The sequence below is a fragment of the Sarcophilus harrisii genome, chromosome 5, assembly GCF_902635505.1.
Source record: "Sarcophilus harrisii chromosome 5, mSarHar1.11, whole genome shotgun sequence".
In the NCBI taxonomy this organism is placed as follows: domain Eukaryota; kingdom Metazoa; phylum Chordata; class Mammalia; order Dasyuromorphia; family Dasyuridae; genus Sarcophilus; species Sarcophilus harrisii.
The window spans coordinates 176,789,747-176,907,877 of record NC_045430.1 but is presented as its reverse complement, the minus strand read 5'-3'; the positions used below and the strand labels follow the sequence as shown (position 1 = coordinate 176,907,877).

The window sequence follows — 118,131 nt, the reverse complement described above, 5'->3', positions numbered from 1 at the left end:
GGCAATAAAAGTCTGAACTAAAGTGGAAAGAAGGAATTGGATTAGAGAACAGGTGTAGAGGTAGAAAAGATCTGGCAACTGTGACTGACTATGTGAAGTGAGAATGAGTGAAATCAAGATGTCAATGTTACAAACCTGAGAAATTAAAAACATGGTGGTTCCCTTCACAAAAGAATTTTGGCAATTTGCCTTTCCCTTTTATTTCTGTATGCTTCCTCCCCCTTTACCTCATATCTCAGCTATTGCCCTCTTAAATTCTCTTATTCTCTGTCCATACTTCTCAATTTCCCGCCTCCTGTTTTGAATCCTCATTTGTTTTCAACAAAACTAAGAATATTTGTTTTTAGGGGTTTTCTAGGGTTTTTCTTTTTTGCAGTAGTGGAGGAGGTAATAACTGGGAAGATAAAAGTATAAAATAACAAAAAAAAGAAAAGAAAGACAGTCATCAAAGCATCTTTTATAAAAAAGAAATGGAAAAAAAAGGAAGGTCAGAAGCAACCATAGACAGGCATGACAGCTTTGAAATCTATTGTTTAAATTTATTATGTATTTAAAAGAAAAAGTAAGTTGTTCATAATAGATATCTGTAGTTTTGTGTATAGTCTTTTTTGTTCTATTATATATACAGAAATGCTCATCTTATTTTATGTTAACTTCAGAATAAAAACAGAATTTACCAAAAAATGGATGAAGAATCATGGTAGGGATTTAAAGAGAATTACTTAGTAATTGCTATATGATTAAAATTAAAACCATTAAACATAATTATTTACAAAATAAGTTTATTTCTTCCCCTTTCTGAAACCTACTCTTTCTTCTATCTCTCCTTTTCCCCTGATCTTCAGACCTCTATCTTCCTATGCATTCTAACTAGGGAAAGAATGAAAACAAGAGAAAATTACTAGGGGCCCAGAACAGAGACTTCAATTACAGGATGACCACCTAATTCTGATTTTCATCTTTCAGTCTTATAGCTGGAACCCTGGAAGTTGATTGTACTGGTAGAAAGTTCGAATTCTTTGTCATTTCTCCCCACTATCCATAATGCAATTCTATGTAGAGAACAAAATATTAATAATTATATATTTGAAGTGGTAGGTAGAATAAGGAGAAGAACTTGAATGAATTATTCCCTTTTGTGTTTAATTCATGTAGTTCTCTCTTAAAAGTGCATAGTCTAAGATCAGTCAGAGAGAAGTGAATCAAGCCCTAAGTTTCCCAATTTTCCCAATTTACTGTCTTTTTAGTGTCAAAATTGTTATATGTTTATTGGTGTTTCCATATATATAATATACCTTAGGTGACTTTAATATAACTAACTTTTCATTTAAATTTTGAACTGTGCAACTCTGAGTTGGACAGCTTGGTCTCTTTTAGGCTTTGGAACAATTCCCTCTCTCCTCCCCCATTTCCTGTGCTTTTCCTGAGACAATTACAGTTAAGTCCTGCAGTTTATTAGCTAATTCAAGAGGGCAAAGAGATGTAATAGAAAGATTATTGATTTGGAATCAGGCAGCCCTAATGCAGATCTATATACTTGAGCTTTTTCAATCCATTTTATCATCTTGAAGAAAAGGGCCATAAAGACATCTGCCATACCTGCCTCATGAAGTTGCTGACATAACAATATATGTAAAACAAAAATTTACCTATCTCCCTTTTTTTTTTTCCCCAAGATATCTGGCAGAAATTAGATGGTCTGTATTGACTGGAATGTGATGCTATCAGGAGGCAGGATTCCTGCATTAGGTGGGAGGTTAGAGCAGATGGCCTTTAAAATCTCTCCCAGTTTGGGGATTTTATAAACCATTTTTTATTCCTTTCCACATGTTTAATTTTTCTGGGTTCAATTCAATTCAACAAATATTTATTAAGTGCCTATTATATGCAAGACACTATGTTAGGCACTGGGATACATCAAAGACAAAAACAAAAAAGCCCCTGCCCTATTCGAGCTCACGCTCTACCAAAGGTACATAACATGTACCCAGATAAATATCATATGCACAATAATTGAGAGAGAGAGTGAGAGTGAGGAGAGACAGATAGACAGACAGAAAGTGCATGAACTGCACTAATGGGGACGGAATAGGGATAGGTTTGTATGTAGCACCTGAAGTGTGGTTTGCAGGAAGCTAAGGATTCTAGAAGTTGGAAGTGAGAGGGACTGAATTCCAAATATGACAAGCTATATCTGCTTTGTTTGCTTTCCTATCACAACGCCCATATTAAGAAGGCCTTTATGACTTCTTAATTGTCCAGACTGCTTTTCCTTAGTTTTCTCATTAAAAACAAAGCATCAGAGTAGTTGTGTAGCTTGGCCATTTTAGTATCATTCGTTCGATTTCCATGATAATTTTTAAGAGTCTACATTGATATTCTTAGTTTTGTACTCCTTTGGGGCAGCTTTGAAATTCATCTTTTCCATTGCTGTTGAGTTCATTTCCATTGTTGTCATTTTCTTTTGAGCATTAATTAACTCTAGAGTCCATGTTTAGTTATTGCTTCTGCTGTCACCTGTCTTTTCTGCCTTCTGGTTACCAGTTGCTGTCGTTGTTGACTGAAATTGCAGTTTTCTGTTATTATTAGCTTCTGCTGTTCCTAGACATCCCTGCTGGGTAACCCTGAGTCCCTCCATGGCCATCAGCCACCTTTTTGGACAGTTTCAGACTGCCTTTCCTCTTGTCAGCCATCTGATTGTTCTGCCAACCATCTCTTTTTTCTGCTGCTGTTGAATACTTTCTGCTGCAAAATCCATTGTATGATCATGGCCGTACCCCCTAATTTAGGACCAAAAAACATAGAATAAAGTGTGCATAATATGCAAATAAATATAGTAACTTTAGCAATTGAATTCTTGTTCTGGAAACTGGAGTATGTAAATAAAAAAGGAGCTAATCCTTTGAATGGATATAAAACAGAGCCCATTTATGATGATCTGTTCTTGTCACAACTAAAAAACCCTATGTTTAGTCTTTCTTACCATGAAAATTTTATTATTATAGGGTGACGTAAGGAAAACAGTGCCCACATTGGAATCAGAAGTTCTGGGTTTGAGTCTTGACTTTGATTTTACTAACAGCACTTTAACCTGTCTTTCAGGCTTGACTTCATGTTTTTTTAAAAAAAAGGATAATATACTTTATTATATTATAAATTATAATATAAACCTATCCTTTATAAGTTTACTGTGAGGAAAGTGCTTTATAAACCTTAACGTTCTAGATCAGAGATGAGGAACATATAAGGCCCTCAAAATCATTTGCTCAGGCAACCATAGATGATAATGAGTCAAAAACCAAAGGTAATCCATCCTCCAATTGATAAATGGTCAGTCAAAGGATATGAACAGACAATTCTCAGACAAAGAAATTGAAACTATTTCTAGCCATATCAAAATATGCTCCAAGTAATTATTAATTAGAGAAATGCAAATTAAGACAACTCTGAGATACTACTACACACCTGTCAGATTGGCTAGAATGACAGAGAAAGATAATGCGGAATGTTGGAGGGGATGTGGGAAAACAGGGACACTGATACATTGTTGGTGGAATTATGAACACATCCAGCCATTCTGGAGAGCAATTTGGAAGTATGCTCAAAAAGTTATCAAACTGTGCATATATGTGTATATGTATATGTGTTATGTGTATAACCCCAAAGAAATACTAACGAAGGGAAAGGGACCTGTATGTGCCAAAATGTTTGTGGCAGCCCTGTTTGTAGTGGCTAGAAACTGGAAAATGAATGAATGCCCATCAACTGGAGAATGGTTGAGTAAATTGTGGTATATGAATGTTATGGAATATTATTGTTCTGTAATAAATGACCAGCAGCTTCCAAGATGGCGACAACGAAGGAGCCTTTGAGCGGTAGCGACTCAGCGGGCCCAAGCACACTCCAAGGGCACTTGGGCATCCCCGAGGCTGTGTTCGTGGAAGATGTAGATGCTTTTATGAAACAGCCTGGAAATGAGACTGTAGATAATGTACTCAAGAAATTGGATGAGCAGTATCAGAAGTATAAGTTTATGGAACTTAACCTTACTCAGAAGAAAAAAAGGCTAAAAAATCAAATTCCTGAAATCAAACAAACATTACACATTTTAAAATACATGCAGAAGAAAAAAGAGACCAAAGAGCCCCTAGAGACTAGATTCTTACTGGCTGATAACCTCTACTGTAAAGCTTCAGTTCCTCCAACTGATAAAGTCTGCCTGTGGTTAGGGGCCAATGTGATGCTCGAGTATGACATTGATGAAGCTCAGGCCCTCTTGGAGAAAAACCATTACACTGCCATCAGCAATCTGGAATCACTTGAGGAAGACCTGGACTTTCTTCGGGATCAGTTTACCACCACAGAAGTCAATATGGCCCGGGTTTACAACTGGGATGTCAAGAGAAGAAACCGAGATGAGCCTGGCCCTTCTAATGTGTAATGTCCCCACCCTTGGTCATGGGGCTTGGTAATCCCAATGTTTGACTTGGGAATAAATGCTTTTCAGACAAAAAAAAAAAAAAAAGAAAGAAATGACCAGCAGGATGAGTACAGAGAGGATTGGCGATCCTACATGAACTGATGCTAAGTGAAATGAGCAGAACCAGGAAATCATTATATACCTCAACAACGATACTGTATGAGGATGTATTCTGATGGAAGTGGATTTCTTCGACAAAGAGATCTAACTCAGTTTCAATTGATCAAGGATGGACAGAAGCAGCTACACCAAAGAAAGAACACTGGGAAATGAATGTAAACTGTTTGCATTTTTGTTTTTCTTCCCAGGTTATTTTTACCTTCTGAATCCAATTCTCCCTGTGCAACAAGAGAACTGTTCGGTTCTGCACACATATATTATATCTAGGATATACTGTAACCTATTTAACATGTATAGGACTGCTTGCCATCTGGGGGAGGGGGTGGAAGGAAGGAGGGGAAAAATTGGAACAGAAGTGAGTGCAAGGGATAATGTTGTAAAAAAATTACCCTGGCATGGGTTCTATAAATAAAAAGTTATTAAGTAAAAAAAAAAACAAAAAACCCACACGTAATGAGACAAAAACTAGTTACAACAGCTCAAGTTCTAGAAGTAAATAACTTTTTAGGGCAGCAAATGATGTTATAAATGTCCAAATGATCCTAGGCAGAAAAAAGAAGTTCTCTACCACCTCTGTTCTAGATGACTATGATTTGTAGTAGGAAATAAGCATTCTCCTAATACTGCATCATTCACCACATTTTAAGGCAACCCAAGATATAATATTGATACATAAGTAAAAAAAAAATGTGACTCTGAAGTCTGAGACATGAGAATACTTTGTCTCTTTTATACGATATTGAATTGCTTTTTTAAAAAAAGCAATCCATTTATGCAAAGTATCTGGCTCTACCATTGGTGCCACATTTCCCAGAGGAGCATAGATATAGAGCCAGAAGGAGCTACTTAGAGATCATGAAGTCTAACCTCCCATTTGTCAAATGATGAAACTAAAGCTCATAGGGCTCAAGTGATTTGGCCAAAGTAACTCAGATAAGAGCAAAATCAGAATTCAAATTAGGGTCAAAGGATCCCAGATGTAGATCTGAAAAAGGCCTCAAAGCTATATTGGGTTCAATCTCCCATTTTACAGATGGAGAAATCAAGACACCCAGAAATGATAAGTGACTTGTCTATAGTCAGAGAGATAGTAAACTTCAGAAAGATCTGATCCAGACCCTCTGACTCCAAAACCATCATTCTTTCTATTGAATTATAGTCTTCTTATTTTGAATCATTAAGAGCCATGGCCTTAAATTGAAATGACCAGATTTCAAAAAGGATCATTGAGACCTAGTCTGAACCAAGAAGACCATATGTTTTACCCAGGAACTCTCTACTTCTCAGATTCAAACAACAGATAATTCAACAAACATTTATTATATAACTACTCAATAAACCCTTGTCCAATAATGAAATAATGAACAAGATATTATTTAGTAAGAAGAGGAGGGAGAAGGGGGGCTGAAGCCATAAGCATCCTGCCTCTCCTTCCCCCCCCAATCAGCTCAGATATACTATTCTTTTCCCTAATTCTCATCCAAACTAACTTCAAACCTTGATATGACTCTCCATGTATCACTATCATTATTGTTTTTTCATCCATCTCTGTGATTCCACTGATGTGGGGAAACTCCCTCCACTTGTGCTGATCAACAACTCATCAACGCCTGAACATGTTTCCCATAGGGAAGTTAAGAGTACCCATTGAAGTAAATGAGACAATAGATTCTGTCCCCATCCCTCCTGTGGAACACTTGGGAAACTACTTCTGTGAAACCTCAAAGTGTCTCTCTAGGAATTCCAGAGGACTCCAGGTTCTCAGCAACGACACCAAGTGAAATATTTAGCAAGGAAGGTTAGGAATACTTGTTATGGGTTCTAAGACTTCAGCACTTGCTTCCTGTGACCAGATATCAGAAGAGAAACCCAAGGTATCATATAGGCCTTTAAAAATTTCACTATAGGAAAAAAAAACCAAACCTCAAATCCAAATCTCACTATAAATGCCCAAAGAGCAATAAAAACCCTTTGACCCAGCAATACCACAATTACATTTGTATCCCAAAGAGATTTTTAAAAAAGGGAACTTATATGTACAAAAATATTTAATATAGCAGCTCTTTTTGTGATGGTCAACAATTGGAAATTGAAGAGATGTCCATAATTGGGGACTGTCTGAACAAGTTATGGTACACGATTGTGATGGAATACTATTCTATAAGAAATGAGAAGCAGGATGTTTTCAGAAAAACCTAGGAAGACTTATATGAACTGACACAAAGTAAAATGAGCAGAACCAGAAAACATTGTACACAGTAACAACAATATCGTATGGTGATTGATTGTAAATGACTTACCTATTCTCAGCAATACAAGGATTCAAGACAATTCCCAAGAAATTGTGATGAAGAATACTATCCACCTCCAGAGAAAGAACTGATAAGCATTTAAATGCAGATTGAAGCTTACCGTATTTTGCTTTTGTGTGTATTTTTTGTGGTCTGTATTTTCTTTGACAACACAACTAATATAGAAGTATGTTTTACATGACTGTATATGTTTCACTTATATCAAATTGCTTGCCTTCTTGATGAAGGAGAAGTGGAGGAGGGAAGGTAGAAAATTTGGAACTCAAAATTTAAAAAAAGTTAACAATTGTTTTTACATATAATTAGAAAAAAAACCAAAATATTTAAAACTAAAAAAACAAAAAACACCAGTCTCACTATAGCAGAACAATTTTAGTCTAGATATCTTACCTAAGGCTTTGGACCAAAGCAACAAGTAGAGGCTGCTAGGGTGCTAAGGAGAGACAGTGGCTGTGGCCCAGAGGGATTTTCTCTTTCCCACATACTGTGAGAGAAAGAGTCTCTCAAGCATACATCTCCTTCATTTCTTCGATTGCTTTCTTGGGAGGAAAATTCTTGTTCTAGATATTAAAAAACAAAATTCAATGAATTTTATTTTTAGGTTAGATCATTCAACCATACAGGTTATGTCTAACTCTGTATACTTATGTCTATGTATACAGTTATGTCTCTCAGTGGCTTGCAAAACTCCCTCTTCTATTTCCTTTTTAAAAAATTATTTATGCTATAGAAATTACTTATTAATTTAATTAACTAAATTTACTTTGAAACTGTTTGCTATTTTCTATAGAGATTCTTGCTCCTCGTTACAAAGAGCTAGCTGAGCACTCGAGTTTGTGACTCTTGCAGTTTGGTTTTCCAAGAGCAAAGTCTATGACCCAAGGAAATAGTAGAATCATAGGATTTAGACCTGGGAAACACCTGAAAAATCATGTCCAACCACCTTATTCCTATTACAGATGGAGCTGTTATGTGTGGGACACTGAATAAGAATGAAAAATAAAGAGGTCAGTTGCAAAGCAGGAGAGCCAATGATATTTTAAGATGGTTTGACTGACATCAGTCAACCATAACTGAGGGTTATGATCCCAGGGATCCTGGCTTATCTGATGATCCTAAAAGCCATTCTCAAAATATCATGATGATCATGTTTAAGATGTATTCTTGTTATACTAAACCCTGATGTTAAATGTATCAATCATGATGATTTTTTTCATACAGATTTGTGATTGATTCCATTCATATAGAGAAATTTCCCTATGAAAACTCCCTTCCCCAATGCAGATTGACACTTCATATGACATAGAGAGTTGTTTGAGGGACTGGAGTTTAAATGACTTGCCCATAGTCATACAACTAGTATATCAAAGGCAGAATCTGAACTCAAGTCCAACTCTCTCAGTTATCACTACCTATGACATGATGCCTCTACATAGAGAAGTCCTTTATGAAGACAAAAAAAAAAAAAAAAATCTGACGATCTCAGCTCTATATAGCTTATAAATAAATGGATGTTAGAGAAATACTTCCAGACCTCTTACTCTGTAGTTACCTCTAAATATTTAAATTTGCCTCTCAATATATTCAGAACAAAGGCCTGTATGCTTGCTTATGTAGAGAGGAGGTTTATATATAGTTCAACCAATATAGATTAGCAACTATTCTAGGAGTTAGAGGAATGCAAAAATGGATAAGACCTCAAGTTGAGGTCTAGCAGTAGGAGAGATAACATATCTATACAAGTAGCTATAATACAAAGTACTACTAGAGATGCAAAGGATGAGAGATTACTTCTGACTAATGCAATGTTTTAGGAAGATTTTATGAGAAAGGTGACCCCTACATTTCGTTTTTAAGGACAAGGATGATTTCAAGTAGGAAGATATCCTGTGATTGAATCCCAACCATAGGAAAGAACAGAAATAGCCAAGTCTAGAGGACAGTATGATGAGATAAGGCTGGAAAAGTAGGATGGAACCAGATTATGAAGTGCCTTAAATATTCTTTAAGAATTTTGAGGACAGCTAAGATGGCAGAGTAAAGGCAAGAAACTTGCCCAACCTCTCTCCCCTGAACTGCTCCAAATTCTTTTAAATAAAGGAAGGTCAGCAGAAAAGGTTTGGGCAACCAGAGTAAGACTCCAGTGTGCAAGCCCAGCTCTGGCCCCAGCTTCTATTGGGACCCCAGCATTAGCAAGGTGAGACCTCTGAATCAGCAGCAGTGCTGGAGGCTTCTGGACCTCTCAGCCTGCGGATACCAGGGAGGATTCAGAAGGTCAGTGGAGAGGGTCTGTGGTAAAGGGGTGGGAGTCTGGTATGCGGTCATAGTGCAGTCCTGGTCAGTGGAGCCCCAGAAAGCTAGATCTTACAGTCACAATGGGACACACTTAACAGCTCCAGAAGAAAAAAATACTTGTGGTAAGATTCCTAGAAGGATCTCTGAAAACAGCTGCACAAAATCCCTGAAGTTTGGGACAGTGCATTCTCTACCTGGAAACAGAATCCTGCTTTAACAAAGAGTTATAAGCAGAGGAATAGGCAAGGAAAATGAGGAGACAACAAAAAAAAGTTTTGACAATTGAAATTTATTATGATGACAAAGAAGATCAAACACATACTCAGAAGATAACAAAGTCAAAATTTCTATATCTAAAGCCTCCAAGAAAAATAAAAATTGGTTTTCTTGTGCAACAAAAGAACTGTATGGATCTGCACACATATATTGTATTTAAGATATACTTTAACATGTTTAATATGTGTGAGACTGCCTGTCATCTAGGGGAGGGGTTAGAGGGAGGGAAGGGAAAAGTTGGAACAGAAGTGAGTGCAAGAGACAATGTTGTAAAAATTGCCCGTGCATATGTTCTGTCAATAAAAAGCTATAATTAAAAAAGAAAAAATAAAAATTAGGCTCAGGCCATGGAAGAGCTCAAAAGGGACTCTGATAATCATATAAGAGATATAGAGGAAAAATTAGGGAAAGAACTGAAAGAGGTGCACAAGGAAATGCAAAAAGCGATGAGAAAAATGCCTTAAAAAGTAAAATTGGCCAATTGAGAAACAAGGTACAAAAGCTCACTGAGGAAAATAATTCCTTAAAAAATAGAATTGAGCAAATGGAAACTAATGATCTCATGAGAAATCAAGATTCAATAAAGCAAAACCAAAAAAATAGAAAAAAATGTGAAATATCTCATTGAAAAAAAAACCAACTAACCTGGAAAATAGATCCAGGAGAGATCATTTAAAAATTGTAATCAAAGTCGTGATCAAAAAAGAGCCTGGATATTAGCTTTCAAAAAATTATCAAGGGAAATTGTCCTGATATTGTAGAACCAGTGGGGAAAATAGAATTAAAAGAATCTACTGATTATCTCCTGAGACTCCAAAATGAAAACTGGGAATATAGCCAAATTCCATAACTCCCAGGGTTAAGGGGGAAATATTACAAGCATTCAGGGAAAAAAAAAATTCAAGTATAGTTGAGTCACAGTCAGGATAACACAAGATTTAGCAGCTTTTATATTAAAACACTGGAGGGCTTGAATATGATATTCCAGAGAGCAATGGAGCTAGGATTGCAACCAAGAATCACCTGCTCAGCAAAACTGAATATAATCTTTCAGAGGAAAAGCTAGTCATTCAACAAAACAGAGGATTTTCAAGGACTCTTGATGAAAAGCCCAGAGCTGACTAGAAATTTTGATTTTCAAATATAGGACTCAGGAGAAGCATAAGGAGGCAATCAGGAAAGTAATATAAGAAACTTAATAAGATTTATCTATTTATATTCCTACATGGGAGGATGATGCTTTCAACATTAAAACTTTCTCATTATTATGGCAGTTAGAAGGAGTATATATAGATAGCACAGATATGAGTTAAATATGAAGGGATAATATCTTTTTTAAAAAATATGAAAATAAGAACTGAAGGGAATGTGCTGGGAGAAAGGGACAGGAAGAAGTAGAATGGTGCAAATTATCTGCTGTTAAAAAAAACTTTTACAGTGAAGGGGAAGAGGGGGAGGAGAGGGGAAACAAGTGAACCTTACTCTCATAAAAATTGGCTCAAATAGGAAATAACAAATACTCAGTAACTTATCTTGCAAGAACATAGGAGAATGGGATGTGGAAAGGGGGTGATAAAAGAGAGGGCATATTGGGGGAAGGAATACCTCATTATTAGCAAAACACTTTTGAGGAGGGACAGAGTAAAAGAAGAGAGAATAAATGGGGGGGGGGAATACAATTAGCAATAGTAATTGGAAAAAGAATTTCAAAGCAAGTTTCCCTGATAAGACCTCATTTCTCAAATATAGAGAGAAGTAAGTCAAAGTTATAAAAAATAAGAGCCATTCCCCAATTGATAAATGATCAAAAGATGTGATTTATGCCCAAAAGGCTGCAAATTCATCCATATGAATATCCTTTGACCTAACAATACTACTATCAGGCATGAATGCCAAAAGAGATTTGGAAAACAAACAAACAAACAAAACTTAAAAAAAAAAAAAAAGGAAAATGAACTACACTTACCAAAAAAAAAAAAAAAAGTCATAACGGTTCTTATGACAAAAAAAAAAATCAGAAATTGAGGGGATGCTCATCAATTGAGGAATGGCTCAATAAATTGTGGTGTGTATTTGTGATAGAATATTATTGTTCTATGGGAAATAATGAGCAGGATGCTCTCAGAAAAAAAAAAAAACCCTGGAAAGTCCTCTATGAACTCAAGAAAAGTGAAATATACCACATACAAAATAAAAGCAATGTTCTAAGATGACCAATTGTAAATGGCTTTACTATTCTTAGTGCATTCATCCACAACTACTCTGAAGGATATATGATGAAAAATCCTATACATACACAGAGAAGGAACTGATTGTTATCTGAATACAGATGGGAGCATTCTGTATTTGTCTCTCACACCTTTTAACTTATTTTTTCTTGAGGGTTTTTATTTTCATTAGAGTGGAAGATCCATGTTTTCTTTTACAACTTGACATTTATGGAAATGTTTTGCATAACTTCACATATGGTTTCTTAATTGTGGGTAGGAACAGGGAGAAAACCTAGAACTCAAAAATCTTAAAAATAAATGTAAAAAGAAATTGTTTTGAATATAATTGGAGAAAATATTAAATACATTTTCTTTTTTTTTCTTTCTTTCTTTTTTTTAATTTAATAGCCTTTTATTTACAGGATATATACATGGGTAACTTTACAGCATTAACAATTGCCAAACCTCTTGTTCCAATTTTTCACCTCTTACCCCCCCACCCCCTCCCCTAGATGGCAGGATGACCAGTAGATGTTAAATATATTAAAATATAAATTAGATACACAATAAGTATACATGACCAAAACGTAAATACATTTTATTTTAAAAAGAATTTTGAGCAGGGCAATCATAATCAGAGGTGTACATTAAGTATTATTCCCCTGGCAGTGCTATATAAGATAGCTCTCTGTGAGTAAGAAATTTATGTAGCATTCTTAGCAGGGAATAATAAGGAGTCAAACTTCAGGAATGGCATCACTGGAAGTGGGCTATAGAAATTGAGAACTTAGTTTCTTCATTTGTAAAATGAGACTGGAGGGACAGCTAGATGGTGCAATGGAATCAAGCCTGGAATTAGAGAGACGAGTTCAAATTCAACCTCAGATACAACACTTACTAGCTGTGTGGCAAGTTACTTAATCCCAACTGCCTCGGTTAAAAAAAAAAAAATTAGAGTTGGACGAGATGGCCTCTCAAGTCTCTTGTAGCTCTAAACCTGTGATTCTGTGATAAATGCGAGTAAACCTACAAAGGTAGAATGGGCAGGGCTTGACAACTGATTGGAGAAGAGGTACAACAAAAAAGGAAGAGATGATGTTGACTCTGTAGTTTCCAGTCAGTGAAAACAGCAAACTAGAGAAGTTAGGGAAAGAAATAAGTTTCAGGATACAGATGGTAGACTCTGTTTTAAATGTGGACTTGAGATATTGGGAGACTTGGAATATATTCTAGCCTTTCAGGCCCAGAGCTGATGTCCTCACTGAAGTTAGAGAATTGGAAATCATAAAGCTGAGTTGAAAGAATGAGGATAGATGACCTCATTGAGGGAGAGAATGTATGTTAAGAAGGTGAGATGAGTAACTCAGAAACTTGGGGAAGCCTACATATAAGAGATGGGAGAAGGGAAACAAAAGAAGAAGAAGCCAAAAAGGTGGAAAGGGAGTCTGAAAACCAATGTCACAAAAGTCTAGAAAAGAACTGATCAAATGATGTCATATGCTTGGAAAAGTCAGAGAAGAAAGATGGAAACTTAGCAAAGGCCATTGGGTTTGATGATTCAGAAATTACTCTTAACCTTAGAAAAGTGTCATGTGAGAGGAATGTAGGATAAAAGCCAGATTGCAGAGGGCTGAGGACTAAGTAGAAGCAGTTAAATATATACACAGAAGTCTATATCAGGGGTCCTCAAACTACATCCCCCCGGCCAGATGCAACAGCTGAGGACAATTATCCTCCTCACCCAAGGCTATGAAGTTTCTTTATTTAAAGGCCCACAAAACAAAAGTTTTTGGTTTTACTATAGTCTGGCCCTCCAACAGTCTGAGGGACAATGAACTGGCCCCCTATTTAAAAAGTTTAAGGATCCCTGCGATACTTTTGGAATGGAAGTAATGTTGGCCTCTGAAAGGTTATGCCAAAAGAATACAAAGCTTTATCAACTTGAAAAGCTTTGATTAGGGGCCAGGATCATGTACCTAGCTAAATTTGTATTTTTTTTTCAATTCTAAACTTAAATATCAAAAAAAGAAAAAGAAGAAAAAAAAAGCATTTCCATACACATAGGGGAACAAAAAGAGGATTGTCTATAAAAGCGATATTCCATGCCACTTTTTGTTTAAAAATTATTCTGCAGTTTCCTTTTAAAACTGTACTGCTTTACTTGTCCTCACTTTCTAACATCCCTCTGTTCTCTTCTGGCATTTGGGTTAACTAAGTTTAGAGATATTCCAATCTAGGTTGCTCTTGGAAAAATGGATTTTTGGGAGTGTGGGTGTGGGTGTGGGTAGGAGAGCCACACCAAGTTTCCAAGACAATATACCAATTCATAGTGGAATTGTGATCTTTCATTAGACCTAGAACTAGGATGGGGTTGTCTGGCATCATACAGACAAGTATCTCCTGCCCCTCCCCAAGCTTCCATCTCCTCCCTCCTTGCTAGGTTTCTAACATCCCCCAAGACAATAAAGAGGCCTGAAGTACTGAGGTGAACCATCAGATTAGCCTGATAGGCAGCCAAGTATTTGAATTACAGCTTTGAGGGAGTTTTGTGAAGGTACAGGTAGATTATGGTAAATTGTGACTTCCTTTTTCCCTACCTCCATTCCCACCTTGCCACCCTGTTTTGAAGACCAGGTATATTTGATTGCGCTCAGCTGCAAAAGGTATTTGAGTGTATCTGTCCCTGTATGAGGGGCCAGACAGAGAAGGGAAAAGATTGAAAAGACTTATTTTACCAGAAATGGTTATGTTTTTTTCTTAGAAACTTTAGATGTTAACGAGGTTATAGTTTACTTTTAGTTTCACTTGAATAAATTTCTTTATCTGTCAGGTTTTGTTTATGTAGGTTATAAATATTTATCATATTAGAAATAAAAACTCAAAGGGTTTCAGAAACCCCCAGGATTCTATGGACCATACTTTGAGAATCACTGGGTTTAGATTAGTCAATTCTCTGAGGTGGAAAGGAATTATAATTTCAGTATCCAACTGAGTAAATACTAGAGTCATTGTGATAAGTTATTTTAAAAGGAAGAAGACGACCTCCACATATAAAATATGTATTTTTAGCATCTCTTTTTGAGGTAGCAAAGAACTGAAAACCAAGTGATACATATCTATTGAGAAATGGCTAAACAAGGGATGATAAAGGAATGTAATGTAATATAATTACACTGTGAGAAATGATGACATGGATACTTCTGAGAAAACTGAGAAGATCTGTATGAACTAATAAAGTAATAAAGTAAAGCAAGCAGAGCCAAGATAACAACTGATATAACATTATGAAGAAAAAACAACTTTGAGAGATTTGAGAACTTTAATCAATGCAATGTCTAACTACATTATTCCAGAGCACTGATGATGAAGCATGTTACCTAGAGATGTAGGAGGGGAGGAAAGGAGAAAGAGGGGGAAAGATACATATTTTTGGATATAGTTAATGTGGAAATTTGTTTTGCTTAATTATTTGGTATGCTATTGTTTTTCTTTTCTTCTTTCCGCTTCTCCCCCTTGGCCAATGAGAAGATAGTGCTGGGGAAGAAGGAGGAAAAAGGAAGGAGGAAGAAGAGGAAGAAGGAGAAGAGGAGAAAAGAAAGCCAGTCATTTAGGATTTTTTTTTTTAATGAAGAGAAGAAAATATAAGGAAGGCAAAAAAAAGAATAGACCTGCAGAATATCTTTGAAAGTCCAAGGTTGAACTTTTTAAAAAAGAAAAGTAAAATAAATTGTACATAATAGAGATCTATAGGTTCATGTATAATTATATTTTTATTTTCTATGTATATAGGTAAATATTAATTTTATTTAGTGCTTAAGCTCAGAATAAAAATAAAAGTTTTACTATATCCCAAACAGATTTTAAGAGGGAAAGGATTAATATATTTAAAAAGTACTTATAGCTTTTTTATTATAGCAAAAAAAATTGTAAACTGAGGAGATGCTCATTAATTGAGTTCTGATTATATAAATATGATGGAATAATTTTGTGCTCTAAGAAATTATAAGTGGCATGATTTCAGAAAATCTTGGAAAGATTTGTATGAACTGAAATGAACAGAACCAAAAGAGCAATTTATATAATAACAACAATATTGTAAAAATAATCATATCTGAAAAACTTTGGAATTTTCAATACAATGACTGATCATAATTCTAAAGGACTCATAATGAAACATGCTACCTACATTTAGATAGAAAAGTGACAGACTTAGACTAAGGTAGAAACATACTGTCTTTTCGTTCATTTCTTTTTTATGGACATGGCTAATGCAGGAATTTGTTTTGAATAACCATACATATTTGTAATTTTTCTTTTTTTTTATTTTTCTTGCCTTCTCAGTGGGTAAGACAGGATTATTTTTAAAGGTAATTTTAAAAAATCTTATGTGGGAGCTAATCCATTCCCCTAGATTTTAAATGGTAACTAGTAAATATATAAAAAGAGTATATGTATATATATATATATATATATATATATATATATATATATATATATATAAGTAAATATATAAATATATAAAAGAAGGAGGTACATTCTGAGCACTTTCAATTTGCAGGGAACTGGTGGTGTTCATTATTCCAGTGACACTCCAATGTTCATGGAAGTAACTGGCTGCTCCTCTAGTGCCATATCCCAGTGGAGAATTATAGTTCCCTATTTGATGTGTCTTTGTTTCTCCTTCAAGGTTCAATCATGTACCCTCTTCTCTTTTTAATCTATACTGTCTCCCTGGGTGATTTGGTCCTCATAGGTTAAATTATCATCTCTATACAGATGATTTCCAGCTCTATAAATCCAGACTAAATCTCCATTCTATAGTCCTGCATTAACAACTCCTTTTTGGATTTTGAGTTGGAAGTCCCATAAGGATCTCAAACTCAGTATTTCAAAAGAGAACTTGTTACTTTTCCCACTTTCTGTCTCACCCCCATTATCAATTTATTTTTTCTTCTCTTTCTTGTATTCCTAAATAGTGCCTCTTCTTGTGAGATTACACCTTTCAGTGTACATATCTAGTATATACTTAGATGTCTATATGCTGTCTTCCTATCAGAATATGAGTTCCTTGAAGGCAGGACTGTGATTTTTTCCCTTTCTTTCTATTTCCAATATTTAGCACAGTGTATGACATGTTATAAATACTGAATACTTATTGTGTCCATGAATGTCATCTACATACAAAGGTTTTCCTCTACACATAGCAAATAAAGTGATCTTTGTGCTAAGGTCTTTTGACTTGATAGAGCCCAAAATCTTGGATATAGAATCAGAGGACTGACGTTCAAATCTTAGGCTTATCTCTTATTTGATGTATGATCTTGGACAATTCACTTAATGTTTTTGAGCCTCAGTTTTCTCTCTTATAAGCTAAGAAAAAATTGATCTGGGGGCAGAGATGGGTGGATGCATAGTGAGTTGAGAAGATGCTATGTTGGCACTTTTTTTTTATCTTTGTACTATATCATATGCTTATTCTAGGCTTGTCTCCAGTGATTAAATCTAGGTGGAGACAAGGTCTGGAGGCATTCCTGACACAACAGAAGGACAAGATCTAAATTGGTGGCAATTATTAGGTGGACCTCAATCCCTGAAATACCGTATTTGGGACTTCCTTAAGTAAAGCCAACCCCATAAATCAAGGTTGTCAGAGAATTAAATTATCTTTTTGGTTTCTAGCTGATGATTCCAGGGCTTGATTCTTTATCTTTAATGACTTATTGAAATCAGGAGAATACAAAGGAGAGTGAGGGGTTAAAGAACACTCCAAATCCTTAAACCTGAAAGATTAATCACTGAATCCTTGACAAAATTCTTAAAAGTCAGGAAGGGAAGCTACTTGGTAGATTTTCAAAGCAGAAAGAGAGAAGGGAGGCGGGGGAGGAGGGAAGGGAGAGGGACAGGGAGAGGAAAAGGGAAAGGAAGAGAGGGAGGGAAAGACAGAGGGAGAGAGGAAGAAAGGGAGAGGAAGAGAAGGAGAGAGAAAAGGAGAGAGACAGAGAATCAAGAGATACAGAGAGGAGTGTGTCACGCATTCTGCTTTACCTGAGTTGCTTGTCCAAACATTTCTGATGACTTCTGTGATGCTGACATCATTGGTTCTGATGATCCAGAAAATATTGGCAGGATCAAGAAAAAAGACAAAAGGAAAAGGAAAAAGCATTGAAATCTTATTTCAAGCCTGGCTTCCAATAGTGTTCTTCCAAGTGCAAATGTCTTAGACACAGATATAAATGGAAATAGCTATATTGGTGAATATGACCTACTTAAAAATGACAAGAAAAGTGAGAAAGCCAGGGGAGAGGGACAGAAAAAACTAAGTTCTGTCTTTGCTGAGAAGGGAGTGGGTACTTCTCCATCTGTTCACATTCCATGGAAGTGGAAGAATTTATTCATTTTTTCTGTTGTAAATTGCATATATCCCAAATGTAAAAACAGTCTTGATTGCCATCAAGTTAGTGCCTACCTCTCCATGGAAAGAAAACAACAACATAGGATTTCAGTGAAGTTAAATTTTTTAAATACAATTTTTTATTCATGTTTTGTTGATGCTTTTTGAATCACATCATTTCTAGATATACTTACTTCCCTTCTTACTCATTTGATAAGTCTGTCTTTAGGAGAAAGTGAATAATGAAGCAAAACTAATCGATATAGTAAGGTTCTGTACCTAGAATTCTCACCTTTCCAGGAAAAAGAAGGAAATTCATTTCCTTGTTTTTTCTCTGGGATTGAAATTGTTCATTATATTAATTTTTAAGACTATTTAATCTATATTATGTAGCCACATTAATATTGTTTTAGATGCATATCCACATATGCGTAAATGTAAATGTATGTGTGTATATAGATATATGTAGTGTGCGTATGTGTGGGGGGGTGAGTATGTATGTATGTATATATATAAATGTACCTGTGCTTAACTGTAGCCTGCTTGGGAAAGGTGTGGGGGGGAGGGGGGGAGGTGGAATGAAAGAGGGAAAAAAAAGAATAAAGTAAAAAGTATACAGCAGAGAACAAAATAAAAACCTACAAGGAAGCAAAGATGGACACATGAATATAATCTATTCTATCATTATATATGCTTTCTTGAAATGGAAATTTATTGTTATATATTTTGAATCCTCCCTGATGTTCTTCTGGACATGTGACAAATTTTTTCTCTCTTTTCTTTCGGTTTTTCTATTTTGCTTTTTTTTATTTCATATTTAGTTTTAAATAAATAAGTTTATAAAAATTCAGAGTTATCTATTTAGTTTTTAAACACCAATTAAAATTTCAAAGATGGGAGACCATGGACATGGAATGTTATATATGCTTTGGATCTATTGGTTTTTTGTATTTTTGTTTGTTTGTTTTTTTGGGGGAGGGGTTAAAATGTTTTCTCCTCCTTTCTTTTTAAAATTTCTTTTATAAGAGATAACTAAATTGGGTAATAGAAAGGATAGAGTTAGGATTTTTAAATCATTGTGACATAACTACAAAAAATGTCAATTAAGAATTTACATAAAATTTTAAGTTAAAGAAAAAAGCTCTATTAGCCTATTTATACCAAAATATACTAGTTCTTTGAGTGGTTCAAAAGAATTGGAAATTAAAGGAATGCTCATCACTTGGGGAATGGCTAAACAAGTTGTGGTATATGATTATGATGTTATTATTGTGCTATAAGAAATGATGAGCAGGATGATTTCAGAAAGACTTGGAAAGACTTACATGAACTGATGCAAAGTAAAATCAACAGAACTAGGAGAACATTGTACATAGTAACAGATCAAACCTAAGTCTTTTAGTTCTAAGCTTAATGCTTTTTCCACTATGCCAGAATAACAGATAAAGAAAAAACATAGGTCTTTTTAAATTTCTTTCACATGACTAATGTGCAGATATATTTTACAAGATTACACATGTTTAATTTATATCAATGATTACCTTCTCAGAGGGGAGAGAAGGGAGGAAGAGAATTTGAAGCTCAAAATTTAAAAAAAAAAAAAAACTTTGTTAAAATTTTTTTAAAAGAGTCCTTGAGGAAATGATTTGAAAAACAAAGTTTAATTTAGTTTAATATTTTCCCCAGTTACATGTAAAATAATGTTTAATATTTGTTTTGAAAACTTTGAGTTCTAGATTCTCTCCTTCCTCCCCCCCATCAAACTGACTCAAGTCTCTGGAGCTTTAAGTTGAATTGCCCATTGCAAGACCAGAAAAAGGTGATTCACAGAGAACAAGGACATATTGACATATCACGGGGAGGAGTTGGAATTGACCTCAGTAGTCCTGTGGAGCTACTGTCTGCCTTAATGTCAGAAAAGAATGACAGGTGTGATGCACTTACTTAGCTGCTTTCTTGTGCTTCCTTAAGTTTGCTCTATTCTTTGAAGAGGCTTCAGATACCCCCTGGGCCATAAGGAGAGCCAGGCTCTCACTTGGTCCAGCAGGTAGTGGTATGTTAATTTCAACCTGGAAAGAAAGAAATTATATAGTAAAGTTGCTAGGCTTACACTCTCTTTGGTTTGAAAGGGACCCCTGTTGCCTCTTTGCCATATTATGGAGCCCCCAGTCATGAGGAAATACTATTTCCCTAGTTAATTACTATGGAGCCCAAAATATGCTCCATGAAGTGGCTGTGCTAGTGGTTCATTTGGAATTTGGAGACCCTATTTATTTCTCACACTTCAGGCCTGGATTCCTACCTGTTAAATATATTGTTTCCACTGGATTCTTTTTATTGTATTAGATAAAGTGTTATCCTTTCTGTTCATGTGAGTAGAATGATTTCTATTTCTCTAAGGGAAAAAACCAACTCCATATTTAGATGAATCTCAGTTGTACAAAGAGATTTCTTCAGTTGTATAGTGACTCGATAGACCACCTACATTAGATCCTTACATTTGTAACCATCAAAAACAAACAACAAAAATTGGGAAAGGCTGTGTGCAAGCTGAGCAATCTAAACAGTTCTCCCCTGCAATGGTCTCTCTCTAGAGGGCTAGAATGAATGACCTCTGAGCTCCTTGCAACCTCTATTTCCTTGATCCTATGATTTGATTCTTGCTAGTTTGAAGATTAGGACCCTAGAGATCCCACTTACTGTTTCTGGGGCATTTCCAGCAAGTTTGCCTGGAGCCTTAGGCACCAGGCAGTGGGTCACATGAATTCTCGGGTCTTTTGTAGTAATGGACAGTCCCCTTTCCAGAATATACAGCAGGCGGACCCAGAACTGGAACACAACCGCAGGGTGGTCCAAGTGGAGTTTTAGGTAGTAAATTTTTTCAGCGACTGTCCGGACCCTGAGGATTCTCTGGGACCAGTCATAAACTTGGAGTTCCACAAACTTCAGTGGGAGAATTCTGGGGATACAAGAGAAGAAGCAAAATGAAAACCGTTCCACAGTAGAATTTATCCTTTTTGATAGGACCATATCCCCAATCAGCAGAATCAGTAGCATAATAGGGAATTTCTCCATGAAATCCCATAAAGCGATCCTGTAAAAGACAACTGTAGGTAATAAAAGGGCAAAAATGGGTAAGGGGAATGAAGGGAAATAGTTTAAAAGGGGGGAATGAAGGGAGAAGGGAAAGGGAAAAAGAAAATGTGGGAGGTAAAAGAGAGGGAAGAAAATATGAGAAGAGAAAAAGGGGAAAGAAGAGTGAAAAACAAAAAAAAAAATCTGAGGGAGAGATAGATGAATAGACAGACATAGGTAGATAAGATAATTAATAAAGAGAGAAATCAGGAAAACGAGGGTTCTGGGGCATAAGCAGTATCAGGTCAAGGTTGGCTAGGAAGGCTCAGGACCAGGAATTTAGTTAAGCAGGAAAGTCTGCAGATAACACAGTTTTGGGCAGACAAATCTAGGCAATTATATAGATTTAGCTAAATCCACAGGGTCCAGACTCTAGAAATTAAGGGTCAATATGGATAACACACAGGGTTGGTGAAGTTTGATGCTAGATTAGAGGCTCTCCACTTTCTGTCACATTTTATGTAGCTTGCTAGGAGCTCCAATGCCACAAATTTAATTGTAGCCAGAATGTTACAGATTTCCTGGGGGAAGAGGGAGAATCCAGGACTCCAGAAAAGCAGGGACAGTCATGTTAGGATTATCTTACAGGAAGGAAACCAAAAGAGAAAAATAGAAAAAAAAGTAATATTAGACTTTTTCACTGTTATTATCTCCTCCACATCCCTCTTACCAAACAAAATAGTTGGGATCCAGTAAAGGTCATTCCTCCCACCTCTCAATCCCAAATAGTTCCTCCTCACTAATGAGATGCAGAGGCATGGACTGATGAATATGGGAGTAGAATATGGGAGTAATTCAACTCATTCAATCCATACTTAAACCCACTTTCTTCTAATTTCCTGCTTCCTCTTGTTTTTCTGGCTTTCTTCAGGTCTCCATTAAACCTTTATTATCTGCTAGAAGACTTCTTGGTTTAGCTTAATGATTATACCTTCCTTCTGCAATTACTCCAATTTAACCTATATATATAAAACTTGTTTGTTCATAACTGTATACTGTCTTCCTCATTAGACTGTGATTTCCTTGAAAACAGATACTGTCTTTGACCTTTCTTTATACTCCTAGCATTTAAAACAATGAACAATTTTATTTTAAGGTAAATTTTAGGACTGGAAAGAAAGATTAGAATTTGTCTAAGTTAGCCCCCTCATCTTACCAATGAGTAAATAAACTTAGAGGCACTTACTCAAAGTCCATTTCATTTCCATTACATCTCATGATAAGGAAAGAAAAATTTCTTATAATAGAAGTCAGTCTCTAATTCCTATATTATTTTCTCTCTCTCTCCAGGTGGTCTGTCTTCACACTCCTGGTCCTTTTCATCATTCACCAAGTCTTTTTTCCCCCCTTACCTTGTAAAATGAGGGAATTTGACTATATGATTTCTAGATTGTCTTAAAATTCTGACATTGTAAGTCTAACTTATTGGACCAGAAATCACTACAGCTTTTGAGGATTCTCTATGTTTTTTCTTTATCTGTGTTTCTGGCATGGTGGAAAAAGCATTAGGCTTAGAGCTAAAAGACTTAGGTTCAAATTCTAGTGTGGCCAAGTCCTGATCAATATCTTGGAGGATCACTTAAAGGTCCCAGAGACCTGAGTTTTCCCAAGTATAAACTGAAAAATTTTGATTTTTAATGTCTTTCCCAGATCTAACATTCTATGACTGCAATTCAATTTTAAGGCATACTTCCTCTCAGGCACTCAATGGTATCCCCTTTCATTCTTTCACCCTCATTAATTTTCTTACCTTTTGAGGGTGATAGTTGGTGCTTCTGTTGGACTGATCCATTTTGGAGATTGCCCTTTGGGCCACTTAACTTTGGCCATCAGAAGGATGTTGGGAAGAGGCAAGCAAGCCACTGATGAGGTCACACCAAGAGCCATAGTTGTAGATGCATCATAGATATTTTTCCAATTCTTGAACTTTGAGACCTGAAAAGCAGCCCCAAAGACATGGATCTAGACATGTAATAAGAAGGGGTAGAAGGTACTTTCAACCATGTTGGTTGAAATCAATTGAGAGTCATTTTTCAGCTGACTTGTAGATAGTCCGTACTGTTAACTCCTCAAGAAAATTTCAGTCCCAAAGTGTTTCTTCAACCATCTAACCTACTTCTGACTTTCTTATAATAATTGTTTAATTTGTCTATAAGAAAAAGAGTTCTTAATCGGTTTTGTGTCATGGATCCCTTTAACAGTCTGGTAAAGCCTAAGAATTTTTTCTTTGAATCGTATTTTTAAATGCTTAAAATGAAATAGAGGATTACACAAAGAAAACCAAACTCGTGTGAAAATAAAGATATATTCCACCCCCCCCCATCCAAATGGGATACCACGGACCCCAGATTAAGACTCTTGAAAACCTGGTTTAGACTATTCAAAGCTAGGTACATGGTTCTTTTAACTGCAGGACTCATCATTTTTATGAAATTTCATATTCAATCTGAAATATCAAGTTCCAGTCTGATCATCCCCCAGTGTGCAATGACCACTGATCTCTACCTGAAAGTTCACACTCAGTGCCTTATATAGTGGAACTGTTGTGGATGACACCATTATCCTGTATATACCAACAAAGGGGGACTTGGGATCTAACCTCTTGAGTTTTGGGGGAGTTCTCAGTCCCTTTTTTCCCAGGTATTCCAAGCCTCACATAAGTGTTTTAGGTAGCTCCTAGATATAATATTTGAGAGACGGGAAAAGAATTTGTTTGAATTGTTAGATAAGGATACCTGGATGAAGTTGCTTTCAAAGACAGCTGAGTTGGGAAACAAGTTAAACTCTGGAGAATGAAGCAGTTTGCAAAGTAGCCCCTCTTCTACCCCAAGTCCCACTCCAGGATCTGGTTCTTTAACTGCAGGTGGGAGGCCCCTAATGACCATTGTTGCATCAGGGGAATGGTAGGCTTGATAGTATCTTGGGATATCCAGTGTCTTCTTTGACGTCCACTGGGGTCTTTCACTTAAAGGAGTTGATGGTAACATGTTTCTCTGTAGAGTCAAGGGGCCAATTGTAAGTTCCTGATCTGACACTCCCTCTTCCACTTGTCTAGAGTTTGCTCATCAAGGCCCAGGAAATTCTGTCAGCTCACAATGGATGACATCACGAAGATAGTGAGTATAGTGTAGGGGGAAAGAGTACTGATGGACTTAGTAGTCAAAAAACCTGTATTCAAGTCAAAATCTGGAAGCTGATGGACAGTGTGACCATGGTCAATTCATTTAATCTCTCTGAACCTCAGTTTCTTCATCTGTAAAATGGGACTTAAAATATTTATAATAACAATCTGAGAGTCATGAATAAAATACTTTGTGAATCTTAACATTCTATATAATTATGAGCTATTGTGATAATTAAAAACCTTGCTGCTTTCATAAGAGAGATAAAGAAGGAGGTTCTTTCTTCCCTTTATACTATTTTCTAATTTATCTGAATTTTAAATGCTTTAGACTTACTTTAAATGTGAGCAGAATTGACCTTCCTACACAGGATATTGTGGACAATGTAGTGAGCCACTGTTCAACACTGCAAGACAAAATCCACCAATCACTGAGGCAGGGATAGATCATTATACTGGAGTAGTGAGTTCACAATTTATTGGTCATCCCTACTTTGACAATAGCCAGGAAAAGTGGCCCTCAATATGCCAGCTAGCCCTCAGAAACAGCACTATCTTAGGTAACATCCACCAAAACAAAAACAGAACCAAAACTGATGATTTTCCTCCAGTCTTTGCCCCTCTCTATGATATATGCACACAGGCATAATTTCATCCAAATTCTCCCATTCCTCAGATCTCCATGCCTGCAAACATTCATACATATTGATGTTTGGGCAACACTGACCCATATGCTGGCACATCAGAAGGAAGGTAAGATTTTGAAATCTATGACCAGCATGTCACCTAAATTAGGAACACAACAGAAAGAAAAGCTTAAGAAGAGCACAGACTGATACTGGAAGCAGTATGATGCTTGGGTTCACTATCAGGAACTCCAGCAAGGGAATAAAGTCCAACTATGAAGTCTGATATCACTAGAAAATGCAGGGTAGCAAATAATCACAGAGGTTATGCCATACCAATTTGTTGGTAGACTAGATCAATCTATGTTAATCTATGTAATCCCAGAGAAAAACTGTAATTTGCTTTTCTCTAAGTACGATCATATAAAAACAATGCATTGTTGCTATTTGTTGCCTAGAGGACAACTAATTGGGCTCCTTTGGCAAGCAGGAGAGTTGGTGTGCATATCCCACTAAAGCCCTGTTGAAGAAAACACATATAGTCAATTGTATTCCAGATTAAAATTCTGATGAAGCAGAGAACAACAAAAAAGTTTTTTTTTTCCTCCAAGGAACATGATGACCCTGTAATGCCAGAGAAACTGAGGCAAGATAGAGATTAGAGAGTTTTTAATATTTTATTTATTGAAGAGTTTAATTGATTGACTAGATAGGACTCTTGTCTCAAAGTATCTAGTAGTGAATGTGAGTTCTCAGTGGCATATATACACACATGGCTCAGCTACAGGAGTAAACCAAAGCAGGGGCAGAGTCAGAACCTTGAGCGTGGGAACGGACTATCAATTTGGTTCTGACAGGGTGGTGGGAGACATCGGACATTCTGATAAATTGGGATAAAGAAGAACAATGACAGGATAAGGGGTAAGACCATAAATTCTTGAGGACAGAAGGAGTTAGGAGCCAGGAAGTTTGAACTGCCCCTTATCTTGAGTCTCACATTGACAATTTATAACCTTAGATCAAGTGGTCCTCAATCTTAATGAACTAGAGGGGGAGGGAGGGTGGGGGAAGGAGTGTTTGCAACTAAGGGGATTGAGGCAGAACAGTTAAACTGAGGCAGAACAATTTAGGGAAACTGAGGCAGAACCAATTAGAGAAACTGAGTCAGGACAATTAAAGAGAACTGTGACACAACAACAGCTGCCCATTGGCAGTCTATTCTTCTCTCCTTTTTTCCACACTTTTTGTGTGTGTTGCCTTCCACCCTTAATGTGCAGAGGGCAGGAACTGCCTGTTTTTTTTTCTTACTTGTATCACTAGAGCTTAGCACAGTAGCACTGCTGAGACATCATAGAATCTTAATAAATGGTTATTAAATTGGATTGAATTGATTGATAAATATCTAGAAAAGGAGGCAAGGATTACAAAGAGCCAATGTGGCAAACTGGTCATGTTAAACCAAGCTCATTTCCATTTTTTTTTTGACAAGATTATTAATGTTGTAGTAAATGAGGGAACTAGGTCTTGGGATAACAATATAAGAACAACAAGGGATGGAGAGAACCACAGTTGTTCTGAATCTGTGAAATTTCAGTGTGAATTAGCATATGAATCAGTAATGAGACATTGTTGAGGTTGGAAAAGACTGGTTTCGTGAGGTATCTCAAAAGAATTTGTAGGCTTGAACCCATCTCCTAGTCAAGGGGCAAAGTTTTATTGCAATAGTAGTTGTAATGCCATTACAAAGTGGACTTGAATAAGCAGAGAAACAGAAGCAAGAAGAGACTTTTATCTAGCTTTTATTATTGATATGCTAATCCTATGACTCATAGGTAGGAAGGAATTTGGTTCTCATAGTCTAAATTATTACTGACCAGATTATCAGTCAGCAATGGAGGAATGGTTTTATTCACTATTGTCTCAGGAGTTTGATCTGTGGAAGTTTCCTGAGTCCAGAAGCTATCTGACTAAGGAGTGGTGAGAATCAGACATACTGGGCGTGGGAGTTTCCTGAGGCAGAAAATCTAGAATCGCTGACTTATTGCCAGAATAGAAGCCCCCCCAAAATCCGGGGACCACAAAATCATATTATCAATATGGCAGCCAAAAAGGCTCATGTAATTTTTGGATTATTTTATGAGTGGCCAAATCTTTCAGGAGGAGAAAGGTAGTAATTCTACTGGATTTTGCCCTCACCAAATGTTAGCTGGAATATCGTGTTCATTCCTGGGCCACCAGAGTTTAAAAAGGACATTGATAAACTGGAGATTGCCCAGAGGAGGACAATAAGGATGGTCACAATTCTTGCATCCATAATAAATTATCCATTGAAAGAATTAAGTTATTTTTAGCTTGGAGAAGAGAAGACTCAGGGAGCATCTGATAATTGTCTTCAAATTTCTAAAGGGCTGCCATATTGAAGATGAAATAGATTTATTCTGTTTAGCCCTAGAAAGCAGAATTAAGAGCCAGGTATGGAAACTACAAAGAAGCAAATTTAGAATAGATGTTAGGAAAAATTTCCTAACAAATAGAGATGGGCAAAAGTGGAATAGTTTGCCTCAGGGGGTGGAGGGTTCCCTTTTCTGTGAAGGTCTTTAAGCAGAGACTGAACAATTGCTTCTTGGGTGTGTTGGAGTGGAGATTTCTTGGATGTATGGGTTAGACAAGAGGCATACTGAAGTTCTTTCTGGCTTTTCAGTTCTGTGAATAAAAAACTGGGTTTGAGTATTTTTTTACCATTTGAGAACATAGAAATCTATCAGAATGGACTCAGTAACCTTCTCACTGATAGAGAGCCCAAGAGGAAAGACATTCCCTATGGCCCAGTTTCTTAAATGTGGGTTGCAATTTATTATCAGCAAGTATTTGATTTGTATACTTATTCTACATACTTATATGCTTGGTGTCACGTAAAAATTTCTTGGGCAAAAAGGGGCCATGAGTGAAAAAAGTTTAATCCTTGCTTTATGGCACTTAATCCCTTCAAGACAGTAAGCAGCTCCAATCACTTTTAATCATCCATAGACATAAACATCCATTCTGTTTTTCAGTTTATATTAATCATGGCATCAGATTTCTTCCAGATTGAATGTTCAAGTACTTGTTTTTCGTGACATAATTATTCTATCCCAGTGAGAAAGGAAAAGAAAAAACACTTTTAAAAAAAGGAAATCAGGATTAAATGGCTTACACAGGATCAAACAATTAATAAATGTCTGAGGAAGGATTTGAATACTCTGGTCATCCTGACTCCAGGGCTGGTGCTTGATACACTGAGCCCCACCTAGCTATCCCTTTAAAAAGACACATTTAGAAAGCATCAGCCAGAGATAAAAATGCTTTCATCTCATTCCCCAATATAGTCCCAATGATTTCCAAGCCTAAGGTTTGCCTTTCCCTTTGTCCCCAAGAGTTCTTAAAAATATCCAAGAAGTTAGAGAGGGCTCCTAACTTCTTAAACACTTCTGCTTGTCTTGTGCACTATTCTAGTGAGTTGTTTCTAAGGAAACAAGTAGATTTCAATAAAAAATTCCAGCCTGAAGTGAAGCTTCAAAGAATCCCTTTCTTGATCCCATCTCTCATAAATAGTATCTTCTCATGACTTTGCTCCAAAGTCTGTGTTCCTCAGGGAGGACTTCAACCAGCTCCACACTGGCAGCCCAAGCTCTAGAGTTCTAAGGGTTACCAAGGACTGGTTCTTTGGCAAGCCTTCACTGACTCTATTAATAATCTATTAAATATTTACAAATATTATCATTATTTATATGTATTTAAACATTTATAAATATTATTATTAATAATAGATACTTAGCTTGTATATAGTATTTTATGGTTTGCAAAAGGTCAAAATATACATCTACTATCTCATCTGATCCTTAAAACAGCACAGGGAGATAGGTTTTATATTATTATTCTCATTTTAAAGATGAAGAAATTCATACAAAAGATAAGTGACTTGCCCAGCTCCTAAGTGTCTAAGGCAGGATTCATACTCAGGTCTTCTTGATTCCAACTCTAGCACTCTATGCACTGTACCATCTAACTACTTCATATTATCTGTAAGACATTGTGCTAGTTACTGAGGATAGGTCAGGGGCTAATAACCTTCTGTTATGTTATGGATGCATTTTATATTCTAATGAAGTTTATGGACCTCTTTTCAGAATAATATTTAAATGCATAAAGTAAAATTCCTAGGATTACAAAGGAAGTCAATTATGTTGAAATAGTTAGCAAAATATTTCTTTAAAAAAGTTCACAGAAAAAAGAATAAAATAAAAAGTACACAGCAGAAAACAAAAGAAAACCTACAAGGAAGCCAAGGAAAGATGGACAAGTATGAACATAATGTCTTCTATTATTATATGCTTTTTTGAAATAGAAATTTATTGTTACATATTTTGAGTCCTCTCTGATGTTCTGCTGGGCACATGATTTTTTTTTTCTTTTTCTGTCTTTTTTCTATCTTGTATTTAAGATTTAAATAAATAAATAGATTTTTAAAAAATAAAAATATCAAAATTCATAGAAAAGCAGCTTATAGAAGGATGTATAGATTAATGGGAGTAGGATAAGTTGTGCAGATTAATGGAGGGGGAAAGGTGTGTAGATTAAAAGGAAAGGGATAAAGAATGAGAGAAAGGGTAGGGTAGGATAAGATGGGATACAGAAGTGTGTATAAATTAATAGGAGTAAGGTAAAGAGGGGAGGGAAGTGGAGAAGAGTGATCCTTAATCAGGGTGGGGAGGCCAAGTTAACTGGTAGAAGTAAAATAGAAGAGTTAGTAAGGATAGGAAATAAAAGATATACACAAATATAATAGCAATTATCAGGAGTAGAATTTATTAGAAAAAAAAGTAGGAATAATAATGTCAGCCATATTAATATTGTATTAGATGTATTTGTATATATAGATATTATGTGTATGTATATTAGTTGTTCTTTGTTCTCAAAGAGTACCAAAATGACATCATTGTTAGAGTCAAGTTAGTGTGTCCAGTTGTGACTGATCAGACCAATAAGAGCTCGGATTGCTCTGCCACAGGTTGGCCCTGTGAACATTGGGGAGGTTTCTCTAATTTTTCACATCTCATGTTTCTTTTGAGTTTATTTCATTCTGTTTTGCTCACAGAGCAGAGCACCTTCTCTGATGAGGGCACACTGGACTGGTCCTGTGACATTGTCTCCTATGTCATACAATTGATTCTAAAGTCCTTAAGAGAAACCTTGAGAGTGTCCTTGTATCACTTTTGCTGGCCAACTTGTGAGCACTTGCCTTGAGTGAGTTCTCCATAAAATTTTTTTTGGCCAGAGTACATTTGGCTTTAAAACAATATAGCCAGCCCAGTGGAGTTACACTCTGCAGTAGAGTTGGAATACTTGGCAGTTGAGTTTGAGAAAGGACCTCAGAGTTTGATATCTTATCCTGCCAGGTGATCTTCATAATCTTCCTAAGACAAGTCAAATGGAAGCAATCCAGTTTCCTGGCATGGTGCTGGTATATTGTCCAGGTTTCACAGACTTACAATAATGGGGGCAGCACAGTGACTCTGTAGACCTTCAGTTTTGTGGTCAATCTAATACTTCTCTTCCACACTTTTCTTCAGATCCTTCCAAATACTGAGCTAGCTCTGGCAATGCATGTGTCACCTTATTATCAATGTGTACATCCCAGGAAAGTACACTGCCAAGGTCAGTGGACTTATCCCACAGCATTCAAAACTTCTCTGTTTGCTTTAACTGGTGATTCCCTATATGGATGGCCTGGTGCTGTCTAATAGAATACCTGTATTTTTTTGGTATGAATTCTTAGACCAAAATTAGTACAGATAGCAGAGAATCGGTCCATATTTGTTGCATCTCAACTTTGGAGCCTGCATTAAGTACACAAACATCTGCAAATATATATATATATATATAATGTATATCATGTATCAACACTTCCTCCACTTTAGTTTTGACTTGTAGCCTTTTCAAGTTGAATAATTTACTATCAGTGAGGTAGCTGACTTTGATGCCATGTTTATCCTCATTAAAGGCATTTGACAACATGGCTGAAAACATCATGTTATTTTATTTTGTCATTTTTTTCCTTTTTTGATTTGGTTTTTCTTGTGCAGTAAGATAATTGTATAAACATGTATGTATATATTGGATTCAACATATATTTTTACCATGTTTAACATATATTGGACTACTTGCTACCTAGGGGATGGGGTGAGGGAGAATGTGGGAATAATTGGAACACAAAGTTTTGCAAGGGTTAATGTTGAAAAATTATCCATGCATATCTTTTGAAAATTAAAAATCTTTAATTAAAAAAAACACTTGGAAAAAAAAGAAAATAAACAGACCCATTTGTTATTTCTTTTTTTTTTTTTAATGTGGCCAATATGTTTATTTCTTTGTTTCACTACATTTCCCTTTTTTTTTTTACTTAACATATTTTATTTTTTCCAATTATAATTAAAGATAGTTTTCAACATTCAAAAAAAAAAAAAAAAAACATCATGCTAATAAACATGGGAGCAAGCACACAGCCTTGTTTCGCTCCATTGGTGACTGGGAAAGCTTGAGAGCATTGTACATTGTCCAAGATATGGCCAAGCATGTCATCAGGAAAATGATGCACTACACTGATATATGAATATATGGGGGTACATATTTATGTGTGTGAGTGTATGTGTGTGTGTATGTATATATACATAAATATATCTGGGGGGGTGGAGGAGAGAAGAAAGGGGAAAAAAGAATAAAGTAAAAAGTGCACAGCAGAGAACAAAAAAAAAAGTTACAAGGAAGCAAAGAAAAGATGGGCAGTTGTGAATACAATGTCTTTTATTATAAATTCTTTTTTGAAATGAAAATTTATTGTTACACATTTTGAATCCTCCCTTATGTTCTGCTGTGCATATGACAATGTTTTGGGTTTTTTTTTTCCCTCTATTTTGTATTTGTTTTAAATAAATGAATACATTTATTTTTTTAAAAGTTCACAGAAAGAACTGATGGAGTCTGAATAGCATGCTATTTTCACTGTTTTTTCTTTTTATTCCCCTTTTTTTCTGTTTCTTCTTTCACAACATGGAAATGTTTTACATGATTGCACATGAATCACCTATGTCAGACTGCTTGCCATCTTGAAAAGAGGGGAAGGAAGGGGATGAGGCAGAAAAATGTGAATGAATATTTAAAATTTTCTCTACATATGTTTACAGACCCTAGGTTAAGAACCCATGTCACATAGCAGATTTGACAAGGCTAAACTCAAAATTTTTTTGTTGAGTTTTTATATGTATTTGGAAAACTAAATACTGTTGGTAAAAGAAAAAAATAAAAATGCAGACATGGAAAAAAATTCAACCAAAAAAACATGGAATAATTCAGCTTGGCTCAAGAATGCATGCAATCACAACAAAGGAACTTGTTTCCCATAATTCCATGGGCTGAGCCAAATGTACAAAAGAGGATAACTTGATCAAAGAGAAGAATGATCAAAGTTTTGATGTTTTTAGAGGAAATTCTGAGCATGAGCTAAAATAAGTAAAAACTATTGAAAAGATTTCAAGATATAATTTGGAATCTGGAATTTTGGTAATAGACATAAGAGAGCCTCACTCTCTGATGGCAGTCTTAGTCAGAATGTCCATATAAGTTCCTATAGAAGGTAAAGCCCACAAGAGGGGAAAGTTTTCTTGACTATTATTGACTTGAGAATAAGTCCTTCCATACACATTTCCTCTAAACTAAGACTTTAAAAAAGGGCTATTTCAGGCTGGTGTACCTCCTTTCCCATTCAGGACCTAGCCCACATCATGATCCCTTGAAAGCTTCTAACCTCATAGAAGCATATTGCCATTCAGCATCCATTTCAAATCATAGCTCACAAGCTCCAACAGATTTTTAAAAACTTGCTATCCAGAATTTTAATAGACTTGGGATGGAAAGTGCCACCCGCATCCAGAGAGGGAATTATGGAGACTGAATATGGATCAAAATGTGGTATTTTCATCTTTTCTTTTGTGGTTTGTTTTCATTTTTTTTCTTTCCCTTTTTATGTAATTTTTCTTAAGCAGTATGACAAATGTGGAAATATGTTTAGATGAATTGCACATGTTTAGCCTATATCAGATTGCTTGGTGTCTGGTAGGGAGGGAGATAGGGAGGGAGGGGGTAGGGAGAAAGGGAGAAAAATTTGGAACACAAGGTTTTGCACAGATGAATGTTGAAAACTTTGTGTGTATTTAGAAAAATCAAGTACTACTGAAAAAAATAGCTAGCCAAAGAACATATTAGTTCAAAACAGAAGATATTTAATTCAATAGCATGGCAAAATCAAGAATGAGATATCATCCCATACCTATTGACCACTGCTGGAACACATGTGGCCAGGTAATACTTTGGGGAAAGGGACAGGCACACATATGCAACATACAAGGCTGGGGAATATACATGGATGAGACAACTTGGTGATGCTCCCTGCTGGAACAGTTCTCTTCCTCCAGTACTGCTGCTGGCCATTGTCCTTCATTCTCAAAGAGTACTAAAATGACATCACTAACTACATTAAGGTCAAGGTACAGTGTATCCAACTGTGGCTGATCAGATTAATATGAGCTTGGTCTGCCACAGGTTGGATACAAATAATTCATATGAACCTTTGAAGTAGAGATATTTCTAAATTTGCACATCTCATGTTCTTTTGAGTTTCTGCAATTCTGCTTTGCTCATAGAGTACAGCACTTTCTTTGATGTAGATACACTATTCTGAGTAGTCCTATGCTAATGTCTCCCATGTCTCATGATCAATTCCAAAGTTTTTCAGAGAGACCTGAAGAGTATCCTTGTATCACTTTTTCTGACCTCCACATGGGCACTTCTTCATGTGAATTCTCTGTAAAATAGTTTTTTTAGGCAAATATACATTTGGCATTTGAACAGTGTGGCCAACCCACTGAAGTCTTGCTCTCTGCAATAGGGTTTGGATGTTTGGCAGTTTACCTTGAGAAAGGGATTCAGTGTCAGGAACATTATCTTGCCAGGTAATTGGAATCTTCCTAAGACAATTCAAATGAAAATGATTTGATTTCCTGGCATGATGCTGGTAGATTGTCTAGATTCCATGAGCTTAGAGCAATGAGGTCAGCATACTGGCTCTATAGATTTTCAGTTTGGTAGGCAACCTAATCCTTCTCTCCCATCCTTTCCTTCAGAGTCTTCCAAACTGCTCCTTCTTTTTAGGGAGAGGTGTTCTGGCACGTAGTTGAGAGCTGCTGTCTTTGCAGAGCTGTTTTGGGAGGTGTATTTTTTATTTATTTATTTATTTTTGCTGAGTTGCTGTTGTCTGTTGTCATCTACTAGTCTTCTAGTAGCTAAGCTCTATAGGGTGGGATCTATTCTACTTGGAGCTCATAGTCCCAAGACTCTTATGACTTTGATCCCTGCGTGACTCACCCAGCCTGCTGACTTGGAGAAACTCTTGAGTTTGTTTTTTTATAATTACATTTTATTTCTTTTAATCAGCAAAGATTGTTTTCTTTCTCACCTACCCCATTTTTCCATCACTGCCCAATTTAAAAAACAAACAAACCCTGTTACAAACATGTATAGTCAAGCAAAATAATTTTCTGTGTTGGCCATGCCCCACAAAAATATATCTCACTCAGCATGCTTGATTCTTTCATCTTTCTATAATGAGGTGGTTAGGATGTTTCATCCTTAGTCATCTGGAATCGTAGTTGGTCATTACACTGATCAGAGTTCTTAAGCCTTTCAAAGTTGTCTTTACAACATTGTTGTTATTGTATAAATTGTTGTTTCATGCAACTCTTCAGAGTTTTCTCTGAAACCATTCCCCTCTTCACTATTTCTTATAGCATAATAATACTAAATCATCTCATATAATTGTAACTTTCTCAGCCAATCCCTAACTGATGTTTCAATCCCTTCCTCAGTTTCAATTCATTACCACTGCACAAAGAACTATGAATATTTTTGTACATCTTTATTTAGAGCTTTTTTGTATTCCTACCCTCCTCCCCATCTAGGACTAATCATTCCCTTAATCTATTTTCCTTCTAATTCACCTTTCCCTTTTCCTTCCTATTTTCCTGTTGAGTGAAATGTATCCAATTGTGTATATATGTACATCCTTCCTTCCTTTGACCTATTCAGATGAGAATGAGGTAGATTTGTGCCAGCTATTTCTCCTACCTCTTCTTGTTCATATAGACTTTTATTTTCATATTCCAATTATGTTCAATAATTTATCCTACTCTTCCTCTCTCAATATGCTTTTCTCCTTCCTTTCCATTCTTCCATATTCTTCCATAACAGAACTACCCCGATGCCTTTTATCTAATTAGACTCTGTGAATTCTGATAATGATAGGGTTTAGAGGGATATATTTCATTTCCCCATATTAGAATGTGAGTAATTATCTTTGTTTAATCCCTTATGATTATTTGTGTTTTCCTATTTATGTTTCTCTTGACTCTTGTGTTTGAACTTCAGAGTTTCTGTGCAGTTCTGTGCAGGGAATTCTTAGAAGCCTTCTAATTCATTGTCCCTCTGTAGGTTTTCCTCATTTTTGCTGGTAAGTTATTTATGGTTGTAACCCTATATTTTTTGCCTTATGGAATATTGTATTTGCAAGTTCTCTGCTCTTTTATAGTAGTCTGAGGGAATTAAGGAGATTAGGACATTAATTGAGGAAAGTGAATGAACCATCGGGACTTCATCTAATGATCTGATTCTGGAGCTAATTCAGTTCCCTTTCTATTCAATTATGAATTTATTCCAATTTCTATCTTCTGAAAAAATCCTTATGTAATGGTGGGAATAGTGAAAAAACTTTATTGTAATGTTTTGAACTAACCCTGTGTGGCTGGGAAGCTGGAACACCTCTATCTGCTGCATACTTAGACCTTTAACTAAGGATGACATTATACTACCTAGAAACCCAGTTAAAGATTAATCCAAAGATTAATACAAGTTTTCTCATAATTTTACAGCTCAAGCAACTCAGATGTCTTCTCTGAAAACTGACTCTATTCTGATCATCAATTGTTTCCATGTTCCTCTAATTGAATTCAGAAATTTGGGAAAGTAGAGACCTCTTTTTCTGATTTTGGAGAACTGTACCTGTTCATTTTACCTCTCCCAACTTGGAAAGTCCCTAAACTTTTTTCTAATTAGAAATCAGATAATCTAATATTGTATTGTTTTCTTTTAATTAACTTTAACAATTAGCAATTTGATTAATCATTTTTAATGTATAAAAATCTTATTTCCCACTGTATTCAGGATCCAGCCCTAAAATGAGGAAAGACTTAGTCCCAATTTGTTAGGCAATTGTCATGCATTGCTTAATAAGTCAAAATGCTCAGGTGGATGCTAAATCATGTGGAATGCTTATTGTGACTCCCCAATTTGAATTATTTCTATCTTTAACATTTTTAATTTAACATGGAAATTCTGGATTTTGACTACATGTTTGTAGCAGGGTTTTTCTTCCTTCTTTAAATTGGACAGTGATGGATGAATGGGGTAGGAGGGAGAAAATACAATTTTTGCTGATTAAAAAAATTAGTTAAAAAAAAAGTTCAAGAGTTCCTCCAAGTCAGCTACCTGAGTGTGTCAGGCTACAATCTCTATCACAAAAGAGCTTTGGGGTTATGAGCTCCAAATTAGATATCTGCCCTCTAGAGTTTAGCAATTAGAAGACCATGAGATGGCAGCAGAGAGCAACCACCTTGTAAAACACACACCTTCCCGCCCACCTCTGCAAACAGTAAATAGCAACTTTGTGAAAATAAGTAATATATATATATATATATATTTAGATTTGCCAATCAAGATTTAGGCTAGTTTATGTCTTAGATCTGTTGGAAGAATTGGAGAAGGAGTGGAAACTCAGTGTAGTTCTTCCTGCTGCTCTACCATCTTGGCTCTCTGGTTAGCTTTAGAGGTTTAAGATCTGTCTTTTGAATTGCTTTTTCTATTTATTAACATCCTGTTCTCAGGGCAAGGGATTGGAAATTGAGAGTATGCCCATAAACTGGTGAATGGCTGAATTGATTGTGGTATGTGATTATGAAGGAATATTATCATTCTATGGAAAATGATGAGCAGGGTACTATCAGAAAAATCTGAAAAGTCTTCATGAGTTCAAAGTGAAATGTTCTGTGTACATATTAACAAAGTTAGAAGATGATCAATTGTGACTGACTTTGCTATTCTCAGAAATACAATGATCCAAGACTACTCTGAAGGACTTATGAATTGAAAAATGCTATCCATACCCAGAGCAAGAACTGATTGAGTCTGAATACAAACTGAAGCATACTTTAAATTTTTTTTTTTTTTATTGAGGGTTAGCAGGAGTAATAGATATCTATGGGTTTTTTTTGTTTTTCTTTTTTTGCAACATGACTTTTATGGAAATGTTTTGTATAACTTCATATGAGCCTTCTCAATGTAGGGGGGTAGGTGGGTGGTGGGGAAAAACTGAAATTAAAAACTTTAAAAACAAATGCAAAAAATGTTTTACATGTACCTGGGAAGATAAAAATATTAGAATATCTTAAAAAAAAAAAAAAAACCTGCCTTCACAACATAGTATTTTTCACTCTTTTTCACTCTTTGCTTGCATTTTATTTTTGTTTCCCCCCCCCTTTTTTTGTGTGTGGCATGATAATTATATAAATATGTATCTCTACCATCTAGGGGAGGGCATGGGAAAAGGGGAGGAAAATTGAAACACAGAGTTTTGCAAGGGCTAATGTTGAAGAATTGTCCACGCATATGTTTTTTGGGGAAAAAAGCTTTAATAAAAAAAGAAGCAAAACAAAAACCTGATTTTCCCCTGTCATTTTTAGGTGTCAGTGTCCATTAAATCATATACCACAAAATGAAGCAATAAATATAGCAATATATATTTTTGTACAAATAGGTTCTTTTCTCTCTAAAAAAAAAAAAAAAAAAAACAAAAACAAAAACAAAAAACCAAAAAAAAAAAAAAAACCTCTTTAGGGTAAAGATCCCAGGGCACCAGCTACAGTCTTTGGAGGGCAAAGTGTCCTGATGTCTGGACTGAAAGCACCATGAAGGTGGGGCCTGAGTTCAGGAACCTGATCCCTGTGAGACACATCATTTCCTACAGCCTGTCTCAGTTTGAGCAGAGAACCTTCCTCAACTACTTCACCAAGAGCATCCCAAATGATGTGCTTCAATGGACACAGAACCTCATTCTGCAATTTGCCACTCCCATCCCCTATTTATAGGCTTTTACTTCTTCTATACCTGGGTAACTTAGAAGTTTGAGAAGTCAAAGAGGAAGAGGCCAATTGACTTTGAAGAAAACAAATAAGCTTTCCTATTAAGAAATTTGTCTTCATATGGAGTTACTTCTAGTTTTCCCCTTGTCAACTAGAACAAATCTAAACACTTTTCCTAATGACAGTGTTTGATCCTCTCTAATTCTTCTCTTCTCCAAGCTACACACCCCCAATTTCTTTAACTGATAGAGGGATTCTGATAGAAGGATCTTAAGTCTTTTCACATCCTGGTAACTCTCTTCTGTATGTTCAACCTATTAAAGTCTTTCATTAGCTAGTGGCATAGTGGATAGAGTGCTGGGTCTGAAGTAAGAATGATTTGAGTTGGCTTCTGACCTGAGACAGATTCTTCCCAATCTTGTACTGAAATTAACTTTATTTTTTTATTTTTTTTATTTAATAGCCTTTTATTTACAGGATGTATACATGGGTAACTTTACAGCATTAACAATTGCCAAACCTCTTGTTCCAATTTTTCACCTCTTACTCCCCCACCCCCTCCCCTAGATGACAGGATGACCAGTAGATGTTAAATATATTAAAATATAAATTAGATACACAGTAAGTATACATGACCAAAACGTTATTTTGCTGTACAAAACGGATCAGACTCTGAAATATTGTACAATTAGCTTGTGAAGGAAATCAAAAATGCAGGTGTGCGTAAATATAGGGATTGGGAATTCAATGTAATGGTTTTTAGTCATCTCCCAGAGTTCTTTTTCTGGGCATAGCTAGTTCAGTTCATTACTGCTCCATTAGAAATGATTTGGTTGATCTCGTTGCTGAGGATGGCCTGGTCCATCAGAACTGGTCATCATATAGTATTGTTGTTGAAGTATATAATGATCTCCTGGTCCTGCTCATTTCACTCAGCATCAGTTCGTGTAACTCTCTCCAGGCCTTTCTGAAATTATCCTGTTGGTCATTTCTTACAGAACAGTAATATTCCATAATATTCATATACCACAATTTATTCAGCCATTCTCCAACTGATGGACATCCATTCAGTGAAATTAACTTTTAAAAAGCATAAGATCCATGTGTAGGAATTTGCACTTGTCCCCATATAATTCAATTTTATTAGATTAGGTTCCATGTTCTAATCTGCAAAGATCTTTTTGGATCTGAAATCCATCATCCATTGTACTTGATAAATTTGTAAACTTAATAAAACATACTATCTGGGCCTTTATCCAAGTCATTTGTAAAATTGACCTATAGCACACATAATTCTTGTGTGACCCTGGGCATTTAACTGCTGCTTACTTCAGTTTCCTTGATTGTAAATCAAGGATAATAATAGCACCTACCTGTTGTTGAGATGATAAAATGAGATAATGTTTGTAAAAGTGCTTAATACACTGTTTGACACATGATTCAGTTTTTTTTTCAGCCATGTCTGATTCTCATGACCCATCTGGAATTTTTTTGGCAAAGATATTGCAGGGATTTGCCATTTCCTTCCCCAGTTCATTTTATAGAAGAGGAAACTGAGGCAAGCAAGTGATTTATTCAGGGTCACACAGCTAGGAAACATCTGAAGCTGGATTTGAACTCAGGAAGATGAATCTCTATCTACTTTGCCTGTTAGCTGTTCCTGACACACAGTAGATGCCTATTAAATTCTTATTTCTTTTCTTCTTTCATAAAACATGGTATAGAATACAATATTCCAGAAGTGTTCTTACCAGGATACTTCTCATGCAGGGGATTCTCATTTGCCTTGTCCTGGATATTCTGTAGTTCTTAATGAAATCTAAGTTTATATTAGCTTTTTTTGTTATATAGTTGTATATAGCATGTTATATAGTTTCCTCATATTGACTCATATCCATGAAAATTTTCTGATCTTTTTAGACCAACTGTTGTCTAGCCATCCTCCCCCACCTTGTACTTATGAAGTTGACTCTTAAAAGAAAAAAAACAAATTTAAGTGTGAGATTTTGCATTTGTCCCTATATAATTTGGATTTTTGAGGTTGACTCAGTGTTCCAATTTGTGAAGGTCTTTATGGATGTAGACTCTATCATTCTATGTATTTGATAAATATGGTAAATTTGATAGGTGTGTATCTGTATTTTTATCCAACTCATTTGTAAAATTGATAAACAGCATATCACTGGGAAATGACTATACAAATTATGGTATGTAAATGCAATAGAATATTATTATTCCTTAAAACTATAGACAACTATGTGAAATAATGCTCTGAATCACTAATAATAAGGAAAATACAAATTAAAACAAACCTAAGTTTTTACCTCACACCATGCAAATTTGTAAAGTTGAGGAAAAAGGGAAGCACAACAGTCTTGGTTCCTTGGTGGTCAGCTCTTCTGATTTGGGGAACCAGTGGAAGAAGAGTGTATAAAGAGAGTTTGAAGATGTAATAAACTTCACATTTCACAAACTGAAAAAAAAAATCTCTTTGGGATACAGACCTTGTAGCAATAATGGTGAATCAAAGGATGTTGTAGAGTTTTATAGTCAATTCTTTAGATATAGTTTGAAAGTGCTCTCATGAATGGTTGAATCAGTTCACAAGTCCACCAACAATGCATTAATGTCTCAATTTTCCCACATCTCCATTATTTGTTATTTTCCCTTCTATCATATTAGTCAATCTCAAAGCAGCTAGATGACTCAGTGTATAAAGCACCTGGAGTCAAGAGGATCAGATTTAAATCTAGCTCCAGATGCTGAATCATTGCTGGCTATGTGATCCTGAGCAAGTCACTTAACCCTAATTGCCTCTCAAAAAGCCAAATAATTTGCATTTCTCTAATCAATTGTTATGTAAAGCATTTTTATGTGACAATTATTATTTCAATAAAAACTTATGTTTTACAAGACCCTACTATGTGTAATGCTTTAGGTTTTGAGGATACACAGACAAAAATGAAAACTGCTTTAGTAAATTCCAGTTACATTTGATAATTGTGCCAAATGCCCCTCAGCTGATTACCTGGGGAGAACAAACTCTCCACTGGAAAGAGACACAATAACAGGGATCAATGGAGCACTTGTTCCTCACAAGTTCCTGTCCATTTCCTTATTATGCTCCAGCAGTGACCTGGGCTTCTTGAAGGTTGTGCCAGTTAAATCACTGTAATGCTCCTGGTATGCTCTCCCAAGCTGGAAAATCTGAGAATGAAGAAGTCTGTCATTATCAGGCTAGCCACCTAGTAAGGAGTTTTGTTGACTGTTAGAATGAAAGGACAAAAGAACCATTCTCCTTGACATCAAAAGGTAGAATTAGATCTTTTCCCATAGAGCTGGGCATATGTTCTTTGTCTCCTTGAGGACAGATAGATGTGCTCTGGGCTTTCACTGAAGAGACTGTTTGACCAGACTCTCCTGGTTGATTCTTCAGTCCCCCTAAAGTTATGGATACCAAGGAGAATAGAGAGATTCTTCAGTTTGCTTTTTTGTTCCCTAGGTTTTATTTATGGTAAGAGTAGTGATTCTGATAATGATTTCATCCTGTTACAACTCATTTATTACTTTTGATTTTAAATTTGTGTAAGGAATTTATGGCTAAGGACTCAACTATCCTTGGCAGATAAAGCCCTCTGGGAGATATAGTCCCTGGAAGAAAGTCCCTAAGCCCTCAGATAGTTGTAAGCCACTCCCCTGTCCTTAATTGTTGAACTTCTCTCTTTGAAGAACTTAACTCTGAAGTATTTGCCCTTTTCAGGCCCTGTGCTTCCCTAACATAATTATTTGTCCCAGGAATCCATTAGCTATAACCTCTAAGCATATATATTCATCAGTTCAATTAATCTTTAATAAAACCTTTTAAATTTAAATATTTAATTTAATCTCATTTTTCCAGTTTTTCTTTGCTCAAGATTAGAAGGGAAGCAACAAACTGGGAAAACATTTTCACAGTTAAAGGTACTGATAAAGTCCTCATTTCCAAAATATATAGAGAATTGACTAATTTATAAGAAATCAAACCATTCTCCAATTGATAAATGGTCAAAGGATATGAACAGACAATTTTTAGATGATGAAATTGAAACTATTTCCACTCATATGAAAGAGTGTCCCGAATCACTATTGATCAGAGAAATGCAAATTTAAGACAATCTGAGATACCACTACACACCTGTCAGATTGGCTAAGATGAACAGGAAAAAATGATGAATGTTGGAGGGGATACGGGAAAACTGGGACACTGATGAATTGTTGGTGGAGTTATGAACGAATTCAACCATTCTGGAAAGCAATCTGGAATTTTGCCCAAAAAGTTAAGAAACTGTGCATAGCCTTTGATCCAGCAGTGTTACTACTGGGCTTATATCCCAAAGAGATACTAAAGAAGGGAAAGGGACCTGTATGTGCACGAATGTTTGTGGTGGCCCTGATTGTAGTGGCTAGAAACTGGAAAATAAATGGATGCCCATCAATTGGAGACTGGTTGAATAAATTGTGCTATATGAATATTATGGAATATTATTGTTCTGTAAGAAATGACCAGCAGGATGAATACAGAGAGGCTTGGAAAGACTTACATGAACTGATGCTAAGTGAAATGAGCAGAATCAGGAGATCATTATATACTTCAACAACGATACTGTATGAGGATGTATTCTGAAGGAAGGGGATTTCTTCAACAAAGAGAAGATCTAACTCAGTTTCAATCGATCAATGATGGACAGAAGCAGCTACACCCAAAGAAAGAATACTGGGAAATGAATGTAAACTGTTTGCATTTTTGTTTTTCTTCCCGGGTGATTTTTACCTTCTGAACCCATTTCTTCCTGTGCAACAAGAAAACTGTTTGGTTCTGCACACAAATATTGTATCTAGGATATACTGTGACATATTTAACATGTATAGGACTGCTTGCCATCTTGGGGATGGAGTGGAGGGAGGGAGGGAAAAAGTCGAAACAGAAGTGAGTGCAAGGGATAATGTTGTAAAGAATTTTTTTTCAAAATAAAAAAAGTTTTTCTTTGCTTATTATATTTTAACATTTTTATACAACTCACAGTTTTGCATATAACTCATTTATTTTTTGTATGTTGAAATATACATGTTTGATGTTCATTAAATTCACAATTTTTAAAGAATGGAAAAATGAAAGCCCCAGAACAACAACAGTATGGCTTTTCCGTTTTCTTCTCAGTTTTTATAGGTATACTTTCATATTAATCCAGTATTCATTCTTTTTCTTCTCATGGGATTCTGGTTTTGGATGCTTTAGAATTCATTTCATATAGTTGTTGGATGTATTTTTGCTAGCAAACTGTCTTTTCTGACTGGTTGCACCTGTCTGTGTTTTGGTTCTTTGCTTTAGTATGACCTCTATAAACAATTGTTGCAGCAATCCTATACAGAAGGCTTTTCTTTAGGAAAGCATTGTTATCACAGGGATGGATTGATCAAGGCTTTGATTTAGGGTATTGAAACTTAGAAGACTTTGGTAGGGTGGATACTGCTTCTGCAAGGTGCTGGTTGATGAACCACTTAGCAAAAGCAATCAGTTAAAATGGGAAGTTATTAGATGACTTTTCTCCATCCATGAGGAAAGCCACCCAAAGTTAGCTCCTTGTTTTTTTGGCTTGCTGGGCCCCGCCACCTTTCTACCAGTGACCTTGCAGGACAGCAGAGTTTCTGCCCACAATGCTGGATGTGCCCAAGTTTCTATCCCTCTACACACAGGTACACAGGTCAGTATCATTGCCCCTTCCCACCTCTCAAACTGCATTCGTCTTTAAATTATCTCCTGAGGAAACATTATGTGACTCTTTTCTTATAGAGATGGGGGCCTGATGAGTGAAATGTCAGTTTTCATTACTGTCTCTTAGGGTTTTCTCAACTGCTCTTCTTTGTTACCAGAGGATTGAGAAATGTCCTTTTGTGATAAAAACCTAAAGGCATCAAAAAGACATTTTTAGAAGGAAAAAAAATATTGATTTGAAGGTATCTTTCAGGCTGCTTATCCCGAGTACCAAAATTGATTATGGTTTTGCAGACAAGTTTAAGGAAGAATCAGTTTAACTAAGAAGTGTGTCTGACTAATGCCATTACAGTACTACTCCAAGGAACTAGGCTTTCACAACTGATTGATTAAGGGGCTTTTTTTGGTTTGGGAGATGATAGCATGGACAGAGGGTTGACCTTGCAATCACTGTGACTGTTCAAGTCTTGTCTCTGACACATGCTGTCTGTGTGACTGAGGACATCATTTAACATCTCAGTGCTTTCTAGTAACATTCTAGCAATATGTTATCTATGGGAGCATTCATGTCTTTATGTCTGTAAAGTTCATAATGAAAGAAAGGAAATTAACACACACACACACACACAAAAAAAAAAAATATATATATATATATATATATATAAGCTTATACACAAGTTGATCTGCATTGCTTACAGTTTCCACAGCAGCGGATGCCCAAATTGACAATTTTATGTGCTTACCTTCACCAGGCATGACCATGACCATAGTAGGAAGGGTTATATGTGCTTTGTCCAACATGAGCTTAGCAACACACATTTGGGAGACAACTGTGGAATATTGCATAGTTGTCAAACATAGTCATTACCAGTTAGCTTTCCTTTACTGATTTTCTTTGTTAAAAGGGAGGATTCTGTGGAAATGGAGTATATCAGGAAATGTTAAACTTTAAAAATATAGTAATATTTTTAAATATTGTTAAAGATATGCTGGGATCTAAAACTGTATTATAAAGTAGCTATCATCAAAACCATTTGGTACTGGCTAAGAAACAGAGCAGTTGATCAATGGAATAGGTTAGGTTTACAGAACAAAATAGTCAATGACTATAGCAATCTAGTATTTGACAACCCCAAGGACCTCTAATTTGGGGTTAAGAATTCACTATTTGACAAAAACTGCTGGGAAAATTGGAAACTAATATTGCAGAAAGTAGGCATAGACCCACACCTAACACTGTATACCAAGATAAGGTAGAAATGGGTTCATGATCTAGATATAAAGAATGATATTATAAAGAAATTAGAAGAACATAGGATAATAGGAGGAATTTGTGACCAAAGAAGAACCAGAGATCATTATTGATCACAAAATAGATAATTTTGATTATATTAAGTTTAAAAGTTTTTGTACAAACAAAACTAATGCAGACAAGATTATAAGGGAAGCAATAAAGTGGGAAAACATTTTTACATTCAAAGGTTCTGATAAAGGCCTCATTTCTAAAATATATAGAGAATTGATTCAAATTTATAATAGTTCAAGCCATTCTCCAATTGATAAATGGTCAAAGGATATGAACAATTTTCAGATGAATTTGAAACCATTTGTAGCCATATGAAAAGGTCCTCCAAATCACTATTAGTTGTGTTGAATTAGTTACATTAGAGAATTGCAAATTAAGACAACTCAGAGATACTACTACATACCTATCAGATTAGCTAAGATGACAGGAAACGATAATGAACAATATTGAGGGGATGTGGGAAAACTGGGACACAGTTGGTGGAATTGTGAATACATTCAGCCATTCTGGAGAACAATTTGGAACTATGCCCAAAGAGTTATCAAACTGTGCATACTCTTTGACCCATCAGTGTTTCTACTGGCATTATATCCCAAAGAGATTTTAAAAGAGGGAAAGGGACCCTATAGGAGTCCTGGCAAAATGCAACGAGGAAGTAAAAAGGCCTTAGTGCTTGAGGCACCTGGATACAATCAGTAGCTAGCAGGGACCATCTCCTGAGCAGGAAAGCTAGTCGCATTGAGAACACGTCAGTGGGAGAGGAGAACATCTCCTTCTCTTATTGGCTGTGTGTGACCTCATAGAACCAATATAAGTAGTGGGGACCAGGAAGTAAGGGAAGTGTAGAGGAGTGCTGAGAGAGAGCAGGATGTGAGGGGGTGGAATAAAGACTTGAGCTTCCAAGCAGCTGTGTTCCGGTGCTCTGTTGAAAAAGAATCACTACTCAAATTAATCAGTGGCTGAAGATGTCCGAAGGGCTGGGATTAAGTAAGACTGGCAATCAATAACCTATGAGGGGAGGTTATAGACCCACATGTGCACAAGTGTTTGTGGCAGCCCTTTTTGTAGTGGCAAGAAACTGGAAATTGAGTGGGTGCCCATCAGTTGGAGAATGGCTGAGTAAATTATATGTGAATGCTGAGGAATACTATTGTTCTGTAAGAAACGACCAGCAGGATGCTTTCAGAGAAACCTGGAGAGACTTACATGAACTGATGCTGAGTAAAATAAACAGAACCAGGAGATCATTATACATGGCAACAAGACTATACAACGATCAACTCTGATGGATGAGGCTCTCTTCAACAATGAAAGGATTCGACCGGTTCCACTTGTTCAGTGATGAAGAGAGCCATCTACACTCAGAGAGAGAACACTGGGAAATGAGTGTGGACCACAACATAGCATTCTCACTCTCTCTGTTTGCTTGCATTGTTTTCTTTTGCAGTTTTTTTTCTTCCTTCTTGATCTGATTTTTCTTGTGCAGCAAGATAACTGTATAAATATGTATACATATATTGAATTTAACATCTATTTTTAACATATTTAATGTGTTGGACTACCTGCCATCTAGGGAAAATTTAGAATAAAAGGTTTTGCAAGAGTGAATGTTGAAAAAATTACCCATACATATGTTTTGTAAATAAAAAGCTTTAATCAAAAAGAAAGAAGAAAAGCAGGATATAAAAAAGTAAAGATATGCTGGGGAAGTAGGTAGAATCCATATCCTGAGGAAGAGAGGATGTATTGATGTTTACTGGGTTCTATATGCTACCATCATGTCAACCCTGCCAATGTCCAGATTTTCCTGACTCCAAGCCTGGTGCTCTATCCATTGTACCATGTAACTGCCCCAGCTTGGTTAGACCTGGATTCAAATCCTGTCTCTGACACTTACTATTCTCTCTGTGACCTTGGGCAAATCATTTAAATTTCCATTTCTTTTTTGGTAAATTGAGGGTTTGGGTAGTAAATGGACTCTTAGGTCTTTTCTGGTTCCTATGTTCATTCTGATTCCAACTCTCCAATTTACTGAAACATTCACAGAATCCTGAAGGTAGATCCTGCCTACTTCCCCCCAAATAGTTAATGTTTCCTTTACTAGAAAGTGCTCTCTAATTGCTTAGGAGTTAGAAGTACCCGAGTTCTTCTGCATCATTTTGTTGATATTAGGTAATATCATATAACCTCAGTGCCCACTAGGATGGGAAATGGAGAATCAGCTTAGCTGGTATAACTCAGGCAGTCTGAGATAAGATCTGATCATAAATACTCATCATTTCTCATTTCTCCAGTTGTGGATGAATGAATAAAGCATTTACTAAGCACTTGTCATGAATGAAGTACTGTGCTAAGAGCTGGAGTTACATAAAGAAAAATAAGATAGTGCCTGTTCTCAAGGAACTCACTTTCTAATCTCTTTCAGATAACACACATAGAAAGTCCATAGATGATAGCCACAAAATGGATATTATCGCCTCTTCTCTACTGACATTTCCACAGAGAGAATTACAGTGTTATTAGTTTCTGAGGCTGAACCATTTAACAGTGCCAAGGTCTTGGATGTTAAGAATGTTGTTTTCTTGGTCCTTCAGTAGCTGTAACTATAGCACCTGCAGAAGCAATTTTCAGAATATTATCTCCATAAATGTTGCTTCCCAAGATGATGGCTAAGAGTACTGAACTGGAAGCATTGATATTCCCAAGACTTTTGTATTCAGGATCCTGAGCTGTCTCCAACAGGGTCTGAGAAGAAATAATGGTCAAGGTAGTGATGGTTTAACTTGCTTGATACATGCAGTTTCTCCTCTCTTTCAGATTGAATTGCCGCTTCAGCTGGACTGAATGCCTTGGATGGCAGTTGACAGTTGGCTCCTTCAAGACAAGAGAACCTCTCCAATGATACGTGTGACGAATGGACTGGGAGCAAAGGATGGGGATGGGAGTAGGGTTAGTTGCTACTGATTCAGGAGCTCTTGTGCTTATCTATTTATTGGTTGTAGTTGATCAGCACTTGTTGCTAATCATAATAAGGAAGATGCGTCCCTCTCCCCCCAATATTGGCTGTAGAGACTGGACTAGAAGTAGATATAGTGGTTTAGGGAGTACTGCTATATTTCCAAGATGCTTAAAGCTCAAAGTGTTGGGATAAAATCCACTGGTGTCTCAAGGCAGATGTTGATCAAAGTGATTTGCTTGCCTGGCACATATTGTCTTCTGTCTCTCCCTTGGGCTGCCATATTACTTCAACTAAGTAGGTTTCTCCAGTCTGTTAGGACTATATTATCTATGCTGGGTGGTAGGATGTGATTGAAGGGAGGAAATAGGTCTTGGATAGTATATGAATCACAATCATAGATCAACTAGTTTTCTATAAACAACTCCTCTCTTTAACCACTATGATGATGGCACAAGGAGATAACCATAGGAACATAGATCTTGAATTAGAATCTTAAACATTGAGTTCAACACCCTTGTTTTTAATATGAGGAAACTAGACCCAGAGAGGTTATTTGCCTAAAGTCACATATCTGTATGCACAGGGACTAGGGATTCAAACTCAGATACTTTAACTCCAAATCCAATGACCTAAGAAACCGGGACAAAGCACAGTAGGTACTATATAACTTTACTATTGTTTTAGCCTCAATAGATTTATCCTCCACACACATATCACTGACTCTGCCCACAACATTCCTTCTTACCACCACATCCACTGTTTATAATTAAATGCTCTTTGGCCAGAAAGCTTAGGCTGATTCCCCCAATAGACATGTGGTCAAATGATATGAATAAATCAAGTCTCAGAAGAATTGCCAAGTATTCACAACAACATGAAAGAATGTTATAAATCTCTAAGAATAAGAGAAATGCAAATGTAAAAACCTCTAAGGTATCATTCATACCCAATAATTTCTCAAGGATAATTTTTTAAAACTGAATAGTCAATGCTAGGGAATTGTGCAAAGATACACATACTAATTTTTCCTCCCTGACTAATATAGAGGGAAGACATGCTATGTGTAATTCTCTGGGTGGAGAGAATGCTTGGGAATTTCCCTATCAGGGATGATACATGGCCTCTTTGCCTTTTTGAATTTGTTTTTTTCTCATCCTTAGCAGAAGGAATATTGAAGACCTGTGTGATCTTGTAAGATCAAAGGCCAGGAGAAATGAGCCACCAGAGTCTCAGAGGTGAGAGCCCATGGAAGATTTTGTCTAGTCAGGTGAAATATAAAGTCTCAAGCAACCTACTTGGATCCAGCATAGAAATGGACTGCAAGCAGCTAAGAGAGAATTACAGTGATATCTCTTATATTATGTTTGGAAGTGAACTTAGTGGGCAAATGCTTTGTAGTAACTAATTTAAGGCTAATTTAAGACTCTTTCACCAGAGACTGAAGTGCCATATTTATCTTGGGAGAAATGATATGAATTTTTTGATTTATCTTTTCAGTGAGCATCTCTTTATAAAAAACAAATAAGATGGCTATACTCATACAATGTTGGGTTCTTCCAAGAACCTCCATTTTGAGGAAATATCCCAAAACCCAGTTATCTTTCACTCCCCCCGGCTCTGCTTCTGACTCTTCATGCTTCACCACCATATTACCCACCTTCCCAAGCCCTTCCCATCCATGGCCTGGCCTTTTCAGCTTCTTTTTATGATAGTCTTTCCCCAATAAAATGTAAGCTATTTAATAAATACTTGTTCAACTGACTGAATAGAGCTATGAAATCTTACAATCATTCTGGAATTCTGCAAAAAAAAATGACTAAAATTCATATCCTTTTGATTCAGAGATTTCACTATTGGCATGTACCTAAAGGAGAGATCAATAACTTAAAAAAAAAAAAAATTCACCAAAACATTTATAGCCGTTCTTTTTGTTGTGGCAAAAAACTGGAAGCAAAGTATATGGTAAATGATGAAAGAATAATTGAACAAATTGTGGTACATGATTAAATAAAGTACTATTGTGCTGTAAGAAACAAGAAACATGATGAAAACAGAAAACTATATGGGAACATTTATATGAACTGATATAGGGAAATATGCAGAACTAGGCAAATTATATACACAATGTCTACAACAATGTGAATGAAAAGAACAACAATCAAACAATCAAAACTGCTTGCTGACAAAGTATAAAGACCCAAGTTTGGTCCCAAAAAGGAATATGAGAAGACCCTTTCCCTGGTTCTTTGCAGAATTAAGAGACCGTGGGTGTGGAATACTGTGTCATCAGACTTTTTTTGATATTTTAGTTTTTTAGAACTTTTTCTCACTGTCTTCCTCTTTTAAAAAGTCTTTATTATAAAGATGACTCTCTGGGATACAATTGTTGGGAGGAGGTGGAATGGGAAATATAGTAGAAACAAAAGATATGCATAAAAGTTTTTTTTTTAAGTATGACTTGATCTGTTTCCCAAAGAAATCATAAAAAAAGGGAAAAGGATATCCACATGTACAAAAATGTTTGTGGCAGCCCTTTTTGTAGTGGCAAGGAACTGGAAACTTGAGTGTATGCCCATCAATTGGGGAAAGGTTGAATAAGTTATGATCTATGAATGTTAGGGAATATTATTGTTCCATAATAATCATCAGCAGGATAATTTCAGAGAGGCTTGGTGAGACTTAAATGAACGGATGCTAAGTAAAGTAGAACCAAGAGAACATTGTACACAACAAGAAGAAGATTATGTGATGATCAACTTTAATGGATGTGGCTCTTTTCAACAATGAGAGGATTCAGGCCAATTCCAATAGATTTGTGATGGAGAGAATCATTTGCATCTAGAAAGAGTATTGTGAGGACTGAATGTGGATCACAACATAATATTTTCACCTTTTTTATTTGCTTGCTTTTTTCTCTTTTTTCCCTTTTTGATCTAATTTTTCTTGTGAAGCATTCTAAATGTGTTAATATGTATAGAAGAATTACACATGTTTTACACAAGGATTATTTGCTCTCTAAGAGAGGGGGTAGGGGAAAGAGAGAGAGAAAAATTTGTAACACAAGGTTTTGCAAGGATGAATGTTGAAAACTATCTTTGCATGTATTTTGAAAATAAAAAACTATTATGAAGTCCAAAATAAATAAAAGTATGACTTGGTCCAACTAAGAGATACTTCAGTAATCTTCCCATTTTCTGATCTCCTTAAACACCCTAACAATCATACAACTAATATTCTTGAAATCAACCACTATTAAATGCTATTGTTTTTCACAGCCCTGGTAAATGAGGAACATTCTCAAGGACTTCCCTGATACCAAAATTCAAGGAAGAGACCAAGTCTTTTCCACCATTACCTATTGTTAATTCTTTACATTTCCCTGCTATACTGAAAACTGGGCATAGTCAAATCACTTGGGTCTCTCAGACAAGTAGGAGTCAACACACTCCTTTGCCTCAGATGATGGAATGTTCTAAGCATCTCCTTAAGGATACATATTATTCTCCTGGCTTCAATTCTCCTAAGTAAGCACAGAAGGAGAAAGATCAAGAATTCTTACTTCTCTATGGTCTTATGAAAAAATGCTGTAAATCTCTACTGATCAGAGAAATACAAATTAAAACAACTCTGTGGTACCACTTTACATTTATCAGATTGGCTAAGATAATGAAAAAGATAATTATAAATATTGGAGATGATGATGTGGGGAAAACTGGGACATATGCACTGTTGGTAGAGTTGTGAACTGATTCAGGCATTATGGAGAGAAATTTGGAACTATGTCCAAAGGGCTATAAAACTATGACCTAGCAAGTGCCACTACTGGGTTTGTATCCCAAAGAAATCCAAAAAGAGAGAAAAGGACACACATGTGCAAAAATGTTAGTAGCAGCTCTTTTTTTGCGGTGGTAAAGAATTGGAAAATGAATGGATGCCCATCAATTGGGGAATGGCTGAATGAGTTATGTATATGAAATTAATGGAATATTATTATTCTATAAAAATTGATGAACAAGCTGATTTTTAGAAAGGCCTGGAAAGATTTATATAAACTGATGCTGAATGAAACAAGCAGAACCAGGAATACATTGTACACAATAACAGCAAGAATGGGCAATGATTAATTATGAAATACTTGGCTCTTCTCAGTAGTTCTGTGGTCCAAAGCAATCCTAATAGATTTTGGACAGAAAATGCCATCTGCTTCCAGAAAAGGAACAATGGAGATTGAATGTAAATCAACATATGCTATGTTCACTTTTTTGTTGTTTTTTTTCTCTTGTGGTTTTTCCCTTTTGTTCTGATTTTTCTTTCCCAACATGATTCATAAAGAAATGTGTATTTAAAAAGTTAATATACATGTATAACCGGAAAAATAAAATGATTAAATATGGTATATGGAAGTAATGGAATATACTATTCTATAAAAAATGACGAATAAGCTAATTTCAGAAAAACCTGGAAAGACTTATATGAACTGATGTCAAGCCGAACCAGGGTAACATTGTATACAGCAATAGCAATACTGTGTAATGATCAACTATTATAGACTTAGCTCTTCTCAGCAATGTGGTGAATCCAAGACAGTTTGATAGACTTGGAAAAGAAAATGGCATGTGCATCCAGAGAAAGAATTATGGAGACCAAATGTGGACTGAAGCATACTATTTATACCTTTTTTCTTTTGTTTTTTTCTTTCTTGTGGTTTTCCCCTTTTGTTCTGATTCTTCTTTCCCAACATGTCTCAAAAGGAAATATATTAAAAATGTATAACCTATATCAGATTGTTGGCTTAACATAGGGAGAGGAAAGGGAAAAGAGGGAAAGAGAAAAAAAACTGGAACTCAAAATCTTACAAAAATCAATGTTGAAAAACATTTTTACATGTAATTGAAAAAAATATATGATTAAACTAAATTTAGAAAATAATAATCCTCATGTCTAGGTAAACACATTATCTATTATGTGCCATATGTACCAGATAATCAATCTCTTTGCCAATCAAGTTCCCACAGTTTTCTAGACTGAACCTTTTGTTACCCAAGGGTGATGTTCTTTTTGAGAGTCTGATCACAGCTTCAAATGGACAGAAAACAATTTTTTAAAAAAGTATTTCCCCCAAAGAGTCACTAGTTGAAACACTTCAGAGTTCCTTTGGGACAAACCATATCTAAACAAAAATTTCCTCTGCAACTTACCCAATATGTGGTTCTCCCACCTTTCCTTGAAGACCTTCAGAGATAGGGAACCCATTGACTATATCCCAAAGCAGTCTTGGAAACTCAAATTAGGAAGTTTTTCCTTACATTAAACTGAAATCTGTCTTCTTGTAACTTCCCTCACCCCATGATCCTAATTCTCTGAGACTGAGAAGAATTTTTCCTATTTTTTCCTATGACAGCCTTTAAATGTTTGCCACTCATAAGGATTTACTCAGATGTTCAAATACACTGAAGCCCCAGCTTAATATAATCTATGAGAACATGGATTTTTTTTTCTTTACAAAATGGACCAGCCTTACTTCCCAATCAAGGGAGGTTTATTTAGTGGAAGTATAGGAAAAAGACTTGTGCTAACCCTATTTCACCTTTAGAATGATTCCATGGTATGGCCTAGATGACTGTATTACAGTGAAGTTGTAGTGCAGAGGAGGGATGATCACTTGTTTACTTCTGGGAGTCAGAATCATCAGTGTTGAAAGACCCTCTTCCTAAGGCTGTGGCCATACTTGCTGGGTGGAGGCTGCTAGGGTTCCAAGCCGAGAAAGTGGCTGCACCCCAGAAGGATTTTCTTGTTCCCACAGGCCATGATTCAAAGACCCTGTCCAATTTACTTTTACTTTATCATTTGAGTTATCCTTTTTATCTTGCTTTTCTCTGGCACATCCTGTGGACCATAAGACCAAGTAAGAAATACAGATTTCTAAAGTGCTCAGTCATCCAGATAAGCGGCATTTGTGGATCATTCTCATATGCCAGAGGATTTTAAAAATTTTAGTAATCCTTTTTTATTTAATTTTTTTTATTTTTTGTGAACTTGGCAAATACCAACCAACATGGACATTACCATGCAAAACGAAGAAAAAGAGGACCAAATAAAAAATCATAACTCTCTATTATGTACTTTTAGAAAATATTATATTTTGTATTAAATTGAATACAATGGTACCATGTTTCCTGGGGCATCTAGATAGCTAGGTAGTGGATAGAACACCAGCTCTGAAGTCAGGAAGACCTGAATTCAAATCTGGCCTCAGACACTTCACACTTCCTAGCTGTGTGATCCTGGGCAAATCACTTAACCCCAATTGCTTCAGCCAAAAACAAAAGCGTTTCCCATGACAATAAATTTTAATATGTAGTTGGATGTATTGGTCAACCTGCCATCAGGGGGAGGGGATGGGGAGAGGATGGGGGGAAGAAGGGGAAAATTTGGAACAAAGGGTTTGGCAAATTGTCAATGCTGTAAAATTATCCATACATATAACTTACAAATAAAGAAGCTATAATAATAAACAATCAAACAAAAAAACATGTACCTGGTATTTCAAAGTTTGGAAAGTACTTTGTATGCATGATCTATTTGAGTCCCACTATAGCTGGGGAAATTGGGATTAAAAAAGATTAAGGGACTTGACCTGTGATTATACAAACCTAGTGCCAGAGACAGATTTGAATATCCAGGTCTAGTTTCAACATTTTAGCTACTGTGCCAAGCTATTTTTGAAAAGTCCTTAAAATTGAGACTTTCTTTTATTTAAAAAAAAAAAAAGCTTTGTTTTCTGTTTTATTAATTCCTTATGTTCAAATGAGGTAGCTAGGTAGTTTAGTGAATAGAGTGCCAGACTGAAGGGTCAGGAGTTCAAATACAGCCTCAGACACTTGTTAACTGTGTGACCATGGTCAAGTTTATTTAAGTCTTTGTCTCAGTTTTCTCATCTGTGAAATTAACTGGAGAAGAAAAGGGCAGACCACCCCAGTATCTCTGCCAAATGGAGTCACAAAGAGTTGAAAACAACTGAACAACAATTGATAATCAAGAAATTGATATCAATAAAGGCAAAGACCCATCAGGGATGAATGTGTTGTTATGTTTACATTACCTGAGCTGGCATCTCCTTCGATCTCAGTTTCACTGGTTTTATTGCTGTCAGAATTTCTAGAATTCCAGGCAAAATCAAGCAAAAAGACAAAGAAAAAATGAAAATCATTGTAAATTGTATTTTGGGGAGAAGAGGGTAGCATATTGGAGGCTGAGGCTTGTAGATCACTTGAACTCTGAGTTCTGAAGTGCCCCAAGACTAGAATCCAATCATGGGAGTCTGATCTTTAAAATTCAGTATCTCAGGAACTAGAGATCACCAGACTGCCTAAAAAGAGGCAATGCCTACCCCAAATGGAACAGGTCAAATCTCCTTTGCTTATCAACAGTGGGGCAGCCCAAGAGTGGTCACTGTACTTCCATAGCCTAAGCAAGATCGGAATACCCAGTCACCAAAAAAAAAAATCAAAACTGGGTCTTTGTATTTTACCAAAGCAGAAATGATTTAGACAAAGACAAATATAGAAATGGTAAGTTATGATTATATTTGGTGGGTATGATGCTGCTAAAAATTGCCTAGAGAAAAGATGGGAATGACAAGGAGGAGTGAGTGAAGAAGAAGCCAACCTTTGCCTGTACTAGGGAATGAGTGGGTACCACTCCATCTGTTCTGGACTCTGCCTAGGGCACTTATCAGTTGCATATGTCTTGACCCAAATGCAAAAATCTGGTATTTTTGCTGTCTGGTGGCCCACCCTGTCAAGTAGAGGTAGGTTCAATTAAGTACAAAGAAGGGCTTGATTGAAATCTCTAAAACAATGATTGTGTGGAAACCCCTTAAGCATATAATATGTTAAAAGATTTGGATTTTTTTTTATTAAAATTTCATAAAACTAGTACTTAGCAGGTATTAAAAGTTAAAAATAACCATCTAATGTCTTTAAAGATAACAAAAAGTTAATAGCAATGGGACAAACAAAATAGAGGAAGGAAGGAAGGAAGGAAGGAATGAAGGAAGGAAGGAAGGAGGAAGGGAAGGAAGGAAGGAAGGAAGAAGAAACATATGAAGAAGAGTAAAGAATAATATGTAGCAATGTCACAGGAAAGGAAGATAAAAGGAGGGAGGTTAAGGGAAATGAGGAAGAGAAGAATCAGAAAGAGAAAGATGTCAAATAAATAATTGGGACTAAGAAGAATTTAAAGGAAGACACAAGCTGGAGAGAGAGAAGGCAAGAAAAACACAGATAGAGAAAGGGACAATTATATTGAATTATAGTATACTATGGAATGTGAATCAATTGATTGCAAATAAGACCCAAGTGTGTGGAGGGAAGAAGGGGACAAGGGACAAAGGACAAATGTCAAGTTGGTTCCTATCCCAAAGACAGATTTGGTTACTTCAGTATTGAAATCAAACCTATTACAAGCAATTTAATTATATATTATTCTGTCTATTATAAAGAAAGGGTGGGGAAGGTAGTGAGTCTGGGTCAGAATAAAATGTGGAGAAAAGTTCAATCCAATCCTACAAATATTTTTTAGATACCTACCATGTGCTAGCCATGGGAATACAAAGATTAAATAGAACTTGGTTCCAGTCCTCACTTAATTGGCAATATAGTAGGTAGAGGAGCAGCTAGGTGGAGTAGTGGATAGAGCACCAGCCCTCAAGTCAGGAGGACCTGAGTTTAAATCTGAACCTCAGACACTTAACATTTCCTAGCTGTGTGACCCTAGTCACTTAACCCCAATTGCCTTAGAAAAAAAAAAAAAAAAAGAATATAGTAGATAGAATATTCTAAATATAAAGGGGTGAGGGTGGGGGTGGGATGGATTGTTAAATAGGAAAACTCTTGTAGTCCACATACCAACAAGCATCAGATTATGGACATTAATTACGGCTGTTCTCCTCTTTCTTTTACATGTTAGTAAGTATAGTTTACCCACTTGCTTAAATGTAGTTAATTTTATATTTAACCAGTTAATTTCCTAATTTCTTTTCATGCAGTCACAAGATCTCAAGGCAGTGGGAATTGAGATTTGCTATGCTGTCTTTTACTGGGGCTGCTGCCACCAATATTACTATGCTTTTTTTTTTTCCTAATTAAATTGGTTTACTTTTATTTAAAAATGTTTTTTAAAAAAGAGTATTCCAAACACAAATGAGTAGAATGCAAAACAATATCATGCATAAGAGATAAAAACAAAATGCTGAATGAGCCAAAGAAACATTTCTAACAAGGAAACACTGTCAATTAAGGGTTCATTGACTGCTTAATAGCTATAGCATCTTATATCCTCAACTCCTCATCCCCTACACTCATTAACCAAGCTACATCCCTCCCCTCCAACCTTATTTTTGCTAGAAGTTGACATTGGCTTCAAGAGAAATTGTCAGGGATTAACTGTGGGTGCAAATCACTTACTTTAATTGGTCTTTCTTGGTGGTAAAATCTATAGAAAGATCAGAGAGGGTTTCATGTACCCCTGTGGCCATCTGCAGCATCAGGTTCTCCCTTGATTGAGAGATCGAAGAGGCACACTTTGTTGACTATATGAAAAAAAAAATTTACATGGTGAACCAGGTTCCTAAGACTGAAGGTATGTGACAGCAAAAGGGACCTTTTTTCTCACCTCTGAGATACAGTTATGAAAGAGTCCACAGGTCATACCATTTTTTTTCCTTAATACTCTGAACTTTAACTTTACTCTTGATTTGAGGGCAATGATTTAAAGAGTCAGAATTCCCTCCCTGAGATTAGGAGAGTAAGAGACAGGGTGCCAAATTTTACTTTGGTAAAATAAGAATTTTGAAAGATAGTATCAACATGGTTGGTAATTCAAAACAAAAGTTTCATACTCCTACTGAAAATGTTTACCTGCCTTCTCCCCTAGAATTTAACGAGAACCTTTTCCTAAGTCCCCCAATTTATTATTTCCTCTTTCCTTCTCTGCCCATATCTCCAGATTTTATTCTATCTTATTTGTATACAATTATATCTTTTCTACCCTATGGTGAGAAGGGGGCTGGTGCCCCCACAATCTGAAAAAATCCACATAAAAAATTTTGGCTCTCCCTTTGTACCAGAAAAGGAGTCTGATTTCTTTTTCTATTTTTTATGGGATGTTTATGGTACCTTAGAGTAAAATTTGGATTAAGTATTTGGTCATAAGCCAAAGGTCATATGTAAATCAATGTTAAGTAAAAAATACCAGCTTTATATGTTGTCAGCTAATTTTTGCAATTCATTTTGCAACTTAATTTTTTCTTTAATTCCAACTTTAAAAAAGAAATTACAATTAAGTATAGCATTAAAAGATAAAATATGTTGGTACTATACAACACTATACATATATTTCATGCATTTTTGAGTTTCTAAATTTTCTCTGTGTTTTCTGTGGCTTCTACAAAATTTCCCCCAAATCCCCATTTCATTTTTTTATGCCAATCCTTGATGGGGAAGGTTGTGATGTGAAAGGGATAATTGTATGTTTTGTATAGATTTATCTATGTACATGTTGTTTTCCTACATAGAATATAAACTCCTTGAGGACAGGTACTTTTTCATTTTCAGCTTTATATCCTTAGCTCCTGGAGTTCAGTACCTAACACATAGTAGATACATCATAAATATTTGTTGCATTGAATTTATATTTATAATCCTAAAATCCTTTTTTTTTCTTCTCTCCCCCCCCACTTCCTTCCTTCCTTCCTTCCTCCCTCCCTCTCTCCTTTTCTGTCTTCATCCTCCCTTCTTGTCTTTTTTCCCCTTTCTCTTAACATAATTTGGAAGTAGCAGTTTTTAAAAGCTAACATGCCACTAAATTTACTAATTAAAAATTTTTATTTCCTGTTTTTCATTTTAAAATCAATTAATTTGAACATGTGCCCTCTAAAGAAAATAATTTTTATTTATTCATGGACATTATTTTTATTTCCTGTTAAGTCAATTACTCTAAGAAAATCAATACATTCAACAAGCTATATATTAATTGACAACTATGTACAGAGAACTACGTTAGATTTTGGGAGAGTTAAAAAAAATTAACTAGGCTACAAGTTCCTGGCCCCATGAAGTTTATAGTCTAGTGATAAAATTGATTTTTAAAAACTGATAAAATTGCTTGCTTAAAATTTTTTATGTCTATCATGTATGCACTCACTTGAGTCAAGTAAGACTAACTAACCCATCTCCCAATGATTGATCCCCACTTAAAGATTAAGGAAACAGCAATCTTACTTCTTCCAGAAAGAGTGTGCTGGGGGTTTTGGGTACCAAGCAATGATTCACAAGAATTCTAGGATCTTTGGTGGTGATGGACAGGCCCTTCTGTAGAATGTTCACCAGTCGGATCCAAAAATCAAAGACAGTATCAGGATGTTTGGGATGGAGCTTCATAAAATAGATCTTTTCAGTCACAGTTCTGATCCTCAGGATGCGTAGGGACTTGTCATAGATCACAATCTCCACAAATTTCAGTGGGATGATTCTAAAGGCATTAAGTGAAGACACCACCAGTGAGAATTTGGATAAAACGATTCTGTCCTTAACCAGGAAGTCTCATTTTCTCTGCTTGCTTTTATCAAACACTGGATAAATTCCAGTCAGATTCCATCCACAAGCAGTCTAGTTCCACCAATGCCTACTATGTGCTGGGTAGTACTACTGGATACTACTAAATGCTGAGGGAGTGACTGGGAATCTAAATATAACTCCCCTCTGAGTCTAGAGGGATTTCCTTTAGAAAAAAAGTCCTTGGCATAAGTGGAAACAAATCTGCTTAGAAAAAATCTGGCTTTAATAATTCAAGAAAAAAGACATCAGCCTATTTTCCTTTATGATAGAGAGGATGAACTTCCTAGACAAGAACTAAGGGTGAGTAGAGTAATTAGGGAAGTAGAAAAAGAATAAATTATCCACATGTTACTGTTCTCAAAGCACTTCCCCTTTCTTTAAAACAGCTTCTTAACCCCTTCTACCCCTTCTGTCACTCAAATAATAAATATTAAGAGTAATAACAACAACAATAATGTTTGTGGTGTTTTTAATGATGATGTATTTATTACGTTCCTCAGCTCTGCCACATTTTTTTTAAAAAGCCTGATGCATTTGCTAATCCTTCAGTGCTGATGTTCCCCCCCCCCTTCCCAAACCATCTTGTATTTATTTTGGAATATATATTTCATATATACTTATATAAGTACACACTGACCCCCCCCTTCACTAGAATATACATTTTGTGAAGTTAGAGACTATTTTGTTTTTAAGATATCATATCCCTCAAATATGACATAGTTTATATCAAGAGGAAGAAGAAAATGAAGAACAGGAGAATGAAGAGAAGAAAGAAGAAGAAGAAGAAGAAGAAGAAGAAGAAGAAGAAGAAGAAGAAGAAGAAGAAGAAGAAGAAGAAGAAGAAGAAGAAGAAGAAGAAGAAGAAGAAGGAAGAGGAGGAGAAGGAAGAGGAGGAGGAGGAAGAGGAGGAGGAGGAGGAGGAAAAGAAGAGGAAGAAAAAGAAAAAGAAGAGGAAGAAGAAGAAGAAAAAAGAAGGAGAGGAAAAAAGAAAAGAAGAAGAAGGGAAAGAGGAAGAAGAAGGGGAAGAGGAGGAGAAGAAGGGGAAGAGGAGGTGATGAAGGAGGAGGAGGAGGAGGAGAAAAAAAGGAAGGAGGAGAAGAAAAAGAAGAAGGAGGAGGAGGAGGAGGAGGAGAAGGATGAGGAGGAGGAAGAAGAGGAAGAAGAAGAGAAGAAGGAGGAAGAGGAGGAGGAAGAGAAGAAGGAGGAAGAGGAGGAGGAAGAGAAGAAGGAGGAAGAGGAAGAAAAGGAGGAGGAAGAAAAGGAGAAGGAGGAGGAAGAAGAAAAGGAGGAGAAGGAGGCAGAGGAAGAAAAGGAGAAGAAGGAGGAGGAGGAAGAAAAGGAGAAGAAGGAGGAGGAGGAAGAAAAGGAGGAGAAAGAAGGAAGAGGAGAAAGAGAGGAAGAAAAGGATGATGAAGAAGAAACAAAATAAGATTTTTCCATTTAAACCCTTAATGACCCTTTCTATGTTTTTTCTTTTTCTGTACCCAGCTGTTGAGTGTCCTCTACACCAGCCATTCAATCATAAAAGTTAATTTCCAATGTCTTCTCCTATAAGTGTTTATTTTACTTGTTTACCTACTAAGAGCGATAGTTGGTGTATTGATGGTTCTGATCCATGTTGATAAATGTCCCTGGGGCCAGGTGACCTTAGCCATCAGAAAGATGTTTGGCAGTGGCAAGCATGGCACTGAGGAGGTCACTCCAAGGACCACAGTTGTGAATCTATCCTCAGCATCTACCCAGTCCTCAGTCTTTGTGACCTGAAAATCAATTCCAGTGGCAAAGATCAGAAAAGAACTAAAGTCTGGTGGCTGAAGGAGGCAATTAAGAAAGCATGAGGGAGATAAAGAGAATATTAAATTGGCAGCAATAAATAGTTTTGGAGCTTGGTATGTGGCTCCCAATGTGGCAATGATTAGGTCTCAATAAGCATTGGGTTGGATGGATAGATCCCACCCAGAATGGTCCAGTTGAATTATTTGGTCTTGCCATCTCTCTTTCCATTCATATTTGTATGAGTCCCTTTCCATATATTCTACACTGCTGCCAAATTAGATGGGCTGTCCCCTGCTTATCTTTTATGCCTTCTGTCACCTCTGTGCCTTTTCTGACATTGTTCTCTGCTTAGAATGCCCCCCCTTTATCTTTTCCCAGCCACAAACACTCAGTTGTTGAGATCCTACTTATCCTCTGAAGCCTCTTCCACTAGACCTTCCTTGATATCCCCATTGTTAGAAGATCATTCCCCTCAAATCTCACAAGACTTTATGGCTCTCCCAGAGTTATTATATGAGGCAGCTAGGTGGTTCAGTGCATAGAGCACCGGCCCTGAAGTCAGGAGGACCTGAGTTCAAATCTGATCTCAGACACAACACACCTCCTAGCTGTGTGACCCTGGGCAAGTCACTTAACTCCAATTGTTTCAGCAAAAAATAAAACAAAACAAAGTTATTATACAATTTTTTGAACTATAGCTGTCTGTATACTTGTCATATACGCCTAATTAGACTGTAAACTCCATGAAAACAGGGACCTAGGCTTAACTTTTTGACTTTGCCCTGTATGTTCTGTACATATTAATATTTATTAAGTTGTATTGTCATTTATCCTTTTGTGTATATGCTTTACCTCTCCAACTAGAATGTGAAGTCCCAGGGGAGAAGCTGTGTTTGATTAGTGTTTAATAATAGGGTGCTGCTGTAAGAAGGAATGAGGGGCATTGTGTTGATTGAAAAGGGAATTCAATTGAATTACTGAACACTTAAGTACTAGAGACTTGGTATGAGGCAATTACTAGGGAATATCTACAAGTTAATTATCTGCAGCAAAATTTTAATCCCACACTGGCTTCTTTTGCCAGCTAACACATTTCTGAGGCTGATCTCATTGTTATCTGTGATAATTGAGGCTTTTGCCCATGACAGACATCCATCTACTAGGTAAATTAGGGCTCCCATGATTTATCTACCTGCTTGTTGATACTCAGAGAAAAGTGTGATGAAATTTGTAGGTATGTGTTACCCAATCAATAATAAATCCTAAGACCTCCCTGCAAAACTGTCCAAGAATGGTTCATAAAGGATCTGCCCCATCAAATACAAATGAAAGCATTCTTCTCCAATGCTTAATCCAACACTAGCAGCATGTTAGCATTTGGGAACTCTTCCTGATGGGAGACCTCAAGGAATGGTGAAGTCCTTCCTTAAACCCAACCCAATTCATTTTGACAAGTATCCTTAAATAAAAGTTTACAATGTTAGCTTTTTTTTTTTTTTCAAGAATCTAAGATCGATCTCATTTTCCTTCTGGTCTTTCACTGAACTTTTCTGGGTATAAAAGGGTATTAAATTCTTTAGAATTCCATCTCCTTCCTGGAAGACCCCCTTCCCAAAAGCAATAGTTATAACTGGGTGTGAGCTTTGAAATTTTAACTAACATTAGCTTCCACAAAATATGATTAGATAGATAAACCAGCTGCCAAAAACAAATCCTTTTTTTTTCAAAGTCAAATAAGCATTTTTTGAAGATTTTTTAAAATTTATTTGCCACACTGCTACCCCTTTGTTAATTATTTTGGATTAGGTATAAAAGCTAGCTCCTTTATTTGTCAGCAGATTCAATAGCTATTTTGTATGACCTGGGGCACATTACTTCAGTTTCTTCATCTGGGAAATCATAGGGTTGTACTAGATAATAATTAAGATCATAATTGATATTTCTATAGTTCTCTATAGAGCTGGAATCTGAACACACTTGTCTTCCTGATTCTGAGGACTGAACTCTAGCTTCAATCTCATACTGCCTTTTCAGAATGAGGTCTAAGGTTCCTTTGAGCTCTAATATAGTGAACCTAAATAGTCATTTAGGTTAGGTTAGGTTAGGTTAGGTTAAATAGTCATTTAACTACCAATTTAGCATACTGCTATCAAATTTTATGAACATAATCCTCTAGAATCTGTGTGAACACATCTTTGAGCAGAAGTATAATCCCAAGCCTGGAAGAAAATTGTAAAATATAAATTTCTTGAGAGCAGATGCTTACTATAGACAGGTGTTGAATCAAATATTAACAAAATCTGATCTTAATCCAGGATTCAGGAGGAGCTTAATCTCAGCAATTTCTTTATTTGTAATATGGGAATGACAATGCTTATAGTGCTTACTCCAGAAGGTCATTATATAAAAGCACTTCATAAACCTTAAAGCATTGTCTAAATGTGAGTTATTATTTTTATCTCCATGAATTTGAATAGAGAGCTGAAGTATCAGTAGCCTGGAATTCTACCCTTAATTACTATTCCCTGGGGAAGCTAGGTGGCACAGTGGCTAGAACATTAGTCATATAATCAGGATGATCTGAGTTCAGATCCTGCCTCAGATAGTTTGGCAGAATTGCATAAAGTCACCAACCTCATTTTGTCTTCCAGAGTCAATAAAATCCAATGGCAGATCAAAAGTCAAGGCTACTGGCAATGGCCCAGTGGATGGCCTTAGCACCTTGGATGTTAAACCAAGCTCAAAATGCTTTGCAGCAATTGTGGGCTTCATGGCCACTGGGTCCAATTATTCTCATTCATCCATTCCACCTGGGATAAGGAGGGGGAAATCTTCACATGTTTGGAGTAGACAAGCTCCTAACTCACCAACAGTTTTGAGACCCATTGGATACCCTCAACCTAGTTTAGCCTGTCTGCTGAGATGGTTTTGCCATGTACTGCTAACTCATGCTAGAGTTTCTTGGAGAAGGTGAAAATTGGATGATGGGTCAACATCAAAGGGGGATGAATAGCCCTGGAAAGGGACCCAGGACAAGTCATTTCACAGCCATTTGCCTGAATTTCCTCAATTGTAATGGTGATAAGTTTTGACTGAATTAGAAAAAAATGATAAAATTCATTTGGAAAAACAAAAAGTCAAGAATATCAAAGAAAATAATGAAAAAAAAAAAGTAAAAGAAGGAAGTTTAGCACTACCAGATCTTAAACAATATTATAAAAAAGCAATTATCAAAATTATCTGGTACTGGCTAGGAAATAGAAAGGTAGATTAATGGAACAAAGTAGACATATAACAAAGTAGACATATGACAAGCCTAAAGACTTAAAATTTTGGTTTAAGAATTCATTATTTAATAAAAATTACTGGGAAAACTGGAAAGCAGTATGGCAGGAACTGAGAATAGATCAGTATCTTACATTATTTGCCAAAATAAGATCAAAAATGGATACATGGATTTAGATATAGAGATATTACAAGAAAATTATAGATATTACAAGAAAATTAGAAGATTGTGAAACATTACTTATTAGCAGATTCATGGATAGATGAACAATTCATAAATAAAAAATAGAAAGGAAAAGCAGGTATAAAATGGATAATTTCAATTACATTAAATTTTAAATTTGTTTATAAATAAAACAAATGTAACCACTATCAGAAGAAAAGCAGAAAATCAGGGGAAAATTTTTATAGACAGTTTGTCAGATAAAGGTCTCATGTCTCAAATATAGAGGGAATTTTGTCATATCCATAAAAATACAAATCATTTCTCAATTGATAGTCAAAGAATATGAATAATTTTCAGAAGAAGAAATTAAAGCCATCTATAGTCATATGAAATAATACTCTAAATCACTATTGATTATAGAGAAATGCAAATTAAAATAACTCATACTACATCATGCCTATCAGGATGACTAAGACGACAGGAAAAGATAATCATAAGTGTTGAAGAGGCTGTGGAAAAAGTGGGACACTAATGAATTGTTGGTGAAGTTGTGAAATGATCCAGCCATTCTGGAGAGCAATTTGGAACTATGCCCAAGGGGCTATAAAACTGAACCTACATATCCTTTGATCTAGAAGTGCCACTACTGGATCTGTATCCCAAAAAGATCATAAAAAAGGAAAAAGTATCCACATGTGCAAAAATGTTTGTAGCAGCTCTTTTTGTGATGGCAAAGAATTGGAAATTGAGTGAATGCCCATCAGTTGAGAAATTACTAAATAAGTTATGATATATGAATGTTATGGAATATTAGTGTTCTTTAAGAAATGAAGAGCAAGCTGATTTCAGAAGAGCCTGGAGAGATTTATGTGAACTGATGCTGAGTGAAGCAAGCAGAACCAGGAGATCACTGTACAGATTGTGTGGCGGTCAATTATGGCAAACTTAATTAACTCTTCTCAGCAACATATTGATTCAAGATAATTCCAATAGACTTGGGTTGAAAAATGCCATCCACATCCAGAGAAAGAACTATGGAGCTTGAATACAGATCAAAGCATGCTATTTTCACTTTTTTTGCCTCTTTCTCATGGTTTTTCCCTTTTGTTCTAATTTTTCTTTCACAACATGAATAATAAGTAAATATATTTTAAAAGATTGTTGCCATCTTGGGGATAAGAGAGGTAAGGGAGGTAAGGTAAGTAAGTTTCAATGTTTCAATGAATGTTGAAACTCTTTATATATAATTGGAACAAACAAAATAGTATTAAGTGGGAAAAAAAAGAACATGAGTCATTCCTCAATTAAAAATTGTCAAAGAATATGAACAGGCAGTTTTCCAGTGAAGAAATCAAAACAATTTATAGTCACATGAAGACATGTTCTAATTCATTATTGATTAGAGAAATGCAAATTAAAAGAATCTTGAGATATCATTTTATATCTACCAGACTGGCTAAAATAATTGAAGGAAAAAGTGACAAATGTGGAAGGGGATGTGGAAAAATTGAGACACTAATTCATTGTTGATGGAATTGTGAATTGCTCCAACCATTTTAAACTGGAATTATACCCCCCAAATTATTAAACTACCTATATCTTTTGACCCAATACCACTATTTTCAAAGATGATTAGGGAAAAAAAGGAAAATAGCCTATATGTTCTAAAATGTTTATAGCAGTTCTCTTTGTGATGGCAAAGAAATGGAAATAGTACAGATGCCAATCAATTGGGGAATGGCTGAATAAGTTATGGTATATGATTGTTGTGGAATACCACTACTATTGTGTTGTAGGAAATGAGCTCAATTGCATTAAAATTGTATTAGAAAAACATGGAAAGGCTTGTACAAAATAATGAGGAGCAATATGAGCAGAACCAAGAGAACATTGGATATAGTAACAGCAGTATTGAATGCATAAATTATTTTGATGATATATAAATAACCAAATTAACTAGAAAGAACACATCAAGAAAGACACTATCTGCATCCAGAGAAAGAACTGAAAAAGATGTATAGAATAATTATATACATATATATGTATATATTTACACACACAAAAATTTTTTTTGTCATAATAGCCATCTCTGGAGGTAGAGAAAGAAAAGAAATGAAAAAAAAAAAAAAGAAATTTACATGATAATTTTATTGAAAGGAATTTATTTAAAAGGAGTATTAAGTTGCACAGAATAGCTTTGCAGTTTCATGTGTAATCATCTTTTTTATTGTACTGTTATAGAAATGCTTTTTTCATTCCATAATATTAAAAAATCATACTATATAGACTTACAAACCCAGGCAAGCAGCATATAGGACTTTCAAGACAAATCTAAACTGTTATCCCTAGCCTGTAGTAGTATAGTACAACTTTAAATCACTAAGGCTCCATATTTTGTGAATTATATAATGATGACAATTTCCCTGATTTTGAGAGAAAAAAGTTCTATGGACCTGTTATAGATCAATGTCTATCTGATATTGTCCATCCTTGGCTTTCTAGGGATGACTCTTCCAGGAAGACTTTCCAAAGCATTCCTAATGGTGGAAGGTAGAATTCAAAGGCATAGCTCTAGCATTAACATTTTACTGAGTCTTAATTTTCATTATGACTCTAGCCATCTCATTTGGGCTCCTGGTTCAGAAGGGTGGAAATGGAGGAGTAGGCAAGACAAAGAGAAAAGATAGGTAGTACAAGGGTTGAAATTCAAAACTAAAGAACTTTTTTTCCCAGTGGTTCAAACCTGATGCCTTATACAGTCAAAATCCTGTGAGTGGCTCAGTTACCATAAGGAGAATTTAGAACCTAACCCCCTAACTTCCCTTGCCACCTCCCCTAGGAATTCCAAAGCTAATATGAGTCTCCCTGTCATTGCCTGGGTACAGGGTTGAAGAGACCTCTCTTTTCTCAAAGGAGGATAAGAGTACCTGGATGAAGTTGCTTTCAAATACAGCTGAATTGGGGAATAGATTGAACTCTGGAGAATGAAGCAGCTGACAGAGTAGACCTTCTTCCACCCCAAGGGCCACTCCAGGGTATGGTTCACCAACCATGATGGGTGGAAGGCCCCTAATGTCTGTCATTGGATCCCGGGAAGAGCAAGCTTGATAACATTATAAGTGCTTCATTGTGGCCTGGCCCAACTGCCTCATTCTGGTATGGTTACTGAGATCCTGTGCCACTATCACCCCCTTGTTATAGGCTGTGTCCATCAGGGCCTGGGCAGGGCTCTCAGCTCATAATGGTATAGGGATGACATCAAGGGACTTGATAGCAGCAGGAAGGACAGAAGGTGATTGGGGAGCAAAAGCCAATGATTAGGAGATTCCTGGGTTAAAAAAAAAAAAGTTGGATCCCTCCTCCTTGGAAAAGAGATTTGAGTTCAATTCATTTCAACAAGCATTTATTAAATTTTTTAACTATTTAAGAGACAATGCTAGATGAGGAGAAATAAAGACAAAAATGGAAGTGTTCGTGAAGGGATGGTTTAGCATAAGGAAAATTATTAACATAATTATATTGAAAAGAAAGGAAAATCATATAATTATATCAACAGATGAAGAAAAAGCTTTTGACAAAATATAACATTCATTCCTATTAAAATACTCAAAATCATAGTTATACATAGATTATTTTCCCCTTAAAATGATAAGTATCTACTTAAAACCATCAGCAAGCATTTTTTTGTAACAGGAATTTCGATAAGATCAGGAATGAAACAAAGATGTCTATTATCACCAATATCATTCAATATGTTATTAGAAATGCTAGCAATAGTGATAAAAGAAGAAAAAGAAATTGGAGGAATCAGAATGGACAAAGGTAATAAAATTCTCTCTGCAGATGATATGATGATATATATTTGGAAAATCCTAGAGATTCAATTAAAAAGTTTTTCCTTTATTTGAGTCTTATTAAACTGATAGATTATAGGATGTAGTAGTTATCACTTATCTCACTTTTAGCAAAACTTCTATTAAAGCATCTCATGCTATTTTTTCAAAAAAGACTGGAGAAGTGTGAAGATATACAGTTAGATGGTTGAATGTCTAGACTCAAATTAGTTTGAAGGGTTCAATGTTAACATGGCAAGAAGTCTCTGACAGTGGGTCCAAAGAATCTGTGATTGACCCTGGTACCTTTTAACATTTTAATCCATGACTTAGATAAATGCATATATGTCACACTCATCAAATTTGCAGACAATACAAAATTAGGAGAGAGAATTAACACACTGGATGACTGTTATCCAAAAAGATCTTGACAGGCTAGAGCATTGGGCTGAATCTAATAAAAGTAAATTCAATAGGGATAAATGGAAGTTTGCCTGGGCTCACAAAATCAACTTTCTAAGCATAAATGGTTTTGACATGATTAGACAGTAGGAGTTTTAGTATATTTACAGATAGACCACATAATAATAATTGTTAACATTTATATAGTGCTAATTATGTGCTAGACATGAAGATCAGTACTATTATTTCATTTGATCTTCACAACCCTAGGGCGTAGGTGCTATTATTATCTTCATTTTACAGATGAGGAAATTAAGGAAAACAGAGGGTAAGTGGCCTGCCCAGGGTCACACAGTTTGCAAGTATGTGAGGTCGCATTTGAACTTGTGTTTTTCTGACTTCAGACTCCTGGTTCTATTCTACTGAACCACCTAGCTGTCTATTGTAGAATCGATAAGCTCCCTTTGGACCCTAAATCAGAACTTGCCATGGAACACCTTGCAGTAGTGAATCATTTTGGGAGTTAGAGATCGATCATCTTTGATTGCAATAAATTAGGTTAGATTTGGCTACCATTCTGTCTGTGCTCATTTATTACTCCCATCTCTGGATCCTCAAATATTTCCCACCATTTTTGCCAGACACCTGTTACACAATGATAGGGGGAAGAGAAAAGGAACTGTAGGTCAGAGGGGGAGGGTTCCTGTTCAACTCTAGTACAATATTCCCTGCAGGCAGAAATCTGGTCTTTGAACTGGATACAGTCTGGATACCATTGGGCTTGGTATTAGTAAAACTCATTTTCCAAACTTCAGAAACTTACTACTTATGTGACCCTAGGTAAGTAACTTCATCCTTTTTGCCGCAGTTTCTTTATCTATAAAATGAGCTGGAGAAAGAAATGGCAAACCCCTTCTGTTATCTTTACCAAGAAAACCCTAAATGAGATTATGAAGAGTCAGATTGAAACAACTGAACAACTATCCTACCATAATCCTTAGTTCCTGCTGAAACTAGCAAATGGGTTAACAGTCTTGAATCTTAATAGGAGAGGGTAAATTTTTCAACATGAGGTGATTCATGCCAGTTCTAATAAACTTGTGGTGGAGAGAGCCGTCTGCATCCAGAGAAATGACTAGGGAGCTCAATGTGGATCACAAGACAATATTTTCACTCTTTTTTTTGTTGTTTGCTTGCTTGCTTTTTTTCCTTTCTCACTTTTTTTCCCTTTGTTGTGCCACAGTTCCCTTTTGATGTCCTGACCTAGTTTCCCTAATAGTCCTATTTAGTTACTCTGCCTCAGGCCATAACCTTTCCCTCTTAATATTTGATGAGATAAAGGTCTACCACAGTTGCTCTGCCCCAAAACCCCAGGCTATAATCATTCCCGCTTAAATGGTTGATGATATAAAGGTTTTATATCTAATTTAGGTTATAATCATTCCTTCTTAATGTTTGAATATCAGTAACCTCTCCAGTACCTCTCATTGTGTCATCCTAGGTGCCTCCTCCCATTAGGTTATCCCCATCCAGGTACCTCCCCTATTATGTCATTGTTCTTGTTATCCTATAAAAGAGTCTTGCTGTCTAATGCTCAAGGCTGGATTCTTTGAGATGATAGTCTCATCCAGCCCTGGGACCAAGATCCATTTTGGTCCCAGTATCTCTCTCCATTTAATAAACTATTAAATTAGGCTCTAATCTCTGTCTTGCTCAGTTTCTCGGGCATTACACCTTTTTGATCTGATTTTTCGTGTGCAACATGATAAATGTGCAAATATATTTAAGAGAAGCGCACATATTTAACCTATATTGAATAACTTGCTGTCTAGGGGAGGAGGTGGGGAAAAGGAAGGGAGAAAAATATGGAACACAAGGTTTTGCAAGAGTGAATGTTGAAAACTATCTTTGCATTATTTTGAAAATAAAAAGCTATTATGAAATAAACAAGTTTTCATGAGCTCCTGAAGGAATCAAACTACCAAGCAGTAAAGGAACACCTTAGAGTCCACCCAGTGTGGCCAATTACTTGACAGCCAAATACAGTCCCTGTAGCTACAAACTCCCTGGGGTTAGTTCCTATGCTAAGAGAATTGCAGTATGGTAAGAGATGTGACCACTGTCTGAGCCTTAGGCTTAGGAAATAAGAATAATAGCAGTTGCTGCATCTAGCTAGGAACAATAGGCATAATCCTGGAAAAGTCACTTAAATTCTTTCCGTCTCAGTTTCTTCATATGTAATATGAGGATAAAAATCGTGTTGAGATTGAGAAGGGGGACCCCAAAAGTCCCAGACCAGTGTCATAAGAATTTGCAGGATTGAACCCATCTCCTAGACAAGAGGCAAAGTTTATTGAAGTAATGTACCGCCATTACTGAGTGGACTGAATTATAAGGGAATTCAGTAAAGAAACAGAACCAAGGAGGGTCATTTTATTCAGCTTCTACCATAGATGTGCTAATCCTGTGGCTCAAGGTAGGAAGGAGTGGTCTCAAAGTGGTTCTTGATTGATCAGATTATTACTGATAAAATTACCAGTTGGGAGGAGGGAGGAAATGAATTGAGAAGTGATCTTATTCACTATTGTCTCAAGAGTTTATCTGTGGGAGTTTTCTGAGGCCAGTAATTATCTGGCTAAGGAGTGGTCAGAATCAGATAGATTGGGTTTGTGAGTTTCCTGAGGCAGATTCCAAAGCCAGAAGACCCAGGACCACTGATCCATTAGAATAGAAGCCCCCCAATGTCAGAGGACCACAAAATCACATTACATCAATAGCTCAGAGTTGTTTTGAGGATCAACTGAGAAAATAATTGTTTAAATCACTTTAAAAAGTGCTTAGCACAGTGCCTGACACATAGTAGACAATGAAGGTGGGGTAGTAGTAGTAATGTTGAGTGAACTCTGTAAAAACAGTGTAAAATAATCACTGAAACCATTTGATTCCTTTTGATATGCAAAAGAGAGATCAGGGTTTCCCAGGCTCCAAAGAGTCTAGAGGAAAAAGCCCATCCTCCCAGGGTGAGATAAGTAGCATTATTCAAGGGCAAATCAACTCCCATTGATCTTTTGGGGAGTCACATCCTCATTCAGGAAATTCTAATTTTCATTCAGTTGAGAAATCCTGGTCTGATTATCAATTTAAACCTCCCCAGAGATGCTCATAAAGTGGGTCTTTGTCAGTCATTCTTTGCAAAATTTTCTTCATTAAGAAAATATATCCACTAAGGGAAAGCCTCAGTGAAAAATAAAACCCCCTTTTCTTTTGCCACAGCCTTTGGGGTGAGGGAATTCGTTTCTGAACCTGCAACTCTGTGCAGAAGGGATCTCATTCATTCATTCATCATCATCAGAAGTAGTAGTTACAATAATAATAACATTTTACAATGCTTTAAGGCTGACGAATATATACTATCTCATTTGATTATCACAACAATGCTGCACAATAAGTTGCTATTATTATCTATATTTTATAGGTGAGAAAACTGAATCTGAAGGGAATTAAGTGATTTTTCAACAGTCACACAGCTAACTAGTAAGCATCTAAAGCAGGTTTTCCTGACACTGAAACCAGGTTTATCCACTGTGCCATCCACTTGCCTCAGATCATTGAAATAGTATCAGATAATAAGACAGAAGTTCCATCCTTTGAAGTGGTGAAGACTACTTGAACTTATAATTAGGGGGAAAGTTGTATTGTTTTTGTTTGTCTTTTGTTCTTGAAGCAGACCATGACATCAGGAAAGTGATGCTATGGCTTGGAAGTAAACTGAATTTAAGTGAGGGAGGGCTGTAGGTCCAGGGCAAGATACAGATCAGAATGACTAAAGATGGAGTGGGAGACCTTGGTCTTTTTAAGCTGAGGTTTTTAATGGGTCACAATTTGATCAAAGCCATGTCCAATCAATGATTAAGGCTAAGTAAAAAAAAAGAGGCAGAGAAAGGGAACCCTTAGGGTTACTGGCCAAAACAGAAACAATTGCTATTTGTATTCATTCTGAGCCAATCAGGGCCCAAACCCTGACCAAGCAGGGCTTGACCTAGGACCTATTGTTGGCCCGTGAGAGCCTGAGTGATTTGGTTTAAGACTGAACCCAATCAGTTGGTACATTGCATAGAGTACCGCACTCATGGTGAGAAAACCTTATTTTCCTGAGTTCAAATCTGATCTCAGATACTTAATGATAAGGTCTTGAATTGTGTTTTTGACAGAGAAACTAAAAAATTGACCTCAGAGGCAAACAAGGAGAAGGCACTGATGGAGATCAGTTTAGTTCCATGGTCCCACCCTCTGGGGTCTGAGCAGTCTCAACTTGACATGTCCTTTCAGAAATCCCAGTCATGTACCTGAGATTAAAATTTACTTATGGGTCCCTATAAAATATACTTATGGGTCATCCCATGGCTGCTGCCTTCCTTTGGGTCAGCCTGTCATGACACTCTGGCTTATGGGGTCTTTTCACTTCCCCTTCCCCTTCCCCCATGCCATGTAGTGTCTCTCCTAACTCCACTATGCTTCCCAACCCCATTTCTCTTCCTTACATCTAACTCTTTTAAGATGCTAAATTCCTTTCAGGATTTAACCCACCAGCTAAGGGCATGTCCCAATCTCATGGGGCTCCCTTTCCACTGGATAATCAAGAGTTCCACTGAGGAACTTGTCTTTCATATGCTCTCCCTCTCTGTTTCATATTTACCATTCCTGGTGTCTATTTATTCCTTCATTTTGTCTGTAATCTCTTCCCTAAATAAATCTACCTTTTGCTAGAGAGAAAATGACCTATTTCATATTTACCATTCCCGGTGTCTATTGTATTCCTCCATTTTGTCTGTAACCTCTTCCCTAAATAAATCTATCTTTTGCCAAAGAAAATGGCCGTTGTGAATTCTTCACATGACCAAACCCCAACTTTTGGTACCAAACCTCACATCATAGATTATATCTTTATTAGTTGTGGGCAAGACATTTAGTCCTATTTGGTGAGGTTTGAATCCCCTCTATTCCCAGTGGTGATGACGTTAGGGACTATAAAAGAGTTGTTAAAATCCTCCTTTTGGTCAGTTGCAGGTTTAAAGTGAAAGAATTCACTTATCCCACATTATGAATTGCAAAATGAAAGCTTATTGTTGGATAGAAACCAGTTTGCTAAGAGACTGACTTCGGTAGTGGCAAAGTCCCATTAGGGCACTGAAAAGAGTATGCCTTCTCAGCGGGCAGGGTCCTAGTAAATTGCTTGGCCCTCTGCAAAGAGTAAACCCAGAAACTGCCCTTTTAAGGAGTCTTGAGGCTTCAGGAGTCAAGCTTAGATTCTGCCTATCAGTTTCCAGTTGAAAAGGGTACTTTTTGACTAGGATTTCTAACTGAATCAAACCGTCTGGCATCCCTGAAAGATAACTTATCTGAGGGGATATGCCTTCCCCAGCAGAAGCTAAGACTCCGAAAGGGATTAGAGATCAAAAGGAAATACAGTTTCACAGTGATAATAATCTTAAAGGGAACATGGCTTCAGTAAAGGGAACAGTTTCCTCCCCCTTTATATTGATGCCAGTTTTCCTGAATTAAAAAATCACAATAGTGTCTTTGTCTAAAAGGTCCCAAAAGGATCACAAAGAACTGAATATGACTGCAATATGGGCAAAATATAGGGTTTAAGGAAATAGTCCCTCTTGGTAGAATAATGTATACAAAGACCACAATGACATAAAGGAAAATGTCTTTGAAAGACTTGAAAACTCTAATTAATTATGATTCCTAAAAACTGATGATGAAGCAAGCTTTCCACTCTTGGTAGAAAGAGGATATGGACTGAAAGTACAGAATGGAATATTCATTTTCAGATGTGGTTGATTTGTGAATCTGCATTGTCTGACTGTTGAGGTTGGGAGAGGATCCCCTAAAGGTTGGAGTGTAATGTCTCAGTTTCCCTGTATTGAAATACCTCAGTTTCCTTGTCTCAGTTTCTCTGAATTATATTACTTTAGTTTCCCTTCATTAGTTTCCTGAAATTATAATATCTCCATTTCCTTGAGTTAGTATGCTATGTCCCCCCTCCCTTCCTGACCATTAGAACTGAGAGAATTAGGGCTATGGAGCTCTGGCCACTCTGGCATTCCAAAGAGTCATAACACTCCAGATGGCTTATCTCAGATACCTAGATGGCACCCTTTACCTTTCCTAGCCCAGACTTCCTGTCTTCTGCTTGACACCTTTTTAACTATCAACTTATCAAAATTTATGGTCCTTTCTGAAATTTCCACTCACCCAGTGCTCTGCCCTGCTTCACCTTGCCTCTGTTTCCCTGATAGTTGGAGCCCTATAAAAATCTCTGGAATTAATTGCTAGGTGCTGGATGCTTTGAAACAAGAGTCCAATCCAGCCAACTGGTTATGGTTAGTATGGCTTTACTAGTCCAAATTCTCCACTATTAAAATATTAAAAACCCTAATCTCTGTCTTGCTTCAGTTTCTCTGGCATTACAGGGGGTCATAGACAGGTGTTGCAAGGTGTCGCAAAAGAATTTCCAGACTTGAACCCATCTCCAAGTCAAGGGGCAAAGTTTACTGTAATTGTGATGCCATTGAAGTGATCTAAATTCCAAGATAATTTAGCAAAGAAATAGAAGCAAAGGGACACATTTATCTAGTTCTTCATGTTATAGATATGCTAATTTTATGACCCAGAGGTAGGACCAAGGAGTGGTCTCTGGAATTTGGTTCTCACTGACCCACAGATTATCTATCTGACAGCAATGAACTGAGGAGTGGTCTATTCATCATTGCTCCAGGAACTTAATTTGTGGGACTATCCTAAGGCCAAAAGACTTCACAATCCAGACAGATAGCCAGAACAATAGTATTCATAGGTTGGGGGGAGGGTCCTTAGGTCAGATTCTAAAATCAGAAGACTTTGGAATCAGATAGATTGCCAGAACAGAAGCCCCTTAAATCACCTCTATGTTTCCCTAGAAGCTATACCATATCATGACTATGCTTATTTGTCAAATTATTGGTCAAAAGGAAGGCTTTTATTAAGATGGGAAGAAGAGTTAAGGGAAGAAGGAGTAGATAATTAGTGAAAATTAATAAAATATAAAAATAAATAAAAGAAGAATAAAAAAGAAATGAAGTCAATGAAACATTTAAAATACATAGAAGAAGTATATTCAAAAAGCAGGATAATTTTGGTATTGTTCAGTCATTTTTCAGTTGTGTCATTCTTCATCATCTCTTTTGGTCTTTTCTTGGTAAAAATGTGGAAATACTTTGCTATTTTCTTCTCTAGTCATTTTACAAATGAGGAAACTGAGGGAAGGGGCTAGTGATCTGCTCAGGATCACATAGTCTCTGTAAGTATCTGAGGCCAGATTTGGACTCAGGAAAATGAATCTTTCTGACACCAGGCCCATCATTCTATCCATTGCACTACCTAGCTTCCCCCATCTTAAATATGCACATAATACATATTTATATATCATTATATATTCATATATTATGATATTTTATAATATTTATATACTGTAAATTCCAAACATTTAACTTTCTGACTTCAAGCATTCAGTTACTAACTTCACTTTCACTTTGCATTGGCAACCATCACCGCTTTATGCAGTACAGAAAAAAGTGAAAGGCACATTGTGCACAAATTTGTGGAGCCCCTGATATCCTACTAGATGCTTCACTGATCTTGTTCATCTTCCTGATGTAAAGAGCTCCCAGTGCATTTGTTGCATATTTTTTATATTTGCCTTTCAAATTTAAGTTTTGTGCTGCAATTATGTCCCTCAAGGATAGTACAAGTCCTTTGGGCTTTAAGCCCAAATGTGCAAAATCAGTGATGCAGCTTAGTAAGAAAAAAGTGTTAGATAAACTTCTTGCCAGAATGTCAGCAGCTGTTGTTGGCCGATTTTGGTGTTAACAAATTGATGATTCATTATATCCTCAAAAAAGGAGGAAAGTATTTATGGAACTGTAGATTTCATGTGTTATGAAAAGTGAATGTTTTCTGAAATATATTTTTTAAAAATTGAGATGTTAGCATAAAAGACCACTGAATTTTAAGGAATTACTAGGGAGAAAAATGTTTTGTATGTTACCAATTTTATTTAGTGTACTGAATCTTATGGGTTATTTCATGGTTACTGTGTTGGGAAAAGTGCATATTATCAGAATTAATGCTTTGTTATAAATAATTGTAATTGTAATAATAAACATAATATAGTCAAGCCTCAATGTTTGAGAAAATAGCATGAAAATCAAAAAGTGAATGTTAATACATGGGGGAAAGATTTCTGCAACTACCAGAACCTAATTTCTTCACTAGAGCTTGCTGAAAATGCACCTTTCTATTGTTTATATAATATTCACATAACAGTTCACTGATTTATACACATTCCTCTTTTTTTGTTCTTTGTATGATGAAATGTTTATGATTATTTAAGTTCATGATTAAAAACTCCTGGGGAAATAGCAATGAAGTGCAAATCAGGATAAAAGTGAGAGTATAAATCATAGGGGGCAGCAAGGTGTGGCACTAGAGAGCACTGAGGTTGAAGTAAGATATTTGCTTGCTCTGTGACCTTGGTCACAGTTTCCTCATCTATAAAATGAGCCAGAAAAGGAAGTGGCAAAACCACTTTAGTATTGTTGCCAAGAAAACCCCAAATAGGTTCACAAAGTGTTGCTCATGACTGAACAAGGACAATAAATGATAGGTCAGGTTATCTCAAGACTGGTTTACAACCAGGTTCACAACCTTGGAATTCTCGTCAACTTTTCATTCCCTTTCACTTCCATATCTAATCCATTGACAAATTTTGTCAATTCATTTCTTACATCTGCCCTCTACTCTCCAAATCGTATGTTCACCACTCTGTTCAGGATTTCATCTCCTGGACTATTATAAGAGTCTACTCATTGATCTTCCTGCTTCCATTCTCTTCCCTCTTCTATCTTTCCTCCAGACAGCTAGAATAATTAGAATAACAACAAAATCTAGACAACCAGTAAAACAAACAAACAAACAAAAAAATCAAGCCCTGACTTGCAATGTCTTGTGGATTCCTTCTGCAGAAATACTTACAGTGAAAATTCAACAATTGGCTTCTGTTGGCTGGTTCCAGCTGGCTCCATTACAAATTAGATTACTAGCTATTATTCAAATTCAAGACTACATCTCCCACCTCTAGACATTCACACAAACTGGTTTCTGTGTCGGAAATGCAACGTCTCACCTTATTTCCACTTTTCACAGTCTTTTTTTGTCTTCAAAGCTCAGTTCAGATGCAATTCCTCTTTTGTTAGTGCTCTTTTAGTACAGTGCCTATACCATAATAGAAACTTAATTTTTTTCTTAATTGAATCAGACTGAAGCTTTGGGGCTGGGGGAAAGAAGGGGGAGATTTCAAATCAACACAAGAAAAAACTGTCAAACAATAAAAATGGGTTGCCTCTAGAGATAGTAAGTTACTCATTCCTCAAGTTTTCAGGCAGAAGTCAGGGATGTTGTAAAGGGGATGATTCCTCAGTGACATTGTATCCCAGAGCTTCTTTCAAACTCTGGAGTCTAATTATATAAAGCCTTAAATGTCCCCCTTAAAACTTACTATTCCAAAGTAAAGTAAGCAGAACCAAAAGAACATTGTACATAATAGCAATAGTGTAATGATGGCCAATACCAAAAATTTAGCTACTCTGATCAATATAATGATCCAAGACACTTCCAAAGGGCTCATGATACCTTCAGACATAGATCTATTGAATTTTGAATGTAAACTGACTTTGCTCACTTTCTTTAATTTCTTTTTTTTTTCAACATGCTAATGTAGAAATGTTTTGCCTGAGTTCAGGCAATGGGTACCATTATTTACTTTCTCAGTGGGTAGGGGAGAGAAAGGAGGAAGGGAGAGAATTTGAACTCAAAATTTTAAAAAAAGTTTAAAAAGTAAATTAAAAAAAAAACCTTACAGCTGTGATACCAAGTCTTTTGCTGCTCTACCCTAGACCTTTATCACTTCATTTGTGGATACTGTTAATAATATTTTCCTAAGACATTGTATCCAATAAATGCAAGATTTTGGGATGATCAACTGTGATACACTTAGTTTTTCTCAGCAATACATTGATTCAAGACAAGTCCAGTAGAATTGGAATGGAAAATGCTATCTGCCTCCAGAGAAACAACCATGGAGACTGAATGCAGATCAAAGCACATTATTTTCACCTTTTTTGTTTGCTTTTTGTTTTTCCTTTTTGTTATAATTTTTCTTTCATAACATGACTAATATGGAAATATTTTTTAAATGGTTGTGATATATAACCTATATTCAATTGCTTGCTTCCTTTGGAAGAAGAGAGGTAAGGCAAGGAGGAAGAAAAAATTTGGAACTCAAAATTTTACAAAAATGGATGATGAAAACTATTTTTACACATTTTTGGAAAAATAAAATGCTATTGCATGAAAAAATATTTTCCTATATAACACTATGCTTGCCAGTCTAGTCAATAAACATGTATTGTTCATTTGTGTCTGGAGTTTTGTTGGCAAAGATACTAGAGTGGTTTGCCATTTCCTTCTCCAGCTCATTTTTCAGCTAAGGAAACTGAGGCAAACAGGGTTAAGTGACTTGTTCAGGGTTGCATGTCTGAAGCCAGATTTAAACACAGGAAGATGAGTCTTTCTGACTCTAGGCTCAGGGCTCTTAACTACTGAGTCACTAGATCATCTAGCTGACCCATTTGTTAAGGGTTTACTTTGAGTACTAAGAATACAAAAAAAGGCAAAAGGTAGTTCCTGTTTTTAAACAGCTCACAATCTAATTGTATAAATAAAACATAAAAAGCTAAAAAGAGAAAGAGGAAAGGTAAAATGATAAAATCTGGAGGAGTACAACAGGGTGGTAAATAAAGAAAATTCCACCCTGAATAACCTCTTTAAAAAGATCTAGGAGAGGCTCTCCACCGTCCAGTTTCATTCTAACTAGAAGTGGGAAGGGCTCCAGGGGCTGGGGATATTGAGGAAGTATAAAGGTTGATATAATCTTGCAGAATGATGAAATTCCAGTGAAGTTCAAGAATCTAACTAGTGGGAATTGATGTCAAAAGAACAGAAATATTATAAGGTCAAGCTTACATCTCAGAAACTGCCCTCCCCTTCAACTTCCATAGCACTAAATTCCCTAGATTTAGGGAACCAAAATGAGATTAGGGAGTTAAATGATGAGGTCTAGAGGCAGGTTCAGGTTTCAGGGAACCAAATGAGAAGGTTTGGCTCCCCTACACCCCCTTGGGATTTGGCACAAGGATAAGGAGTTTTAGGGAACCCTCTTCTGGAAGCGCAGAGATTCTCTGTAAAGGAATTTATAAATCTGAAAACCTAGATTGATAAAAGGTTTATTATGGGGATTGGGAAGTAAGGTTAGAAATCCTGACAGAGAGGCATCAAGTCTCGTTAGGGAAATAGGTGAGGGTAAAGAGAGGGGAGCACTGGAAAAGAATATTCCAGTGGGCAGAGGCCTCCTTGGCATAGCAAGCATGGCATAGCATGGCATGTTTAGAACCTCTGCAAAGAGAGGATTTTAGATTAGCTATTTTGTAATAGGAGTTGGCTACAAGCTGGGTTTCAGCTTGAGCTGAATTTGAATAGAATTGAATGAGTTTCTTTAATTGAATAGGGTTGGAATTCTTTTAGCTCAGGACTGAATCAACCTCACCTAGATAATAGAATGAAGCCGGTTGTCTTGTTTCCCTCACATGGGGTCCCTCACTGAGGCAGAGACCAAGGAGATTTTCGTGTTTTGGGGTTCCTTCTTCATTATCTATATCATCTGGCATTCATCAACTACGCCTTATAGATTATCTTTTCATGTATATATGCTGTCTACATCTATACTATAAGCTAGAAGAAAGGCAATCGATTTTCCATACATTTAGGATATAGACCTGAAAGAGATCTTTGGAATACTTTAATTCAAGCACCTCTTTTTACAGATCAAGAAACAGAGGTCTGAAGAGGTTAAATTTCTAGTTCAAGACCACACAGGCTGTAAATAGAAGAGCTGGTATCTGAATTTAGGCATAGATTCTCAGTTGGGTTCATCTATTATGAATCTCATGAGACTTAGAAGCATTCATTTAGCTCATTATATCACTACTGCAAACCATTCATCTTTAAAATGAAATACCAAATGATCTACTTGTTGAATTTCCTCTAGTAGACATTGAGCTCCATGAGAACAGGTGCCTGCCATATCCATTTATTTAACTTACTATCTTGCACTACACACTTATTAGCTGTGAGACTCTAGCAAGTCACTTAAAACTGGTGACCTCCTTTCCTCATTTGTAAAATGAGCTGGAGAAGAAAATGATAAAACTTCTCCAGTATCTGCCAAGTGCTGAAATGGAGTCACAAAAAGCCAGGTATGACTGAAAAAAAAAAATAGAATAATAAATGTTTACTAATTAACTGGCAAGCCTAGTATTTTTGGAAGGTATATTGGTAGATAGAATAGTTTTATAGATAGGAATATAAACATACCTATATTTACATGCATATAAACATACATACATGCATACATATATGAAAGGAGAATAGTAAGTAGTAAATGTGGGCCTTAAAAGCGCATACATAGCCAGTGATCTAGCCGTATTATAGCTTTTTTACACATATGCATATATGTACCATATTATAACTATACATAAAATGTGTATGTATAGATTATATTTGTGTGGAGGGAGAAACAGAGAATGAAAGGAGAAAAGAGAGAAGGAGAAGAGGAAGAGAGAAGAAGGAAGAAAAAGGAGAGAGACATAGCGAGAAAGAGAGGCAAAGAGCTAGAGGGAAAGCAGGAGACACAGGAAGATGATGCTGAAAGAGAAAGACAGATTTGCAACAAAGTGTCATTATTTTCTCCACTTTTTTTAGCCAATAGATGGCAATGGAGTTCAGGCTTTGATAGCTTGGTGTTACTTTGAAATAATCACTAGCATTTTTATTTTGTTGTTAAGTCTTTTATTCATTTCTGACTTTTCATGACCTCATTTGGAGTTTCCTTGGCAGAGATAATGGAGTGGTTTGTAAAATGGAACCATAAACTTGCCATAATTTAAATCAGATTTGGCCTTATGTAACCAAGATTACTTGGTGCAAAAGAAGTAAAACCTAGGTTCCCTAAATGAAATTTAATATTTATCATTAATTTTCTTTTGTTTATTTTTTAGATGAGAAACTTCATTTCCCCCCCCCAGAGCACCTGGGAGGTAGGTGCCATTAACCCATTTTAAAGATAAGGGAACTAAGACAAACTTTGGTTAAGTGATTTTCCAGGGTAAAAATTTCATTTGAGGCCACATTTGTATCCAAGTCCAGTGATCTATCCACTGTACCACCTACATACTTTGCACAAGATCATTGATTTAAAATTCTCAGGCCACTCAGAGGGCTTCTCCTTCAGTTTTCTCATTTTAGGGATTAAGAAACTTTCCTAGAAAGATTAAGGGATTTTCCCAAATGCATAGGTAGTAATTAGCAGAATCTGAATTTGAAAAGAGTCAACCCCCAAACCAAGTACTTCCTGTTGTGATCAGGCTGTCTCCGAAAGTAAAATATATATTACTTCCCCCCCAGTAGAAACAGATAATTGTGAAGAGAGGTGGAGCCAAAGGTGGGAGAGAGGGAGGAAAAGCAAGAGTGGGGAAAAATGGGAAAGTGGGGGGGAAAGAAGAAGGAATGAGAAAGTGGACAGAGGAGAGGGTAATACAGGATGGGTAAGTGTTTTGTTGAATTGTTTTTCAGTAGTATTCGGCTTTTTGTGATCCCATTTGGGGTTTTGTTTTCTTGACAGATAATTGGTTTAACATTTCCTTTGCCAGCTAATTTTACCTGAGAAGAAACTGAGGCACTTAACAGGATTAAGTGATTTGCTCAAGTCTCACAGATACTAAGTGTCTAAGGCCAGATAAGAGTAGGTGATGGTACTTTTGCTTTGTTTTTTGAAGGTAAACAATGAAAAGGACAATCCAAGTGGAACCAAAATATAGAATGTCATCCAACCACAAAGTGGTGAACCAAGTAGCTTTTTCAAAATAATCAGGATTAGGAAATAGGGAGGTAATCTGAGATTTAATAGATGTACAGATACAGCATTAAAGAGATGGATTCTTTATTTGAAAAAATAACCATTATGTTCATACTTGGATAGTAATTCATTGTTGGTCATATACTTATACATGGAGGTCCCATCTATACTTAATATTTAATACTTTCAGAGGTAACAAAAAATTGAAAGCAGTAATGAACTGAACCAGCTACGCCCAGAGAAAGAACTCTGGGTGATGACTAAAAACCATTACATTGAACTCCCAATCCCTATATTTATGCCCACCTGCATTTTTGATTTCCTTCACAAGTCAATATTTCAAAGTCTGATTCTTTTTGTACAGCAAAATAACGATTTGGTCATGTATACTTATTGTGTATCTAATTTATATTTTAATATATTTAACATCTACTGGTCATCCTGCCATCTGGGGGAGGGGGTGGGGGGGTAAGAGGTGAAAAATTGGAACAAGAGGTTTGGCAATTGTTAATGCTGTAAAGTTACCCATGCATATAACCTGTAAATAAAACACTATTAAATAAATTTTTTAAAAAATTGAAAACTGAATGCCCATTGATTGACTAAGAGAGAGTCCTTCATTCTCCAAGAGAACTAAAATGACATGATAGAATTAAGCTAATGTGTTCCACTTTGGCTGATCAGACCAATATAATCTAGGAAGGCTCCACCACAGATCAGGCACAGAGAGTCCAAGGGGAACATTTGGGGTAGATTCTTTAAATTTGTACCACCTCACATTTCTTTTGAGTTACAGCAATTCTGCTTTGTCCCTTCTTTGATGTGGGCATTCCATGATGGACAGTCCTGTCAGTATCTGCTACCTCATATTTCAAAGTTCTTCAGAGAGACGTTGAGAGTGTCCTTGTTTTGCTTTCTCTGACCACCATTTGATCACCTGTCTGTCTTCGTTTTTAGATAAATATACATCTGGCATTTGAACAATGTGGCTGGCTAGCCCATTGGACCTCTCCTCCCTGCAGTACAATTTAAATGCTTGGCAGTTTATTTTGAGATGGGACCTCAGGATCTGGTACCTTATCCTGCCAGGTGATCTTCAAAATCTTCCTAAGACAATTCAAAAGGCAGTGATTCAGTTTCCTGGCATGGCAATGAACACACGGTGGCATTATTGTGCTGAAAAAGTGAATTAAATTGAACCAGGAAAACAATGTACAAAATAACAATGGAAAAAATGGGGAAAAACCTATCAAGTACCTTGAGATGAGAAAATGTACTGTTTTCCTTTCATTGATGTAAAGGATTATAGGTGTGGTAGGTTTCAAATGAACTCATCTAGCTTTTTTAAATTTTATTTTTGTCTTAACTTAATCAGGGACTACTGATTGGGGAAGGGTGAGGGTTAAGTCTCATCTAAAAAGATAAAGCTTCACCCCATGAGGACCTAGCTCATGTCACCTTCCTCCTTCTATTGTGCAAATAAAAATACTCATTCTGTAGATTCAAAGGATCTGAATTCAGATCTTGTCTCTGAAATTACTTCAATCTATTGATCAAATTCCCTAGGATTGCTTCTTCAGCTGCCATGAAGTTAAGACTAGATGACCTCTGATGTCCCTTTAAGCTCTACATGTCAGATACATGATACTGTGGATAGCGTTGAACTTGAAGATCTGAATTCCAAACCTATCTCAGACACTTAGCAATTGTATGGCCATGGGAGTCTGTAAACTTATCTGTAACAAGAGAATGAGTACCTACTTAACAGGTTTATTCTAAGAATTAAAGAGATTATATATGTAAAGGCCTTCCTAGTATTTGTATAAGAGATACAAATATTCACTATTTTCCCATCCTTTACTACTTTCCTGCTTCCTTACACACATGTATTTTGTATATCACTATGTATTTTATGTATCCCTTACTTTTATTTACCTATGAAGACTTACAGTCTTCTTTCCCCACCTGAATATACACACTTTCTAGTTGATAAAGCAGGGGTTTTCTCTTTGATCATCAGATCCCCACAGCCCAAGATGGGGCTTATTGTTTATTAAAGAGATTCTGAGGATGGAAAATGTCATCCTCATCCAGAAAGAATTATGGAGACTGAATGTAGATTAACACATACTATTTTTACCTTTTTTATTTCTCATGGTTTTTCCCTTTTATTCTGATTTTTCTCTCCCAACTTGACTCATGGAAATATGCAAAAAATGAATATACATGTACATCTAAGTGGAGAAAATAAAAATAAGAAAAACTAAAAGAAAAGTTAATTTTTTAAAAAAGCATGCTGTAGTTTTTATCTTTTAAGATATATAACTTTCAGTTGAAAAATTAAGTTGTGTCTTTGGCCACATATAGATGCTTCAATGAACCATAAACCTGTCATAATTTAAATCAGATTTCTTTTTGCACAGCAAAATAACGTTTTGGTCATGTATACTTATTGTGTATCTAATTTATATTTTAATATATTTAACGTCTACTGGTCATCCTGCCATCTAGGGGAGGGGGTGGGGGGGGTAAGAGGTGAAAAATTGGAACAAGAGGTTTGGCAATTGTTAATGCTGTAAAGTTACCCATGCATATATCCTGTAAATAAAAAGCTATTAAAAAAAAAAAAAAGAATAGCTCAAAGTAAAAAATAATAATAATAATAATAATTTAAATCAGATTTGGCCTTATGTAACCAAGATTACTTGGTGCAAAAGAAGTAAAACATAGGTTCCCTAAATGAAATTTAATATTTATCATTAATTCTGTGATGGTAAAGATATAGTGTACTGTGAAACTTCACTTATTAAATCTAGCCCTTTTTAAAAGTCTTATTCAGAGCATCCTTGATGTGTATATAAAAAGATTCTCATAAAAATTTTGTTATAGACATGTGACTAGCAGATCTAGAAACAATTGGGTTCTAAAAACAAAGGTCATTAATAAAATTTAAATAATCAGCACTGAAGCCACTGGAAAGATAGATCATCTTTAAAGTTGAAGCCACATGGTGGCTTATCGCTATGTCCTTCTAGTGTCTCCCTGCAGGGTGGGAGCAGGAAAAAAAAGCAACCAGAATAAAAAATATATATCTATTCTAGGAACAGGAAATCAAAACAGTTACCCCTCCTCCAACTGCTGCCCAGACCTGGGGAGGGAAGTCCTTTTGAAAGTCAATCAGAACAGTGAGCTTCAGCAGCAACCAAGTTTTAGCCAAACACCATTTTAAAGAGCAAAATTCTCTCTATTACTCTCCATCCCCAGGAAGGGCAATGTCCAGAAAACTTTTCTTGACCTCTCCTAAGTCAGGCAAGGCTCTCTGTACTGGCTTTTCTCCCAAGAGAGGTCCCTGGCTTCCTTCCCAAGTGAAAGCCCAGCTACTCCTGCTCACAATAGACAGTCTGTAATTGCTCCTCTCAGAAAACATTTCTGTCTATACTCCACTAGTGATCCCCTCCAATCACATCACAAATAAGAAAGGGGGTGGGAGCCAGAAGGAGTAGAAGGCATGAATTTCAAGGGATATTTTTTATGTAATATCTTCCCCCAAAGCAGCCCCCAAGATTTGAAGAAGGCAGTGCAGGAGTCCTTAAATCCTTTTGTGACATGAATCCACTATTCTAGTAAAAACTATGGGCCCTTCTCAGGACAACATTTTTTTTTCTTAATTTATTTTTAATTATAGCTTTTTATTTACAAAACATATGCATGGGCAATTTTTCAACAGTGACCCTTGCAAAAGTTTCTGTTCCAAATTTTCCCCTCCTTCCCCTCAATGGCAGGTAGTCCAACACATTAAATGTTAAAAATACATGTTAAATCCAATATAATGTATACATATTTATAGTCATCTTGCTGCATAAGAAAAATCGGATCAAGAAGGAAGAAAAAAACTGCAAAAGAAAATAAAATGCAAACAAACAACAGAGAGTGAGAATGCTATGATGTGATCCACACTCAGGACAGAACAGTCCTAGTTCCGAGTACAGATGGCTCTCTTCATCGCTGAACAGTTGGAACTGGTTTCAATCCTCTCATTGTTGAAGAGAGCCACATTCATCAGAACTGATCATCGTATAGTCTTGTTGCCATTTATAATGATCTTCTGGTCCTGCTCATTTCACTGAGCATCAGTTCATGTAGGTCTCTCCAAGCATCTCTGTATTCATCCTGCTGGTCATTTCTTACAGAACAATAATATTCCATAACATTCATATACCACAACTTATTCAGCCATTCTCCAATTGATGGGCATCTATTCAGTTTCCAGTTTCTGGCCACTACAAACAGGGCTGCCACAAACATTTTGGCACATGTGGGGTCCCTTTCCCTTCTTTAATATTTCTTTGGAATATAAACCCAGTAGTAACACTGCTGGATCAAAGAGTATGCACAGTTTGAGCATAGTTCCAAACTGCTTTCCAGAATGGTTGGATCTATTCAGTTCCATCCATCAACAATTTATCCGTGACCCAGTTTTCCCACATCCTCTCCAACATTAACATTTGTCATTATCATTTCCTGTCATTCTAGTGAATCTGACAGGTGTGTAGCTGACAGGTGTGTAGTGGTATCTCAGAGTTGTCTTAATTTGCATTTCTCCGATCAATAGTGATTTGGAGCAGCTTTTCATATGACTACAAATAGTTTCAGTTTCTTCATCTGAAAATTGTCTGTTCTGCACACATATATTGTATCTAGGATATACTGCAACATATTTAACATATATAGGACTGCTTGTCATCTAGGGGAGGGGGTGGAGGGAGAGAGGGGAAAAATCGGAACAGAAGTGAGTGCAAGGGATAATGATGTAAAACATTACCCTGGCATGGGTTCTGTCAATAAAAAGTTATTATAATAAAAAAAAATTGTCTGTTCATATTCAGGATATCATTTTTAAATATTAAAGTAAATGGTAACTGCCAGTTAGAAACTAGTAAAAATGAAATAAAGACCAATTTTTTTTTCCCATCCAAGTTCACCAACTTGGATGAAATCTGTCCATGGAGCTTGGGTTAAGACACCTTGCCACAGAGGACTGATTTCTTCTCCATCTATCCAGAGCAAGATGGAACAGCCAAAACTTTACAAGTTTAAAGTCAGGAAGGCCTCCAGATACTGGACTGTTCCTTTGTACTGCACAGGCTGGATGCCAGCCTCCATTTAGATTCCTGGAACACAATCTGATGATGTTCAAGATGGGTTCAAATCAGGTTCTTGGAACAATGTCACCTTTAAATGAAAGTCATCATAAGTATGGTCTTACAGCTTTGGTTGGAAGTAGGCGTTCTTCAGGCAGTCTCTTGGGTGGATTAGCACTGACTGTTTGGCCCCTATTGGGCCAGTGGCTACGGAAGGGATAACCTTCTAGTAATACCCCAATGGATTCCATCAGCCTAATGAAGATAGAGAGGAATGAGAGCAGCATACCCAGCAGGTAGAGGTTCAGAACGTTTTTCATGATGGGAAGGCTCTTCATGTGGACAAGAGCTTGGGCACCTGATCCTTCAGATCCTGGAAAAGAAAGGACAGTGAGAATTACGAGCCACTCTGTTATTTGTAATCCTTTGGTCATATAATAAAGGTATCTACAGATTCCTGCTCAGTATCATATTTCTAATTAAAATAAAATGCAAAAGATGCTGAAAGAAACCAATTATATTGAAATAAAGATGATGTAATTGTTCTTCCCTGTAGTGTTGTTCTTTTCTAATATATAATCATTCTCTGGGAGCAGGTTTCTTGGGGGGCTTCTGGAGGCAGCCTTCATTTCAATTCAAATAATAATCACCTCAAATGCAGCCAGCTGTTAAAATTCCAGGCTTTTATTGTCTCTTCCAAAATAGCCCAGTTAACTTTCTCAGAAACCTATCTTTCTCCTTGGTTCTGAGAGCTCTTGTTGCTAGTACTTTAGCTCTGCCTCTGCCAGCTTCAGCCTCTCTTCTTCCGAATCCTTCGTTCTTTCCGACTGCAGTCTCTGGCTTCTCAATCTCCCCAACTGACTTCTGGGCTGAGGATCCAAGAGCTTCTTATATATGATCTCTTAAAGGTGTGAAAAGGTTGACTGACTCCTCCTCCAAGAGCAGGATTTTGGGTTCTTGACTTGTGAATCTTGAATGCTAATGTGTAAACTAATGTGTGAACTCTTAAAGGTGTGAACTTAAGTACATAAGCATTGTTTCTATGAATTCCAGTGAGTTAGCACCTTGTTTCAAGTTCTGGCCCATAATACTTCCCATCCAAATTACAGACACTTCCTCCCCCCCCAAATTGTATTAAGGCCCATTTTGGATCCTACCTCAATAGCCCCTAATGTAGAGGCTGCAGAGAAAGCACTAAGAAAAAGTTTAAACCTTATGGGAAATTAATCTCTTTCACAGGGGCAACAAGGACCCTTCACATTTCTATTCTCTGGATCTAGGGAGCCTAAATTCAAGGGTATTTAGATCATAAAGTGCAAAGAGGGTTACAGAGTTTAACAAACTAATAATCCCTTAATCTTTCATTAAAGTCTTATTTCATGTGGGTTCTACTTGGAGGTGACCCTGGGTTCCAGAAAGGTACAGGGAACTACCTGGGACCAGGGACTTGCCCCTTCTTTGCACCTCCACCACTTGGCACAGTGCCTAGCACATAAAAGGTGGTTAATAAGTTTTTTAACTGCCAATCTAGAAAGACTAGTTTATTGAACTAGTTAATAGTTAACATTTATAGAGTGGTTTAACTTATATCAGATTGCTTGCTATAGTGGGGAGGGTGGAAAGGAAAGTAAGGAAGGGAGGGAGAAAAATTTGGAACACCAAGTCTTGCAAAAATGATTTTTTAAAAATTATCTTTACATGTATTTGGAAAAATCAAATACCATTGAGGGGGAAAAAAACATTTATAGAAGTACTTTATGTTTGCAGAAATGCTTTATATGTATCACCTCATTTCTTATAATAACACTGAGGTAGGTAGTATAAATAATTTTTCATTATCCCCCGAATTTTTCTAGAGGGAAACAAAGATTTAAATAGTATTCCTATTATGACCACCATTATAGCATGGTATGGTAAAAGATAGAGGACCTGCCTTGAAACCAGGAAGATGTTGAGTCTTGCTTAGGACACATTCTGATTATGTGATCCTAGACAAGTCACTTCACTGTTAAGACTCCAAGTTTCAGAGAATGTCCTAATCTTAGATGTTTCCTTACCTTAGAGTTCCCTGTCAATACTAGGAAAACAGCAGTCCACATCCTTTGCCCTATACTCTCTCTCTTCCCATTTCTATAGGACTGAAAGTTTAGAAAGCATTTTCCTCACAACAACCTTGAAGGTTGGGACTATTTGTATATTTGTAGCTCAGAGGTATTATGTTCATGGTCACATAGCTAAGAAATGAAAGAGTCAGAAGCCTGAGCTTTACATGTGGCCTTCAGATCCAACTATCTAAAATAAAGATGAAACTTGAATTTGAGACTTACAGATCTCAACCACTCATTTTTGGGGAGAGGGAAAGAGGCGAATAAGTTGCTGATCACTGTTACTAGGGCAGTGATGTAGTAAGAAAATGGGATTAATAGTAGGTAAGCTTCTCAAAGCTCCCCACCCCCATTACACTAATTAAAGCTTTATTTTGGCTCTTGTCCTAGAAAGGCTCTCATTACCACCTGCCTGGATATCTACAATGGCCTCAGGCTGGTAGTAACATACTGCTGGAGCCAAGAAATAGATGAGGGACTCAGAAAAAGGGAGAGCGCTTCTTTCAGGTTGGAACCAAGGACAGTTGTCCTAGCAAAAACCTATCCATCAACACCAGGCCAGATAACCATCAAGAAATCAAAGGAGATAAAGGAAGACTCTGGAAGGAAAATGATGGTGATGATAATAAATAAAAACTTAGTAAATTTTTTTAAAAAAAGAAACCCATTGAGAAACTATAGCAAGTTTTTTCTTCTATCCCAGAATTACAAAAAAAGTCATGCAATAGGAAAACATCACCACTAGTATAAGCGAATAAGCCTGAAGCTTCCCAACTGAATCAGAAATGGATATAGATCAAACTGAAATGAATGATTCCCCAAGACAACAAGAAACAGGACAAAATCAAAAGACTGTAGGGAAAAAAAGTAAATGAGACAGCTGACATAAAAAAAAAAAAAAGTTGACCAGTAAAAAGTTCAAAATCCTTGAGCTCCATGAAAACCAAGGTTAAAAAAAGATAAAAGCACTTTAACATATTTTACATGTATTGGTCAACCTGCCATCTGGGGGAGGCGGTGGGGAGAAGGAAGGAAAAAATTGAAACAAAAAGTTTTGCAATTATCAATGCTGAAAAATTACCCATGCATATATCTTGTAAATAAAAAGCTATAATTTAAAAAAAAAAAAAGATAAAAGCTTGGGTACTTTATTTCAAGGTGCATCACTTCTCCTACACACACAAAAAAGGAGAGAGCAATGGAAACAGTTTATTTTTTTAAAGCCCAGATGAAAACTGAAGGAAGATCAGAAGAAAGGACAGATAAACAGGGCAGCTTTGAAAGTAACATGTGACATTTGTCATATGTTTTTTAAAATGCCAATGGATATAATAGATTATAGCAGGCATCTGTAAGCTATCCCACAATTTTTGCAATGGAGCTATGTAATATATGTTAGTATCCTTGAAAGTTAGATGTTACCTATAGAATTACTCTATCAATGTGGGGGCAGTTAAGTAGTACAATAGATAGAAACACCAGGCCTAGAGTCCCGAGTTGAAATCTAGCCTGAGTAATTATTGCTGTGCAACTCTGGACAAGACACTTAACCCCATTTGCCTCAGTTTCCTCTTATGTCAAATGAGCTAGAGAAGGAAATGGCAAATCACTCCAGTATCTATGGCAAGAAAACCTCAATTAGGGTAGATGGAAATGTCAGACACGACTGGAAAAAGATTAAACAACTCAATCAGTGTGGTTTGAGGGGAAAAAAAAACAGAAGAGATACTTGTCTATCCTCTTATGAGCCATGTAATTGTAGAAGAATTGCTTAAGATTTTCAGTTTCCTCATCTGTCAAATGGGAATAATGTGCCTCCCTCACAGAGTGGTTGTTTTAAAAATCAAATGATAGAGCCTATGTGAAAAAGCATTTTGCAAGTCTTTAAAGGATTTTTGGAACAGTGGTAAAGTGAAGTGGATTTGCAATCAGAAAATCTGAATTCAAATCTCAACTCTGAAGTTTACAACTTCTAGCACCCCAATCAAGTATTGCATTCTTTGGGATTTTGGTTTCTTCATCTGAGATTCAATCAGCCGACCTCTAAGGTTCTTCCAGCTTTATAACTCAGCTCATTCGGATAATATTCCTCACTCAGTCACTTTTACTATCAAGTTTTTCTTGATCAGAATCAGCAAAATATTCTGTATCTCTCCCAATAATAATAAAATAATAGAATAGAATAATAGCTCAGTGGATAGAGTACCGGAGCTGAAGTGAGGAAAAACAAGAGTTCAAATCCAGTCTCAGACAATTAACTATGGACAAGTTACTAAAACTGTTTCCTTAACTCCAAGATGGAAATAACAACAGCACCCATCTTGTAGAGTATGAAATGAGTTAATATTTGTAAAAAGAGCTTAGCAGAATGCCTGACCCATAGCAGGCACTTCATAAATGCTAGTTCCCTTAATAACAATTGCTCATATTTATGTACTTTTTAATCATGTTCAATCAGGAAGACTCATCTTCCCAAGTACAAATCCAGCCCCAACACATTCACTAGTTGGGTGACTATTTACTTACTTTGTTGTCTTCAGTTTCCTCATCTGTAAGATGAGTTGGAGAAAGAAATAACAAATTACTTTGAGTATTTTTGCCAAGAAAACTTGGAATCATAAAGTCACAACACAACTGAACAAAAAGCATATGTATATATGCTTTTTGTTCAGTGTATATATATATATATTATATATATATATACTTTCCTAATATTTTATCTGATTCTCACAAAACCCCAGGAGATAAGTACTATTATTTTACACCACTTTATTGATGAAAAAACTGAGGCAAAGATTAAATGATTTAATCAGTGTCACATAACTAGTTAAGTGTCTAAAGCTATATTTGATCTCAGTTCTTCCCGATTCCAGGTATAGAGCTCTGTCTACTTCACAACGGAATCAGGTGAATAGTGGGGACTAGACTTTAGAGGGTCTACCTAGTCTGTCTATTGATAATACTAAGTGCTTACAATGTTTCAGGAGCATCCATCCACAATCACCTACAACCACCATAGCCACTTCTCCCTGCCCTACAAAAGCAACAAATCCCTGCTCTCAAACAAGTAAAATTCTGATGGTAGAAAATAACATAATACATTATATATAGAAAAATACAAAGTAACATTAGAGGGAAAAACTGTAGCAACTGGAAAGGGGAGGGAGAGACTACCAAGAAAGGCCACTCCCTTCTTTTCAAGGAAAAGCTGAGATCCAAAGAGGAAGAGACAGAGAGGAAGGAAGGGAAGAGAGGGAGAAGAGAGAAAGACAGGGAGAGAGAGAGAGAGAGAGAGAGAGAGAGAGAGAGAGAGAGAGAGAGAGCAAGCGAGAGAGAGAGAGCAAGCGAGAGAGAGAGCGAGAGAGATGGAGAGAAAGAGAAGAGGAAGGAAGAAAAAAGGAACAAAAGAAGGGAAAAAGGAAAACCACAAAGATAATACTGATTATAGACTTCAATTAAAGCCAGCTTTGGCAATAGGCTTTCAAAGCAACATAACAGGTATTTGTGAGTGTAAGTATTGGTCTAGCTAATAGATAAGATTGCTTTCATTTCTAAAGCTAAGAGTCTCTATCTATCTTCTCTATTATGTACTATACAAACTCTGAGAATGTACAAACCACCTTTTAATCCTTTTATCCCTTGGGGACACCTAGCAGGTAGTTGGTTTTTCAATAAATAAAGAACCATAACCTCGGGAGTCAGGAGGCAGATTCTAGTTCTCTTTGAGATAAAACATCTCAAGTTCCCCAGTAAAATGGGAATATTCTCTCTTCTACTTTGTTTAGAGGATTGCCATTAAAGAGTGAAGTCTGACAATTCTACCTAAATTAATCTACTCATTCAGTGCTATATGAATCAAACTGCCAAGAAACTACAGAGCTAGAAAAAATAACAGAGTTCATCTGAAAGAAGAAAAAGTCAAAAATTTCAAAGGAATTAATGAAAAAAAAAATGCAAATGGTGATGGCCTACTGTACCAGATCTAAAACTATATTATAAAGCAGTGGTCATCAAAACCATTTGATACTGGCTAAAAATAAGAGTAATTAATCAGTGAAATAGATTAGGTTCATAAGACAATAGTCAATGACTATAGTAATTTAGTGTTTGATAAATCCAAAGACCCCAACTTCTAGGATAAGAAATCACTTTTTGATAAAAATTGCTGGGGAAATTGGAAAATAGTATGGCAGAAACTAGGCACTGATCAACACCTAGCATACCAAGATAAGGTCAAAATGGGTTCATGATTTAGACATAGAGCAATAATAGAAGCAAATCCTCAAGATAGGCTAAAATGGCAGTTAAAGATAAAGATAAATGCTGGAGGGGATGTGGGAAAATTGAGATGCTAATATATTGTTGGAGTTTGAAATGATCCAGCCATTCTGGAGATCAATTTGGAACTATGACCAAGGGCAACCAAACTGTGCATACCCTTTGATCCATCAGTATCTCCTGGGCTTGTATTCCAAAGAGATAATAAAACTGGGAAACGGATCCACATGTGCAAAACTGTTTGTAATAGTCCTTTTTGTGATGGTAGGGAACTTTAAACTGAGTGGATGCCCATCAATTAGGGAACGGTTGAACAAGTTATGGTATATTAATATTCTATAATTATTGTTCTATAAGAACCGATCAGAAGGATGATTTCAGATACCTGAAAAGACTTACATGAATTAACCAAGTAGAACTAAAAGAACACTACACAAGATTATGTGATGATTAGTTCTGATAGACATGGATCTTTTCAACACTGAGGTGATTCAAACCAGTTCTAAAAGACTTGTGGTAAAGAGTCTCTCTTTACCCACTCTGCACCCAGAGAGAACTGTGGGAACTGAGTGTTGATCAGAACATAGTATTTTCACTTTTTTGTTGTTATTTGCTTGCTTTTTTTTTCTTATCCCCCCCCCCCTTTTGATCTGATTTTACTTGTGCAGTATAATAAATGTGGAAATATGTATAGAATTGTCTATGTTTAACCTATATTCGTTTACTTGTTGTCTAGGGGAGGGGCAAGGGATAGGGAGGGTAAAAAATTTGGAACAAAGGGTTTAGCAAGAGTGAATGTTGAAAACTATCTTGGTATGTATTTTGAAAATAAAAGGCTATTTTTTTAAAAAGTTGTCTAAAAAGTAACATAAACAACACATAAATTTATATAACAAAGTCAACAGTTACTTATGTAAACAAAAATTGATCACTATTACTTAATCCTCTGAAAACATTTTACGTGAATTATTTTATTTGATCTCATGACTTAACCAATGGAGGACCCTCCCACATATTATCCCTATTCCATAGCTGAAGACTGAGGCTCAGAACTGAGGCCCAATGTGGCAGAGCTGGTTCTCCAAGTCCAAAACTTTTGTCACTGTAGCAATGTTAAAAATGTTAAATGTAAAACCAATGTTTAAAAAAAGAGGTTCATTCATATTTATGGAGTCATGGTACTAAAAAATATCAGTCCACACTAATATGCCTCAAGTTTTATTAGGTGTAAAATAGAGATAACCCTACAAGAAAAAAGTTTCGTCAAATGTCATAAAAGTATAAATTACTTCCCACTCTTTGAGCGGTGAGGACATTTAAGTGTCTTTAAAAAAAAAAATCTATCCCTAATCCCATTACTAAAACTCAGAGATCCAATAGCTCAATCCCACTTAAAGAGTCAGCATACCTTTCCATCTTGGACTAATTCTCAAGGTAGTCACTACCAGTTATGGTAAAGGTCTTAGCCCTTTCTGACATTACAGGCAGGCACTATTACAGGGCTTGCTTCTGGCAGCCAGGTGCAAAGGGAAAACCGAGTTCAAATTAGCCTTTGACACACCTAGGCAGGTTATTTTATCCATCTACCTCGGTTTCCCCAACTGCGAAATGGAAATAATAAAAATAAACACTATTTTAAAAAACAAACCACATGCCTCACAGGTTTATTTGTGACAATCAAAAGAGACATCTGTAAAACTGTTAGCACAGTGCCCGGTATAAAGTAGGTGCTTCATAAATTCTTGTTCCTTCCCTCCCTTTCCTTCCATGTGCCTTAAAAAAAAAAGTCAGGAGAACACAACTTAGGGAAAAACTTTGGGGAACAGAGAGACCCCCGAGAAGTGGGAGAAAAGAGCACGGATTTGGATGCCTTGAGTTCTTTCTATTTAAATGCCCCTAAAAAATCGTGAGCCTCATTATTCTCATCCGTGAAGTGAAGAAATTGGACTACATGATGGCTAGGTTTTCAGGTGCTCAGATTGAAAGGTCGGAACCCGAGTCCACAAGAACCTCAAGTCCACGTCCTCATCCATGCAGGAAGTCCGCCGGAGGGGGCAAACGGCCTTTCCCGCCGCAAGCAGCACAGAGGAAAGGCCATAGAGGCTCCACCAGCCCGAGCCCCATCAGAGCGGAGGGGAGGGCATCCAGGCCGGGAGAGCGTGGCTTACCGAAATGGGGCGGGGGGCAATTCTAGGCCGATCGGTCCCGGCCTTGACCGCTGCTTTCGCCCGCTGGTAGGTACTTACTGTGATTATAGAACCGAGGCAGACTGGGAGGCTGACGATCTGGGGTCGCGGGCCGCGTGCTCCGGGACCAAGCAGCTCAGTAGCGATTTCTGGCAACTGCAAATAGTTTCACCGCGTCCTAGCCCTAGGATCCAGCAGATTTATAGCTTCCCCGCTTTAGTCCCGCCTCTTAAAGGAATATACTCAGGCTCTTATAGACCACACTTCCAGGTCTAGCCTAGAGTGGCCAATGTGTTTGCTAGCATGGACAGAAGGAAGGGGTGGGATGGGATGCGATAGGGCGGGTGTAGGAGGAAGTCCCCACTCCTGAAACTTTTTTCTGGAGGCCCAGAGATTAAGGAGACTGCTCCTCCAGTCCCGAAAAGGGAAGATGAGAGAAAAATAGGAAGGATATCCACCTAGAGAAATGGAGAGACAAAAAGAGAGAAACGTGCAGAAGAGACAGTGACTGAGGGAGACAAGTGACAGAGACAGAAAATCAGATACAGACATAGAAGGGACAATAACGGAGATGGAGGAGCAGTCAGAGAATAGTTACTGATAGACGCCATGAGGAAGTCAAAGAAAGACAAAAGAAAGAGATAGTGGGAGACAGACTGAGAGTCGAGGTTTTATAATTTGGTCGTCTCCAAGTGTAGGAAAATTGAGGGGCAGTCAGGCAAATTTCCTTGAGATCCTGGGAGGACGAACTCGGAGAGGATGGCAGTCTCTTCCGAGCTGCTTCCGAGCTGCACACGATCCTCCTCTAGATCTACTTACTTAGCTAATAGTTTATGTCACATTTTAGGTTTTACAGATCAATTTACATATATATTCTTGTATCACTCTTCTTCCAAGGCTCTATCAAGTCCCAGCTTTAACCTTTTTGGGAAGAGCTTGTTCTTTAATATTCCCCTGGCACTTTTCCCTTGGGTCCCTCATTACTAACCGCCACTTTTCATTATATCTCTAAGACTTTAGCTTCTTGACTGCTGGCTTTCTTTTTTCTTTTTTTTTTAACCTTTGTATACCCAGGGTCTCGCTTAATAAATATTTTTTGAAAGGAATCCCTTTGAGTTGCTCTGACGCCATTCTGACCTAATCCAGCAAGCAAACCAGCCAAGCATCTCAGAAGGCTGTTAGTATATGGAGACATATGTCCGACATATGGAGACAAACATCCTCCCAGAGCTTGCTTCTATAAAGAGACATAGCATTGTTTAGTGGTGTTGGGTTCTTCTTGATCAAGATATTGAAAATGGTTTGCCATTTCCTTATCCAAGTCATTTTACATATGAGGAAACTGAGGCAAATAGGGTTAAGTGACTTGCCTAGAGTTACAAGCCAAACAAGTGTCTGAGGTCAAATTTGAATTCAGACGGATGAGTCTTTCTAAGTTGAGGCCTGGTATTTTATCCATCCCACCACCCAGCTGCCTGACACAACATAAACAAAATGGTAATTAGACGTAGGGATGGCTCAGAAGGAATCCAAAAAAGCCTCATTCTCTTCAAGATGAGTTCTGAAGGAAACTAGGGGTTCTAAGAGGCAGATTGAGGTGGGGAAGTCAAAGTGAGGAGGCCTCTCTGAGGAGCATCTTAGCTTTAGATCTGGAAAGGACCTTAAAGATCACCATGTCCGTTCCTCTAGTTTAAAAGATACTGAAATAGAGAAAGAAGAAATGATTTATTTAGGCTCACACAGCTTGTCAGAGACAAGATTTGAATTGGGTCTTTTTGAGTTCTGGTCTCTCACCTCTACCCACTTCACAATGCTGCAAGAAAGGAAGAGCTTCCAAGGTGCCTTCCAACTCCACAATCTGTGACTCCTGACAGGATTTCATCTAACCTCTCTCTAAAGACTTCCAATGATGATCAATTCACTGTTTCTCAAGGTATTACCATCACCATTTTACAGATGAGGAAACTGAGGCACAGAGCAGCTAAAGTGACCTGTTCTGAGTAAAAAATTATGAGGTAGAAGAGTCCAGATCCAAACCCAGGTTTTCTGACTCCAAAAGCAGCACTCTTTTAACTATGTGCGCTCTGGTTGCCTTTCTCTGAGGCATCATTGTCTTAGTATGGATAAGGATTAGGGTTCTCTAGAATTTTGCCAGTGAAATGGAAATTCTGGTTTAGCCCATAAAGCTAGGAAAGCATCAAGATCTCCCTAGCATGGGCTGTTTGTCTATAATCTGAGAACCCATCCAGCTGAACTGGGAGAGTTTCAGAGTATTCCCAATGGATCTTTCATGTATCATAAGGGATTGGGGCTCTTATACCTTTTCAAGTTATACTAAAATATTTAAATATTGATAAAACTTATATAAATATAAACTCTTGGGAGGAGTTTCCTCCATTTTTAAGAGGGAAAAGGGATCCAGGGACCAAAAAGTTTAAGAATTGCTGGATCCTTAAGGACCCTTCCAGCTTGAACTTCTTGGGAACAGATGCAGTGTAAAATAAATCCTTATCTAAAGAATTCAGTCAGAAATAAAATTTGTCATATTATTTGGCCGGTTGGTAGTTCTGTTCCCACCAGTCCTGGGAAGGGAGAAAGCTTGGGAGTATCTATAGCTTGATCTCCTGTTGGTCAGGGCTGTAACAGGCCTGGGGGTAGGGAGAAGCCCAATTGACTGCAACTCGACCTTTCCCCTACTTTTCTGTACTCTGTATTGTCAGCTTGGGGAGGAGACTGAGAGAAGGGGTTGGGAGATAGTGGAAGGGAGAAGAATAGAGAGGAGGAGTGTTGGAAGGGAACTGAGAGGGCTGGCGTTTTATCGTTTTCTTCTGATTTTCTCATTTTCCTAGTCCTCCAAGTTTTCTTTGCTCATGGTTAGGCATAGATAATAATTTTAAAATGACAATTTTAACTACGTTTAATGCCATACTAATCAAACTAATTTATTACTTTATAGAGCTAGAAAAAATAATAATTGAATCCATCTGGAGGAACAAAGGTCAATAATCTTTTAAAAAAAGAGAGAGAAATACAAAGGATCCTAAAGTAATTCTTTTTCTCAACATTGCCAGATGTCCTTTCAAGTTTTTGAGGTTATGGATATGGAAACTTTTTTTAAATTTAGATAATATTTATAAGTATATAAGAAGGAAAATGTTAGCTTAGTTAAAATCTGACCTTGTATACTTAATAGTTGTACCACCCAGGGAAAATAATTTACCAGTATTTGCCTCAGTTTTCTCATCTGTAAAATGAGTGGGGAAAATAGCCAAACACTCCAAAACAAGAAAAACCCAAATGGGGTCATGAAGAATCAGATAAGATGGAAATGATTGGACAACAAATTCTTTTTGCATTGTTTGAATTTCCTCTGCCTCTCATCTCTCTACACTCCTAGAGGATCATCCCATCTTAAAAAAAAAAAAAAAAAAAAAAAAAAAAAAAAAAAAAAAAAATTAAAGAACAAAAGGAAGAGAAAAAGAATTAATTTAGCTGAAAATTTGAAAGTAGACATAATGGAAATATACAATGTTTTCTATCCTTGAACTTCTCAACTGGGCAAAAAGGGTTGGAGGGAGGAAACTTCTTATATCTCTTTTCTTGTTATTCATCCATCACAATGAGTTTGTTAGCTCTTTGAAGGTGGGGACAATCTTTGCCTCTTTTGGTATCTTCTGCACTTAGCACTATAACTAACATCTGGTAGAAACTTATTGATTGACACAGATAAATAAATATCTGAGGCAAGATTCTAAGCCAGATCTTCTTCACTCCAAATTCAGCCAAGTCTTATCTACTGGACTACCTGGCTATCCAGGTACAGTGGGGGAAATTCTAGTTCTGAAGTCAGATGTTGTTATTGTTGAGTCATTTAAGTTGTATCCTACTCTTTGTGACCCCATTTGGGGTTTTCTTGACAAAGATACTAGTGTGATTTGCGATTCCTTCTCTGGCTCATTTTGCAGATGAGGAAACTGAGGCAAACAGGGTCAAACAGCTAGTAAATGTCTGAGGCCAGGTTTGGACTCAGGAAAATGAGTCTTCCTGACTGAAGTCAGATGACTCAAGGTCAAATCCTGATTCCAGCTCATGCCAAAATTCTAAGGCAGAATATAAGTTCCAAATTGGCTTGTACAGACACTAAGTTAATTTCTTTCCTAGTTTAGAAGAGGAAGGTGGTACTATGGGATGGGGTAGTCAGGGAAGGACTTCATGCAGTTGGTGCCATTCGAACTAGGAGAAATCTATCTAACCAGTCTCTATAAGCTTAGCTTCTTAAACTGTGGGTCTAAGTCTCAAGTGAGGTCGAGTAATTTAATGTGGGTGTAGCAAAATTGTTCCTTCTTATCAGTAAATGTTTGATTTCTACACCTAGTTTATGTACCTATATGCCTCAGGGTCACCAAAATTTCTCCAGCAAAAAGAAGTTCTGAGTGGAAAAAATCTTAAGAAACCCTGCCCTAAAGTACAAAGGAATTTAGGTGGGGAAGAAAAAAAATGGTACATTTGTGTGTTCCAGGGTAATTACAGAGTGAGAGATGGACATAGGAGACCTTCAGTCAAATTTTACTTAGGCATTTAGAAATAAACTGTCAGATTTTATTTAGGGATGTAGATATAAAGTTTCCACCTCTGGCAACTAATTCCCTAAAAAAAAAAAAAACAGGACCCAGATACCATTTTGTGCCTCTTGGATCTAAGGAGGACTCTGGCTAAAACCCAGCTTGTCAATCCAAATACCTGGACAAATCCCATTAGTTTTCTGAACCTCACTTTCCTGATTGGTAAAAAATGAGGATTGGAGCAATCAATGACTTCCAAAATTCCCTCCATCTCTAAAGCAAGATGTGATTATTTAATTAGCCTGATAACCAAAGTAGCCAGCCTGTTCTACAATTCTTGTCTGTCTTCAAATTATCTCCAAAACCTATCTGACTCCCCTTCACGTGCTCTTTGTCCCTTGGGCAAAAAAAAAAAAAAAAAAAAAAAAAAAAAGTAGTCTCATTTAACCCCCTTAGTTGGGCTAACCTTGAGATACCTGAACTGGGTTTCCTTCTGGGATTTGCTGAATATAATGATTATCAGTTATATAACTTTAAGAGTAGATGAAAGAAATTACAGTGTCTCTTTGAATGTCATAGGCACCTATTAAGGTAGAAATACAGATACTGTGATGACATAGGTTTGGTGAATATAGGTTCATATTCCATTTCTGGGATTAACTACCTGTATGACTCTTAGTATGTCTCTGGACCTCAGTTTCTTTGTCTGTAAAATGATAGGGTGGGAACTTTCTGATCCCTTCTGGCCCTTAAATTCAATGATTCTCCATTTTATAAGTGAGTAAACTCACATGGAGAGAGGTTGAGTGACTCACATAAAGTCACACAATTAGTAAATAGGGATTCAAAACCAAGACATCTGACTTTACACAACTGCCCACGTCAATTATCGACCTGTGTGAACTTGAGGAAGTCACTTCCCTTTAAGTCTCCATTTCCCCATCTGGAGCATGAAGGGTTGGACAGCTTGGAGGATCATGTAGATACAGTGTGGGGCCTGTAGTCAGCAAGACTCATCTTCCAGGTCTCAGACACTTACTAGCTATGTGATCAAATCACTAAACCCTCTTGACTTCATCTGTAAAGTGAATTGGAGAAAGAAATTTAGTATATTTGCCATAAAAATGGGGTCACAAAGAATTAGACACAAATGAATAATTTCAAAAAAGCTTGAAGATATTGACAAATTTCCTCATTGCATAGTAGAAGTGAGGGACTCTGGGCATGTAGAACGCTGCCTTATATTATCAGACACTGTTGATATATTGCTTAGTTTTGCTTACTTATAGAATGCTGCCTTAATATATTAGACACTTTTGATAGTTTTGGTTACTTACTGTTGGTTTCTTTTTTTTTTTCTTTTCTTTTAAATCTTTGTTAGTACAATTTTAGTTAAGATATATACATATGTGTGTCCTCATATATATCATCTATACATCTATACGTATATATGTGATAGTGTTTGATTTCATATACTAAAACATTTGTAAAAAAACAAAAGGGCAGATGTTAAAACATTTTTTTAATTAAGAAATATTTTTTATAAAACCTAAAGGTGTTGGAGTAGATAATCTCTAATCTTCTTCCTACCTCTGACATTCTGATTTTTCTTTATAAGGTACTAGCTAGTTAATCTAATTTGTATTATAGTTTATCTTGTGATCATTTGAAAGCTTATTGAGAGTCATTCCTTCTTTATCACCTCAAGTCATTTCATTCATGCTTTCTGGAGATTCAAAAGTTAACCTCATCCTGAGATGTTTCTCCATTCTCACACTCTTTACCACGCTTGAATTGTCTTGGATGATTGATAAGAGAACCTAGATTTGGTGTTTGGAGGGCAACTCTGAAGACTTCAGAGAGCTTTCTAATAGGTCCCACTGATCTATTATGCTCTATGAGACTCTCTCCCCAGTTGGGGACAAGTGTGGAAGTAGTAGGGGAATCTCTCAGTTGGATTTTCTATCTGACCTGCTCCAGGATCAACTAAGTGAATATGAGTCAGAGGTATGGGCACTGAGAATACCAATTTACCAGCACTGTGCATGGGTAAATCTTGCCCTCCCTGAGGCAACTAGGTTATGTGACTATTCTGTAGACTTGGAGATGAAGTGAGGAATCTGTCTGAGTCTCAAGTTTCTCATTGGGGAATTGGAGTAGATGATCTTAATTGCACATATTTAACCCATATCAGATTGCTTGCTGTCTTGAGGAGGGCAGAGATAAAGGAAGGAGAGGGAAAATTTGGAACACAAAGTTTTACAAAAATGAATGTTGAAAACTATCTTCACAAATATTTGGGAAAATAAAATACTATTTTTTTTTTAAAAAGGATCCTCTTGGCTCTCAAGACCCTTCATCTCTCTGGGCCTTAGTTCTTCATCTATAAAATAATAAAAGCGACTTAGATCATGACTATGTATAGTCTCTTCTAGTTCTATCTCCTTAGATCCCATGATCTTCCAGGGGAAGGGTCTTTTTGGGTGTGCCAGTCATGTAGAGAATGGGGTGAGGGGAGAATGAGGAAACTGGGGTTGCCCTCTGGTGTGAAATGGGTGGGGGAGTTCACAAGGGCACCCTTTGTTTCCTGGATGATTCACTGATTCAACTAAAGAACACCAAACCTACCTACACTTCCTGAAGAGTCATGGACCCTGACACAGTCTCTTATATTTAGGAACACCTAGAGTCCCATGAACTTGAATTTAAAAACAAATACCAGGGTGGAAGCCAGACCTAGACAGAGAGGACCCAGAGGCAGATATGTGGAGTAATCAAAGCCACATAGACTGTAAAAGTCCCACACAGAGAGATACAGTCATACCTAGACAAAAAGACATTCCTATCAATAATTACAAAAACAACCACATTAATATGGTATTTTGTGGCTTATAAGGTACTTTTCTCACAACTCAGTAAAACAGGTTATTTTCTTTTTTTTTTCTTTTGTTGAGGTAATTAGGGTTAAGTGACTTGCCCAGGGTCACACAGATAGGAAATGTTAAGTGTCTGAGATCAAATTTGAACTCAGATCCGCCTGACTCCACTGCTGGTGCTCTATCCACTGCATCATCTAGCTACCCCCTAAAACCGGTATTTTAAGTGTTACTCTCACCATCCATCATAGATGAGGAAACTAGGGTACTGGAGGTGAGGAAATTTGTCCATTGCCACACAGCTTATTAGCATTGAACCTAAGACCCAAATACAGGAAGTAATTGTTTTCTTTTTTTAGTGTGAGGGCCTTTGCTAAAGTTAAAAAAAAAAAAATAAAAAGGAGGAGAAGTGAACTTTCACATGACATTATTTGTACTTTTATTAGGAAAGTACGCAATGATAAAATGCTACTTTGAATTCAGCAATGCTTCCTTTTTTTTTAATTAAAGCTTTTTATTCTCAAAACATCTGCATAGAAAATATTCACCCTTATAACACCTTGTGTTCCAATTTTTTTTTCTCTCTCTTCCTCCCCACCTCCTCCCCTAGATGGCAAGCAATCCAACATATTTTAAACATGTGCAATTCCTCTACACTTATTTCCACAATCATCATTTTGTACAAGAAAAATCAGATCAAAAAGGAAAAAAATGAGAAAGAAAACAAAAAGCAAACAAACAACAACAACAACAAAAGTAAAGATACTATGTTGTGTTCCACACTCAATTTCCATAGTCCTCTCTCTGGGTGTAGATGACTCTCAACATCACAAGACTATTGTTATTGGTCTGAATCACCTCATTGTTGACGAGAGCCATGTAGCCGTGATCTTCTGCTTCTGTTCACTTCACTCAGCATCAGTTCATGTATGTCTTTCCAAACTTTTCTAATCGTTTCTTAGAGAAAAATAACATCCTATAACATTCACATACCATAACTTATTCAGCCATTCTCCAATTGATGGGCATCCACTTAGTTTCCAGTTTCTTGCCACTACAAAAAGGTCAGCAATGCTTCTAAAAGAAACAGTACATACACATCTAATTAATTATTAAGCTGAATTGATTTATTATATTACATTAATTTAAAGAAAGCCTTTGTATTTTATTAATCATAACAGCATCTATATACATTTGAAAAAGTTATAAATTTGCTTAATCTACATAAGGGATGTTTACTTATTTATTATATTGCCATTTAATGAGATAAATTCCCCTTTCAATAATCCCACAGCTGCCCAAGAATTGGAAGCTGTAATATTCCAATAATGCACATAAAAGAAAGAGGTTGAACTAAATGACTTCTAAAATCTCTTCTAGCTGTGAAGTGATGATCCTGATTCCTTCCTCTGAGGTACCTTCAGAGTACCTCATGCACATTTACACACCTGGACAGATGCCCAAAGGAAAGCACACAATGCTTTTATCCTGGAAATCAGTCCCACTGATCTCTACCTCTATTTCTCTTGCAATGACTAAGGTTGGAGAGGTTACTGGGGGAAAGAGAAGTCAGGTTCTTTCTGGAAGACTAGATATCCATTCTTCCTCAGAATCCTTCCCCCATGCAGCAGCTTTTTCCTTTCTTGTATAGGGAGAGGAGGCAAGCTGATCACCTCCTTCCCTTACATCTTCTTGTCTTTGAAACTGAGCCACAGAATGGGTACCATACTCTAGGTGATTAGTATTCAGGTTTTAGCTATTTAAGGTGAATGTCTTTTCCAGTTTGGAGGTAGAATTGGAACTAGGGATGAGGAAAAAATCACACGTGAATAGTCTTATAACATTCTAAACAGAGAATCTAGAATTTCTCAACATCCAAATGAAACCTACCCCCTCCACCCTCCACCCCCCCACCCCCGCCTTTCTTCTAGGACTGAATGAGATCAACCTCCTGTAGTTGTCACTCAGTTGCCATCAACAAATATGCAATGAGCATTGCTGTAAAGCATATAGAGCTTGTATGATTTGGGAGAGAAGCCTTCCCTGTCCCTATTCCCAAGTTCAAGATTTGTTCCAAATAAGTGAAGAGACAGGATAGAAAGGAAAAAACCTTACAACTGGAAGAGACTTCACATCTTTAATTCAACTTTGTCATTTGATAGATTTAATAATCCAATAAATTTTTAAATAAATAAAGGTTTAACATGGTAGATAAATCATTGAACAAAATAGGTCATAGTTTACAAACATGAATGTGAAAAATCACAAATGTATCAAGCACAATAATCCTATTCTGGTTCTCTGTATGTCCCACAAAGCTGTAGTCAGTTCACAAACTTAAGGTGAGGAAGATCCTATGTTCAATATGTATTTTTCAATTAGAAAATGAGAGAGTACTGAGTCCAGAATTAGGAAGAATCATCACGGAGTCAGAAACCATAACAACCAGAATCCCTATTGGAGGCCTTCAGATACTCTGGCCTCCAATATTTTAGTTGTGGGAGAAGGGAGCTTCCAATTGTAGAGTCATAGAATGCTAGAAATGAAAAAGAGAATTAACAGCCTTTTCTTTTTGCAAATGAAGAAACAAAGGCATGGAAATGTTTAATAATTTGCTCAAGGTCATAGAGTAAGGGAATAGGAGAGTTGGACTAGAACTGGGACCTCCTGAGTGTTCTTATCTCTGTACAGCTAGTGGAGGAATTCTGGATGTTGAACATAGTCTAATCTGACCTAATCTGTCACTTCAAATCCCCAGACTTGTCCTGATGTCTAGGTTAGGATTCAGCACTCAGGGAATGTCCCCAAAATGTTCAATGAATTCCTAGCCTGAATCGAAGCCTGAATGAAGGCTTTGATGATGGTGAAGAAAAAATTGAACTGAGTGATATAACAAAGGAACCAAGTTTGACCATAGGGAGTGGACAAAGAGGTCCCATCACCCAGGATCAAAAACCTGGAGAACAGGTAGGATAGTGACTCTGCAGTCAGTGAGGAAGAAGAGGATTAAGATGACATCGAATATTGAGCTTAGCATTTTCTATTTCAAAACTTCCAGCTTGTACTTCTATGTATTCGGTCATTTCAGTCCTGTCCACCTCTTTGTGACCTCACTTGGAATTTTCTTGGCAGAGATACTGGAGTGGTTTTGTCATTTCCTTCTCCAACTCATTTTATACATCAGGAAACTGAGACAAACAGGGTGAAGTGATTTTCTCAGGGTCATACAACTAGTAAGTTCCTGAGGCTGCTTCAAGCTTAGCACTCTTATCCACTGTGCTAATTTGCTGGCCAATCTGTACTTAATTGGAAGAGATTTTACCTCCATGGGAAACAGAGGCATATCAAATCACACAGTGTGCTTTGAAAAGCAATTTATTTCTCTGGACTCCTATTGTCTCACTTATAAAATGGGAACAATAATATTTGTACTATCTTTCTCCTAGAATTGTGAGAAAAGCAGGTATAAATCTCAAAGTGCTATATAAATGGAAGTCATTACTACTTTTATTAATATATCTGAAATTCCCTCCTTTAGTGACAAACCTTGTCTGCAGGAAGCTCCTATTAAATTACACATAAGAAGGCAGCTAGCTGTGTCATTCAACAAGTCATTCAACAACAAAAGGGAGCTAGGTGTCTCAGTGGATAGAATACTGGGCCTGGAATAAGGAAGACCTGACCTCAAATCTAGTCTCAGACATTTATTAGTTGTGTGACCTAGGCAAGCCCCTTCACCCCCGTTTGCCTTAATCCACTGGAGAAGGAAAAGTATCTTTGCCAAAAAAAACCCATTCACAGTATGAGTTGGTCCATGGGGTCACAAAGGGTTGGACATGAGTGAGCCACAAAAATAATATCACACATAAGTGAATCAGGAAGTGAAGAAGGGGCAGCCTCTTTTCCCCATTGGTACATCAGTAATTTGTCACAATGAAAACGGCCACTTTCAAAAATGGAGGGCTAGAGAAAAGGCACAGTTGTTAAAGGGGTTGTTGGATATGTCTGTGACACATAGGATGCTGCTTGTGGATGCGGGGCAGGGAATCTATCTGGATATGGGATAGGAAGAGAACATCAGGAAATCCTCCCTCTTCCCACACATATACACACAAACGTACCTGGTAAATATAGGAAGTGCTTTAGAGCATCAAAACTTTACAGCTAGAACAGACTTTAGAGGTCTTCCCCCTTGTTTTATAGTTGAGGGAATTAAGGCCCTGAGATATAAAATGAATGATTTGCCCAAGGTGAGATAGGCAGTTATTGGAAGAACCAAGATTTCCATCTATCCCCAACATGGCCAGCGGCCAAATGGTTTTCCTAATATATCATGTCACCTCTCTTGTCTCAAATCCAGTGACTTCCTATCACCTTTAGGATATAATACAAACTCTCTTTGGCATATTAAGCTTTTAACACCTAGTTCCAACCTACCTTCTCAGCCTGCTTAGACACGACTGCCTTCCACATACTCTATAATCCATCCAAACTGACCTTGTGGTTCCTCAGATGGGGACCCCATTCCATCTCCCGCCTCCATGCTTTTTCCTCTAGCTGCCCTCCACGTTGGGAATGTCTTCCTTCCTCATCTCCATCTCTTGGAATCTCTGGTTCCTTAAAGAAAAGCAAACAAACTTGAGGTGATTTAAGTGTTACCTTCTACTGGGTCTTTCTTAGTCCCTCCTGCTAGGTGTTGTGCCTTCCCTCCCCTCATGTGTTATTGTTTTGTGTGTTTGTGTATAGTTATACCAGTTAGAACATAAACTCCTTAAGGGTAGTCCGCTACTCTTTTGATCTTTCTTGGTATTTCAAGGCAATTACTGCAATTCAGTGCAAAAATTTCAGTATTTAATGCAGTGGCTGCCATATAGGACTGAATATAGGTTTTTACATGTGTGCACATATACACATATATGTATATATTGTATAATTGATAGAACTCAAAATTAAAGTTAGACAGTCTTGAGTTTGGATCTTGCTTCGGACATTTATTAGGTATATGATCCTGGTCAAGTCACTTAGCCATTCTCAGCCTCAGTTTCCTTACCTGTAAAATGGGGCTGAAGATAGTACCCACCCCACAAGGATATTTCAAAGATCATATTTGATAACATATGTAAACTGCTTTGCAAGCCTTAAAGTGTTATATAAATATTAGCTAGCATTAAGACAAACGTGCATGTTATCTGATGCGAGAAAGATTCCAATCTTTGATTCCCAATCCCCCCAGTTAATGTAAATTACCTTTTGACTCACAAATCCTGGTCCCTTTGAATTCCAATAGAAGATCGGGACCTAAACATTTTGGAGAGTAGTTTGGAACTATGCTCAAAAAGTTATCAAACTGTGCATACCCTTTGATCTAGCAGTGTTACTACTGGGATTATATCCCAAAGAGATTATAAAGAAGGGAAAGGGACCTGTATGTGCACGAATGTTTGTGGCAGCCCTTTTTGTAGTGGCTAGAAACTGGAAACTGAATGGATGTTCATCAGTTGGAGAATGGCTGAATAAATTGTGGTATATGAAAATTATGGAATATTACTGTTCTGTAAGAAATGACCAACAGGATGATTTCAGAAGCCTGGAGAGACTTACACGAACTGATGCTGAGTGAAATGAGCAGGACCAGGAGATCATTATATACTTCAACAACAATACTAGATGATGACCAGTTCTGATGGATCAGGCCATCCTCAGCAACGAGATCAACCAAATCATTTCTAATGGAGCAGTAATGAACTGAACTAGCTATGCCCAGAAAAAGAACTCTGGGAGATGACTAAAAACCATTACATTGAATTCCCAATCCCTATATTTATGCACACCTGCATTTTTGATTTCCTTCACAAGCTAATTGTACAATAATTCAGAGTCTGATTCTTTTTGTACAGCAAAATAATGTTTTGGTCATGTATACTTATTGTGTATCTAAGTTATATTTTAATATATTTAACATCTACTGGTCATCCTGCCATCTAGGGGAGGGGGTGGGGGGGGGGGTAAGAGGTGAAAAATTGGAACAAGAGGTTTGGCAATTGTTAATGCTGTAAAGTTACCCATGTATATATCCCTGTAAATAAAAGGCTATTAAAAAAAAAAAAAAAAAAAAAAAAAGAAGATCAGGTCCTGTCCCAGCCCCACCCGGATCTGAGCCAACTTTGGGGCTACACCCAAAAAGCCCTTCGAGCTAAGTCTCCGACTTAAAAGGGCCGTGCTGGGTCCCCCTCTTTGCAGAGATTCCAAACATGCCAGCCATGTGAGGACTTTCTGTCCACTGGACCCTCTGTCCAATGCCCTCCTTCTCTCTACCTTCACCTATCTCCTACTTCTAGACTCAATAATAAGCCTCTTTTATCAATCTAGCTCTCCGGGCCATTTATTGGGAATTCGTGCCGCTACTAGACCTCATTTACCGCCGTATCCTTGCGCCGAATCCAAGGGGGTTGCAGGGGAGCTTTGCTTGACTTCCTGTACCCCAAACCTGCTACTAGAACTTAACTAAATCCTAATTTCATTTAGGTACCCCAATCTAGATCTCAACATGTGGTCTACACCTCAACATTATCTGTCTCCTATGCATGTAATTAATCTTCAGAAAAGCAGAGACTGTTGAAGTTTTTGCTTTTGTTTCCCCAAACACTAAATGAATGCTTGTTAATTATTGATCGATTGGTTGATTGATTGAACTCAATTTTTTGGATTTCAAAACTAGCAATCTTCCCATATTCCTGGAAAGGGTTGAGGGCTTACTGAAGCTTTATCTACTTCCCAAAATGGCCCCTGGCCTGGGCTGGGGGAGGGGTGATCCGGCACAATCTAGTAAAACAGTCAGAACTCTCTCAGGCTCTCAGACACACCCTGCCTTTCCCTCCCCCATCCAGAGACAGAGATTCCAGTGTGGGGCCCAGAGGACCTTGGCTCCTTTAAATTCAATTCAGATTTGAATGTGTGTTGCTTTTTCTTCTCCCCCAGCAACCAGGGGAGTCAGTACTCCCCAATTCTGATTTAGAATAGATTCTCCAAATGCACCCATTTCAAACTTTCTTCTCTGCTTCTCCTCAAGATGTGGCTGTTCTCTGGCACCCTGCCAGGCCCACGTAATCAGAGCCGGGACTGACTGTAGTTTTTGTATATTTTATTCTCACCCTCACTGTTCCAGGGGCTGGCCAGAGTTAAACTCAGGATTGTGTGTTCTGACTGACGTGGGCTGCTGCTGACGCAGAATCCCGCGGTAGTCCCGGAAACCGTGGAGGAACGTGCAGACCGTGCAGCCTGAGGGTTCTTGGGGTTGTGTTCCGATTTTCACCTTTAGCCTCCTTTCTTCTGTTTTACGTATGAATACAACGAGAAGAAGCTGTGGAATTCTGTATTCCAGCACCTCACCTGCCCTTATTATTTGATAAACACTCCTGGTCCAGACTTCAGGCTCTGGACTTTTTTCCCCATCATCTCTGCCTTCTGCCTTCCTTCACTTGCTTTAAATCTTGGCTAAAATCCCCCCTTCTACTGGAAGTCGTCCCTAAACCCCCTAATCTGAGTATCTTCCCTTTGTTCATCATTCCCAATTTATCCTACAGATAACTTGTTTGTCCGTGGTTGTTTGTGGGTTGTCTTCCATATTGGTCTATGAGCTCCCTGTGAGAATATACTTCCCTTCTTTATATCTCCAGCTCTTATTCCAGTGTCTGGCACATAGTAGGTTCTTAATAAATAATTGACATTTTTTCAGATGTGTCCAACTCCTCTTGACCCTATTTGGGGTTTTCTCAGCAAAGATTCTAAAGTGGTTTGACTAATTGGATGACAAACTACCAGTTCATTCTGAAAGAAAACTACTCTCATCCCTAGCCATAAATTAGCAAATTAGTGGATACTCTGTGTGCATTTACCTCTTTTCTTTTGTACTAAGAGTTCCTGGGTCATAAAATCCATTCTCTTGGATTGGGAAGAACTGTTAGCCTCCCTGTCTTTCAAAAGTTAGTCTGGTTTCAGCCAAACCGTTTTCTGTTCTGCCGAGTTGTTCTGGATTATGGCTACCTTGAAAGGGCTAGGAAGACCTCAGTGGCTATGGATTGAACTAGCCTTCTGGGTCCGTTAGTGCTCCAGCCCCTTGGAAATGGGAGGCTGAGAACCAATCTGATCTTCTTGGGACCAGAAATGATACATCTATGTATATCTGTCTGATGGTATGTTTCTGTCAAACTGTATATTTATCTAAGTGTGTCAAGCATTTGCATGACTATATAAACCCATCTAATGTATGTGTTGAGGTGTAGACCACATGTTGCGGTCTACATTTGGGGTACCTAAATGAAATTAGGGTTTAGTTAAGGTCTAGTGGCAGGTTTGGGGTACAGGGAGTCAAACAGAGTTCCCCTGCAACCCCCTTAGATTCGGCGCAAGGATACGGCGATATATGAGGTCTAGAAGCGGCGAGGATTCCCCAATAAAAGCATTTATTGGCCCAGAGAGCTAGATTAATAAAAGAGGTTTATTATTGAGTTTAGAAGTAGGAGATAGGTGAAGGTAGAGATAAGGAGGGCACTGGACAGAGGGTCCTCACATGGCGACCATGTTTGGAATCTCTGCAAAGAGGGGTTCCCAATGTGGTCCTTTTAAGTCAGAGACTTAGCTCGAGGGGCTTTGGGGTGTAGCCCCAAAGTTGGCTCAGATCCGGGTGGGGCTGGGACAGGTCCCGGTCCCGATCTTCTATTGGAATTCAAAGGGACCAGGATTTGTGAGTCAAAGGGTAATTTACATTAGCTAGGGGGGTTGGGAATCAAAGATTGGAATCTTTCCCCCATCATATGTATCTTCTGAAGTCTTAAGACTTGGAAAAGAAGGAAGTAGATGCAAGGTCCAGGTTACCAAATTCAGTCCTCACTCTGCCTAGCCTGACCTCTGCTGATTTTTGATCCTTTCTGTCTGTTTGATCCTTTAACCTCAGTGCTCTTAATGTAATGCTGGAGAAACTGAGGTAAGATAGAGATTAGAGAGATTTAATAATTTATTTAAAAGAGAGAGATTTACTGGAACCAAATGGATCTGTGGTTTGGTCCCAGAGCTGAATGAGACTATCACCTCCAAGAATCCAGCAAACAATGTGAGTCCTCAGTGACATTTACAAGTGGCTCAGACTCAGGGGGTAGACTGAGGCAGGGGTGGAGTCAGGGTGCTGAGAGCGGAACTGGACTCTGACAAGGTGTGGCGAGCCACATGAGATGGGATGATATAATGGGGGGGGAGGCATCTTGATAAGATTGTATCTGACATTCTGATAGCTTGGGATAGGAAGAGGCATTCTGATATTCTAAAACATAAGATCTTTTATCCTTATAACATATTCTGATTAAGAGGGAGGGATGGTTTTGCAGGCTTGAGCAGAACAATTATAAATTGAGGCAGAACAATTAGGGAAACTGAGTCAGGATAATTAGGGAAATTGAGTCAGGGCGATAAAAGAGAACTGTGGCATAACATTAAGACCAGAAGTTTCAAAGAAGGTTCCCTCCTGCATTAGTAGAGAAAGTTTGTTTGCGTGGGATTCTGTAATCTGAAATCATGGGTCCTCATCTTCTATGACATGACTTATGAAAATATTGAAAACTCTTTAAAAATCAGAGAATTCTAACATACTGATTCTTCCAGAACACATTTTCCCTTCAACTTAATATTGACTTTGCCCTGGTCAAAAGAAATTACAAGATTTTGGGGTTTTTTTTATCCCCAGCAGGAATCAGGGCAGGGGTAGAAGAAAAATTAACATCTATTCCAGAAATTGAAATTTTAGTAGCAGTTCTGTTTGTGGTAGCAAAGAATTTGAAACTAAGGAGATAACCATCAACAGGGGGATTGATGAACAGATTGTGGTATATGAATGTAATGGAATATTATTATGCTATAGGAAATGATTAAATAGAGGGTTTCAGGGAAACCTGAAAAGATCATGTGCACAAATATAGAGGGAGCTGAGCAAGAGAGAACAATGTATAAAACAATAACAACATTGTAAAGACAAACCACATTTACAGATTGTAAGAATACAGATCATTGCAATGACGTACTGTGATTTCAGAATACTGATTATGGAGCATGCTATGCACCTCCTGACAGAGAGGTAGGACTCAGGAGGGTGCACCATGAGATACATATTTTATATATATTTATATATATATATTTTTGGATATAACCAATATTAGTTTTTTTTATCTATACATATTTCTTGCTAATGTTTTATAATTTAAAAAAATACATGGGGAAGGAGAGAGGAAGTACATAAAAGATAATGCTTAAATGAAAAAACTAAACTGAAAATGAGAAAAGGATGAACTATGGTGTCATATTATTTTCTTGATAGTCTATCAATAAAATACCCATTTTTATTAAAAAAATAACTAATGAAAGAGAAAAAAAACTCTATATCATAGCCAAATTGAATTATTCCAATCCCTCCAAAAGCTTGTTTCTCACTTCAGTACCAATGCTTCATTTTACCTTCTTTTGAAAATCAAACTTTGTGCCTTCAGTTGGAAATGATGTGTCCTTTCCCTGTCTATCTCTAGAACACTCTTCTGGAATTTTTTGCCATATTTTCTCTTTCATACTTGTCTGTCAATTCTGATCACTCCACCTCAGCTCCTTGACTGTCAGCTTCTTGAGTTCAGAGATTGCTGTTTTCATCTTTGCAATATAAGTACCTAGGACAGTGCTTTGCACAAGGCAATCACTTAGTAATTGTTGAATGTATTACTTTTCCTACTTAAATTCATATTTATCTATATTTGTAGAAGAGAGGAGAAGCTCTGAAACAGCATCTTTAGAAAGCGTGATGCAGAGTCAATCAAAGAAGAATAAAATGATTGTTGTGCAGATTGAGGGCCTAGTGCATTGTAGAATCACAATGAATTTTTAGTGGACCTTTAGTGCCAGAATTTTATGACTTCCTCCTGCAGTATTCAGCAACCTGGGAAAGTAAGGTTGGAAAAGACAGTTGGTTGAGATGATCCAGGATTGAGATTAAACAGATTATAACGTAAGAAGGACAAGGAAAGAAGAAACTTCAGTATCTTGTTGAATTGGTTAGCCAATTGTGAAAAGAGGAAAGTTAGGCCAAAAGAAGGATGGTAACTGGGAAAATAGGAAAAGATGAAAATACTGTAAGTCCCAGTGAAGATAAGGACTAAATTTAAGAGAGATGAGGTAGAGGGAAAGATGAAAGGAAAGAAACTGGTCAAAGTGGGGAATTTCAAAGTTCACGATTATGGAAGTGGAAGAACTTAAAGTGATTGAGGTCTAAAGTCTGGCTGAAGTAATATAGATAAAGATGATAGGAGCTAAGGGAGCTGATGGACTGGGCGTGGATAGTATTTGAAAGAATATCGATACAATTAGTGAAGTTACTAAGGATGAAAGAAATAGACAGCTTAGAAAATGGACAGGTTAGAAAAACTATTTTTAGGTTCTATATTCTTTGAGAAAGGAAGGAGAGTGACCAGGAGACCACTAGATGCTATCAAGAAGTATCTGGATGAGTGATATAGATGAACTTCAGAGGAGAATCATGGCAAAAAGACTGTCACTGAATGATTGTTTGGGGATGGCATAACATTAGATTATTATTTAAAATTTAAACAAATCTGGAAGTGGTTCTAGGGTACAATGGATATAGCTTCTCCTGGCCCCACTATATTAGCAGCAAAGAGAAGAAGTGGATACAACAGGAAAGGGTGGCAAAGGATAAGGTATTTCTAGGTTTTTCAGTGAATGAATGAGTGAATAGAAGAGTATTTGTTAATTGCTTAATATATGTCAAGTACCATACTAAATCCCAGGAATCAAATACAAAATCCAGAGAGTCCTTGCCCTTAAGGTGCTTACAAGAGATATAGGAGAGTATTCAGTGATAACTATACCCCAAAGAGATCAAAGAAGGGAAAAATGGTCCAGATGTACAAAAATATTTGTGCTATAAGAAATGATGAAAGGGGATATTTAAGAGAAACCTAGGAAAACTTATATGAATAGATGCAGAGTGAAATTAATAGAGGCATGATAACAATTTATACTAGAACTTCAACATTTTTTTTATTATTATTATAGCTTTTTATTTACAAGATATATGCATGGGTAATTTTTCAGCATTGACAATTGCAAATCTTTGTTCCACTTTCCTCCTTCTCTCACTTCTTCAGATGGCAGGTTGATCAATCACATGTTAAATATGTTAAAGTATAAGTTAAATACAATATATGTATACATGTCATAAGTTATTTTGTGTTAGAAAAGAATCAGACTTTGAAATAGTGTAATTAGCCTCGAAAGAAATAAAAATGCAGGCAGACAAAAATAGAGGATTGGGAATTCTATGTAGTGATTCATAGTCATCTCCCAGAGTTCTTTCCCTGGGTGTAGCTGGTTCAATTCATTACTGTTCCATTAGAACTGATTTGGTTCATCTCATTGTTGAAGAGGGCCATGTCCATCAGAATTGATTATCATCATCCTCAGCAACGAGATCAACCAAATCATTTCTAATGGAGCAGTAATGAACTGAACTAGCTATGCCCAGGAAAAGAACTCTGGGAGATGACTAAAAACCATTACATTGAATTCCCAATCCCTATATTTATGCACACCTGCATTTTTGATTTCCTTCACAAGCTAATTGTACAATATTTCAGAGTCTGATTCTTTTTCTACAGCAAAATAACGTTTTGGTCAGGTATACTTATTGTATATCTAATTTATATTTTAATATATTTAACATCTACTGGTCATCCTGCCATCTAGGGAGGGCGGGGGGTAAGAGGTGAAAATTGGAACAAGAGGTTTGGCAATTGTTAATGCTGTAAAGTTACCCATGTATATATCCTGTAAATAAAAGGCTATTAAATTAAAAAAAAAAAAAAAGAATTGATTATCATATAGTATTGTTGTTGAAGTATATAATGATCTCCTAGTCCTGTTCATTTCATTCATGTAAGTCTCTCAAGGCCTTTCTGAAATCCTCCTGCTGGTCATTTCTTACAGAACAATGATATTCCATAATATTCATATACCACAATTTATTCAGCCATTCTCCAATTGATAGGCATCCACTCTGTTTCCAAAAACTTCAACATTTTAAAGATAAACAATTTTGAAAGGCTTAATAACTTTAAGCACGATGATTAACAATTATTTCAGAGGACTGATGATGATACCTCTTGACAAAGAAGTGATGGACTCAACACAGAGAATGAGACATTCATTTCTAGGCATGATCAATGTGTTCAACTATGCATATTTATTAAAATAATCTTGGTTTTTTCTTATTTAAAAAAAAAATTCAGTCTGTATGGAGTGTGAGAGAGAGAAGTAGAAGAAAGAGAAAATAAATGTTTGTTAATTGAAAATAAAACAAAAAAATATAGAGGATGGCCAGAGAGGATTATTTTGGTTTGGGAAGTTACAGGGATGATGAGTGGAGCAGTTAGGAAAGTTGTTTTGCACACCCTTTCCAGTACCAGTGGGCCTGTTGATCAGGTTCTCAGAGGAAGAGGTCTTGGTTATGGTATGTAC

At 36.8% G+C, this 118,131-nt stretch overlaps 2 protein-coding genes and 1 pseudogene across 5 annotated transcripts; 1 reads left to right on the top strand and 2 right to left on the bottom strand.

The window, feature by feature from the left end:
- Positions 1–2,171: 2,171 nt before the first annotated feature.
- On the bottom strand, positions 2,172–24,739 carry LOC116419375 (protein FAM71F1-like). Of its 2 annotated transcripts, XM_031939019.1 has the most exons (8): positions 24,678–24,739; positions 23,955–24,212; positions 22,970–23,154; positions 20,785–21,043; positions 20,029–20,153; positions 17,739–17,794; positions 7,303–7,472; positions 2,172–2,780 (listed from the first exon to the last, which is right to left on the bottom strand). In XM_031939019.1, the coding sequence occupies exons 2-7, from the start codon at positions 24,204–24,206 to the stop codon at positions 7,303–7,305; spliced, it is 1,047 nt and encodes a 348-aa protein (XP_031794879.1). In that variant the 5' UTR covers positions 24,207–24,212; positions 24,678–24,739; the 3' UTR covers positions 2,172–2,780. The 2 variants fall into 2 exon arrangements, with proteins under 2 accessions (XP_031794879.1, XP_031794880.1); XM_031939020.1 differs by lacking the exon at positions 23,955–24,212 and having other exon boundaries at positions 24,678–24,738.
- LOC116419377 lies at positions 3,846–4,490 on the top strand (annotated as a pseudogene).
- On the bottom strand, positions 24,678–68,295 carry LOC116419376 (protein FAM71F2-like). 3 transcript variants are annotated; one of them, XM_031939023.1, is made up of 6 exons: positions 68,036–68,294; positions 61,457–61,641; positions 59,546–59,795; positions 57,731–57,855; positions 55,366–55,421; positions 24,678–24,747 (listed from the first exon to the last, which is right to left on the bottom strand). In XM_031939023.1, the coding sequence occupies exons 1-6, from the start codon at positions 68,189–68,191 to the stop codon at positions 24,704–24,706; spliced, it is 816 nt and encodes a 271-aa protein (XP_031794883.1). In that variant the 5' UTR covers positions 68,192–68,294; the 3' UTR covers positions 24,678–24,703. The 3 variants fall into 3 exon arrangements, with proteins under 3 accessions (XP_031794883.1, XP_031794881.1, XP_031794882.1); XM_031939021.1 differs by lacking the exon at positions 24,678–24,747 and adding an exon at positions 27,461–27,669 and having other exon boundaries at positions 68,036–68,295; XM_031939022.1 differs by lacking the exon at positions 24,678–24,747 and adding an exon at positions 53,785–54,149 and having other exon boundaries at positions 68,036–68,293.
- Between the last annotated feature and the right edge of the window lie 49,836 nt (positions 68,296–118,131).

Coding starts and splice junctions, on each gene's coding strand:
- LOC116419376 (XM_031939021.1), bottom strand. CDS start 68,191: ATGACAGACATTAGGGGCCTTCCACCCATCATGGTTGGTGAACCATAC. Junction 61,642..68,035: donor TTGAAAGCAACTTCATCCAG/GTACTCTTATCC, acceptor ATTGATTTTCAG/GTCACAAAGACTGAGGACTG. Junction 55,422..57,730: donor ACCAAGAAAGACCAATTAAA/GTAAGTGATTTG, acceptor CTGGAATTCTAG/AAATTCTGACAGCAATAAAA.
- LOC116419375 (XM_031939019.1), bottom strand. CDS start 24,206: ATGTTACCATCAACTCCTTTAAGTGAAAGACCCCAGTGGACGTCAAAG. Junction 23,155..23,954: donor TTGAAAGCAACTTCATCCAG/GTATCCTTATCT, acceptor GCTGCTTTTCAG/GTCTCAAAGTTCAAGAATTG. Junction 7,473..17,738: donor TGTTTGGACAAGCAACTCAG/GTAAAGCAGAAT, acceptor TTTAATATCTAG/AACAAGAATTTTCCTCCCAA.